At 31.5% G+C, this 127,332-nt stretch overlaps 12 protein-coding genes and 1 pseudogene across 26 annotated transcripts; 8 read left to right on the forward strand and 5 right to left on the reverse strand.

Moving 5' to 3' along the window:
• Positions 1 to 4,051: 4,051 nt before the first annotated feature.
• Positions 4,052 to 9,724, forward strand: LOC113863670 (linoleate 13S-lipoxygenase 3-1, chloroplastic-like). The gene is made up of 8 exons (XM_027497320.1): positions 4,052 to 4,477; positions 4,758 to 5,038; positions 5,799 to 6,039; positions 6,151 to 6,453; positions 7,715 to 7,908; positions 8,022 to 8,314; positions 8,413 to 8,679; positions 8,765 to 9,724. Exons 1-8 carry the CDS (start codon positions 4,120 to 4,122, stop codon positions 9,522 to 9,524), a joined length of 2,697 nt encoding a protein of 898 aa, XP_027353121.1. The 5' UTR covers positions 4,052 to 4,119; the 3' UTR covers positions 9,525 to 9,724.
• Positions 9,725 to 10,390: 666 nt separating this feature from the next.
• Positions 10,391 to 24,008, reverse strand: LOC113861180 (exportin-T). Of its 5 annotated transcripts, none has more exons than XM_027493822.1 (14): positions 22,073 to 23,930; positions 21,777 to 21,866; positions 21,591 to 21,680; positions 21,314 to 21,418; positions 21,083 to 21,142; positions 19,859 to 19,921; positions 19,680 to 19,775; positions 15,348 to 15,512; positions 14,706 to 14,879; positions 14,533 to 14,595; positions 14,364 to 14,462; positions 11,294 to 11,440; positions 10,877 to 11,061; positions 10,391 to 10,799 (listed from the first exon to the last, which is right to left on the reverse strand). In XM_027493822.1, exons 1-13 carry the CDS (start codon positions 23,786 to 23,788, stop codon positions 10,972 to 10,974), a joined length of 2,958 nt encoding a protein of 985 aa, XP_027349623.1. In that variant the 5' UTR covers positions 23,789 to 23,930; the 3' UTR covers positions 10,391 to 10,799; positions 10,877 to 10,971. The 5 variants fall into 5 exon arrangements, with proteins under 5 accessions (XP_027349623.1, XP_027349624.1, XP_027349627.1 ...); XM_027493823.1 differs by having other exon boundaries at positions 10,459 to 10,768; positions 22,073 to 23,904; XM_027493826.1 differs by lacking the exon at positions 14,706 to 14,879 and having other exon boundaries at positions 10,459 to 10,768; positions 22,073 to 24,008.
• A 1,833-nt stretch (positions 24,009 to 25,841) lies between these two features.
• Positions 25,842 to 33,260, reverse strand: LOC113861537 (ion channel CASTOR). 2 transcript variants are annotated; one of them, XM_027494417.1, is made up of 13 exons: positions 32,913 to 33,235; positions 32,742 to 32,816; positions 32,015 to 32,626; positions 31,149 to 31,331; positions 30,014 to 30,073; positions 29,736 to 29,939; positions 29,207 to 29,345; positions 29,097 to 29,134; positions 28,631 to 28,729; positions 27,659 to 27,853; positions 27,355 to 27,447; positions 26,571 to 26,834; positions 25,843 to 26,266 (listed from the first exon to the last, which is right to left on the reverse strand). In XM_027494417.1, the coding sequence occupies exons 1-13, from the start codon at positions 33,198 to 33,200 to the stop codon at positions 26,048 to 26,050; spliced, it is 2,469 nt and encodes an 822-aa protein (XP_027350218.1). In that variant the 5' UTR covers positions 33,201 to 33,235; the 3' UTR covers positions 25,843 to 26,047. The 2 variants fall into 2 exon arrangements, with proteins under 2 accessions (XP_027350217.1, XP_027350218.1); XM_027494416.1 differs by having other exon boundaries at positions 25,842 to 26,266; positions 29,097 to 29,345; positions 32,913 to 33,260.
• A 1,536-nt stretch (positions 33,261 to 34,796) lies between these two features.
• Positions 34,797 to 44,473, forward strand: LOC113861538 (la-related protein 6B). Its single transcript, XM_027494418.1, has 10 exons — positions 34,797 to 35,524; positions 40,277 to 40,358; positions 40,621 to 40,715; positions 40,865 to 40,936; positions 41,184 to 41,263; positions 41,381 to 41,480; positions 41,990 to 42,037; positions 42,143 to 42,211; positions 42,574 to 42,720; positions 44,014 to 44,473. The coding sequence occupies exons 1-10, from the start codon at positions 35,039 to 35,041 to the stop codon at positions 44,260 to 44,262; spliced, it is 1,428 nt and encodes a 475-aa protein (XP_027350219.1). The 5' UTR covers positions 34,797 to 35,038; the 3' UTR covers positions 44,263 to 44,473.
• A 1,948-nt stretch (positions 44,474 to 46,421) lies between these two features.
• Positions 46,422 to 52,003, forward strand: LOC113861257 (ankyrin repeat-containing protein At5g02620-like). Of its 3 annotated transcripts, none has more exons than XM_027493958.1 (4): positions 46,422 to 46,865; positions 47,042 to 47,512; positions 48,080 to 48,489; positions 50,811 to 51,927. In XM_027493958.1, the coding sequence occupies exons 1-4, from the start codon at positions 46,850 to 46,852 to the stop codon at positions 51,651 to 51,653; spliced, it is 1,740 nt and encodes a 579-aa protein (XP_027349759.1). In that variant the 5' UTR covers positions 46,422 to 46,849; the 3' UTR covers positions 51,654 to 51,927. The 3 variants fall into 3 exon arrangements, with proteins under 3 accessions (XP_027349759.1, XP_027349761.1, XP_027349760.1); XM_027493959.1 differs by having other exon boundaries at positions 46,457 to 46,752; positions 50,811 to 52,003; XM_027493960.1 differs by having other exon boundaries at positions 46,422 to 47,512; positions 50,811 to 51,910.
• A 10,279-nt stretch (positions 52,004 to 62,282) lies between these two features.
• On the forward strand, positions 62,283 to 65,391 carry LOC113862105 (annotated as a pseudogene).
• A 2,951-nt stretch (positions 65,392 to 68,342) lies between these two features.
• Positions 68,343 to 68,992, forward strand: LOC113863601 (ethylene-responsive transcription factor 3-like). The gene has a single exon (XM_027497238.1). It carries the CDS (start codon positions 68,344 to 68,346, stop codon positions 68,830 to 68,832), a length of 489 nt encoding a protein of 162 aa, XP_027353039.1. The 5' UTR covers position 68,343; the 3' UTR covers positions 68,833 to 68,992.
• A 5,407-nt stretch (positions 68,993 to 74,399) lies between these two features.
• Positions 74,400 to 77,077, reverse strand: LOC113862005 (probable WRKY transcription factor 21). The gene is made up of 4 exons (XM_027495154.1): positions 76,854 to 77,077; positions 75,703 to 76,481; positions 75,441 to 75,566; positions 74,400 to 74,818 (listed from the first exon to the last, which is right to left on the reverse strand). Exons 2-4 carry the CDS (start codon positions 76,461 to 76,463, stop codon positions 74,674 to 74,676), a joined length of 1,032 nt encoding a protein of 343 aa, XP_027350955.1. The 5' UTR covers positions 76,464 to 76,481; positions 76,854 to 77,077; the 3' UTR covers positions 74,400 to 74,673.
• A 14,355-nt stretch (positions 77,078 to 91,432) lies between these two features.
• Positions 91,433 to 92,283, forward strand: LOC113862106 (PRA1 family protein F2-like). The gene has a single exon (XM_027495245.1). It carries the CDS (start codon positions 91,669 to 91,671, stop codon positions 92,281 to 92,283), a length of 615 nt encoding a protein of 204 aa, XP_027351046.1. The 5' UTR covers positions 91,433 to 91,668.
• Positions 92,284 to 95,255: 2,972 nt separating this feature from the next.
• Positions 95,256 to 101,469, reverse strand: LOC113862766 (E3 ubiquitin protein ligase DRIP2). Of its 4 annotated transcripts, none has more exons than XM_027495950.1 (8): positions 100,907 to 101,469; positions 100,106 to 100,205; positions 98,722 to 99,052; positions 98,124 to 98,566; positions 97,950 to 98,000; positions 96,593 to 96,665; positions 95,916 to 96,074; positions 95,256 to 95,446 (listed from the first exon to the last, which is right to left on the reverse strand). In XM_027495950.1, the coding sequence occupies exons 1-8, from the start codon at positions 101,019 to 101,021 to the stop codon at positions 95,426 to 95,428; spliced, it is 1,293 nt and encodes a 430-aa protein (XP_027351751.1). In that variant the 5' UTR covers positions 101,022 to 101,469; the 3' UTR covers positions 95,256 to 95,425. The 4 variants fall into 4 exon arrangements, 3 of the variants coding, with proteins under 3 accessions (XP_027351751.1, XP_027351752.1, XP_027351753.1); XR_003504483.1 differs by having other exon boundaries at positions 95,347 to 95,446; positions 95,916 to 96,665; positions 100,907 to 101,134; positions 101,232 to 101,467; XM_027495951.1 differs by lacking the exon at positions 95,256 to 95,446 and having other exon boundaries at positions 95,491 to 96,074; positions 100,907 to 101,134; positions 101,232 to 101,459.
• Positions 101,470 to 105,528: 4,059 nt separating this feature from the next.
• LOC113861120 (magnesium transporter MRS2-I-like) lies at positions 105,529 to 110,807 on the reverse strand. 3 transcript variants are annotated; one of them, XM_027493738.1, is made up of 11 exons: positions 110,281 to 110,807; positions 110,024 to 110,053; positions 109,675 to 109,813; positions 109,445 to 109,566; positions 108,455 to 108,529; positions 107,991 to 108,215; positions 107,848 to 107,892; positions 107,709 to 107,753; positions 107,493 to 107,522; positions 107,224 to 107,343; positions 105,529 to 105,737 (listed from the first exon to the last, which is right to left on the reverse strand). In XM_027493738.1, the coding sequence occupies exons 1-11, from the start codon at positions 110,518 to 110,520 to the stop codon at positions 105,651 to 105,653; spliced, it is 1,158 nt and encodes a 385-aa protein (XP_027349539.1). In that variant the 5' UTR covers positions 110,521 to 110,807; the 3' UTR covers positions 105,529 to 105,650. The 3 variants fall into 3 exon arrangements, with proteins under 3 accessions (XP_027349539.1, XP_027349541.1, XP_027349540.1); XM_027493740.1 differs by lacking the exon at positions 108,455 to 108,529; XM_027493739.1 differs by lacking the exon at positions 107,848 to 107,892.
• Positions 110,808 to 117,971: 7,164 nt separating this feature from the next.
• Positions 117,972 to 125,133, forward strand: LOC113861344 (probable galacturonosyltransferase 6). Of its 2 annotated transcripts, none has more exons than XM_027494106.1 (9): positions 117,972 to 118,396; positions 118,522 to 118,556; positions 118,954 to 118,995; positions 119,099 to 119,246; positions 119,327 to 119,403; positions 121,339 to 121,658; positions 122,021 to 122,378; positions 123,462 to 123,977; positions 124,457 to 125,133. In XM_027494106.1, exons 1-9 carry the CDS (start codon positions 118,285 to 118,287, stop codon positions 124,730 to 124,732), a joined length of 1,884 nt encoding a protein of 627 aa, XP_027349907.1. In that variant the 5' UTR covers positions 117,972 to 118,284; the 3' UTR covers positions 124,733 to 125,133. The 2 variants fall into 2 exon arrangements, with proteins under 2 accessions (XP_027349907.1, XP_027349908.1); XM_027494107.1 differs by having other exon boundaries at positions 119,333 to 119,403.
• Positions 125,134 to 125,538: 405 nt separating this feature from the next.
• Positions 125,539 to 126,529, forward strand: LOC113862667 (photosystem II reaction center W protein, chloroplastic-like). Of its 2 annotated transcripts, none has more exons than XM_027495780.1 (2): positions 125,539 to 125,766; positions 126,122 to 126,529. In XM_027495780.1, the coding sequence occupies exons 1-2, from the start codon at positions 125,670 to 125,672 to the stop codon at positions 126,421 to 126,423; spliced, it is 399 nt and encodes a 132-aa protein (XP_027351581.1). In that variant the 5' UTR covers positions 125,539 to 125,669; the 3' UTR covers positions 126,424 to 126,529. The 2 variants fall into 2 exon arrangements, with proteins under 2 accessions (XP_027351581.1, XP_027351580.1); XM_027495779.1 differs by having other exon boundaries at positions 125,545 to 125,766; positions 126,113 to 126,529.
• Positions 126,530 to 127,332: the final 803 nt, after the last annotated feature.

The raw sequence follows: 127,332 nt of genomic DNA on the forward strand, positions 1-127,332 counted from the left end.
ATCACTTAATATCTTTATCAATGTTATTTTGTAATATGATCAAGTTTTAATAATGAGCTTCTTTTGTGTTTACTCATAAAAAAAGCTAATTGAAGTCCATATATTTGCTAACATGAGTCAAACTTATCACTAAGAAAACACTAAGCTATATATGAAAGGGCATGTTCAGTTGGCAGCAGAAGTTCTGGCCTTCAAATATGGGAATTGGGTTGAGAATGAGGTAAGATTTTGCTTTACTTCAGTGGGAAAACACAGAGATAGGTAACATGGGCATCATGTATTTTTCCTCCTTCCCCTTGGTTCCGTTAATTGAACTATCTGACGTGTAGATGCAGTACAATACTTTAAAAATCGTGATTCATGAATGTCTAGCTATGCGTGTGCAAGATGGGGATCACAATTACACATAAACTTAACCAATATTCATGAAAATTAATGGTAATGGGTAGGGTATTTACTTATAATAAAATGATTTGTGTTCAAGAGGATTGAATTGAAATGAATAAAAGTTAGATTAAATTAAAAGAATAGAGATTTAAGAGTTTGATTTTTCCTTTCGTTTTTTTTTAAGTATATGTTATATTAATTTTTATGTATATAATGAAGTACTAAATCATTTTAGATTAATTTAAAATTATGCACATATGATTTAGACGATAAAAAAATTAAATTCAATGGTTGATTTTTAAAAGAAATTAAATAGTATAAAATTGTACGTAACTCACAGCAATATAAATTAATCCTTTCTTAATCCTTACATATACAATTTAATAAAATTTAATTTTTATTTCAGATTTAAAGAAATAAATATTATAATATAAAAAATTGAACCTAAATCATTAGATATATGAAAATTTAAAAACATTAAAATGTGAAAATGAAAATATATTAAACCATTGAATAGAGTAACAAATTAAAATATTTCTAAATCTAAAAATATACATAAAATGTCGTTAACAATTTTAATGGGAGAAAGTTAGTACTATACATAGGTTAACTAATCCATTAACAATTGTATATGTAAAAAGGAATTATAAAACTTTATTTTTAATAAATAATACTTACAATAGTTGCTTTTATCAAAGAAAATATTAAATCATTTTTTATAATTTTTAAATGAGTAATAAAATTTATTAAATATTAATATTTATATACATATTTTTAAATTATATCAAAAGATATAATAAAATTTTATATCAATAAATTTTTATTAAAAATTATAGTATATGATCTATTACATTAAATACTGTATTTTTTTATAATTTTTATTATTTATTAATCCTTTATTGTTTATTTTGAAAACACGTTAAAATAAATTAAATAACATAATCTTATTAACAAAGTTTGGCTATTTTTTTGAGGTGGACAGTACAACAAAGTTTCTTTAAAATATTTAATAAAACTATGATTAAGTTAAAATAATTCAGTGTTAGTTAATTTACATGCTCAGTAATAATTTAGTATTTAATAAATTTTTTATATTAAAGAGTAAAATAAAATTTTATTTATATAAAGATGACTTAAAGTCAAAAATAAAAAAATTATTATAAAAATAACATTTTTAAAAAAAAATTATTATTATTTATTTAAATTATAACACTTAAAAAATTAAATAATAATACACATTAATAATAATAATAATAATGATATAAAAAGTAAGTAAATTTAATAAATAAAACTATGTATATATTATACACACAAATTATTCTCGAACAACTAATGTCAAGTTTGTAAAATTTAAACTTGACTAGTTCAAATAATTGAATATAACTTTAACTTTTAAATTTATTTATTTAATTTAAAAAACTAGTTTGATCCGATTTAAATTATTCACAAGTAAATAAACTCAATATATACTTTTAATATTATTCATTACAGTAATTTTTTTTCTCTTTTCTTCCACTCATTTAATATAAAAAAAAAGGGTGTGAAGGTATTTTTTTTTTTTCTTAAATGATTACGACAATGGCGGTCTGTTTCAAAGGAGCTGAGATATATTCTGAGGGGTTAGATAAAAAAAGAAGAGTCAAAAGTTTTTATAAAAAGAAGTGTATAAATGATAGAACAAGGTTTCCGGCCATCTTCTGTTTACATTCCACAACAATTCTATGGTCCCAACAAGTGCGGCTGCCATTTTAATATTACCTCTTTCTTTCTTCTTCCCAAAGGTTTTGCTCTTATTGCAAATTCTTGCGTTTTGATTTTCTTCGTGTGATGTCAAATTCGGATGAAATGAGATGAGAAAATCATATTCACTTTGACATTCAAAGATGCACTCTAATTTGGTCCTCCTCTGTCTTAAAGTGAGACTATTGGAATTAATTAATTAAACAAGTTAGCACCATAATGCTATCAATACTACCTTGTGGGCTTGGTGGAGAAGCCCCCAAGTGGCGCTCTTATCAGGGCTTCTAATTTGGTCTGGTAGGATTGAAGATGGGAACACTCAAAAAACTAAAGAAATTCCAATATAAAAATATTTGTGTGGATCAATATTCTCTTTGAACGGATCATTTAAGGGTATATTCAAATCTGTATGGTTTTCCCAAAATACTGTTGAAACTAAAATTCAAAAAATTTTAGTCGTAAGCGCTGCCGTTGACTGCTTAAAAGAAATCTAAAACTGTAGCCGTAAACCAGAATTTGGAATTTTGTGTGTTTAAACTTAACCGAAAAAACGATATAGGCACCATCATAAGGTCATCATCATCTGAAGCTAAATAGAAGGCACGAGCTTCCACTGTGTGAGAATTACAATGGCTTACATATATCCTCCCTCTGATTTTCATGCACCTTCTATCAGTTCATCCTTGTTACATTGTGACAGTGAACAATCAACTCTTTATATTCCAGCAAATCTCAATTTTCATGAAGATATAAAACATATTAAAATTGACTTTCATGTTGTTCGTAAAAAAATATAAGCCAAACTTTTTTCATCTGCTACCAATATCCTCAGATGATCAACTAGTTGACATCTTAATCAAACCTCTTGATCCTTTGCTCTCCAAGAAGTGATTTTTTTAGCTCTATTTACAATAAAAAAAATCTTAAATAATACTTGTGAAGTCAATAGAGCATAACACTTGTGCATTCTCACTAAGTAGAAATTGTCTTTTTTAGAAATTTACTGCTATATAATGTGAGTTGTTTTTATTAAATGAATTTTTAAGAGTTATATTAAATAAGAGTATTAATATAAAAATTTATTTTCCTTTTCATTACATAATTTGATTTCATTTATATCAAATATTTAATTTTTTAATTTAATTTATTCCTAATTTTAAAAAAATTATCTCTTTAATTAAATTAAATATAATATAATAGAATATTTATTTTCAATAATACAAAATTGTTTTTAGTTTATTAAATTTAAAAATAACCATATCATATATTTTAATTTTTATTTAAAAATTATTTTAATTTAATAATACTGATAAATACAAAAAAAATCAATTTTAATAATAAAGATAGATATAGAGTTATAAAATATTAAATTTAATTAAAATAAATTAACACTAAAAAATTATATTATCATTCAATTATAAAATATTATATTAGACTATTGATATAATTAATACTATAGTTGATGATTGAGGAACTTAATCAAACATTTTTCCTGTTTATCACTTTTATAAGATAGAAACTTATTATTACTTAAATATTTTAAATAACTAAAACTTAATTTTAAATAAAAATATTAAGGTAAAAATTAACAATAATGTATAATTTAAAACATTTTAATGATAAAAATAAAAAAGTAATTTAAATTAAGTAAATTTGATTATAGAAAATAAATACACAAAAAAAATCTTGTAATTATTTGATAAAAAAAAAATCCGTATACACAGAAGTATTCTAACTAGTTAAATGTAAGAAAATAATTATTTTCTCGTCCACACCGCGTTTTTCCGCCTAAAAGAGGCTTTGACTGAGTAGCCAATTCAGGTAAGTAGATTGACAAATAAATATGGGACTTGTATTTTTATTTATTTATTTGGTGATGTTGGAGATTATGGTATAAAAGCAAATGCTCCCTCATCCCATAGCTTCTGCCACCTCTATCTTCATTGCGCAAAAGAAGCAGAGCTATACAGTTAACAAAAGAGTAAATAGAAGATGGTCCTTGCAAAGGAAATTATGGGCTCTTCCTCAAAATTCTTTCTGCACAGTAACAGTTTTCAACATAAGCTAGGGGTCAATCCTAACTTGGTTCCCATGGAAAACAGAATAAGAGTACTAATGAGGTTGAGGAAAGGTGCAAAGTTTCCAGTGGCAGCTATCAGTGAGGATTTGGTTAAGGCCTCTGTTCATGCTGAGAAACCAGTGCAATTCAAGGTTAGAGCTGTGGTGACAGTAAGGAACAAAATCATAGAGGATTTCAAAGACACCATGTGGAAGCATTTGGATGCCATCAATGATAGGATAGGAACAAGAAATGTGGCGTTGGAGCTTATCAGCACTGAGATTGATCCCAGTAAGCCTTTCACGTCTTACCTTTGTTACCAAACACAACCATTCGACACCCAATTGCTTTCCCTTTTTCGAGTCGCAATTTCTTCAACTTAACCACTTTTTTTTAACATTCCAAGAAAGAAAAGTCCTTTTTTTTTTTGTCTCCAGGGTGCGTATTAAATATATTTCAAATATTCTTTTTCTCCATAAGTCCATTTTAATTGGTACAGCTCGAGTAAAATACGAATGAGTGGTAATCAATGAATTTTCGCTCATAGTTTGGTTCTTATTCTGCTACATAGAAACGAAATCTCCAAAGAAGAGCAAAGAAGCAGTGCTGAAGGACTGGTCGAAGAAATTCAACGTGAAAGCAAAGAGAGTTAATTATATAACTGAATTCATTGTTGACTCCAATTTTGGGGTCCCTGGAGCTATCTCTGTGACTAACAAACACCAAAGAGAGTTCTTCTTGGAAAGTATAACCATCGAAGGGTTTGCCAGTGGACCAGTTCATTTCCCCTGTAATTCATGGGTCCAAGCTACAAAGGATCATCGCGGAAAGAGGATATTCTTTTCAAACAAGGTAACTTAACTGCCCACGTATTAGTATTTATTTATTTTTTTTGTTCAACATGGAAAGGTCAAACCAATTTTAATATATTAGTAGTTCTATTTCTTGAACGCCAACTACTTGAATAGGCAGCTCATTTTTTATTTCTTTGTTGAAAAACTTCAACTTCCATTTGTAAACTTGCTTGTTTTATTATTTATTTTAAGAAAATATTAATTAGTGTTTTAAAGCATAGTTAAAAAATTAAAAATGTAAAAATATATTCATTTTATAATTTTTAATAAAAACTTTATTTATTAGTTTATTAACCGATATTTTTAAAAGGGTTGATAGCATTCATTAAAAAATTAAAAATAATGAAGGAAAGTGTTCTAATAATATTTTTAAATATTTTAATTCTTTATCTAATACTTTTAGGATATTGGTTAGCATTTATTTATTTTTAAATAATGATGAACAGCACCTTTTATTTTGTATCAAAGAAAAAGTCTTCCGCAAGAATCACAAGTTGCAAATTTTAATTAAGTCGTAAACAAGCTTCCATTTGAAAATTATTATTGATTAAAGCTGGGGTTATGGACCTTTAAGCTTACGAATCAACCACCGACAACAAAGACCACCCAATTTAATACACTTGGAAGAAAAACAAAATGATAAAACTAATATTTTATTACATGTCACAATATTTTTACATTTAACTCTGGTTTTTAGCAGAAAAACAAAAAGATTGTTAAATTGGGTTATATAGTAGATTATGTGATTTATTTGGCAGACATATTTACCTGGAGATACACCTAGTGGGCTAAGAGTATTGAGGGAGAGGGAGCTGATAAATCTTAGAGGTGATGGGAAAGGAGTTAGAACACTATCTGATAGAATATATGATTTCGATACATACAATGATCTGGGAAATCCAGATAAAGGAGTTGACCTAACGAGACCTACTCTTGGTGGATCCCAAAACCATCCATTCCCAAGACGCTGTCGTACTGGACGCGCCCCCACTGATACAGGTACAATGAGGGTAGTTAGTTTTGCGTAAAAAGCAAAGAGTATGCAAAAGTGTATGAAATCAGAATCATTACGTAATAGGTAATATGCCATAATGCGGTTGCGTGATACAGATATGCATGCTGAGAGTCGAGTGGAGATGCCACTGCCTATGTACGTACCAAGAGACGAGCAATTCGATGAGTCTAAGCGGAACACATTCGTCATCAAGAGGCTCAAGGCAGTGCTCCATAACTTGATCCCTGGCCTTAAGGCTACTCTTTCTGCTAGTAACCACGATTTCAACCGATTTTCAGACATAGACGACCTTTACAGTGATTTGCAAGATGAGATCTTCTCATTGCCACAAGTGGTCACCAAGATGCAAGAATGCAGCCGGGGACTTCTTAAGTATGACATCCCCAAGATTATTTCTAGTGAGTTTCCTTCTAATTATTATATTTTTTGCGTAAACTAATATTTATCTTGATCACTAACCTCACTTAACTACCTCTTTGGAGTAAGATTCCAATCTTAGATATATCTCAATGTTATACATGCTTATGTAAGATCGAGTTTTACGCATCACATTTCATTTATACACATCCTAAGTCCCGCGTCAAGCATACTTAAATAATCAACTTCTGGTTATCGGCATTAATAACAATGTCCCTAAATTAAATTATTTAGTTAGATATATATTGCGTTTTGGTAAAGAAATAAGAGATCTGTCCAAATCAGATATATATTGCGTTCGGGTAAATTTAGATTTTAAAATAATTTAGTTATTTAAGTTTAAAATAATGAAAGATATTTTTTTTAAATCTTTCCAATTTGGAGGTAAAGTAAGAATGAGACAAATGATATTTTAAATCTCTTATATCCTCCTCTAAATTGTTTAACAAGACAAATTCAAACTTCTACTAAAAGAAAATATCTCTCCCTTTTATTTTCTTCTAACCGAAGAAATTGTTAGTGATTTATTTTAAAGAAAAGAATCCATGAAACTCTCATCACGCAATCAAATTGTAATGTAAATTTAAGGTCCCCACGAGAGTATTTTTTAGATTGAAAAAAATAAGTTTGAGACGTTAGGACGTGGGAGAGAATCTCTTTGTCGTTCTTGCGCGGGTGGCATCCCTCTGTATCCTTATTGATATTGTTTTGACTTTGAAAACATGAAGCATATCATAACATATAATAAGTTTGATAAAAAGGAATATTTCTATCTCTACTTAATAGCAAAAAATTAAATTAGATATTATCTTTCATTAAGGGATATTTAGGAATGAATTTTTGGAAAGAAAGAGAACGAACGGTAATTCTTTTTATTATTTTTAAAGTTAAAGAACTATGAAACATTTATAAAAAAATAAAAAGATTAAGAATTAAGTATATGTTAATTTATTATTTTATTTATAAGATGTCAAATTGAAAAATATTTGTTAAAAGTATAAATCTTACCCATCCTTTATTTTATTTTTAATTTTTTCTTAAAACTGAAGGCTGAAACATACCATTAGACTTGCCAAGAGTTCAGGTAGTTTGTTATATGTGCTTATCATGTAGAACCAACCTCTTATCCAATGGTTGATTACAAGCGTTTAACAGGTAGGACTAACAATAGTAATATAACCAAAATGTTGTTTTTGCTTTTCTGGCTGATTAAACTAATGATCGCATGTTTTTATCGTACAGAGGACAAGTTTGCCTGGCTGCGAGATGACGAATTCGCCCGGCAAGCAGTAGCAGGAATCAATCCTGTTAACATTGAGGGGCTTAAAGTTTTCCCACCGGTAAGCAAGCTTGACCCGGAAATATATGGCCCCCAAGAGTCTGCACTTAAAGAAGAGCACATTCTAGGACAGCTTAATGGCATGACTGTGCAACAGGTACCCCACAAAATCCTTAATAAAAAGACAAAATATGCTTTGTTTCCAAATCCCATGACTTATCTTCAACACTTTATCCCCTAGTACTATGTTTATTTCTTTGAATTTGTCAGGCAATAGTGGAAAATAAGCTGTTTATGATAAATTACCATGATGCCTATCTTCCATTTCTTGACGGAATCAATGCCCTTGATGATAGAAAATCTTACGCTACACGCACCATCTTTTTCTTGACACCCCTTGGCACTCTCAAGCCTATTGCCATTGAACTTAGCCTCGGTCCCGGTTCCAGTTCAAAACGCGTAGTTATCCCTCCTGTGGATGCAACTACCAATTGGATGTGGCAGCTTGCCAAGGCTCATGTTTGCGCCAATGATGCTGGCGTGCACCAACTTGTTAACCACTGGTGAGCAAAGCCGTAAAGGCCCATATATATTATTTAATAAATCATTCTTTGAACTAATATAAATTGTATCTCGGCGGTTTTTACTGAATTGTATACAGGTTACGTACGCATGCCTGCATCGAACCATTTATATTGTCTGCTCATAGGCAATTAAGTGCAATGCATCCTATTTTCAAGCTGTTGGATCCACACATGAGGTACACATTGGATATCAATGCTTTAGCTCGTCAGAAACTTATCAATGCTGATGGAATTATTGAGTCTTGCTTTACTCCTGGCCGCTATTGCATGGAGATCAGTTCTGCTGCATACAAAAATATGTGGCGCTTTGACATGGAGGGTCTCCCTGCAGATCTCATACGCAGGTTAGTAAATATATAGCTGAGTGAGAGTGTTGAAGAGAAGTTGAGAATTCAATGAATCTTATATTAAAGATTTCCCTCCCTGCAGGGGAATGGCGGTGCCTGACCCATCACAACCAAATGGTCTAAAGCTCCTAATAAAAGACTACCCTTATGCAGCGGATGGGCTTCTGATCTGGTCTGCAATTGAGAACTGGGTCCGCACCTATGTGAACCACTACTACAGGCATTCAAACCTGATTTGCAATGACAAAGAGCTACAAGCTTGGTACACTGAGTCAATCAATGTGGGCCATGCTGATCTAAGGCATGAAAGCTGGTGGCCCACATTGAATAATAGGGAGGATCTTGTGTATATCCTTACCACCTTGATTTGGACGGTGTCCGCACAACATGCAGCTCTTAATTTTGGGCAGTACCCTTATGGAGGTTATGTACCAAATCGTCCTCCGTTGATGCGAAGATTAATCCCAGAAGAGAGTGATGAGGCAGAATATGCGAATTTCTTAGCAGATCCGCAAAAGTATTTCCTAAATGCGTTGCCCAGTTTGTTACAAGCGACAAAATATATGGCTGTGGTTGACACACTCTCTACTCACTCACCTGACGAGGAGTATCTGGGAGAACGGCAACAGGCATCCATTTGGTCAGGTGATGCAGAGATTATTGAGGCATTCTACAGGTTCTCCGCAGAGATCAGAGGGATAGAGAAGGAGATTGAGATAAGGAACTGTGATCCAACTCTCAGGAACCGTTGTGGCGCTGGAGTGTTGCCTTATGAGTTACTTGCACCTACCTCTCCACCTGGCGTTACATGTAGAGGGGTTCCTAATAGCGTGTCCACGTAAACACCACCTATACGCCTTCGCCTTGCTGTGCGCCACAATCCCAACAATTTTCATCTTCATAAGAATTTAGGATAGATCCCTTGACCATTATTCAAGGCATTAATGATCACACGAGAAAAAATGTAGCATGTGTTATATTTGTTAGAAATTTGGAATATATATACATATACACACACATTTCAATAAAACAAAATTACTTTGATTATATATGTATTTATTAATTTATATAAGTTAATGATAAATTAGACCAACCTTATTAACTTTTTTTTTTTTTGGCTCTATTTTTCGTCAATTTCTGCCGCCTCATTATTTCACTTGGTCAATTGTTGCAGTTTCTTATGACCCAACTTGTTGGCCACAAATATTCTGTCAGTGTTTCGTCTTCATCTGAAAAATCTACCAGGGTTAGACGAAATCCCTTGTGCTTTCTTTCCCACGTTGAATCTTGTTAGACATTAGTGCTTGATAATTTGACCGCAGAGTATATAGTTTTTACACTAATTCATCACATCTAAACAAGTTTGAATCTTCCAAGGGGCATAATGCGCAACCTCGTTCTGATGGACACGAGTAATGATATTTATAAAATAAAACATATAATTTGTTAAAAATAAAAAGATAACCAAAGAAGCAGAAAAAAATGTGATATATAAAATAAATTATATGACGACAAAAAAATAAAGAAACATAATAAACATGTGGAAATTATTATACAATTACCCTTAATATTAAATTACACCACTTTCCCTGTACCTTTGATTTCCACACAAATTTGCTTCCCTACGAGTCTAAGACAAGCGGGCAACAATTATTTATGTCTATGTCATTTATTTCATTCGATGGAGTCCAGATTTTTGCATGTAGTCAATATCCATTTTAACGAAAGTTTAAGTACGAGAAAGCATAAAAAAGTAGATTGTAGACCATAATTTCAACTGCGAAGACAAATCAATAACCTGAACTAGTATCGACAAAAAATCTTATTGGAAACGGAAAAGATATTTACACGGATAAAGAAAGACTTGTGAAATTAAACACCAAAATTTTGATCACATATTGACAAGCTTCGAACCGATGGTGGAACTTCAATGTTGTAAGGAATGCCAAAAATTTACAACTGTGGGACAAAAGAATAAGGAAAGACCTGAGATAATTTACTGATTGGTCAGGTTGCATAAGGAACTCATCAAAATTAGGGCCAGGAGAATATCCATTCCTCATCCGCAAAAGCTATATACACAACCCTGCAGATTTCACCACCATTGCATGACCTCACTATTGAAGGGAAAATGTTAATTTGATTAAAAAAAATAGAGCTCAAACTTGATATCATCACAAAAAGTCACAATTACCTTTTGTAGATAGAAATCAAACCCCAAACTAGGAGAAGGTCAAAAATTAAAGCCACATAGGAAGAGGACTAGGTAAGTTTTCCAATATATGTATGCTATCTAAAAACAAGGCTTCCATTCTGCTGTAGTCTCAAATTTTCTACGAGTAGTTGATAGAAAGATTTTAATGCTTTGAAATCACCACCCTGCAAAAAAATATTATCAAGAATGTTAGGCACACCACATCTGATATTCAAAGGGTGATTCACCTGGAAAACAACACGCATTAAGATGCACCTTACTTAGCAAGATACTTCCACATCATAAATATATTAATAATTTTCGCAGGAAAGAATGAGACAAAAGGACATCAATAAAATTTTACTTTCAGCACACCCAGAAAGTATACTATAAATATTTCAACAAGAGTTTGATTACCTGCAACTTTTGACGATACTGCTCTGCCAGATCTGGCGGGCAATGTGCTGAAGAAAGTCCTTTTGATACAAAATGAACAAGAAAATCATCCCCAAATTTGTCATACATGATCTTCTGTGCTAGCACAATTTCTCCAAACAAAACAAACTGCAAAGCAAAATAATAATAAAGAGAAAGAAGAGAATGGTACTAAAATTTGGCATAAACCAACAAGGCAAAGCACTAAAATGGAATTTGACTTTCTCAATCAAGTTTGATGAATTAAGCTATCATTTAAGTTCCTTCCAAAGTAACAAACACCAAAAGCCATAACCAACCATTGGTGTTAATCTCGGATAGCGGTAAATAGTGGCTATTGCAGAATAGCGTAAACAGGATGACCGCTATTTTATAATATGCATATATAATCATGTAAAACATTACAACATGACTGTTATATTAAACAAAAATGATTTCATATAATAAATCACTGAACAGACTCCAGAAAATCTGATTTTTCCAGTGAACAGAAAAACAGAGATGCCGGAAAAACTAATTTCTCCGGTGAAAAACAAAACAGAGGATATGCCTCAGAGGAGACACAAGAAAAGCTTGTTCCTCCGGCGAAATGGAGGAGGTGAGCCTCTTGACAAGCTGATTTCTCCTGCGAAATGGACTGGGTGCGCCACTGAGAATGAGAGAAACTGCTACGCAGAGGCTCAGTCTTTTTGCAGATAGAGGAGAGTGTGGGGAAGATCGGTTTCTTTTTTTCCCCCAAATGACCTTTCTACCCTTAACAAATAATCTAAACGGTGTGTTTTATAAAAAAATAGAGTAGGATTTCTTTCTTTTCCCTAAATCACGCGAACGTCTCCTTGTTTTGGCTGCGAAGGCCTGCACCTGCTGCGACATGCCAAATGCCCCGCGATGTGGCAGCCAATGGCCACACCGCACTGCTCCAGCACAATAGCACCACTATAGCGCGCTATTAACAAGTATGTAACCAACAATTCATTAACTGATATTTTCCTTCAATGCACAACTAGCATGCTCCAAGTACCCCATGATATAGTTATTCATACTATCAGAAATTTTTTTCCTTAGCATTTCAGTCTGAAATTTCCATGAAACAATAAAATGCAGAGAGCCAATACGAAGCCAAAACCAATCTGATTCTATAGCAAATCTAAGATAATAGACACCCTTGAATATACAAGCATGTTATCTAACCAACAAGTCATAACTGCATAAACCACACATTGTCAAAAGGTCTAAGCCTCCTTATTCCAGCTAAAACCTTTAAAACACGTTATAACAAACTGCTACTAGGAGCTCAATAGTCATCACGAACCCCCCCACCCCCCCCAAAAAAAAAACCAGATTAATCCACCAGAAAGGTAGCTCTGCCTCCTTCCATCCCATAAAACAAGTGACCTACTATGTTCAAACTAGACTTACACATAACAACACCAGGGGAAAGATCATTGCAAGCTCTACATATTTGCAAACTGATCAGTCAGGACGACCCTAAAGCAGGGTTTGGGCACTGGAAACACTCACTGAAAATGTTGCTGCCAGTAGTGAACAGTGGCAGAAATGCTGGAAAATTGGAGAAAAGCTGACTTGAAAGAGAAATACATCTCAAAATGGAGAGACCAGAAACGAGAGAGAAACATGGTTTCGAGAAAATATTTTCACCAATGGACAACCAGGCCCACTGGGTATTCACGAATTAGAGTTGCCTCGCATCAAGCTCTAGATAATATGGTAACTTAACTTCTAGGTAGAAAGTAATAAGCTGACTAACACTTCTCTAGAATAAGCCTCAAGTACACGAGTATAGTTCTTGCAGAACATTTTTCAGATAATAACAAACTAATGCAAAATTTCAGAATCAATAGCATACAAGTTGAATGACAAAAATCCAGGTGGTCAACTATCACGCCATGAACTTTTCAGCCAAAGAGATTTCTCCACACAAAACATGAATAATACAAGGAAGAAGAAAATATGTACTTGTAAGTTGCCATGAAACTAATGAAAGTAAGGCTGATTTACCCAGAAACTAACTAGAATGAATTACACGACCATTTAGACTTTTATTTAAAGAAATTTACACAAATAAAAACATCAGACAAATATTCATTAACAGATGTTTCCTTCTCGCCAAGCTTAATCATTATGCTCCATGTACCTGATGAGAATGGTTGATACTATCCTACAATCATATGATGAGGATGAACTACAATATGTGGGACCAAATCACCAAATACTTCATCTACATGGAACCCCATGACTTCATTGCATTCAACTAAGGGAGAACAATTATTTTCTCAAAGGATTAGCAAGATAACTCCAGACCTCTATCATAAAACCTAGTTACAACTTACAATTCAGAATACAGTTCTAGTAAAGAATTCCTTAGATTATCACATGTTAGACAATTCCAAATTCTGAAACCAAAAAGTGTAGCATGTTACACTCCTGTAAATGAAATTATTTATAGGAGAATGCTGACAAATGTCTAAGGACATTGGTTTAGGAATAAAAAATAGAAAGCTTTTATAGAAAAACATTACCAATGCACCCCACCATGATTTTTTATAGAAACTTTTTATTTATTTATTTATTTCTTAACTAGTGTCCTAATCCTAAAGGACACTCGTTAGCAGGATACACATTTATATTGTACAATTATGTTATCTGACACCCTACTATACTCATGATCTTCTTGATATTCCTTCAAATAAACCATATTTATGATGTTCACGTTTAATAGCATCATTATTCCTGATGTACAAGTATGTAAAATCAAAATTTGAAACTCTGCTTTGGAACATTTTCTTGAGCTGTCCTCAAATGCCATCCATTTTTATCAAAAACAAATTACAAGCAAAATACTTTTCTTCACAGGCTAAAGAATGAGAAGACAAGCTCTACCTTCTATTATAAGATATAACCTGTCTTATAACAAGGGGCAGAAATGAGAAAGAAATCTTATCACATACACCATGATTTTAGACAGCAGTATCATATCACTTTGAAAGAGTGACTAAAAGAATGCATTAAAAAAATAATACATGAGTCTTACAGTATTAGCATCGTGGAACTCAAAAGATCTGTCCAGTACACTGTACAGACAGCAGTTTATAGCAAATGCTTCCATCACAAAACTTCGAAAACCAGGAACCTGTAAAGTATCAACCAATAAGGGGAAAAAATCTAAAAAATCAGGATAAGTAGAAGCGAGTAGAATCTACCTTTTCTTCATAAGGCTGGGCACACCAATCTTTAATTAATCTAGTAAAAATCTGTACACATGCCTAAATTGTGAAAATAAAAAAGTTATGGTTCAGATCATTGGTTCTGTCAGAAGCACTAATCTAGGGAAAATAATGAGCCATAGTTGATAAATAGCAAACACTAGACATACCTTTCTTACAAGAATATCCTTATGATTACAAGAAGAGTACAAAAGCAACTGCATCACTGGATCCAGGTACACTTTACATTTTGGGGAAACAAATACAGGAGACAGATCATGTGCAGTAATCACATGAAGAAATGTATACAATGTTCGCTGAAGTTCTTGCAATTCACGAATTTCCTTGAAGAAAGGAATAATAATCTTATTACCATGCATATATATTTGAGAGAGCAAAGAAACAAAGAATGAATGAAATGGTAATGCAAAAGATGCATTTCAGGATTTCACATTTAATACAATACAGCTATGAACAAAGAAAGACATTCAGTTTATATGCAAGAATACAGCTATCAACTAAGTACCAGAATAAATAAGCAGTGTCATTGTTTCATTAATCTAAGATGCATCAGATTTTTGCATGGCTCCATAATTTGAAGTGAAAAACGCATATGGAAAAGTGGCCACATGACAAAAAAACTAACAAGCACATATTATCAAATAGCACAAGCACAAACTGCCTCACCAACTCATTAATATGTGATAAACAACAATCAAACAATATAGAGCAGTCACACACAAAAGTAACTTAAAAGAAAAGGGAAAATATATCCAAGATATCTATGAAGAAACTGCATCAACATTTTATACCTCAGTGACAGCATCAGGACCCAAGGGTAATCCATCTCTTGGAATAACACTGAATATCCGATCAGCAACAGCTGGAAATATTTCCTCCAAAATGTCATGCACCAAAGTATTGAATTTGCAGATAAGTTGATTGAGTAACAAAAGAAAGCCAGTCATCTGCTTTGGCTGCAATAAAACATAATCAAGACATTAATTACACAGTTTTATCTTATTTTTGAGCAGGGAGCAGGAGGGAAGAAAAATCAACTTCAAAGTGAACATTCTGGTGCAAAAGATGTTATGTCACTCATGTTGAAATTATGAGGTTTAGGGATAAAGGGAGTAATAAAGAATAAGGGAATGAACAATCTATACTTGATATTGATTTGATACCTAAGGCACTAACCTTTGTTTATACTAATCATAATCCTGACTAAATGAGGAAACAAATTACAAGAGAAGAAAATATGGTAACTAACCAATTCAGAAAGATAATGAGAAAAAGGAAACTAATAATGTAAAATAAAACAATATGACGATATTTTTGGATAGTTCAATCAATATATTCTAACACTCCCATTCCAGCTAAAGTTCACTAAGCCTTAAGCTTGTTACAAATAAAACCCCTTAGAAAAAGAAATCAAATAGAATAAAATTTCACTTTAATCCCTCAAATGTGCAATGTTTAAATTAATCTCTAAATTTAAAATTTAAAATTTAAACAGCAATCCCTGAAATTAAGAATCATTAATCAATTTAGTCTTTGTCTTCAAGAAATGTTAAAATTAAATAACAAAGTATTTATCACGATAAATGACATATTAACATCCACTTTTGATACAAAACAATGTCGTTTTAAAATTTTCCAGATATAGTTCCATTTCATTCTCAACTTTTGATATTTTTGGACTTAACATCTCTTTCCCTTCTTCCCAATAGTTATCACTACTTCATCTTCTTCTTTATCGTCTCAGTGAGACTTGCTACTCACTCACTCCTCACTCTGTCTCAAATGGTGAAATTGATATTAAATTTCACTTCTCCCACACTTGCTTTCTTCTTCATTTTGCCTTCCACTTTTTTCAGCCAATGAAGCTTCCAAAACTTCCAAGCTTTCACTCACGACCACTAGTATACTTCTGAGTTTGCCAAGAAAACCTGCACCCTTCACATTTACATCAGTAGTTTCCATGGCTTCTCAACAGTATTAATGCCATAGTTGTTAATCTCAAATAGCGGGGTGTAGTAAATAACCCTCAAAACGCTATTGCAGGATAGCACATAGCAGGATTGCCGCTATTTTAAAGTTTTTTATATGGATATAAAGTATATACATATGCAAATAATTATGTATATAATAATGCTAAACAAATGCATAAATAGCATAACATAATAGAGGTAGGACTGTAGAATCATAGAATAGAGAGAAGAAACGAAGTGGCTTTTGCCAAAGAGTCATCATAAATGAGTGACTCTGCTGGATTGGAGATTGTTGCAAAGCAGAAATGAGACAGAGATGGGAGGAGGGAGTTTCGAACAAAGAAGGGGGAGAAGAAAAACAGTGTAGAAAAAGTGGGGTTTCATCATGTGTCTCTAGTTGCAAAGCAAAAGAGCAATAGAGAGGAAGGGGAGTCGAAGAGAGAAAGGAAGAAAAAAACCCAGAGAAAAGTGGGGTTAGGTCTGAAAACTAAGAAGACTATTTTACACTTAAAAAAACCTAAAGATTGTGTCATCATACGGGCAAAAAGAAAAAATCAGCTTATTAATTAAATATTAAAAATCTTTTTTACCCTTAAAAAAACCCTAAAATTCCTTCACTTTGAGAGTAGAAAAGGAAAGTTAATATCTTTCCCTGTGATGGCACTATTGCGCTGCGGATGGCCGCGTTTTGGGCTGCAAATACAGCCGCCATTGGAAGCAATGGCCACAACAGCCAAAAAGCATTGTTATGCCAGATCTATAGTGGTCAAAGGCTGCTCTACCACACACCACCACTATCGCACCGCAATCACACACGGTTAACAACTATGATTAATGCACTAACAAGTTGCACCCATAAGCCAACGCCCTTTCGTCCTCGTTGTCTTTGAGGACTAACGCTATCAACTTCATGCCACTCACTCCCTAAAGTTCCTTGGTCTCCACAACTAGTGCCTCTAGTCTGAATCCAACCACAACTTCAATGTCATCATGGGAGTCTTTGACATCGTCACCTATCTTGAGCACTAAAGCTTCTTCAATTTGAAGCTTGGCCTTATTCCTTGCTATAGGAGTGGAGTTTGCAAAATCAAAGCATGCTCATTGGTGTTAGATTCTTCTAGTCCCCTCAATCCCAACAATGAAACCGCCTAATTCACGTCAAAAGGAAAAATTGAAAGAGAAGAAAGATAAAGAATAGGAAGGGATAACCATTAGGAAGAAGAGGAAAGATGTAAAACCCCCAAAATCTCAATAGTCAAGAACAAAAATAAACTATTTTTAAGAAATCATAAATTGACGTCATTCAGTGTCCCACTTAGATGTTGACATATCCCTTAACGTAAAAAATTATCACTTTGTTACTCAATTCTAATGATGATTTGACAAAATAACTAAATTGATTTATAGTTCCTAATTTCAGAGACTAAAATTTTAAATTTAAGGAACTAATTTCAATGTTGCTGCACACTTCAAAGACTAAAGTAAAAATTTATTCAAATCAAATAATACAATGGAGTGACCAAGGTAACTCTTAGGGACTACCTCAGGGCAAGGGCCAAGGATGATTTCTTTTGTAAAGCCATTGGATAAGGCTCATATCTTTGGGAAGACCATGAGGCCGAGCAGATTTCTCTTATCTCACAAATTCAGTGCACAATTTGAAGGAGGCTAGATCTGACTTAAGGAGGTCATAGGTCAACAAGAGGAAAGAGAAAACAAACCAAATAGTGATGACAAACTAATAGAAGTGATGAACCAAGGGCAGATCCAGAGGATCGCAGTCAAGTCAGGCACTATTTAAAAAAATCAAAAACAGACCAGGACATGCTGCCATGTGTGGTAGGGGCACACACACAATCTCTAGTAAAAGAGGCTCTAACAAGAAATGGCCAATACGCAGGAGGCAAGCTTGATTACGTTTTGTGTGCTTGTTAGCTGGAGAAAGCAATGGATAGCGGCGGTCACACAACTGAAAAAACAGAGGTCTAAACCTGTCCAAAAGATGTACGGGTGGGATCGGAACCCAGAGCAAAACTCAAAGCCCAAAATTGTCTAAACATGCTGCTAAAATGCACAGCAGAAAAGATCACAACGCAAAGTTGAAATCTATTTGAAACACAACAGTAAATGCATGTCGAAGATGTCACAGTGGCAATGAAACTAGTTAAGGAGACGGCAGAACAAAAGGGAGGAATACCAGAATGAGTACACAACAGGGGTGACTGGACACCAGAGAGGAGGCAGAAAAATGACTGTGGCAAGAGAGACCACTAATTTGAAAAAGAATCATGAAAATAAAGCATAGTTCCAATCCCAAAGTCAAAAAAATAAAAAAAACCCAATGCTGGAATAGTTAGGGTAAGGGACCGAAGGATGGTTTTGCTCCAATACCATGTTGAAATTATGGAGTTCTACATATAGGAGGAAGAGAGGGTACACAAATGAGCAATCATCAATTTGACATTATATGATGTATTATAACATGAAGATATGTTTATAAAGCATAAAACATTAGCCATTATTTATACTAATCATAATCCTAAGACGGGAAACCAATGTGAGATAAGGAAATAGGGTAACTAATCAACCCTAAGAGATTATGGGAAATACAAAATCTAATCCTAAATGATAATTTAAGATACATATAATATGATGTTTTTTTTGGATATTTTCATATATTCTAACACTTCAAATTAGGATCACTGTGACACTGTCAACCAACCACTCAACCTACCACAGCAACAAGAAGCTCCACAAACACATTATATGATACAGAAAACACGTCAAGAAAATCATAACAGAGTTATTTGCTCAGTTCTGACAAAACCACAAAAAAAGAGAGAAAAGTAGGCTGCTCTCACAGGTTTAATTATCCATGCTATATATTAAAAACCCAGGCTTCAATTATCATACAGCATTTTCATGTGCAGTCTAATGGGATCATATATCAAAATGGTCCAACAATAAATTAAATAGATCACAAGTGAGAGACGAGTATCATTCTCAGTATCATCACAATCCAATTCCTCTTGCAACTACAATAAGCATTTGCAAAATCAATCTTCAACACACCAATAGTAATGCAAAGAAATGCATTTAGATCTAGAAATTGTTAAAAAAAATTATGCTAAAGAAATTAGAGATAATATGTACCTCAATTTCTTCAAGCAACCGCTCCAATGCCTTGGGAAGGTAAGGAAAGACAGATGTTCCTAGTGTATCCACCATGCGATGTATAAAAGATGTGACCTGAATACCATAATGCATATTATGTAAAAATTAATGATCTTTTTTCGAGAAACAAAATTCCAATCACAAAATCTAATTCATACCTTGTTTCGCAGCGGTTCTACTTTTGGAAATACAACAAGAACTTGAAGAAGTACATCTAATGTCTACATATAAGACAGAATGACAAGATTTAGGAAATAAAAGATTGAGAAATAATAACACAATTTTTAATACAAATAGGCACAGGCTAAACACAATACTTTTAGTCACCATAGTAGTCAATAATGGCCAAAGTGGCCGCTATAGCAGCAGTGCAGAGTGGAGCAACACCCTGCAGCTATTTTCCAATCGTCACGTTTTGATGTAGCGACTGTTATGCCGCAAATTGTGGCAAAGAACAGTGAAAATTGCGGCCACTATTCCATGCGAAGCTAAAAACCAATTTTACCCTCCCTTTTTGAACATGGATACCTTTACAAAGGGGCAATCTTAGGATTTCAACCCCCCTTTTATATAGCTGTAGCTGATTTTCTCCTTCGACATCGAGCCCTAACATTTCCCTCCCATTTTGTTCCGCTTGCTTTTCTGGTGCTACCTGGCTTTTTGTTCCTCTTGCTTCTCTGGAGCGACATTGAGAGTCATCATTTTCGACCAACTTCTTATCATCTTCTTCATCTTTGGCGACATGTTTATACATGAGCCAAACGTTTCTAGTCTTTTTCTTCATCTCTGGCAAAGCTTCAGACATGACTAGATGTTTTTCGGTCGTCATATTCATCTCCAACGAAGTTTCCGAGGAGACCCAAACATTTTCCAGTCACTGAACACTATTTTCTATTTTGTATTTTCCTTTGCTGTTTATTATTTATTTCCTTCTCTGTTTTATTCCAAATTTGAAGGCCTAATACAGAAGCAATGGCTGCTCCCCCAATCAGTCACAGGGAACTACCTCTATTTGGTTCTTTTATTTTGTTATTATTAATATTTGACATGTGTTATGTTCTCAAACTTGCACTTTTAATCATTAATTATGCATATGTCTTTAATCTGGGCATTAATTCTGTATTTTTCAGCATATATGTGTGTAACTTAATTTATATTAGGTACATTTAAAACTTTAGAATAGCAGTCATCCCGCTATCCACTACCATTTTATAACATTTTTGAAATCGGCCACTCTGCACCGCTATCCAGGATTGACTACTATGTTAGTCACACAAACAATGTTAAAAAAATAGACTCTACGCATTGTAAAACAAAACTCCAGAACATTATCTATATACACATCCATGAATCATGACCCGAACAATTTCAAAAATACAAACCTGCTTAAACATGAGACCAATTGCAGGGCGACTAGCAGTTACAAGACGCTCACTGAAGCCCTACATGTAAAAAATAGTAAGAATGGATGAAAAAACAAAACTGTTGATGTATTTTCCCAGAATACTACCCTTTAAACTTCAGATTAAATGTACAATAAAACATAAAATATATCTTTTATAAAAGAATATATCAGAGATGGGAAAAATCAGAAGTCTTAATTAGAAAAGCACCTTACTGAGAGAATTAATTGCCATGATAATTTGCTGGATTACAGTAATCTTGGCATTAGTCTCCTCATAAGTCAATAACTTGGCATTTATGAGCAATGCCTCAACCTGTATTAAACATCCAAGGCAAATGATGGCATCAGATACCAGCTGCAATAATCTCAAAGAAGGAGGGTTTTGGAAGGCAAGGTAAAGGGACAATTTAACAAAATCAAGTATCTTGTGGACTTCTATTTATTTTGGATATGAAAGTATCTTGCAAATTTAACCCAAAAATAACCTGCTGACAAAGAGGACTGAGCAAAGAAGATAGATAATCAGATTGCTTTTCAGGAGGGACATCTTCTGTTCCAATCAATAATCCAATTGCCTGTCAAGTGTGTCAATTAACATCTGAGAACTAAAACCACAACCCAAAATTTCAAAGCAATAAACTTAATCCTGAAACTTTAGAAAATGTGAATACCTCAAAAATGTGGCTACCATCTTCTGACCCTGATAGCTCTTCTGTTGTATAATTCATAATAGTGAATTGAGCAACTGTATCTTGCAGGCTCTAAATTTAACAGAACATTAAAAAAGTATTAAGGATACAGAGAAGGTGGAAGAAACCAATCACATGATTCATCCATGTGCATCAAGGGAAAACAAAAAATGCAAGAAGTCAGAAATAGTTTCTTTATAATTTCATTTATAAATTATATTATTTTGAGTACATTTAAAATACAGAAAAACTAGAGGGATGGATTATATAATTGCTACCTGCAAAATTGTCTCTATAAAAGGCACCAACTTCACCTTCAGCAATTTTACAACCCTCATAAACAAATAGCTGGCCCTACGGCTTACATTGATGTTTGAATGATGTATGCCTCTTTCATCAAGAAAGGCAGTCAGAACCATAGGAATATATTGAGTATTATCTTGAATAAACTTGACATATCTTGTCACTGTCTCTAAATAAACAAGGGCAACAAGCCTATTGCAGTGACATGAAAACTTCGTTGATAGAAGTGTGAGCACCAGCTCACTCAACAACCCGCTCCCAGTTCTTATGGCTTCCTCACTTACAGATTCTCCAAGTGCGTGTAGGAGGGAAAGTGCACCTTCCACCTCCTCCACATTGCTATCTGAAGATCTTGAAACAGCACTTGCTAATGCATTCCTGATAAACAACTGAGTTACATCAGGTGCTACACGACCCACTGCACGAAGCAGAACAAATAAATCCTTTCTGAATTCTACCATCCTATCTTCCTCCTCTTTCCCAACTTTGTCCATTACATCAAGATTAGTGCGGTATGCTGGGTCATAACGGATTAGCACAAGGATAACTTCCAATATTTGTCCCAGGTGAAGTAGATGTTTCTCCCTCAAAGGAGCAAAGCTCTTCAAAGTGGCAACATAACCTGAAAGAAACTGAACGATATTAAATGTAGCATCTACCTCAAAGTTCTTCATTACATAGAAAATTGAGGGTAAAACTTCATTCAACAGCTCCATAGAGATTGCTTTAGCATCCTCTGAATTTATGCGTTTAAAGCAATCCAAAGCCTCCACAGCATACCCAGTAAGCAATGCAGCTATGTCAGAGACCAGCTCAGGATCACCATCCTCAGTCACCAACCTAAATACTTGACTAATTTGCAGGCTTTGCAACAATGTCAATTTGGATTGGGGCTCCATTCTCTTAGAAACAACTGCCAACAAGCATCTGACTGCAGCACCACGAAGCTGATCAGACAGAGTACCAACCAAGATCAAATCAAACAACAAAGGGATAAAAGCGTCATTGACGATCAACCCGATGTCGATCCAAGAAATATACCTCCTCATGGAATCTAACACACTAATACATAGCTCTTGATCAGAATTCCGGTACATAGAAACAATGTCATACCAAGCTCTCACTATTTGGGAAACACACTGCTGTCTCATTGCATCTTTAACCCGGCCAGCAACTGTCAAGTCCTCAGGGGTTCTAGGGTAGTCCAAACTAATTAATTCATCATCCAGGGCATTCAAAACCCTACAGAACATGTCTATGACCACATTCCCTTTGCTCAAATGCGGGAAAAAATCAACAAAGACGGACGACCAAATCAAAGGGTACTCGAAGTAAATCAAAGTTATCAAAACCTGTGCAAGCTTGTTCTTTATAAATGCGGGACCTTCCAATATCCTTATCAGGTTTTTATCTTCGAGGCACACAATAGAAAACACGGAGCCCCTGATCATGTGCCTCTCATCCGGGGTCATTGTCAAGTATCGTGTTCGAATGACTTCGTGTAAAGTCTGTAGGCACCAAAACTGGACTTGAACAATATTTGAAAAGCATAATTTTTCAATGCACAATCTACAAATTGATGGCTTCTCCTTAATGTTATTACAATAAACTTTAGCCTGTTTCTTCAAGTCATCATCCATACCTCCCGATTCATCAAACATAATAAGAATCGCTTTCTCCAGATCATCCATATAGAGTTGTGCGAATGAGGATGGATTTGAATGGAAAGGGTTTTAGGATAAGCGAGGGCTTACCTTGTCGGATCAATGGAGGAAGAACCTAATAAACTGAATATGGCTAGGGTTTATGTTCGCTTCGGGTCTACTATTTCCTGCTGCAGGTTTTTTTTTTTTTTCCTACTTAAAAAGAGGGGTTTAGAATTTGTACTGCCGCTTATGGTTTGATCTTTTTCAGCTAGATTGTAGGTTTGATTCCCTTTTAATTAAAAAATGGTTAAAAAAAAATTTGGAAAAATTATTTATTATAGCAAAATAAACTTTTAAATAAAATTTTATATCTTTAAATACTTAAACTCAATATTTAGAAAATGATTAGTATTAAAAAAAATTAAAATTATGTTCACTTAAAATATTTTTTAATAATATAAAAATATGTTTAGTATGTTTAAATTTTTTGAAAATGTTATATAATATTTGTTGATAGAGACAAAACTTAAAAGTATTTGTTACATCGTTGATATTATTTAGGGTTTAGAGTTTTATTTCGACAGTTTGTAATAAAAATATAATTTGTTAACATGTTTTTTGTAATAACTTTTTTTAAAAAGTTTTCTTTGATTTTTTTTTTTACTGGAATTTATGTCATTTGTTTTTTTCGTTGGTATTTTTAGAAAAAAATTATGTTTGAATTACAATAGATGTTATTTCATTATTTTCATGCATAATATTATTTTTTATCTTGTCATTTATTGTAATTACTTACTTACCTTAATATTTTTATTTTTATCATTTCCATTTTTTTAAGTTGTTCTTTTAAATTTACTTTTTACTACTGTTATATATAAGATAGTTAATTGTATTACAATATAATTATTTTTTCTTTTATATTCATAAGTACTTTATGGTCACATGACTTTTTATATTTTTTTTTTTCACTTTAACCGCCTAATTTATATTTTATGAGTAACATGTTAATTAATTTTTTCATTATTTTATAAAAATTAATCTCAAGTATCTAAATTTAAAATTTTGTAATATAATATCTTTTTCCATCTTAACTTTTAATGTATGATTTTTCATCTTAATTTTTTTTTACTAAACTTACAATAAATATACTTTGTTTTAATTTTACTTTAACGAAAATATTTAAATTATAAAGCCTCATATTAAAAGTAACGACATAGGCAATCAAGAGATGAATAACCATAATATGCGCATAGTCTCGTAATAAAAATAATTATTACATAATTTATGTACGTAAATCATGAAGATCTACTCTGTGTTTCTAACAATGGAATCATAAATCTTACTATTCAAGGGTGGATTTAAATTGAAAGATTTTCATTGCACGTTTGGTTATTAAATTGATTCCTTATGTGAAATGTAGGGCAACAATTGAAGTACTTTTTAGAAGGGAAATTTTGAAATAAAATGAGTTGTATGCCATTGACGTGATGGATTTTGTCAAAGTTTATTAGAAAAGTCAATAGATAATATTGCACACTTTTAAAATATTGAGCACTCGTGCATTTTTTTTCTTAGAAATAATTTTATTAACAGATCGGTCACCCGATAATCACAAAATTTTAAGGAAAAAAAATTAACAGAGTGATTAATTTGCAAACATGAAAACTTTAAAAATTGAATACAGTTTTCTAAAATTTAAGGACTAAGCTGCGCATGACACACGTCCTTTTAAGGCTAAGAATGTTTTATAAAAAAATATTCATCTATCAGGTTTAAAGTTCCAACAAATAACCCTGTCTTCCAACTTTTAATTATTGTGCGTCAATCTTTAATTTAATTCAATATTAAATAAATCTCACCTATTTAATGTTGATCACAAAATAGATGGATACAAAAATTTCAACACAACATTGACATCTTAAACTTGAACATTACCTAAACAATTTTGTAAATGACATATATCATTTTTTTTCACATGATCAAGGTAGCTTTAATAATTCCTCTCATTTTCAAGAATAGAAATGAGGAGACATAATGAGTAAATCCTCCTCTTATTTCTTGAGATAGTAAACATTAGCCCATTAGGTCAGTCCTTTGTCAAAATGCTCATTTTAGTCTTTTACTTCATTTGCATAGTTGTTTTACAAAATAAGTGAACATTTTTTTAAGCTGGGAATTAAAAGTAAATTAAGGATTAAAGTTACCACTAGATACAATTTTAAAAATTAGTGTTTACTTGAGTATCAGACTTTAGAACTCCAAAGTCACCAGCATGGATATCCGTTTACCTTGTCCACAGATACCTCATTCCTTTTCAGTAATCACCACAAAAACATCCTTCAATGACCACTTCCGTCTATCACTTTTCGCTGGGGGGTTAATGACTGCCCTCTCGGCATTTGCTAAACGGTAGCCTATGACAATCTCTCTTCTTTGCCGAGCTCGTAACATTATTTCATAAAAACTCAATTGCTCACCTTCACAAAGGTATAGATCTGCTTGCCTTATATGCATCTCATTTCCCTGATAAAATTAAGAGGAAAAAAAAAAAAAAGAAATTCATTACATTATGAAGCATGAAAATAAAAATGAATATTTTACTTAAAAGTTTATTCTTTGTTGCTCCCACGGAAACGACTTTTTTTTTTTAAGAAACTGGAAAACTCAAGTTACTAGCAAGGGATCTGAATTTATCAGTTTGCTATAAGATAGGGAGCTACATAACATAGCGAAAAGCAAACTTGGCAAGCTTTTCAGGATGTTAGATGTAATGCATGAAAAACATGTAATGTAATCTGCCCTTAATTTTATAGAAAAAAAAGTGTACCTCCTCTGCAAAGAGCTCCTCCAATACATCATTTATCTGCCGATCTTCCCCAACCATGGCCAAAGCCATGCTGACAAGTTCATTTGATAAAACATAATCACTGATCTTTGACATAGATAAAAGATTTTTAGTCCTAGGATCCAAAATTTCACTAATTATAACTGTTTTATCAGAAGCCTGCTTCATTTCCCCAATCCATGAACCTTTGGAGAAGCTTCCTCCATGAGCACGACTAGCCATAGCTACATAAGGAAGACGCCTGGCCTGAATCAAAGCGCCAAATATAACAAATATACAACTCAGAAAGCTTTGAAGGAACTAGGAATGTAGGATCAATTAATAAGGCTTGGAATAAAAATAATGATTGAAGTCCATCCAATAATTGCTCGTGATATTCAAGGGTGGTGAAAGTAATATAAGATCATGCAATTGTGAGAGTACAAAAAAGTAAATAAATAGGACAACATGATCTAGCTACAGCACCATGAGAATTCACTATCTAATTTTGCAGACAGTAATAGCATACAAACAGAATTGACGAAAGCCAAAAGATAAAACCATAGAGAATCAACAATAAACTTCTGCCAAAATATCCTCGCCATGTAATTTTCTATTGATATCAGATGTTTACATGTTATTGCTTAACCACAGTAGTTGTGCATTACATGATCTACTATAAAGGATGATAATGTTTGCGGTAGCAGAAGAATGGGCTAGTATATAGACATATTTTTGTCAAGGTGTATCAAATCAGAGCTTTTATTCTGTTAGACTAGAAACTCACTTGTATGTCACGAATTAAAAGTAGTGTGGCAAGAGATCTAGAGTCAGCTTGAATTGCTGAATCCTCTACTGATTCATCAGCCAAAATCAATATCTGCAAAGACCAGAAAGCTATAATTATGCTGTTGCGGTCTAACTTTAACCCCAACTAATCTATAATTATGCTGTTGTGGAAAGAGAAGTCCACTGAAGTCCAAACAAGCATCAATAACCCATAGGTGATTCAATCCCTTATATTATGCATGAAGAATAGAGATAATGCAGTAAGACAACACAGCGAGGACAAACTAATAAATGTCACTTACTGAATCAAATGATTCCAATGGAAGGCTTTCCAAGTGACGGCGTATAACAGCATTCCCCTCACGATTGACCAGCGATATATTTTCCAATCGAGTAATGTCAAGGCCACCATCGGTTAGCTTCTTTTCCCTCTCTTTTTCTGGAACATCATTGAACATCCAGAGTTCTGACCCATGTGCTAAAGATGCATCCAAAACCTAAAGGAACAGAGAGAATTTGGACAGGCCCAAAAAAGCATTATTTCCCCCTGCATATAAACTATTGTTGGGAGAGAGGGAATCGGCCACGACTCCCCCGAACTAAGAATCTTGCCTAATATGTCATATATATGCGCAACTTTTATCTAGCTCCTAAAAATTAAATATGTCCCAACCAAGGTTCTCCACAAGTCATGAGAACTTAAGATCCAAGCTAGGCATGATTGACATCTATTATTCAGGTGTTGGATGTTGAATCTGATTCTAGAATTAGTCAAATCCTTGATTAATTACGGCATAATTATGCCACATTTATGCTAAGCTAACTGTAAATATTTTCTTCCTACTATCAAGGGATTATTTGTACATAAATCTCTCTGATTTTAACCGTACAGTTTAGTAGGATAGATTTGATTCAATTTCCTTCTTTAGAATTCTGATTGTTGTACTATTTATAGAATTATTGATATCTTGTGACCTATTTTGAATCAAGAAATAAATCATCATTTCCTCAAATAATTCAGAGAAGACAACAGAAAGTGTAAATTTCAAATGTTACAAGCTAAGTGTAGATGTAACATGAGCTAATGACTTTCAGATCCAAAGAATAAAGAATGATGCAGAAAGTTGGAGGGTTAATACAAGACAGGCAGTCAAATTTAATGTTTCAGAAATAAAAGGAATTTTTCTCGGAGATGCCTTTGCCATTTCATGCACAATGGTAACTGAATCTAAAGAAAAACAGGGACCATAGCAGCACATTTTTAATAGCATTACCATGATCATATCCTCCATATCACGCCTCCAACCACAAAAAAGTATTCTCTCTGGAGATTTTGGATAAACAAAATCCTTGGGTAAGCTTCCCCTCCAAACCTGAAATCATCAATTAAAGGGGGCAAGGAACCATATCATTCAATCCCTCTCAACTCATCCACAAAATAAAATGTTCTTGACTTCCTTGGCTTTCCTACTTTTTCAGGGCACAACAATTATCACTGTTAGACCTTAAATAAATTGATTCTAATACAATTGTCAGTTGTATCTTGCTTAAAGCCTACCATAGACAATGTTATACAACAAAAAGAATTTACAGATATTCACCAGCACTTATTGCATACCAAATTTGCTCAAATAAACTTCATCTTTCATTAGCATTTGGCATTGTATTTTCCATGAACAAACCATGGAACAAACAATAATAGCAAAAACAAAAAACAGCAAGTTATGTGAGACAAAGCACCATAGGCAAGGGCGCTGGGGCATAGGTATCATCATCCTCTGCAATAACTAGAATCTCATCACCTTCTTGTAAAACATAGGAGTCATCTGGGTTCAAAATAATTTTACCACCATGTGATGCTACTTTGATTCCACAAGGAATTGCAGCAGGAAAGCTGATTAACACATCCTCAAATTGCATACCATCCAACTGTGGCCATCTTTTGATGTAGAATTCACAATTTTCAAATCCAAGTATATCTTCCCAAATCTGCCAAAGAAGGCCCATCAGTTGTATAGAAAAGCTTAATAGTAGGATAAACTTTATTAGAGAGAAGATGCAGAGATCAATATTTCATCCTAAGCTGTAGCACAGAAGGAAAATAAAGTGAAACAAGGCCACCCAATACAGCTCTCCAGTCACTCCAAAATTCTGAAAGAAACTCAGAGACCATGGACAGAACACCAAAGGGAGGCCATAAAGACAATCCTATCTTACAAAAAGATCCGAAGATAAGGAAGAAGGCCCCAAAAATAATATAAGTAATATACTATAGTCAATCATTAACTTGAAAACAGTAGTTGACGATTTTACACTCGAATAACATTATGAATTACCAATTACGCAAATTAATATCATGAAACAGTAGTAGATGTTGACCTGAGCAAGTCCAGGCTGCCGAGCACACTGAATCATCAAGCGACCAATGACATCATGAGCTACAACAGTTTCAACAAGATCACCACCGACAAGTTTAACAAGGACCTCATTGTCTAGATCACTCAATTCAACCACTATGTGCCCTCGTAATCCTTCTTTAACGCCAGTCAGACTTAAGACTGTTCTCAAAGCACGGGCATCACTCTGTACCAAACACAAAGCAAGTTAAGGGTTATCCAGCCTTACAAAACTTGAAGCAGATCATCACTCAATCAGACCTGATCAGCATTCCCATCTTCAGCAAGGACAATTATTGCACGAGCCTTTGAAACAGAAACCTGTATATCACACAGTTCTAGTAAACAAGACTTAAGACTGTTCTCAAAGCAAGGACATTTATGCCATAATGATACTGTAACAAATGAAGAAAAAAGAACCCAACATTAAAAAGTGCTTCTAGCAGTAATTGGATAAAGCATTAGGCATGACCAAAGCAATATCCACAGTTTTCAAAATGCTACTTTGGTGTGAGAAGAACTTGTGATCAGGTTGTGCAGTATAGAATTAAACTCTCCAATCAGTATTCTTCTGATAGATGCTGGTTCAGAATGTGGAGATTAATAGAAAGAAAGCGAGGGAATTTTATCGAATATGATCCTAAGAAGAGAAAAAATGGCATCCATTATAAGTCTACAGGAATTTGAGAGGTTGATCTCTCCTGCTATAAGCCTATAACTAACTGAACAACATAATTTGCTTACATTCTCTTCCTCTAGTCATATCCTACCTCTGCTACTGCAGTTAGGGGAGCTTACTAACAATAACAGTTTTACTAAAGAAGACCAAACAAACAAAGTCTGGACTACTAAGCCCTTTGGTTTCTAAAATATACTTTCCTAATTGGGTCATGAAGCTAACATCTTCTACAATCGCAATCTGTGAGTTCTAACAAATTTGGCTAACTGCCTAATAGCAAGTTTAATTTTGTTCAGTTCTGGCAACTCTAAACAAACCAATTACTTGAAAATATAGGGACCAACTTAATTGGTTCAGTTGTCTGGGCCCCAAAAGCCAGCCAACCAAAGTGATGAGCATGTCAGTGCTGTTATAGTTTTTACACTCCCTCGTTTTCTATACATTAATGGCTCAAGGCTCTACTGAACTTTTACCAAAACAATAAAACAAGTCTAATTATTTAACTCATTAGAATAAACCAAACAGCCTCTCTTAAACAAAGGTGGAACACTCTTCCTCCTTGTAATTCCTTCCAGACATCAACAGAAAAAGGGGAAATAAATATCAATAGGCACAGTTATTACACTTGAAAATATAGGTTAACATTAGAATTCATACATTATACCAGACATACAGAAAATCACAATTCCAAGATAAAGGTTAAAGTAGATCCTACACCTTTTTCAGATCAGCCAGAATCAAGGGGCTGCCACTTCTGCATATGACAGATGTTCCTTTGAAATCAAACTCCATTTTTGCAATGTCAAGCTCCATTTCTTCTTTGTCTCTCTCAGCCATCACTGCAACAGTTCCTCCACCCATACTCTCATTGGCTATGGCAAGCTGATTTAATAATGAACCCTGCACATCCAATCATGCTATTTGTGGTTGAAATTCATGAGCATTTCAAAAAGTCAATTGATTATGTAGATAACCAAGGGATAGAAACACCAATCAATATATATATATATATATATATGAAAATTTGGTCCAACTCACTCTTAAAAGCTTCATAAGAAGAGAATTGTCTAAGCCTTGTAACAAATATTCTGGACATATTATTTATTAATGTAGGACATCTTAACACACTCCTTCACACCCAGGATTGGATATCTAGTGCGTGAAGTTTGCAAAACTGAACATTTGTAAGTGACCTAACATTCAAATTAAATATACTCTGCAACCATCTTAGGAAACCTCATCTAATTACTCCCAAAAGCTAACTCATTGGAAAAGGATTGTTCAAGCCTTATAAGAAGTATTATGGTCTTATTACTAATGGACGCTAGACATCTCTCTATATATGTTTGTGTTTCCATAACAAAGAATATTAATTTTTTATTGAAAATCAAAAGATATCACAAAATTTAATGCACTAATAACATTAAATGCTATCATTTTCAATATATATTTATTATTTATTAATTTCTTATTACACGCACAAAAAACTGTGTGTTATTAGTCATGAATTATTCATTAGTTCATCAAAACTTTCATAAGGATGGTTACAAGACATCCAACAGATGGTGACATGAGAATCTCACCAATTTATCACTCCAACCAAGAATCAAAGTATGATTTTGCTCAACCACCTCGCTTTTTCCTTTCCTTAGTGAGTCAAACTTCTCAGATATTGCATCAGACACAAGTCCAAGCATCATCGCAAATATAAGCATCCCACCAAAGCTAATGGAAACTGCAACTACCCTTGAACCGATGCCTTGGGAGCTGGCATGGTTGCCAGAATCAGCAACGTAGGTCCAAGATAGCCAGAGGCAATGTGCTAAATCCTCGGTTGTTACACCAAAAAGGGCCAACCCTCCAAGAAATATTAGTAACAGCGTTGCAACTAACAACACAAGGGGTTTAGCATAGGGGTATACTGATAAAAAGACATCGACCCGATATGCTATTTGCTTGTTTAGAGAAACTTGGTCTGATAGATTGTCAGAAAATCTTGATTTTGATACATAGCCTATGTACTTGAAAATAATGAGGGGGACAAAAAGAAGTGTGAACGAGGAAAAAAGAGCTAGATTTCTTTTGAAGTTTTCACGTGACCAAGGATCAGCGTCCTGAACAGTGGAATTAGTCACATTCAGGGTGTCCAAGTTATGGCACGCATGTAACCTGAGATTAAGGCCTAGAATCTCACCCTACAAAGAAAAATTAGCTGGGTTCAGTTGTTAAGGAAGGAGGTTGAATTAAAGGGAGTCGGATTTAAGATGAAAGAGAGCATATATCTAATATATATTATAGGAATCGCCCTGCCTGCAACTTATTGACTTGGCTTTCTAGATGTCTATTTCGGAGCAGCAGCAGCAACAAAAAAGCAAGAGTCAACGTCTGCACACACGCCGACATAAAACAAGAAACAGTGAGCGAGTGAGCGAGCTAGAGAGAGAGAGAGAGACAGACAGAGAAGAGCAACCTAGTACCTACCACAAGGGCAAAATAGCAATGAAACTGCGAAAGACAAATAAAGCTATTCTTCGCAGATGACTTGACATTTTTCGTGTCGGAAATCTGAGGTTTGTCATTCGTGAGAGTGGGAGTCCGAGGGAATTTAACTCTGCGGCGATGGCGAATGCGAGTGGAGCTCGGAGGAGAGTAAGGCTTTGAGTTTGAATAAAATCGACGGCCATATTGCGAAGAAGAGGAACGCAGGAACGACGGAGACGGGAAGAACCAATCTCGGCCGGAAGCGGATGTCTCTGAACCCAGGGACATATTCGGAATTATACTTTTTCCATACGATAGTAAACAACAATTAAACTACGATGTATTCCTAATTGCTACTATTCAAATTCAACAGTTTAAGAAGCATAAACTATGTTTATTAGACTCCAGCCGCCGGCTTAAGGCATATTTGGTTAGTCATATTCCTAGTTTTTACACTCAACTTCTTTCAATATTTTTTTCCATTCAACCCAAGCCAACCATGCGTATTTTGAAGTTCTAAAATCTTGGTTTTTCCTACAGTAGTAGCATCAAAAACTTCATTAAAGCCTAAGGTAAAAACTTTTAACTTTTGCATAGTTTTTCAAGAGCCTATTTTGAAGAAAATTTTTAGACTTTAGTGTGTTAGATTTCACTCACCAATAAAAATTTTGTTACATAATTAAGAGAGGTTTTGATTTTAAAAATTATAAAAAAATACAAAAATATAATAATTATAAAAATTTAAAATAAAAAACGTTAAAATCATCATTACTGATAACCAAAAAAATGTAATTGATGAAAGACAATAATAATGATTTCTGAAAATAGTAATATTAAAAAGATAATAAAAAATAAAAATAAAAAGATAAAATGTTTGAAGGTACTTAAACTAAAATATTCAAAATATATATATCAAATTGTATAAAACGTTATTATTCTTGCTTAATCAATTATATATTATTTAACGTGACATGTGCATGATTTGAGAGATTAAAATAATAGATAAATATAAAAATTAAAAATTAATGTAATATTTTTAAAATTTTAAAAACTAAAATACTTAATACTAACAATTTTAGAAGTTAAAATAAGAGTTTAGTTTTAATATTAATATATATTTTATCATATTCTCTTTTATTTAATGTCAATATATGTTTTAAAAACTATTTTATTGATTATTGTGATAAAATAAATTAATTTAATGAAAATTTTCTTATTAAAATAATAAAGTTATTATAATAGTTATTTCATAAGAACTATTCTTAAAATAATATTAAAATTATTAAAGTAATTAACTAACAATAATTATACTTAATAAATAATAGTAATTAATAATTAAAAATAAAATATATTTCAACAATATCTTAACATACCATAAAAGCATACTAATATGATATAAAATTGACAAAATTATTTTTGGGAGTTTCAATTCCTCTTTTCTAAATTATAATTTGTTTTTTAAATTTCTTCTAATGCCTTGTTTATACGTAAAACATAAAATATACTAGTTATTTAAATAAAATACATGACTCATGAAACCTTTGAATATGTAATTCATACTGATGCTAAATAAACAAACACACACAAATAAAAGTAAAATCTTGGCTCATAAAGGAAGGTCATGCAATATTTAATACTTTCACAACTCTATCTAGCCAAAATTTGATGACCACTTAAAATCAAGCTTATTATAAACCCATAAAAAGATCTCATAGCTTATGATTGTGCATAATTCCATAGTTCCTTCGTATGCTAGAACAGATCTGCCGTGATGATTAGGGCCTTGGGGGCAGTGGTAAGGGCTGATGGGCCGTCCACCTTTGTCAGTCAAAAGTCATATATGAATCTATCAATATAGACAATAAATTGTTCACAATGGGGAACCCCGTGAAATTTTGAGAATTGTTCTCCGTCGTCGTCGACACCGATTGGGTTAAAGAAAAAAAGAAAAAAATAAAATCGATTAACGACTCTTCCCCTATATTTATTCTCTTACCTGCAGTCAGACCCACTACTTCTACTTCCTATCCCCTTAAAAAGAGTAACTTAAACAGCATCAGCAGCTAGATCGTCGAACAAAACCAAAACAAGAAAAGAAAAGAAAAGAAAAGAAAAGAAAGAACAAAATGGATCAAGAGTCACTCTCAGAATCCCCAGATATGTTGCCATCTTCGTCTACGGCACAATCGCAGCCAGATCCATCTCTTTCAAGGAACGTCTCTTTTAGCCGGCTCAACGCTCAGGCGCCAGAATTTGTACCCACTCGACCCACCCCGCGGACCGATTTGCAACAACCTAGGCTCGTAGTACCGCCGCCGCCGCCACCTCCTCCTCCGGCTTCAGGTATGGTGCACGTTTACTCACCGCCCCCAACTTCGCCGTTCCATATACCGATTCAGGGTCATGTCGTCCCGGTTCAGAATCATCACCATCATCATCATCATCTTGCCCACCAGCATCACGTTCCGGTTCACTACAGGTCTCATCATCATTCGCATCAGTATTATGTTAGCTCTGATTCCGGTGTGCAGCAGTCTCAAGTTGACCCAGATCATACCCCTTCTTCCAAAAGCAAGCTGTCCGATGAAGCTAGTCAGAAAATTTTAAATCAGGTATACTCTAGTTGCCTAGTAAATATGCCAATCTCCATACTTATCTTGTGATTCCAAACTGAATGGGTGATTGATAGTTTCAGTTTTTTTTCTTTGTTAAAGTTCTATGAACTGTCTTGGTAGACAAAAGTATTATTACCTCTAATTTCCTATCGACAATCTGTAATCAGCGTGTATATCAATATAAATAAAATATTTTAATTAGCCAACACATTCATACAAGTTTCGGATTATAGACTTTGTTCTATTCCTGTTCCTATGTGGATCATCGGCGATTATGGACTGGCCTGGGGATCAAGTTAGGTAATGTTTGGATGCAAGAGTGTGGAGGAGGAGGGTTAGTAGTTTTGAATTGTATCATTTTCATAACAATAATGAGGCCTTCAGAGTGAAATTAAAGAGAGGGTAACGTTTTTAGTTTTGAATTAAGACATATAATTATTATAAACAAGCTTAGGAAGCTTGAAGGTTTCACGATAATTTATCCCCTCTCTTCTCTTTCATCCCAACCTTCCGTCCCAAACACACCCTCAGTGATGTCACTGAAAGAGAAGTAACTCAGAATGGAGTAAATAGATCATCAGTTGCGCTAGTACCCTAATTTTTGACAGAGGAGAGGTCCCCCATGTTTATTGGTCCTCATTTATCTGTGTAGTGTAAACATCAAGTAGTGGATTGCACTTTTTTCTTTCCTATTTTTCCTGGGTCATTGCTGACATGAATCACATGATTGTAGCCTAGTGGATGTTGGGATATTTTATTGCTTTTGAAGGTGTGTTAGGATGTATAATGAGAGTGAATAAGGACAGTTGTTAGTCATCAGTTAGTTATTTTCTTAAAAGAGATTGGCTATAAGTAGGAGAAATTAGATTGGGGAGGACATTTTGTGAAATTGATGGATTGTGTAAGTGAAAGGGGAAATCCTTGGGAGAAATTTTATTCTCCATTTTCTGTTCTGTTCTTCAATAAAGTAATGTTGCTTTGATTATTGCTTTCTAGTCTTCATTTATTCTCTCTGGGCTCCTATCAATTGGTCAAACCTGCTGGATTTGCAAATCTTGAACACAATGGGATCTTGGATGGATGCATTGGAACAGTCAGTGGAAATATTTAAGAAAGTGACTTGGGAAGAAGGAACCTGACTTAAGGAGCTTGATGAGATAAAATGTATCATGGACCTTCTAGGACTTTTTTGCAGCAACAAGGAATATCACTGGAGGACAATGCTGATAACGAACAGCTAGATAATGGGGTCCTTGGACTGAAGCCCAAGCAACCTGATGGGAAAGCAGAGATCAGTGACTCTAATGGTGGAAGTGAGGATGATCAATCATAGGCAAAGAAAGATTGAATTCCCATGTTTTGTAGGCCAAGACCCTCTTGGGTGGATTGCAAGGGCCAAACCAGAGAAAGTGCAACTCCCTTTCATTAGCATGGAGGGAATTGCCATGCATTCATTCCAATTTTTGGAAAAAAAAATTCCAGACTTGACATGGGAAGACTCAACAGCAGCATTGATTCAAAGATTTGGAGGATGAAGCTTGGGTAATGTGTATCAGCAACTTAGCACTTTGTGGCAATCGTCATCAGTGGAAAAATACATTCAGGAGTTTGAAGTTTTAATTGCTCTAATGATGGAGATGACGGAGGAACAATCATTGGGATATTTCTTGGGAGGATTGCAGTAGGAGGTAAAGTGCAGAGTAAGACCCCACAACTGTAAAGATGTGATTCAGGCAATTGACTTGGCACTGGCTGTTGCAGAAGAGCTGAGGACTATCTATGCATGGGATGGGGGATTTGCAACCTCAAACCCAAATGACTAGGTCTTGATATACTACACTCTAGAGAGTATTGCTTTATTGGGGGTCCCCAAACCAGTAGATTCTTCAAGCCCAACTCAAGAGGAAGTGTTGTCAGGGTCATATAGGAACAAGACAACTTTGGGCCCATCCCTCCATTTAGATAAGGGTGTACAAGGAGGAAGAGAGACAACATCTCAATCAATGTCAAGGACCAGCATTACTCACGCTGTTCCCTCAAGAAACAAAGGGGCAAGCCAACTTTCTTATGAGGAGTAGGTCAGAGGATGGGAAGAAGGGAGATTTTTTAAGTGTGGCCAATCATTTAGTTCCATGCACAAATGCCCAGAATATAGTGTGTGGGTCCTTATCTGTACTGAAGATGAACAAGCAGCTGAGAATGGGGAGTGTATCAAGATTCAAGGAAAAGATGCATGGTCAAAAGTTGACCAGCAAGAACTTTTATACAATGAAACTTTCCATGTTCCACCTTGAGGGCAAGGTGGGATTTCAAGGGGGTAGGTATTGTTATGATGTAGAATGAGAGTGAATAAGAACTGTTATTAATCATCCATTAGTTCATTAATTAGTTGGACTAGTTACTTAGAAGAGATTGGCTATAAATAAGGGAAATCAGATTGGAGGATGGTATTATGTGAAATTGATTGATTGCATAAGTGAAAGGAGAGATCCTTTGTGAAGGGGAAATCATTGGGACAGAGAACAGAGATCCTTTTGAAGGGGAACCTTTGGGGGAAATTTCATTTTCCATTTTCTATTCTGTCTGTCAATAAAGCTCTTTTTCTCTGATTATTGCTTTTTAGTTCCCATTTTATTTTCTGTTGATTTATTTTATTGCAAGAGTAGTGCTATGTTGTTGTCCCCTTTTATGGATATTGATTGAATCTACTTACTGGGGTAGTTTAATTTCACAATTAAATTATGCAAGAAGCTAGAGTTTTGATATATTCATGTCATGACCCATATCAAGTATGTGACTAGCACATAGGCTTTAACACTCACTTAATAACATCATACTGAGAATGCAATGACAATGTAATAATAGGGTTAGAGTCTTCCTTGAAACTTGAGAAAAATCATACTTTATACATAACCTGCTCAAAATCATTTGAAATCTTATACAAATCCCATATGCAGAAGTCACATTTCGTAAGCATGTATCCTTTATAAATACTAGAAGGAAGTTTTGTGGAACTTATCAATCATCTGGATTTATATACTATTCTCCAAATTAGAAATAACTCCTATCTCTACAGCTGCAATATATTAGAGTTGATTTAATACCAACTCTCATTGACCATGGAAGCCTACTGAAAAGAATAAGTAACACCTTGGAGGATCAACAAAACTTGGGAACCTGCTACTCAACAACTTGTGAATTTGGAGAAAAAATAATATTAGGGTAAGTTATGCAAATTTGGTGAGGACATAATAAACAAAGTGAACAGGAAGGAGAAATAAGTAAGCAGTCACATGAGCTTTTAAAAGTTTAACATGACTTGAAAGGTGTTTAAAAGAGCTTATGAGGAGGGGTTTTTGAAATTAGTTTATGACCCATCTTAGGCTCATTTTAGTTTTTAACTTATTTCAATAAGTTTTTTAATATCACTTATCAAAGTATGCTCTTTATTTTATTCTAATAAGTTTCATGATAAAATTTGTCCTAAGTCCTCATGTTATAAGAGCTTATTTAATTAATACTTAATTAAGATGTATATTTAAACCTCAACAATAAGTTAATTGAAGAAATCGAACTCATAGCTAATCAAATCATAATATGAAAAGTTCTTCCATTCCAAGATCTGTAATGGGTCACAATTCACGTGTGAAGAACTATGTATAAATTTGTAAATTCCAGCTGGAGGGGTACAAGCTCCACCTACCATGTCATAGGGGCTGTGCCTCATACCCAACATAATCTCATAGTTAGGGTCCTTTCACCCTTTGATCTCATAAGGAGCGAAAAGGTTCTTTACACCCAATAGTGTATCTGAATATATTATGAGCACGTAACCTTCTATTCTCGTTGCTACCTCTAGCGAATTAGATTGTTTATTCTCTTTGCTGTAGCAAAGCAACACTCTTAACACAGAACCCGGTGAACACTTTACAACTTAACGTCCAAGTGAAAACAACAATCAAATTTTCAACTTCTAGAATATTTCCATTCTCAATTTCTTTCAAAGTATTACTCAAATTGTCATTCTCTTGAATATAAACTCACATAAATTAAACAGTCCTTAAAATCACATTTTTGGAGCGTAAGCCATCATGGCAATTACATTTTAGCAAGTATAAGACAAGTAATAATCATGAAATATGAAGTCATTAGGAAATATAAGTAAATGTTAGTTATATGATTCCCCAATAATCTCAAATAATTATAATCTTTTTGTCATGGAGATGAAAGTTTATTAAAGAAAATTTCATATTTTTTGAAAATTATATTCCTGCCATAAAAGAAACAATTATATAACAGTTTCCACAAGTAATTAGTAAATCATCTACTCATAGGAGAACCAATGTAATCACTTCTGGGAATTCCAAGAACAGTGATCACCAAGGAGCAATGAGGAAGTTAGATTAAATTCCCAAATTACAAGGGTTAGTATTTTCAAGGAACTCGTGAAAAATCTAATACTTAGCTTTCTACTATTATTTAACAATACCCATAAAATTTAAATCCCCAATTTTGCATCTTTAAGATGGATTTCAGGAGGTATTTGAGAAGTTGACTCTTTTGCATATTTAATGTTGGGAAATGGAATTTGAGGATGGAAATGGATAGAAAAGTTTATTTTTGTGACATATATCTATTTATGTTTATCATAATATATTTCTCTAAGTTGCATCTTTTTACCTTTTTTACCATTCATGCATCACACCTTGACTAGGGTTTTGGTTTGGATTTTCGTATAATAATTTGTAGGTGGAGTATTATTTCAGTGATTTAAACTTGGCTACTACCGATCATTTGATGAGGTTCATCAACAAAGATCCAGAAGGCTTTGGTAAGATAATATTTTTGGTTTCCTTCTTTTTTATTGTGTAACTAAATTATTATGGGCTCAAACATTTCATTTTGCTTCCTATTTGATGTCATCCCTCTCCTCCTTTTTAAGGGAGGAACAAGATGATGGATGTTAAAAGAATCTCACATTGAACAATGTGACACATTGATTCTTGTTTCTGTAAGATAGATGATAGATGATTTTAGATTTGATATGATCTACTATTATATATTATGTCTAATGCTTTTCTAAAATTATTTAGTGCCTATATCTGTTGTTGCATCTTTCAAGAAGATAAAGGCCCTCATAACCAGTCACTCCCAACTTGCAACTATTTTGAGGAACTCATCAAAGCTTGTAAGTCTGTCTACTTTCTTGCTTCACAAACTAATGCTATTGTTGAGCTTTTAATTTTCTCTGTCTGGATTTCTTTCATAATTTTTTTTCTTATTGCTTTTAAATATATATATATATATATATATATATATCATTGCTGAATTCTCCAGGTGGTTAGTGAAGATGGAAAGAAAATCAAACGCCAGTGTCCCCTGACTGAGTCTGATGTAGAAGAGCTACATGTAATTTTTTCACGACAATTTGTGACTGACTTTAAGTTGTGCAAAACAGTTTATTTAATGCTGCATTTGGTTTTGATTTTCTTTGAAACAAGCAACACCCTTTGATCAGTTATATTTTGATACTTGCATGCCATGTATTCTTTTCAAAATATTTTATTCACAATGTATTATTGTTGTTAATGATGATCTATCTTATTTGTGCTTTTTCCTTCTCCCTCACACCTGGCAGTTTTTGTGTTTCTTGTAGTCTCGCATTGTTGTAGCTGAAAACCTACCTGAGGATCATTGCCATCAAAATCTCATGAAGGTTTTCTCTGCTGTTGGGAGGTACTACTGTAGTTGTCATTGAATGATGCTTGTCATGGATTTTTTTTCTTTATTTTTTTAAGTTTGTTATTTTCAGTAAAGCTTTGAATTCTAGCCATCTTATGTCTCATGTGGCAGTGTGAAGACTATCCGTACCTGTCCACCTCAAACCTCCAATAATGGGGCTGCTTCTGCTTCAAGATTAGGAAAAGTTGATGGCATGCCTTTATCTAACAAGGTACACATTCATGCATTCATGAATTCATGTACTAGAGGTTCCATCCTAGAGTTATTATGCTTTTATCCAACATATGCTTGAATTACAGTTCTCATGATGAAATTGACCATTTAATTCTACTCCATAGGATGGTTTCCAAGTCTTTATCAATATTGTTTGAGGCCATCCACAGAACAAAGCTGTTGGGCTTGGCTGCAAATCAATAATTAGATTTCAGGCCTGTTCTTCAGTTTTGACTTTCTCAATGTAGATATTTATTCCTAGTCTAATTTTTTTTTAAAAAATTTCAATGATTTATAACTCTTATTTCAACTGGTAGTTGAATGCTATGAAGTATAGACATGACCACCTGTGTTGCATGCTACCTTTTTGGGTTGACAAATTTAAAGTTGGAGGACATGAACTTATGCTGGAGAAGCATGCCAATGATATGATTCTTTTGTCTCTTTTCTTTTATGAGTATTAATGTGGAGGTGATTTAATGAATCTTATTTGAATTCTTGTTCCAGTTGCATGCATTTGTTGAATATGAATCTGTTGAGCTGGCTGAGAGAGCAGTAAGTACCATTACTTTGCTGAGTTCGGAGGAATTATTTCAGGTAACTTTTCAGCTAGATGACATTTTTCAGCCATGTAGTGATAAGATTGAGAAACATTGGCAGGTTGCTGAGCTGAATGATGAGGGAAACTGGCGGAGTGGCCTCCGGGTTCGCCTAATGCATAGACGCATGGTATACATTAAATTTTTTCTTCCCTCCATTACAGTATGCAAGTGTTCCCACAATAATGCATTGTTTATACAACCTAACGCTAATTTGAAATTTATTTGTTGGGCATTAAATATTCTAGCTCATATGGCCTTGTCAACAAATATGTATTTTGATTTTTTTAAAACTTGAACGGGACAAGGAAAAAAAAAAAAACCCTCTGATCTGGCCAGATGGTCTCATAATCATAAATGTTGAGGGGCATTTCCAATTCCAAAGCTGTTAGACCTACTTGCTTTTCTTCTTTTTTGGTTTGTTTGAAGAACAAAAATATTAGATTTATTGATTTTTGTGATTTAGATGTATTATTGATATTTTATTTCCAGTCAAAAACTGCTCAAGGACGAGGAAAGAAAGGACTTGATGTTGAAGTTGGGTGTGAGGAGGATTATACTCCTGTCCTAGAGCCGCAGGCAGGTGAGAAACAATTAGAAGATGCTTCCTTTCCTGATACTCAGCTGCATGAACATGGGGTAAGTGCTAGCTTATTTTATTGTCTGATTGTTCATGATATATAACACAATTTTATTGCATGACAACTGGTAATTATGAGAATCATGTATCCATCTCAAGTTAATTGGAATGCTTGAGTTGCAATAACGTCAGGCTTAAACTAAAGGATTATTCTTTTATGACATGGTCTTTCTAGTAAAAGGAGTATATTAAAATGTAGATGTAGTACCAAAGGTGTTTCTTTTCTTATATTGTTTTCTAATTAATATTAGAGTTTATTATTATGTTTCTTATATTGGCTCTAGCACTTGTCTTTGTGATTGTGTCTAGGAAACTGTTCCCGCCTTATGTTTTAGAAGGATCTAGATTCTCTCCATTGTGGCGAGAATTGGACATTCAGTTCCATTTTTCCATTTTTGCATAAGCAAAAATGAACTCGCTTAAGCAAAAATATAGAAAATGCAAAAAATTTTATGCAAAATTAGTTTAAACCAATTTTTTTTACTTAAAAAAATTTTGTGCATTTAAGGATATGGAGGTTGGATACGAGGAAAAAAGAGGAGTGAGGATAAATAGAGACAAAGAGAGCAGGTGGTATAGGAATGATGGTGAAGGAAGAGGAGGGTAGAGAGTTGAATATGGAGGAAAGAGGGAGAAATAAGTATGAGGTTAAGTAAGAGTAAGAAAGAGAAAAAAGGAGTTGAACATAGGGTAGAGGGAAGAGGGAGTTGTGAGAGGAAGAATGGAATTGAATATGAGAGGAAAAAAAAGGTTGAATATGCAGGTTAATGAGAGAGTGTTAGGCATGAAAAGAAGAAGACAAAATTGAGAGAAAAGATGCAAAATTCACTTAAATTAGAATATTTCGCTTAAGCGAATCTACAAAAATTTGCTTAAGATAAAAAAATTCATTTAAACTAATTTTGTATAAAAAAAAATTGTTTGTTTTCTGTATTTTTGTTTAAACTAGTTCATTTTTGCTTAAACGAAAATAGAACTGGATGTCCAGTTCTCACTACAACTGGGAAGAATCCGAATCCGTTTAAAAACCCTTTCAAACATGTTTGAGATCTTAAAAAGGAAAATATGCTTTGGGTTATTTTGGTAACATGCCTTGGTTGAAATACAGATATGTTGTGAATAATGGTGTTTTATTGCATCATTAACAGCATATACATGTCCATGTCGTCTTCAATTGTAATATGAAAATTTCTGACTGCTAGTTTGAGGACAACGTAGCAATAGTATTTGTTGCTGTTATATGCCTTAACTTTTTATTTAGGCCATAATTCTTTGAAGTTCTAACTTGGCAGGGAGAAGAGCATGGTTTTGACAAAGAGAGCGGGCAGAGGAAAGGTCGGAGCCGGGGCCGGGGTAAGGGACGGGGTCGAGTTCATTGTCATCAAAATAATCGTGTGAATCACTTGGGAACACCCCCTTCCACTAATACAATTTTAACTGATCAAGTTGTTGCCAAGCAGCCACCCGGGCCTCGTATGCCGGATGGCACAAGAGGATTTTCAATGGGTCGGGGGAAGCCGGTAGCTGTTAATATAGCATAATTTGTTTGATCAATGCCGAAACAAGTGTGTAATTGTGCTTGTAGCTGAGTATATTTTGCTGCTGGAACAGAATGATTATGGAGTACTATTTTGGCTGGGGCGATTCTCAAACACTATTTGTTAACGTGTTGTTTTTCTTTTGGAGATGTTGTGGCTATTTCAGGAGAAAGTAGACAAAATATATATGGAAAGGCAGACCGAAGTGGCGAGGCAGCACGTTGGGTAAAAATGTGCGAATAACCGGACCTAACGATTTAAAGCTCGTTTGTGCCTTTTTAAGAAAAGAAAATAAAATAAAATTTAAATGTTTTGAAAAATGATATGATAATGATTAGTTTTAAAAAAAATGTAGTTTTATGTTCTTTTCTCTAAGTGAAAAAAAGTTAATTTTGTAAAATAGCAAAAATAACAAAGTATCATAGTTTTCTCCCCCAAAAGCTTATTTAATTGGAATAATATATCCAATTAGTTTTGTAAAATTATAAGAATCGGTCCATATAGTTATAAAAATATTTAGTTTATGAAATTATTATAGGCCATTTTAGTATGTTCTTGTAATTTTAGGAATTGAAATGATTGTATGTGTCAAATGAATACAATAAGATCTGCATATAATATGTGCAACAAGATTGTCAATTAACAATACCACATAATGTATATAATTTTTTATATTAATTATTATAAATGTTAATGATTCTTGGTAACATGTCTATTTATAATTGGATATCAGTGTAAAAGGAGTATTTAAATTAAATTTTATAATCTTATTAAACAAATTATAAAATCATAATATTTAATGTATTAATAGCAATAAATGATATTATTTAATATAAAAAAAGGCTAAATTTATTAGATTAGTCTCTTAATTCTTATTTTATTTTAATTTTATCTTTTTTTTCCTTTCTTATTTCAATCTTTAACCTAAAAATTAAAATAAACTTTAATTCTTATTTCATTCCTTTTTGTAAATTTTGACGAAAATAAAGTATATTTTAGCAAATTTTTTGGCTTTCTTTTTTATTCTATTTTTGTATTTACAGTTTTATTACATATTTCTTTCCTTAATTTTGACAAAAATTTTCTTACTTCTTTGTTTCTTCCTTTTTACCTATCTTCAAAACTTTTGTAAATTTTTTTTAACAACATTAATTATTTTAATTGATAAATTTTACATTACAAATTAGTGTTTATGAAAAGAGATAGAGAATGATTAAGTCGTTTATATATATAATTATTTTTTTAAGATGTGTGATAAATAGTTAATCTAATGAATCTAAATTTGTTATTATTGAAATATTAGGATTTTTAAAAAAATAGTCTGCAAGTTGGTACAAATTACAAGTGACTCGATATTGTTTAAGTAAGATTTTAAATTCAAGTTCCTGTGTATGCAAAAAATCTTTAGAAATACACTCACACTATATTTAAGTGCATGATCTCGATCGAATTTAAATTAAACCAAATGAAAAAATTAAAAAAAAAAAGTAAATTATCTTTAATAAAAGAAGAATTTTAAACAAAAGATTTAAAAAGACTCAAAATTTTAAATTAAAAAATATTTTATTATACTTTTGTTGGAGGAAGAAAAAAATATTTTTATTAAAGTTTGAATAAAAAAAGATATAAATATAAACGACAAATTTTTGTCAAGAGTTCAAAAGAAGAAAAAAATGGATTGAGACACATGGATAAAAATGAAAAGGAATACAAAAGAAAGAAAGTTTACAATAAGAGAAAAAATAAACAACAATTTTTTTAAAGTAAAATTAATGTTTTTATAAAAAAATATTTAAAATATTTTTATAAAATAAAGATTAAAATTAGAATAAAAATAAAAAAATAAAATCAAAATAAAATCATTAGTTAATTGATAAATCTATTAATTTAACCTAAAAATATTATTTATTAAATTTTATTGGGTGTTATTACTAAGAAATTAAAATAAATAATATTTTTTATTGAAAATTATATTAAAATGTTAAGATAAATTTATTTTTATATTTTTCGTAAAATATTTTTTTCTTTTATTATATGTTCTTCTTGCATAGCCGAGTTTTTTAAAAGATAATATAATTCTTAGGAATTAAGCTTAAAAAAGACAACTCTTAACAATTAAATTAAAAAAAGTTTTTATATAAAACATACACCGTACGATTTGCCATATTTGATAGCAAAACCTTCGTATATTTAAATCATCTTGGCCGGTAATGAACCGATGATTATCCATTTCGTGTTTAGCGTAGGATAAAGCAAATTACTCGGTGCTTGTTGATGGCAGTATTGGTGGCACTGTCAGCTGTGGTTTTGTTCACAAAATTTTAATTGTTTCATGTTTGCAAGAAATTTTAGATTGATATGGGTCTTAAGTGATCCTTTGCCTTTTAGGTTCGAAACAGTTTCTTGAGGTTGTGAAATTCGGTCTCCGGCTGCCAGATTTGCTGTGGGTTTCGATCTGTTTATCTATCCAATTTCATTGAGCTTATCATTAAGGTATTATGAATTAATTTCAGATGTTGTATATGTTAAATGTGCTCGCCTTTCTAGTTTTGAGGTATCCCTGATTACCAAGTTGCGGCTGGAGAAGGAGATGATTGATTGGATAAGTAATTATTTCCTCTTGGATTTATTTCCTGGTGTCTTGGAATTCTTGATGACTTAATTAATTTATTCAATCAATTATTTAAGTGTGTATGATATGTACGAACATATTATACTTTTGTGTAAGTTTGATTTGTGGTAAATTGGATGGTCTATACATTTTTCTTTCTGTCGTTTATAGGGAGAGAGAGAATTCATTGGTACCACAGGAAGACTTTTCAAGTGATTATGGAGAAACAGAGCAGTTTTCGGGCATCTACGATGGAGAAACAGAAGAGTTTTCGAGGATTTATGGAAAAACAGAAAAGTTTTCGCATTGTGATGGAGAAGCAGCTCAGCTTCATCGGAAGCGAGAGGAAGAAGAGCAAGGAATCACCTGGGAAACGTGGTGACTTACCAATTCATTTAGCAGCTCGAGCAGGGAACTTGAGTAGAGTGAAAGAGATAATTCAAAACTGTTCTAGTTACGAATCAAAGGATTTGTTGGCAAAGCAGAATCTAGAGGGGGAAACTTCCCTTTATGTCGCTTCAGAGAATGGACATGCTTTGGTTGTTAGCGAGATACTAAGGTACTTGGACCTGCAAACTGCTTCTATAGCGGCCAGAAATGGCTATGATCCATTCCACATTGCTGCAAAGCAGGGCCATCTTGGTAAGATACAACGTGTCATTATGTTTGGGCCTAAGGTCCCTGTAATTTTCTTATCTTTTCTTTGTTTTGAATTTTGTGAACATTTTTGCTAGGTCAACAGATGGAGCTTAATACTTCCTAAAAAGATTGTGTGGGTGTAGTATCTTATTTATTGCATTTTTGTTAATTAAGATGTCCAAAATCGATACTGTTCTTTCAGTCTCTTTCCATAAAGCTTGAGTATGCAGGAAATTCAGATGTGTCAACTTCTGATTTATTTGTGTCAAATTCAGAAAGTTGTGGGAAATTTTTGTTTCCTAGTTAAAGAAACAATGTCCAAAGATGGATCTTGTCAGTAAACTGAAATGTAGATCTTGTTAACATTATAGTTTATTATTTTACAATCATATATTTGGCTGCGATGGTTTTACTGCTTTGCCTTTCAGATAGTCTTGTTTAAGTTTAAGATACAGTACCATGGGTGAGAAGGCCAGGCGCGGAGTACCAAAGATATTTTTCACAAATAGTATGTCTGTTATTTTGTGTCTCTCGCTATATCTTTGACTGAGAAAAAAAATAATCTTGCAGAGGTGCTGAGAGAACTACTGCACTCCTTTCCCAACTTGGCCATGACCACAGATTTGTCCAATTCAACTGCTTTACACACAGCTGCAACTCAAGGTCATATTGATGTGGTTAATCTCCTTCTGGAATCAGATTCCAACCTTGCAAAAATAGCTAGGAATAATGGTAAGACTGTTCTTCACTCTGCCGCCAGAATGGGACATTTGGAAGTTGTGAAAGCGTTACTAAACAAGGATCCAAGTACTGGATTTAGGACTGATAAGAAAGGTCAAACTGCACTACACATGGCTGTGAAAGGGCAAAATGGAGAAATTTTGCTGGAATTGGTAAAACCTGACCCGGCAGTTTTAAGTCAAGAGGATAATAAAGGAAATACTGCATTACATATTGCCACAAAGAAGGGCCGTACTCAGGTGCTTCTTTATTCTTTTATCATTCATTCTGTATAATGATTATTAGCCTTGGTAAACTAATGTAGGCAGTCTTAAACGCTTAATTTCTGTTTAGCCATGAATGTGAATCCCTGTCTGATACTTGTACCTGTGGATTAGAAATAAACAGAAAATAGATAAGCACAAAAATCTGCGTGCACAAAATGAAAATACAGCTGTAAGCCACATTTTGGCTACTGCCACAGTTTTTGGTGGCATATTGGCCATTAAGCAAAATGACCATTGGCTTACTTGTTAATTTTGTTTTCTTGTTTGCACATAGTGTACTAGGACTCATGTATGGACCTCAATTACAAGGTTGGAGCCATGAATTTCAACGTGGGGGTACCCAAGTCTAATTTTAATTTTTGAGGGGCCTTACATTAAATAAAGACAATAATTGCACTTTTGTTTCCTCTAGTTTGGGTTATGTGCAATTTTGGCCCTCCAAGGTTTTTTTTTTTTTGGAGCTAATTGAGTCCCTATATTTCTAAAATTTTGCAAATTTAGTTCCCAATCAATTTTCTACTACTTAAAACCCTGAATTCTTTATTTTTATTCAACTTTTTAGAGGATTTGTAATGGAATTAGAAGATAAAATGATTCTAAAAGTTTAAAAGTAAAAAAATTAATAAAAAATTGATAAAATTTTAAAAAATGATAACATGTAAGATTAGAACTTGAAAAGAGATTTTTTTTTTTAAAAATTTGGATGAAATTTGATACTTTGGTTGGTTAATTTTGAATAAATGACAAATTAATCAATTTAATTTGTAAAGATTTTGAGTAAAAAAAATAGAGTTTAGGAGTTTTAGGTAGAAGAAAAGTCATAGGGGACTAAATGTGCTTAATTTTAAAAATAGAGGGATTTAATTTGCTCGAAAATATGTTCTTTGAAAATAGAATTTAATAGTGAGTGCAATTAGCTTGATTTAAGCATCGTGACACCAACACATAAACACAGGAATGTCCAAAGTATAGGAGACTGAGAGACAATATGAAAACAATGATCTAAATTGAGAACAGAAACTTACATATTCACCTTTTCTAAACAACTCGCCAAGCTTTACATTTTTCCTATGATATTAAGCACTTTGCCTCTTTGCAAAAAGATGAACTATTTCTTTCACTTTCAATCTATTCATGTATAACTAAAGAAAGGATCTAGTCTATCTAAGATCATTCACTCCTTGATCATTTTTTTTTTAAATTCTCCAACTCAAATTCATAAAGACATCAAGTGACATTTTTATTTCTTGTTTTCCATTTAAAGCATTTTTCTTTGTGTTGGCTGTGTCAAAGTTATGTGGTGTTTGTCCTAGCTGATAGTATTTATTTTTTCAATTGGACGTTGGTTGAGCAATGTTCTTCATGTGTAGTATGGGTTTTGAAGAAGTGCTAGTGTTGGAAGTGTGTTTGATACATTGACACTGCAAGAAGCACCAGTCAGTAGTGTAAGTGCTTCTGGAGTTCAATTCATGATTCTAGTTTCAGGGTACAGTTTGCTTGTGGTTGCTTGAATCAAACATAAAAGGCTTGTTAGGCAATATCTTATGTAACATGAACTGTATAATGAAATAGAAAAACAACATCATCAACAACAACCAAGCCTTATTCCATTAGGTGAATCCGGCTACATGGATCGCACAATGCCATTGAACTTGGTTAAAACTAAATTTTTAGAAATCTGATTAATTAAAAAGTCTCTTTTAATAACTTCATCTAAGCTTCTATTCTGTTTTTTTTACTTTTTTTTATCAAACTAAAAATCATGCAATCTATTGTTATAGACCTTATGTAGAGACACTTTTTTATCATCATTTGTAAAAGATATATAGCTATTTTTATAGACCTTCTTGACATAAAACTAAATTGATTTTCTGCAATTTCAATTTCTTTCTATAATCTATGTTCAATCATCTTTTCTCACAACTTCATAATATGACTCATAAGTTTAATCCCTTGATAGTATGCAGAATTTTAGATATCAACCTTATTCTTGTATATAAGAACTAAAGTATTCTTTCTTTATTTACGTGACATAATCGTAAATTTCAAAATCTCACTAAATTCTACTCTTCAAACTTTTCCAAACATCTATAGGCATATTGTTAAGGCTAACCGCTTTATCATTGTCCATTATGTCAAGAGCTGCTTTTACTTCTTCAATGTGAATCTTACATAATATGCCAAAGTTTGATTATTCGCTTGCACTTATAATTTTTTTTGATAAAGCTGATTCCTAGTTAACCGCTACAATTTGACTTCAATATCTATTCTAAATTCATTGTTATTAATTACAGAATGTCCGCTGCTTGTTATCAATGGAGGGTATCAATATCAATGCCATGAACAAGGCTGGAGAGACCCCTCTTGATGTTGCAGAAAAATTCGGAAGTCCAGAACTTGTCTCCATTTTGAGAGATGCTGGGGCTGCCAATTCCACTGACCAAGCGAAACCTCCAAATGCTTCAAAGCAACTCAAGCAGACTGTCAGTGACATAAAGCATGATGTACAATCCCAGCTCCAACAGACGCGTCAGACTGGCATGAGGGTCCAGAAAATTGCAAAGAAGTTGAAAAAACTCCACATTAGTGGCCTGAACAATGCAATAACCTCTGCTACTGTTGTTGCCGTTCTCATTGCCACTGTTGCTTTTGCAGCTATCTTCACAGTCCCTGGTCAATACGTTGAAGAAAAAGCACAGGGGTTTTCACTTGGACAAGCAAATATATCAAACAATGCTGCTTTCCTAATATTTTTTGTGTTTGATAGCCTGGCATTATTCATCTCTCTGGCAGTTGTGGTGGTTCAAACTTCTGTAGTTGTGATTGAACAAAAGGCAAAGAAACAGCTTGTTTTTGTCATTAACAAGCTCATGTGGATGGCTTGCCTTTTTATTTCCATTGCCTTCATTTCTCTCACATACGTGGTGGTGGGATCACACTCCAGATGGCTTGCTATTTATGCTACTGTGATTGGAAGCTTAATAATGCTCTCTACAATTGGCTCCATGTGCTATTGTGTCATTTTGCATAGAATGGAGGAGACAAAATTGAGGGCTGAGAGTCGTTCTTTCTCTCTGTCTCATGCATCAGACCAAGAGATTTTAAACAGTGAATACAAGAGGATGTACGCACTGTAGGATTGTTGCGTGCGTCCGTGTGTGTGTGTGTTGTGTTTGTGAATGAATGGTTTGTATCTTGCAGCATATTCTTGAGGTGATAATAGATAGTTCCTACAGATTGTACGAAGACAACCTATGATCTGTTAGACTGCAGATATCCCGAGAAAAGAGGATAGGAAGAAAAAAGGCGGGAAATCTTCGTCACATCCACACGTAAGCAGAAATGCTGTTTTATTATCAAATTTAGTATGATGTTATTTAAATGATTATCCCGTTAAATACTTGAGATTATACTTATTAGGTGTACGAGCGGTTAAAGGCAATAAATTAGATATATTTAATGTATTTCATTAAATATTTTAATTATTTTAAAAAATAAGTATAAGATTATTCATCATTTTTAATATATATATATATTAACATAATTTTTAAAACATTCAATTTATAGATTCAAGTGTAAACTATCCATATTTTTTAAATTATAAATTTGTAGGAATTTAGATAAAATTACTCTATTGCAATTCTAAATTTTTAGTTGTGTTAGTGTAAAGTGCAAGGTAATAATTCTTCTATGTAGTCCTGGGTAGGTATTAGGTTAGTGTCTGGTCACCTTAGTTTTTCTTACAATGGAAACATATGTACCGAACCCCGACAACTATTATTCAGTCAAGTAGTGTTTTTATCTTCTATAAGATAGAATTTCGTTTAAGTGGGATAAAATAATAACAGGTAGTAAAACTTTTTATTTAAATATTTAATGCAACTGTATTAATTGTGACTTGAATTTGTAATCAAATGTTAAGCTAAAAGAGTTGATACATGAACTCGGTGATCGAGGGATTCTAATAGACTTTTTGGATTCCTCCTCTTTAGCGAGTGTAGGATTTATGTGAAAGGTTTGAGTTCCCGTTATCACTAGTCTTGGTGTCCCTAGATTCTATAAATCTTTTTTTCTTGTGGGACTCTGAGGCTATGTTATATAGTATATGTCAACACCGATCCTCTTCCAGAAAAGAAAAAGGCTATTCATAGTCTTTCTGCCAGCGACCCCCTTACTTAGCTCGAAAGATGATACATAAAAATATTTAATAATAATAATAATAATTTTATTAGCATATAATTATAATGGAAATATAGATGAAGGTCCATGAATTTGAATTTGATGTTCTATTAAAATCATATAAGTTTTACATTCATCTAATGTTTTTGTTGTGAATTTTAAATTTGTTAAGAAAATTTTCAATCAATAAACAAGTATACTCGTTAATTATAATAAAATAAAGTATTTTAGATTCTCTCCGTATTATTCTTGTGTAAATTATAATCATAAATATATATTATTAATATTTCTTAAATGTTAAGCAATAGAATTGATGAAGATATTTAAATAAAAAATTAATTACAAAAGTTAAAATAAAAATAAAAAATAGAAAATTTACAAAATTAATTTTTATATATATAAATTTAAAATTTTTGCTTTTTTCTTGTGATTACCTATATATTCTTTAATTTAATTTAATTGTGTTAAAACAATAATCATCTAATCAATTATTATTACTATTTAATGATCATATAATAATGACAGTTTATTTATTCATTTATTACTTTAATATTCATAGAAAACAACAAAATAAATAAAGGTATATTAAGAGACATTAATTTTTTACTTCTAATTAAATATTGTTATCTTATTGTCATGGTTTTTGCGTATAGCCGTTGCTATTCGTCAACCTCATAGATTTGCATCATGACTGATTTATTTACGAAATTACCTATTTTAAAAATTAATTTTTTAAGCAATACCTTTAAAAATTAATTTTACAAGAAATAAAGAAATATAAAAAAATTCTAGTTTTAGTATTATTTTTAACCCTTGTGGCTGGCTGCTAATTTATATAGACCAATGGTTGCCATTTCTGGGGTGTAGGTTGCTCATAGTCGTCGTTCACACAGTATCTCATTGCTCGTCGCTGCTTGCCACTCAGTGCCGTTGTTGGTCGGTCTACTCTGGCCTCTACTCATCATTCATTGCCGTTGGTTTTTGCGTATACCCGTGGCCATTCGTCGACTCCATAGATTTGGATCATGACTGAAGTATAAGTAACCCTTTCTACTCTACCCATTTGCTTCAAAATCTTCCATTCTATCCATGCTTGCCCCCTTTGTTTCTTCCCAAGCTGATGCATTTATGTACTAAAAGATTACAATTTTATACTCAAGTTTTGTCATTTGCAATTATCAACTTCATTCCACGTCAGGGCCCACACAACTCCAAAGTCCCAAGACTATACTTACCTATTTGATGGTTTTCTATAAAGTAATAACACAATTATTATAAAAAATAGGTAGAAATACGTAACGAAGCTAAAATAAGAGTAAAAGAAGTAGTAAACTTGCGCTTAGCCGCTGAAGGTTCACATCTTGCAGCTCTCTGGCGCTTTCCACGTGCTGCCTCTCTCTTTTCCTTCAATGCTTAGTTTCGTCACACACTCCACTTCCTATGCCGCCTTCGATTATTTCTAATGATAACGTGTCAAGCAGTGACAACCTAGTGGCATGTTTGGTCCGGTTTTGAAAGTGATTGATGTGAATTTTTTATAGAAGAGTAGTTGATGAATCCGAAACTTGCATATATATATATATATATATTATTTTAACTTTCCATTCAGACGCACTTAGTAGTAAGTGGGGTTTCCTGCATATTTTCTCTTTTAGGGTATTAATTAAAAATTAAAAATTAAAAAAATGAAAGAGATATATATTTATTATTTTTTATAAAAAATATTTTAATTTTTTAAACAGTATACTCATTAACATTTGTCTTTATTCATTTATGAGGTGAAATATATCCTTGTTGGTATCATTTGTCTTGACTATTGACTCTTAAGCGGGGTATTAATGACTATCACGAGAATGCAACTAAATTTGTTGCAAGGGGAATGGACTCTAGTTTATTTTACCCCTCTAGGTGGAATGGAATTTTGGCCCTTATGAATATTTGGCCAAAGCATGTGTTTCATGTTTTATAATCTTGCTTGCATGATTATGGTTGGTTTATATATGCGTCATTGGCTGATTGGGACCATGTTTCCATTCCCTTGCTCAAAGGCAAACCAAAGCTTTCAATTTTTCTATCCTTCTTCCACCCTTTGCTTCATTCAATTGCCGACAACTAAAAATATGGTTGGATAAAAGAGAATTAAAAAATTAAAGGAAAATTTTGTAAATATTTTATTTAGTTTAAAATTACTTTGTTAACGTTATTTTCACAAATACTTTTTAATTCAAAATAAAATTCCTTTTCATTTTCTTTCAGATAATAGTATATGTGAATTATTTCAACGCATCAACATAATTGGAAATAGTATGCATGCTATATGTATACGAACCAAACATTTAATTCTAACAAGACAAAGAAGAAGAAAAGTGAAACTTCTGCATTGCCTTCTCATATGGGGAACACTTGTGCCTGGGCCTAGTATTTTGACACAGACAAAGAACCATGTTTGTGGGCAATTATTCAGTTTAGAATTCGCATAGCTTCAAAATGAAAATTCTTCATGACCAAAAAAGAATTGAAAATTCTCATTCGATATCATTGAATTTGTAATACTTTGACAGTATGATTATCACTATATGTTTAAATTTAACAGTTTCTGAATGCTATGAATGAGGCAATACATATTAAATGACAATTTTTAACTTGGGAGGGCGTTATACTCACTTTTATGGATTACTATATAAGTGTTTATCTAGCTACGCATACCCCTAAGAGAGAGTTCCGAACTATGTCGCTTGCTGGGTGGGATTCATGCAGATAGCATCTCAGATAATTCACTGGTCCTGCAAAACACGTGGCATTTATACGGAAAATTATTTCAACTGTGGTTTAATTGAATAAGAAATCTAATTTGGTTGGTTTCCACTGTACAACTTAAACACTTGTCAACTATTATTTAAAAAAATGGTTGGAAATGAAGAAATTTTATCAATCATATTCTTACTGCGGAAATTCTAACTGTCGCCTTGACTAAGGGACTTAACAATGTTTATGAAGAAAACATTAATATTGTTTGGTCTTTAATTTGATACAACTGATTAATGAGTGTGGTTACTATTTGTGTCTGTCCTTATATATATCATTAGATTTGTGTAATTTTTAATTGATTAATTAACTTGTGTACGTTGGAATAATTATATGAGTACTAATGAAATAATTATTGAGCATTTTTTTTTCTTGGTATACATATCATTAATGATTTTTTTTTCAATTTGCATCATATTTTATGTTATGAGACATATGTAATGCTTTCACTATTTTGTTGTGATTATATCAATAAAATTATTAGCGTATGATCGATGATAAATTAGATTCTAAATATATTTTTATTTATGTTTATGACTTTCATCTAATATTTATGGTTATATTTAAATTAATTTCAATAGTTTTTAATATATTAACTCCATAATTGATTGTCATTAAAAAAGACTATAATATTTATGTTCATATTCGTATTTAGAGAAAAAAGATTTGTACTTAAATCTATATTTTGAAAAAATATTTTCTTATATTACATGAGAGTTATGTTCCGTGTTTTTGTATTTTTGTTTAAGTGAATTATTTTTCGTTTAAACAAAAATGCAAAAACACAGTAACATGACCTTCATGTTTGTGCGCAAACATAAGGAGATCTCGATCCCTATATTTTTTAGAGTATTATTTTAGGATTGTTATCACTATTTCTGATAAAAATTTATATATTAATAATTATAATATTCATACTTATTTATTGGTATTATTTATTATGTAAAAAAAGTAATATTTTAAAAAAGTCAAAATAAGCTTTAAATAATTATTTTTATCAAGTAAATGGACCAAAATTAATTAAACCTTAAATTCTAGATTCAGACCATGTATGCTCAAATCTTGTAAAACTAAATCTATACACGACAAATTTGACAGTACAAGAAGAATTTAACAAATTTGGTTATACCATTATCTCGTGATTTTTGTCGATTTTTTTTCAATCAATCAATAAAATTGAAACCCATGAATTTCTTATTCGTACTTAACTACTTTGTACCATGTAGTAATGCTTAATATACATACTATCAAACAAAGCACAATAGAAAATATGGACAAGGGAGCATTTTAGGGTGAAGATGTTAATCTGAAGCTTAATACCTATATGCATTAAGCTTCAAATTATACGTTTGATGAAAGAGTTCAATACTTCACATAGAATTAACAACTGTAGACGTAACTAACATGAAATATAACATTATACGTTTAAATGCATTAGATTTTTTATATTCCACTGAAATCAATTTCAAACTTTACTCAAGTAAGCCCTTATATTAATTCAAATTTCAAACCTCAATTGAAGGGTGCGATCCTTAACAGTATTATTAAAAGCAGTAAGGAATGGGCCACTGGACAGACAATGGACCATCCATCATATAAAAATTGAAAGGTAAACCATTTTTTTGGTGGTTCAAACAGTAAGAATTTTTGGACAAAAAAAACAAAGGTAAGAATTGACTCTAAAAAAATAATTTTTTTAAATGAAAGTATAATTTTAAGAATTTTTTTTCATCTAATTTAATTTGATCTAACCTGAGTCGCGTACTTAGATATGGAGAGTAAATTTAACATTGAAAATTTTTTACATACACAAAAACTTAAACCTAAATATTTTTTTTTTACTTAAACCAACTTTCGTTTGTAACATATCTATTATTAATCATTGTTTAATGAAATAAAAATATTCACGAAAGAAATGCTAACTTCACATCGTTCAATTGGTATTAGGCACGGTTTTCAAATTAAATCAATAGTTCTAATAACTTTATGATTAATTTAAAGTATTTTTAATACTACTTATTATATTTAGTATTTTTTATTAAATAAAAATTTTAAATTCTTTATTTTCTTTTTCATCCCTTCACATTAACTAAAATTTTTTGTAAGAGATATTTATTTACTCCTTTCAGCTTTTTTTAATAAGAAATTATTATTATTATTATAAGAAATTTAAAAGACTCGTTGTTATATATATATATTATAAATTTTGTATTAACATAACATTTATATTAAAATTTTGAACTTCACTATATTTTTTTGCGTATTTTTCTAACTAGCCTTAAATAAAAATTATATATTTATTATCTTATAAATGTGAATAAATTTTATTAATTTAGTAATTAGAGGATTTGTAAACATATTTAATGCAACATTTGTTTCAATTTATTTGTTTTAAAATGATTTTTTTTCTATTTACCTGCTTGTGTAAAAATTGAAGCTAACATTAATTACTATATTTTAATGTTCCTTTTTTATCATAAAAATAACAACTTTTTAAAACTTTAATCAACATAAATATTAGAGTTAAAACATTCAAAAGTAATTAATGTTTATTACTGAAAGAAACATTAATAATAAAAATATTGTTTTTAATGAAAAATATTATACTCTAAAATCGTTACACTAAGTTATTTTACATTTTTTGAAATAGTTGTACGACATAAAATAATATAGTATCCTTTTGAAAGTGATTATGAAGAATAATTATATATGAATTATTTTTTAAAGTCAATTTTGATGAAGATTGTGATGACCACTTTTATTTTAAAAAGTTTTAACAGTTTATAACTTATAAACTTATTAAAGGATCACACAATAATTTCATAAATCTCTTTTTCTTCATCTTTTATATACGAATAAAGTTGACATAATTTATGTACTTTTTTCATTATGTTTTATTTATTTATTCTTTTTATATAAATATTTCATTCATTTATATATGTGAACTATTTTATTAACACAACCTACATAAGTTTCAATGAAATAACAAAAATAGTTTTAATTTGTAATAACAAAATTAACAAATGAAAAAAATTTAAATTTTAGATTTATAAACTCATGTTTAAATATAATAATAAATTAAATTTATTTTATAATAAAAACAAAAACTCAAAAAGAAACAAATTTATATTTATATTTATAATTTATACTTTAAAAAATAGTTATAAAAATCGTTTTAGTGATACTCGTAAACTTATGTTCAAGTCCATCCACTTTAAATAGTAATAATTGTTAGAATATTTTGAATTGTTCTTTAAAATAATGTAAAATTGTTTTTAATGTCCTTTTTTATTGTAATGTTAAGCTTACTTTCAATAATTTAGATTAATAAAATTAATAAAATATTTATATTATTAAAAGTATAAAAAATAAGATTATTCAAATATGCTATAAATTTTTTAAAATTATAATTGTGTTAAATATTAAAATGTATAATTTTTATTGTTTATGGTAGTTTTACTAACTCATATAAATTATCTATGATGTATGTAATTTATAAAAATATTAATTAATAACATATAATCTATCGTGTCCAAAGTTAATTTTGATAAAATATTTTTTTTAACATGTGAAAATTTATTGTCTATCTCGGAAAATAATTAAGAAAAAAATATAAAATACTAATTTAATTATTTATTATTATAAATATTTATAAGATATAATATAAATTTAGAACATACACTATTCTAAATAATCTCCTTTTAAAGAGTTTAACATGATTTCTTTTATAAGAATTTTCGTAAATTATTTTTTGCATTAATTTTTTTCTAACACTCAGTATAAATGGACCAGGATCCTCTCATGTTGTGGCGGGAATATGAGGCTCATGTCCAGATTCACTTAAGCGAATCATGAATGGCTTAAGCGGAGGATTTTAGCTTAAGCGACACAATTCTGGGATCCAGGCTTCAAAGCGAATCCAAGCGAGGTTGACAAATTCCCGCTTAAGCGAAAAAAAAACGGCTTAAGCGATTCTTGAATCGCTTTACCTCGCCCAAGCGAATGTTGTTAATCTTAAGCGAATTTGGGATAGAGAACCATTAATTTCAAGCTAGTGACTCGCTTAAGCTATTTTAAATAGCTTAAGCGAAAGTGTAATTCGCTTAAAGCGGATGCAAGCAAATTTTAGTAAAATGAAGCGAATCTGGGACAGAGAGCACTGATTCATAGGGCTGTAATTCGCTTAAGCTAATTAGAATCCGCTTAAGCGAATGGCTGTATCGCTTGAGCCCTTTTTGGAAGTTGCAGCGAATTTAAAATCACTTAAGCGAAAATAAAGGCTTAAGCGAATTATGCATAAAAGGCAAAAATTATGCAGAAACCGACAACATGTGAAAGCAAAATAAAATTTTACAAAATTTGTTATCAAACTCAATTCCACTCATCCAGAAACAGTTAAATGTGGCAGCAAAACATGGATAAATAGTCCATTCCGTTCCATTCCATTAATGGTACACAATTATTCACAATGATGCATAATAAAAAACAATTCATTAATACATACACAAGTCAATAACAAAATAAGCTGAGGCATTCCATTCCATTCCAATCAAATATCATCCAAAAAAATATCACATTGGTATATCATTGGTATGTAGACTTCAAAATATGAAATGATTCTGCCAACATAACATGGATAAATACTTAATTCCATCACATTCACGAAAGGATAGCAGTTCAAAGTGAAAATATACAAAAAATGAATTCCGTGAGAACATATGAAATATTTTAAAATAAATACATCCATAAATGATTTTATAATTGTGGATTGATCATGTCTGCCACATAGTCGTGCTCACTAAAGTCTTCATTATGTTGTCCGTCATTATTTGGAGCGTTATCCTCATCCTCTCCCATCTGTTCCTGTGTTTGGTCCTCAACCACTGGTTCATTTCCTTGAATATCTTCTTCAGCTCCCTCCTCTGGTTGGGCCATATCATCCTCTACAAATTGGTGGTCAGTTGGGAAAGTTGGGCTATCTCCAGGCCAAGATACAATATTTGCAAAAGATTCAGGTATAGGCCAAGGGAAGCAGAAGTCTCTCCATGATGTTGGTGTAGTGTAAACCTGGAAATTGACAAAATGAGGGTTATGTTAAACAAAATGAACATTTTCAATTAGTATGTAATAGAAATTAATTAAATAAAGTTTACCTGTAGAAGGCCTCATTCAACTGCGTGTAAACTCGGTTGTTTGCTGCGATTTGTTGCTCAATGTGAGTCAAATGGCGTATGAGAATAGAATCTGTTTATGGGATGTCAGGCATGGATGGTGCAGTTGGTGGTGCACTTGTTGTAGGTGCTGCAGATGAGCTCGGCTGAGATGAAGGTGGAATAGGGTGCTCGAAAGGATTAGTGCAATAATTTATGATAAAGTGGGAATCTATAGGTTTCTTTAATTTAACTGTTTGGTTTGAGTAGTCAGGAATGCTAACACCTTGTGAAGCACATAGAGCAGTGATAAGAGCAGGAAATCCCAAAGGCTTTGTTGCTGCTGCAGTAGTGGAGGTGTTGGACATAACAAACTGATGGATTTCATCTGAAATGATTGCCGCTATGTCCACAGTTAACTTCTCCATGAAGCTATAAATAAGATATGCTCGAGGCATGCGAACATCTGAGGTATGTGTAGTAGGGGCTATGTTAGCAAAGAGAAACGATGTCCAAATTTGTGCCAAAGTGTTTAAACTTTGCCTCTTGAACCTCATTGGCTTTCCAGCAGCATTTGTCTCATAGGATTTCCCAGGAATACATAAGATCTTAGCCACTTCCTGGTCTACAAAACCTAAAAATCTCTTTCTACGTTGTTGGTATTGACACACCTCTCCTTCGGGTAAGGTCATAGGGTTACCTAAAAGTGCAGAAATAGCCTCCCTGTTATAAGCAATCGATTGCCTCCGAACCCAAGACTTCCTATCTGACTTGTCTGGTATCAACGACCATGCATTTGCATAAAATTATTTTACAATGACTTCATGTATTTGGTTGGGGAGATTTGCCAAGTATTGCCATTTTCTTCTGACAATTTCTTGCATAAATTCATCATATTGTCCTTCTTCTAATACTACTTTTCGCTCAGGTAGTAATTCCCTTTGCTCCAATTGAAGGTACCGTTCAGCCTTTGCCCTAGTTTTGAACCTAAATCTATCCCATGATAGGACTGGTGTATGTGTTTGTACTAGTTCTTGGTCATCTATAGGTTCTTGATATTGTTGTGAACCTTGCCCAACCTCAGGTCGTTGCCTCTTTCTTTGAGGAATTGACTTCTTAGGTGCCATACTGAAATTAAAATATGAAATTAAAAATAAAATGATAATTACATTTAAAATACAATAGTGGTTTGATAATTAAAAAAATAGGGTGGAATGAGAAATGCACTGGTTCCATGCTTATTTTCACTTCAGTGGCACAAATCGCTTAAGCGACATAACACGGCTTAAGCGATTTAACCAACACAAAGATCCATGATGGACCCAAAATGAAAGTCAGAATGAACTAAACAAAAAATGAACTTTTTTATCACAATAAAAATAGAAAATGCTTTAAGTGAAAATTTTATTTGAAGATTTATGAATAAAAATAAAAGTGAACAAAATATTAAACCTATAACAGTAAAAATGCCTCAAAATGGTCTCAGTTTCATAGAAAATGGCACAAAATGCTCTGATTGAACAACAAATTCAATGTATAACAGTTACAATGGCACAAAATAACAGACCAGGATCTTTATGAATCTTCCAAAATGAAAAATTTTATTTGAAGAACAAATTGCATACATTTAGTATGTGCTTAAGAACGTACCTGACTTTAGTTGGTGGATTGAAGGATCTTGAGTTTAGGATTTTGGGTGCGAGAAGAAAGGAGGAATTTGAGATGAATATGGAAGACTGCAATGTGAACGAGAACGAGAACGAGGTACAGAATAAAGTTTTAAAAGTTTAATCGTCGCAAAAATAGCTTAAGCGAATAAATTTCGCTTAAGCGATTTTACGGCTTAAGCGAAAATAACTGCAAAAATAAGGGCGCTTAAGCGAATATGCTTAAGTGGAATCTCGCTTAAGCTAATTTATTTGCTTAAGCGAATAAACCTTTTTAGGTTGGCGCCAAATTGAAATGCAGTGACGTAAAGAGGAAGAAATAAAGTTTATCCAGACTTACCTTCTATGAAAAACTCACTTAATTTCTCTTACATCATGAAATGGTAAAGAGAATGGATTTATTGCACAAATCACGTTCCTTCTAATGAGCACAATGCTGATGAAGATATTATGAATCTTTATTCCAAATCACAACAAATCAAGTTTGATCCAATCAACGTAAAAAATTCTCCAAGGGTGAAACTGACAACATTAACATCCAATAAAGGTACTCGCGTAGTTTACATTTTGTTTTCATTTTCCATCTTATTTCTGAGGAACCTTGTGTTTATGATGTTTGTTCTTAAATTTTTTAGGCTAAAAAGGAAATGGAATGCGAAGATGTTGCATAGAAGCCACGTGTTGGGTTACAGTTTAACACTCTTGAAGAAGCATGGCAATATTGGTGTGAATATGGAAGGATAGCAGGATTTGGTGTGAGGAAACAATATTATAATAGGCGAAAAGTTGATGGTGCGATTTCATCTTGTCGGTACGTTTGTTGTAAAGAGGGACGTCGTAAGGATGATAAAAGAAATGCAACAGTTACAAAGCACAGGGCAGAAACTAGAACTGATTGTCTTGCAAGAATAACATTATTTTTGGGAAGCAACAACAAATATATTGTACATGAGTTTGTTGAAGAGTATAATCATCCATTACAACTTCCAGAAACAACACACATGCTTGTTTCGCATCGTAAGATAATTGAAGTCCAAGCTCATCAAATTGATTTAGCCGAGTCCTCAGGATTGCAACAGAAATCATCATTTCAGCTAATAAGCACACTTGCAGGACATCGAGCTAGTGTTGGCTATACTCCTCTAGACGCAAAAAATTATTTGAAGGCTAAGAGACAAAGGGGAATGTTATACGGAGAAGTCAGTTGCTTAATGGAATACTTTCAACAACGACAGTTAATCGAGAACCCATCATTTTTTCATGCATACCAAATGGATGCTGAGGAACAAATCACAAATGTTTTTTGGGCAGATGCAAAAATGGTGATTGATTACGGGTGTTTTGGTGAAGTCATATCACTAGACACTACATATTGCACCAATCGTGTTAATAGGCCTCTAGCGTTATTTTCAGGTTTTAATCATTATCGAAGTGTTGTTATCTTCGAGGTAGCCTTGTTGTATGATGAAACAGCAAAATCATTTAAGTGGTTGTTTGAGACCTTTTTAGAAGCGCACAATCAAAAACAACCTCAAACAATTTTTACAGACTAAGATCAAACAATGACCAAGGCAATTTTTCAAGTAATGCCTCACACACATCATGCATTATGCACATGGCATTTAATGCAAAATGGCATAAAACACCTTGGCAATTTGATGAAAGGAGAAAGCCATTTTTTAAGAGATTTGAAAAAATGCATGTATGACTTTGATTCTTCAATTGAGTTTGAGGAGGCTTAGAAAAGGTTCATAACAAAATACAATGTTGAACAAAATTCTTGGATTACTTCACTTTATTCCATCAAGGAGAAATGGGCATCATGTTATCTCAAGGATGTGTTTACCCTTGGAATGCGAAGTATTCAATTAAGTGAAAGTTTAAACTCTGATTTCAAGGCATGTATGAAACGTGGTGTTGACATCAAGCAATTTTTTGCTCACTTTGAACGAGTTGTTGAAGAAAAGCATTACAATGAGCTGAAGCATGAGTACGACTCCCGCCATAAGCTACCTATGTTGCAGTATGAGGTGTCACCAATCTTAAGACAAATGGCGAAGGTTTACACAAATACAATATTTAACTTATTCCAACAACAATTTGCTCAATTCTTAGCTTGTACCATATCCCAAAGGATTGAAACTCCTCCTCTGATTGAATATGTGATTACTAAAGTTCATCAACAAAGATCATGGACAGTTACGTTTGAACCTTCCTCAAGCACTATATATTACTCTTGTAAGAAGTTTGAAACATTTGGCATACTTTGCTGTCATGCATTGAAAGTGTTTGAAGTCAATGATGTGAAGGTTGTCCCTGATAAATACATACTTAAGAGATGGACAACACAGGGTCGTAGTGGGATTATTCACAATGTGAAAGGAACAGAGGTAGAAGGAGATTCTAAACTTAGTGCCACACGCCGATTCCGTAACCTAGCATGTAAAATGATTAGGTTAGCCTCTGATGTTTCCAGTTCAGAAGAATATTGTCAGCTAGTTGATGACAGTATTAACAACTTAATCAGCAAAATCACAAAACTTCAGTTGCAAACAAACAGTCTAATGGATAAAGACAAAGATGATGCAGAATTTATGGCCAATAATGATGGTACACAACCAAAGGGATTCAAGCGACGACCAAGCAGTAAGAGGAAAGGGAGTAGACGTTTCAAAAGTTGGGTTGAGCTACAAGCAAAGAGAAAGAAGAGTAGAACTTCAATTTTAGATCAATCAACATCTCAGGTTCTTTTATATAATGATTTTGAATACCAGTAAAAACAATTCAGTTAACTTCCATATTATAACCATATAATATAATATTATGGGTGTTAATATGTTATAGGAATATCAACCAGTGGTTTATGATCCAGTTGAAGTACATTGTTCGGCACCCCCATGTTATGATCCCCATCACACATTACTTAATCAATTAAGTTTTACAGATTTGTTGAGAGTAATAATTTTAACCTTAACTTTACATTGTCTAATCATTGATGGTGGTTCCTAATATCTCTTCTTATTTTGTAGGAACAACTTCATGATACCAATGATTCAATTCTGGATGATATTTGATTGGAATGGAATGGAATCCTCAGCTTCTTTTGTTTTTTACTTGTCTATGTACTAGTGAATTCTTTTTGGATAAACTTTATTGTGAACATTTGTGTACCATTAACTTTATGGAATAGAATCTTTATCCATGTTTTGCTGCCACATTTAACTATTCTAGATGAGTGGAATTGAGTTTGATAACAAATTTTGTAAGATTTTATTTTGCTTTCACATGCTGTCAGTTTCTGCATAATTTTTGCCTTTTCTGCATAATTCGCTTAAACCCTTATTTTCGCTTAAGCGATTTTAAATTTGCTGCAACTTCCCAAAAAGGGCTCAAGCGATACAACCATTCACTTAAGCGGATTCTAATTAGCTTAAGCGAATTACAGCCCTATGAATCAGTGCTCTCTGTCTTAGATTGGCTTCATTTTACTAAAATTTGCTTGCATCCGCTTTAAGCGAATTATACTTTCGCTTAAGCTATTTAAAAATAGCTTAAGCGAGTCACTAGCCTGAAATTAATGGTTCTCTGTCCCAAATTTGCTTAAAATTAACAACATTCGCTTGGGCGAGGTAAAGCGATTCAAGAATCGCTTAAGCTATTTTTTTCGCTTAAGCAGAAATTTGTCAACCTCGCTTGGATTCGCTTTGAAGCTTGGATCCCAAAATTGCGTCGCTTAAACTAAAATCCTCCGCTTAAGCGAAAATTCACTCAAATTCGTTTAAGTCATTCATGATTCGCTTAAGCGAATATGGACATGAGCCTCATGTTCTCGCCACAACATGAGAGGATCCTGGTCCCAGTATAAATAAAGGAATTAATTACATTAAAAGACCATAAGACCATAAATATTTAAAGTTAAAATAACAATTGCTTGTAAGGATTGTTAAAAACATATAACATACTTTCAAATTTATTATTTAAAATTTATTAAAATTGTGAAAATATTAATAAAAATTGTTAATTTATAAGTTATATTATGCGATTTTGTGATTTATTGTAGATGTTTGTCAATATTAAAAAATATATGTAAGACAATACGTTAAAAAAAGTAATAGTATTTAAAAAAATTAAATCATTAATAATTAATTAATATTTTTATAAGAAATAAAAAATAATAATTAAAACAAATTTTAAAGGCTAACCTGGATTCTAATAAGCAGTCATCACATTTTTATTTGAAATATTTTAAAAAATAATTTATATGAAACTTTATTAATTGTATTAAAATATAAATATATAATAAATATTATATTATTATTAATTATATTAAATTATAAAAAAAAATTGACAAAATGATTATTTTTATTCTTAAAAACTCTGTCTGAGTACTTTCGCTCACAATTAATGCGTCCCATTCTTACCAATAAAGGGTGAGAATTTAGAGTTTTGACGCAGTAGAAAGAGGCCACGTAGCATTAGGCGTAAGTGTGTGTGTGAAGCATTTAAGAGTGTTTTGTTTTGGTAAGACCGCAATAAAGAATGGCAGCGGTGACCCTTCCATATCGGGCGTGCCCACCTCATCATTTCATCATACCTCTCCCTCTCTCTTCCATCAAATCAATTCTTTTTTTATTTATAATTTGTAATGTTTGAGAAAAAATGTATAATAAAAGAGGATAAAAACGTAACTACACTTGCAGCACCCTCCTTCTTCTTTTACCCAATGATTCTGACCCTCTCATCTCCTGTTGACACACAAATGGAAACATAACCTGCTTCATCATGTGTTGCCCATATTGCCTTCATTCATTCACCCTCCATCTCTTTTGCTTTCAACTACTTCTGCCAACTCTTCTCTTCCTGCCTTTATTTAAACACATCACCATTGACAATTTATCAGAGTTTTATTCCCTGTCAAACTACTTCTCTTTTCATTTTTTCCCTTTAGATTACAAATTTTAAAATGTTTTTATTAAAATTTGTTTTTGTATTGTCTTGGATACACAAAATTTATTAGTTCCGTATAATGCATACTGTTATTCTTCAGATTTGAATTCAATGAACAAGGCGATTATTAGCTTTTAACTAAAATTAAAGAAATAATGTTTGTCTTATGTACAAAATTCCCGCTGTTTACATATGCAAAAGCAGAAGTTTTACTAGTTACTAATTAAATTTTTGTTTGAAAACGAAACATGCTGTATATTTTGTCTTTTTTTTTCAATGTAGAAAGTCCAAAAAGTTACAAAAAGCCTATAATTTAGGTTGAAGGAAGAAAATATTGAATCAGGCAGAAGATTCGGCGTAATTGCAAGTGAAATGCGCATTAAATATTTAAAAGATTAAAAAAACCGCTTAAGTGAATTTTGATAAAAAATAATTTTAACTTAAATCAAATTTTATTTAAGTAAAAAAATTTTACTTAAGTAAATCTAAAACTGTATCCTGCAGTTTTTATTAGAACTGCCGACGATCAGAATTCATATTTAAAGTGGTAAGAAAGTTTACAGATCTTAAAAATTGTTACTTTGCAAAAAAACTGACGAATTTTTTAATTAAACATATCCGCAACGGTGAAAAATAAGCTATATAATCAACACTACATAATAAAATAAGCTTAAATAAATTACTTTAGAAAATCGTCATTATATTAAAATAAGCTTAATATAATTATATTATTGTAATTTAATTTAAAACAATAAATGAAGTTAAACAATTTTGTTTAATGTAAGTGATGCATAATAAATAATACATATTTAGAGACGAAACAAGAGATCATAGAAATTTATAAAAATTTTAAATGATTTTCCATACAACAATACTGTAAAAAGAAGTAGAGCAAGAAGATCATGAAAACTGAACCACAAAAGAAAAAGGGCAGAAAAAAAAAAGTGAAACTAAAAATAGGAAACAGAAGATAATGCCACAAGAGCACAACCCTGTCGGCGAAACCGCAGACTGTCCCCACCCCTATTTATATCCAAACCCCTCAACACGCCAATGCCATTCACCCACTCACATCACCAATGCCTGTCCACGCTCTTCCAATTCCCGATCACTCTCCGCCGTCCTCAAAGCCCAAGCCCAAAGAGGCCCATTTCAGGGGCGTCCGCAAGCGTCCCTGGGGCCGCTTTGCCGCCGAGATCCGCGATCCCTGGAAAAAAACCCGAAAGTGGCTTGGCACATTCGACACCGCCGAGGAGGCCGCTAGGGCCTACGACACCGCTGCCAGAACGCTCCGTGGGCCCAAGGCCAAGACCAACTTCGCCTACGTCGTTTCTCCACCACTTCATCTCCCTCCTGCCCAAGCTCAAGACCAACTTGCCAGGCCGCTCGAGTTTTGGGCCCCTCCTCTGTACTTCACAACGGATGTAGCTTCCGGCCCGCCGGTGAGGTCTGAGTACAAAGGTTACAAGTTGGAGAATATTGTAGTGAGCAAAGAGGATGACATGGTGAAGAAAGAGAGGAAGAAGCCGTTTTTGTTCGACCTTAACCAGCCGGCTCCGCTCTTCTGAAGGGGCCGCCGGAGAATGTCATCCCCCGTCGACGGGGGCTTACAGTTTTTATTTTTTCTTTTTTTTTTTCGTTTTTTGAATTTTGGATGGTACTTGAGCCTTGTTGCAATGTACAGTGTAGTTTATATGGGTTTGGAGCAGCATTTTGATGACTGCGATGGAAGCCAGCACAGTCATATATTTAACTTCCATTAACCGTTTGTTTGTCGTGTGTTGCTTCCTTGGATTCTCAATAGGAATTTATGTTAATACGTACAGTTGTATATGCAATCTTAGCTTATGCAAATGATGAATTGTGATATCTGAAGTGTTCTTTTTTTGTTTTTGCTCATTATCTTAAGTCTATGGCAACATTTTGAGGTTTAATGGCTTTTGGATTTGGATCTTCTTGGGTAAATGAGAAATCCATCAAGTTTATTTTTAAATGATTAAGAACCATGTTAGGACATTCTCTGATTCAGCTTGAAAGTCACCAAGTTACGCTGTTTCACTGGGCTGTGGGGATTAAATGCGGTTTAAATTTGAAGACTGATTCAGTGATCTGAGTAATGTTTGACTATGGTAGTGGCAGTAAAATCAGTGAAACAGGATCGGTGTTTTTTCATAGATTGTAAGTACCAACCACGTTATAAACAAGGGCAAGGATGGGTTCAAATTTCAGAAAGGCAAATGATAGCAGGTGTCTATTTAAAAAATTAAAAGCACTTTTTTTTTTTGTCAAAACATATAATAAAAAAACATTTTAATTTAATAAAATTCTAGTAAAAAATTATTATTTTCAGTTTTTTTTCTAAAATTATGTTAATATAATTATTTATTTATTTATTTTCTTCTAATATTATTTGATGGGTGTGAGATGATAATTTTCAAAAAAAGTATAAGGAAAGTGATGGTATGTTTAAATGTAGGCGGTGCGGCGCCCACGTGTCGTGGCCGCGTCTCTTTCCTTTTTTACTGCTGCTGGTCTCTACAAACCCTATACTGTTGCACTTGCAGTTGCCCTGTCTCGGTGAGTTGAACTCGTTGATCTTATCTTGTACGTCTTCAGAATGTGATTTTAGGAATATAATATTTTCATGTTTATTCACAATGAATTTTCTAACCTGTAGTTATTTTTATTAATTATTTTATTATAATTTGTTTTAAAAAATTATTTTTTTTCTTATTAATTAAGTGATACATTTTTTTAGTTTTTGCCGTACAAAGTTGCACAAATTAAAAAACTCGTATTTATAATCTTCAAATTTCTTTTCAGATGTTGATTTACTCTTATATAATTTTTATATTATTTCGCTTTAAGATAGGGTTAAGAATATATACAACTTCTATATGGATATATATATTAAAACTTATTACATTTTTTATTTAGTGATTTTATTCCTACTTTTATTTCTTTCTTCTATCATTTATTTTAGTTTTGCAAATATTTTAAAAATATTAATTTTTACTAAATATGTTTTTCAGTTGATCTAAAAATAACATTTTTGGCAGTGATATTTACATTTATAACATGTACTAAGAATTATCACAACCTTCAACAAGAAAGAATAATTCAAACTGATTACACGATTAGTCATGATGTTTTTATATAAATTCATATATGTTCAAGTTGATTTTGTAAAATTATTGTTGAAAAATTAATATTTAAAATAAATTTAAAGGTTTAAATATACGGTGGAAAGACAATATACTATAGAATAAATGATCAATAAATTATTCATAAGTTGTCATATCATTAATGGATGATATATAACACATTAAAGGTAAATAATTAACATATTAACTTTAAACTATCAAATAAATATATCTAGAAATAATAAATATATTAATTTTTATCACTCTCCTTTGAGTTTCGTTCTTATCTCGAGCCTTCCTTTGCCAATTTTGTCTTCTAAGCATATCTGCGAGCTAACACACTGACCCACATTGCAACAAAGTCTAGTGAAGTAGGATCGGTGTGATAGAGAAGATGTCAGAAAATGATCAGAGAAAATGTTTTTTTATTTAATTGTAAGAATTTCACTTTATTTTCATTCTATTTTTATTTTAAAAAAATTATTAAAAAATAATGAAAATAACTTTTTTCAGAGATATACAAAAACATGCGCGAGGAAAGAGGAATAAAAATGAAAACCAATTGATTTGGTAAAATATTTTTAATTTTTATTCAAAAATATTTTTCATAATTTGAAAATAAGTTCGTATATATATTTTTATAATTTTTTCCCTGACCATTATCTCTAATATTCTTCCGACTATGATACTGAGTGCCAAAGTTTCTATGAACCAATGCATTTGTGCATGAGCTTGCAAGGGTCAGGCTGAAAGAAGCTTCACTGTGTGAAAAAAGATTGGTTCTCTTTCGGCATTACTTGCAGATTGAGCACTTGCAAGGTTGAGAATCACTCTTTGCAAACGTCTTTCGCCAGCTTCCCATTGCTTACAAGGAACCGTCACACGAAGTTTCCTCTTGGCATCAGCTTGCAAGGGCCATGTTTAAAAACAAACAAAATATGAATTAGGACATTTTATCCTTGAATTTTTATTTACTCTTCTGTAATAATTACAAAAATACTATAAAAGGGGTGAAAATAGAGATAAAAATAATGTAACGAAGTAATGAAAATTTTAAAAATGCCGCCTTTAAAAAAAAAGGAATGTATTTAATTATTGAATTTATAAATAAAAATATTTAATCAAATATGTTTGTTTTATTCCATTTTTAATAAAAATGAAAATAAAAGATAAAGTGAACATGTCTTCTTTTTTTTATATTCAACACAGTTTAAAAGTTTAAAAAATCACAATCAATCTAGGAAACAAATCTAAGATACCCCACACCTAGAGAATCAGCTTTCGTTAAAGGGGTTAAAAAGGAGAGTACCTGATCAAAAATACAAAAATCACAATATATAGTAAGAGTCATGAGTTCTACAATAACATATATCAAACTAATATATTTTTACATTCTTGAAGCATACATGGTCTAATTCATAATCTCACTTGTGAACTCAATAAGCTTAAAATAATGGTAACATGCCTTTTTATTTTATTTATTTATTTGATATTTTATAACATATTTATCATTTTATCTCTAATATTTTGTATATTTATTTGTTCATGACATAATATTTTATTTTTCTTTGTTTATCTATTATTGAATAAGTTGGCGTTTTAAAATTTGAAAATAAAAAATTACCTCCAATCCCTTTTTTATTTCTTTTCTGGTGGGTCCAATCCTTTCTGAACTCCAATATGGCTGTATCCAAAGTTAGCCTGTGGCTTTGGGCAAGGCTTGTGTCTTGTGGACAGACACAACTACGGTATACAGACTAGAGAAGATAAGACAAGCTAGTTAAAGTGCAAAACCCCAACCCAATGGGCTCAACCCAGTTAATGGAACCAACCACATCTTCATTCACCGGCAGTGCCCATTATTCAAAAACCAAGCACTGGACCGTAGTGGCCCACATTTCAATATTTCAAGCCTTTTAATTTTGTTCAGCCGAAACAAAAAAGCCCATCAAGTTTTGGGACCTTTTGCTCATAGGAATAACAAAAGGTTAATAAAAATACTCAAAGAAAGAAATGGGTTTTGTTTTTAGAAAAAAAATAATCTAATAGTGTACCAAAAGATTAAGAAAACATAGCATCCATTAAATCAATTCATTGAACCATAAGACTACAGTAATTCATCCTAGGTTACAAGACATCCATGACGGATATTAGTTTAATTTTTCTTCTTCCTAAAGCAAATCCAATTTTGAATCAGTGGACACAGATCCATTGCACTTCCGCTGTAGTTAAAAATTATGGATAATTATTACACTCGCCAAGAGTTAGCTTAAGTTGCTACTGTATTCGAATAAGCTTTTGCAGACTTGATTTTACATGAAAGCAAAGTAATTTATGTTCACAAACTTCTGAAAAATAAAATCAACTCAAATAAAATAATTTTTTTATTTGTTTTACTCAAACAACCTTGCTGGAGCAAAACTAATACTACCTTAAAGTGGCCAACTAGGAATATTTAACCGAAGATTCTTTTAACATGTGAAATCAATAAATAATAAAATCTTATAAAAAATTACAATATTTAGTTTATTATGTAGTTTTTAATAAATTAGATCGTGTGATTTTTATGGTATGCCCTTTTTAAAATGATTTTACCTAAATCACATTAGCAGCTTAGCCCATCCAAACACTTGCTTAGGATATCAATATAAACTATAAAATGTTAGGCGACATTCCACTTCTACTTTCAAAAGGACTAAATTGATAACTGGTGAGAGACTTAGAGCATGTTTGCTTGAGGGTTCAATGAAAATAGAGTACTTTACGAGATAAAATTTATGGTTGATATTTAAGAGACTTGGTGCCTATTTGTTTGAGCAGTCATTGAAATCGAAGTACTTTACGAGCTAAGATTTCTTGTTGATATTTGTTTGTGCATGCATTGCTACTACGGTTAGTGACATTGAATTTTTTTTAGCCTTATGAGGAATCGATATATGCATGCATCCAAATAGGCCTTTTAACAAATTAATATCTTCTTCATGTGCCCTATTACAAAATCAAAATAAAATGGATATTTTTCTCATTTTAAATTAATGTGAGATATTTTAACACACTTTCTCATATTGAATATTTGTGGGTGATCTAATATTAAAACTAAATAAATAGAGTTTAATATCATATTAAAAAAATTAGATCTAACTCATTTTCAAAACTTAGCCCATGAGAAAGGAACTGTCTAAACTTTAAAAGATATCTAAACATATACTCAAAATTAAGTATATTTTCCCTTTGGAACATGCTTTCTTTGAGTTTTTGTTTTCCTTCTTACTTCCCATTTTCAATAACAATTACAAAAATATCATATTATAATTGTTATTATTATTTCACGGAAAGGTGGGAAAAGACACGATTGAGAGAGGTTGGTATTGGACCCAGGAAAACTTGGATGGAGTATGATTGCCCATATTGGTCCCTTTGGTAGCTCACATGTTGTGTTGAGTAACCTATACAAAACAAAGAGACACTTCCATAATGAGAAACAACAAATTGAACGAAGCTTTCCATGGCGCATATGCAAATCAAGAAACGTTGTGAATATCGTTCAAAACACTGTTTAATTATTACATCTATCAATTGCCGAGCTCCTCAATCAGGAAAGTCCGTAGCTTCATGCTCCAAATCATATTCAACTTACAAAATAGATCACACAAAACGACATAACGGTTGTTACATATTTATTATCACAACATCCAGCGTGGGCCATGCTATTTCTTTCTTAATTTGGCCTCAACTGTAGTAACCACCACAAAACCATTTTTGTTAGAATGATAGATACAAGTAACACACTTTTTCATTATATTTTTGTTAAATAAATTTCAAGTAGGTTTTACTAAAAGAAAATAGACTAAGGTTTCAAAATGAAATCCATATAAAACTACTTTCTAACAAGCTTTTAAGATCAGAGATATGATTTTTAAGCATGATACACGAGCCTTTAAGACCAAGTGCGTTGTCTAAGCTCCTTCAACCAACAAACAGAAACCATTTTTGAAGGCATTTTCATTCATTTAGAAAAAACCTAAAATGTTTACAACAAACTTAAGAAAGACAATGAGTTCATACGAATGGAAACTACCAATTTTACAGATTTGTTCATTTTATCACCGCTTCTCATCCCCTGCTCTATAACTAAATGGCTCATTAGCCAACTAACCTACCAAATGCCTAAAACCTTCCCCAAGAAAACCCCGAATTGCACCACTTAAGATATGTACAGCATTATCTCAAGCCAATCAGAGGTTTTGGTTAAGCTCTTCATGTAGTTCATGCATTTGAAGATTGTGCTGGTAACTTGGGATGGTTGTGGTCGCCTTCATAAGTAACAATTAGCATGGAAGGCTCTTCCAAGCACCTCTCTACGTGCTTCCTAGCAGGGCACCCTCTCATGCTGCTGCACTTATAGTATCCCCTGAGAAAATAGGAATTAGAGGTAAATTCCTCAAATATAAAACCTATATTTCAAATTCAAAGATTAGACTAAATATGTGCACATCAAATTAAGGAATCCTAGTTGATGACATGTTGAATGATTAGTCTTTTGTGATTGTCCACCTTCCTTCACCATTTATCTTGGTTGGAAGGTGTGTATGACGACGCTTGCAAAACAGCAGATATTAATTTCTCATTCATGTTTTTACTTCTCATAAACAGAACTACAGAAGAGCCAAGAAAAATTCTTGTAATTAATCTACAGCAAACCACCAGCTAGAACTGTGAACACACAATCTGTTTTAAAAGATAAAGAGAAACTAGTGAACATTACAAAAGAAAATCTAGAGAACCTTACAAACTACACAATGGCAACTCCAACAGAAGCACAACCACCACCATCGTGCACCAAAAAAATTATGCAGGTACATCATGGTTACTTTTATTGGTAGAAAGAATTGATTTAAGTCATAAAAGTAAACCAACCTGCACCTTAATCAAAATTAGCCAAAGAATGCAGAAACTTTCCAAATTATTACAGCATGGTTGTACTCAGGCACCACTTAATTCAGCCAAATATCAGAAAGTGGAACTTGGCATACCTAGGGTGAGGTGATCCCTTGATTGGTTTCTGCCCGTACTTCCTCCATGAATAATCATCAGGAGGGATATCTGCGAGTTTGTTGCTGATAGCAGGCACTTTAATTGATCTTTTCACTCTATGTTTCCTGTTGAGGATGAAAAATTAATTAGCACATATAATTTTTAACCCATTCATTGAGATAACTGGAAGTAATGATTATTGATTAATGTAGGAGACTGCAATACAAGAACATAAAAGACAGGTGAATAAGGGAATCTAACCTCTTCTTTGAGCAATGGCATCTAGCACTGCTCCCACACTTGACACTACCCTCCTCACCTCTGGCAGAACACTTTCTCTTGTGCTGCTGCTGTGAATTCTGATCAGAGTGTGCTGCTCCTATTAAATGGAAGGCACTTCCATCCATGTTAGCCACGCTACCATCTATGCTTAAGGAAGAAATGAAAGACCTAGTAGATGACATTGACGGCGTGCAGCTAGAGCTATCGAAATTCAAATTTATGACACTACTGTTCCTTCGGAACATCATTTCCGCTTGATGTTTCATTTGTTGTTGCTGCTGCTGCTGCTGCAACAACAACCTCTGTTGTTGCTGCTGAAGGATGTGGTAGTGTGTTGATGACGGTTGTTGGGTAAGGTGAAGAGGACTTTTCCCATTGGAGCTCAATTCCAAAGAAGGGTTTCCCAGACAGAGTGAATTTCTAACTGTTGGACCCAATTCCTGAACTGAATTGTCAGTAAAATTTGTTTGAGGAAAATGCAAATGGTCGGTTTTGCAATTTGGGTTGTCCAAAAGGATACTTTGAGAGAAAGGAATTTGAAGTTTTTTTTGCTTCCTAACTCTTGCATGACCCAAACCACTACCTAACAAGGAAACAACTTTCCTGAACCTCAATACAGCCTCCCCTGTTTCCACCTTTAAATTCCTATACTGAACTTGATCTTGGGGCTGAGACAACATAGTTAGAACTCTATGACAGCTCTCAACAGCTGCTCTATTAGCTTCTTCAACTTCCTCCATATTAGCCTCTCTAACTATCTGAAAAAAATAAAGACAAGAACAACAAACCAATTCCTCAACTCACAGAGAGACACAAACCTAAGCTAAACACACCAGAACACTAACAAAAGTGTCATTTATCCATAAAATCTATTACACATTTGGTCACATGTGGCAGATTAGGATAAAAAGACCCAGATAGAGAGAAACCCATTTTTCACCAAACAAAAGATGATTTGTGATTCAAGTTTCAAAATTTCAGCTCATGAAAGGGATAATTTTTGAAAACCTAGCTAAGAGAATCAAGTGGGTCTGGGTTTGGGAGTGGCTTCCAATGAACATATCTTTTGAAGAGAAATGGGACCCAAATTCCAGTGAAAGAAATAATAGTAAAAGCTCCAAAGCACGGACCTTGATTGGTGTCAAACCCTAGATTCTTCCTCCATGGTTTTGAGATTGAAAGGTGTGAAAGAGGGGACTAAGCTTAGCTTGACAATTCACACAACCACAAGAATACAGAGCTTCCAGCTTTAAAGTATATTAAATATTAAATTCCTAGTCTCCTCAGCAGCAAGTAAAAAATATATATTTGTTGTTCAAGAGAAAAACAAGAAAGTAAAAAATAAAAAATATTGAGTAGACTAGAGAGCGAAAAGAGTGTGTGTGTGGAAGAAAGAGGAGTTCAAATAAGCAAAGACCCAAGACCAAGACAAGAAGCAGCAGAAATGAAACTGCCGTCTCTGTCACAGATTTGAAGGGGGGTCCCACTCACCCGAAGACATTTGTTACACGATAAATTTTAGTTTTCTTCTCCTAAATTTAAATCGAGTTTAACTTTTTTCTAAACTAAATTAGAGTTTATTTTAGTTTTTAAAATTTTTATTTAATTTTTTAATATGTGTCTAAACATGTATAATAAAAATTTATATATAATTACTCTTTATTAAAAATAACTCATTATTACAAAATTTAATACATCAACAATATCAAATATATATTTTTAAATAAATATTTATTTTTAAAATATTTTTAATACATATCATCGAATATGTATTAAAAATTTATATCACTTAATATGTAAATTATTTAAGTTAATTATTCTATAATTTTAAATTTAAATCTAAATAAATGCATCTCGTTATGTAAATATTTAAAAAAATAATTTTATTATTCATAATAATCTTACTCTCCTTAAATATAAATATTTTAATAAATAACACATATAGTTTAGGCATAAAAAATAAAAAATAGTTTTTAAATAATTATGTTTTACCTTAAATTTTTATTTTATATTTTTTCCTATACTTTTATTAAATCTTCATCTAAAATATCAAAATTGTTACTAAATAAATATGATATAAAATAAAATAATAAAAAACTATTTATATATTTATATCGGTAAAATAAAATGTGGGCGGTAAATATTTTTTGAGTCTACTCTGTTTTGATTTTTTTCTCTTTATTGTTTTATATTTTTACTGTATTATTATTACGTCTTGTGAGTTAAAAATTCATAAATATTATTAACTGAATCAAAAGATTTTAATACTAAATTTATGTTTTTTAGAGAAAATAATACGACGTTTTCGATAAAATAGTAAAGTAAGCTCTTGCGTTGTGTTTAAGTTATTGCTCTAGTGGACAAGTACACGGTAGGTACTTAAGTCAATAATCTGGTTTAAAGAATAATATATTAAGATTTAAATCATCGTACAATCTAAAATGGTGTTTCTATACGTAGTTTTGAGTACAAACTTGTGTCATTATGTTCATAACACATCTTTAATGTACTACAATGAAGTTAACATATCTCTAAAATTTAATGTAGTATGTTACAATAATTTAATAATATTGTTGTGATAAAAGAAAAAATTATTAAAATAATAAGAATAAAAGTGAAACAAATTATAATAAGTTATACTTCAAGTAGTATTTGAAAAAATATTATAAATTAGTGAGATAAGTTTACTTATCAAATAAATTTATTTTGATAAATTAATTTTAAAAGCTAATCAAATTAGCTATAAACTAACTAGTTAAAATACCTTGTCAGCTATACTTGAAAGTTGACAAAATAGCTATAATTAATCTAAAAATACTTGATAAAATTAGTAATTGACATAATTGGTAAATATAAAATAATAAATAAATATATAACTCATTATTAACTGGACCATAATATAAAACTTAATAATTATAATTTTTTAAAATAATTACAAATTCTCATATTTAAATTTATCTCAAGTTAGTTATTATCTTAAATATTAAAGAAATATAATTTTAAATTTATTGTCATTTATAAATTTTTTATTGAATAAAATAAAACAATACAAATAAATAATCTTCTTACCTCTTTAACTTCTCCAATAAAAATGTTCAAACGGTTTAATGCAATTCAAACCAACATCCATATTAATCAATTTAAAATTAAAAATTAACAAAATTCGTTTGTCATTTTTCGATCCAAATTCAAATGAAGTTGATAGCGTTTTTGACTTTCTAATTACTACCACTTGACAGAGACCTGCACTCAGGAGAATTTTTCTTGCATAAAAAATATAATCATAATCACTCTGACGTTATATTTGGACGAAGATAGAAACGCAGAGGAAAGAAGTATAGTGAAAATAAGTTAAGAGTTAAGAAAAAATATTTCTTAGTTGTTTGAATTGAGAGTAAAAAGTAACAAGTAATAAAGAAAAGTTTTTATTTATTTAAGCTCATTTTGGACAAATTTTTAGAAATTAATTTATAAAAAAATAGTATAAAAATAAATAAAAATTATTATATAAGTTAGAAATAATATATGTTTTTTATTTTTAACAGTAAAAAAAAGTTAACGATTTTTTTTTTCGACAACGTTGTTTCAGCACAACCAATTTATTCCTCTGTTGATAATAATGATAATTCTTGTCGCTGAAGTTGAGTTATGTTGAATGTAATGATAAAATTGGCATCTACAAAAAAATAAAATAATTTCTTATCTATTTTGTTTGGGCATGTGGAAAGTTTTTTTTTTTTTTCTGTGTCAGCCTCGCTACTTTTTACTCCTTTCCTGTGTTCTCTGGCTTTCAAATGAAGGAAGTCGTATGTTTTCCTTTTATTTCCATCAAAAAATGTTGTTGAATTCCTGTGTAACGTTCATGGAGCAAATATAAAAATAAAAATTCAATGATTGCATCCTTTTAAAAAAGAAGAAATCTATCCTTAAACATGCAATAACTTCTTTTGAGTCTTGACTGATTACTAGCTTAAAATATAAATTCAATTGTGTCATTTTTCTTTTACAAAATGTTATATCTAAACTGTTTGTGGAAAAATCATATGACTAATCTACAATGAATGAAGAGTGAGCAAAGTAAGAGTAGGGTATACCTACTAAAATACTTGACATTTTAGTAAGTATTTGATGAAGTCGATTGAACGTGCGTTTGAAAATTTGTTAGAAGTATGTTAAATTTTCTTCTGATGTTAAAATTATAACTTGTTGTTCGGGGAAGAAAAACTTCCTAAATTACAAAGTTTCTTATTAGATTTTTGCATTAGGAAATGAATTATATCTTTTTAAAGAGAAACATGCTCGAAGACTAGTGATATTAGCGTATCTTTTATAAGTGCTTACATCCTAACGAGACGAGAACTCGTAAAAAATTTAAGTTTAAAATCTTTTGTAAAAAAAAAAGTCATATTTTGAGTAGTTCTAAAAGGTTGTAATATGTTAAAAATAAGATAACTTTTCAAGAATTTTTTAAGTTCACAAGACTGAATGAGCCATAGATCTTCCTTAGAATTGGTCGAAAAATTGAAACTGACAGAAAAATTATTTTAAGTCAATGATACTGAATGAGATCACGAATTTTTCTAAAACTTGTCAAAAAATGAATTGACAAGAAAAATTATTTTAAGTTCATGAAACTAGACGAGCTTACAGATTTCTCTAAAACTTGTCAAAAAAGGAATTGATAACGAAAATTATTCTAAGTCTACGAAACTATATGAGTTCATGGATTTTTCTCAAAACTTGTCAAAATAGGAATCAACAAGAAAGTTATTCTAAATCCATGGGATAAGATGAAACTCACTGATCTTCCCTAAAAACTTACAAAAAAGAAATTGACAAGGGAATTATTTTAAGACAATATGGAGTCCAAAAGTTGAAGAAACACGTCAGAAAAACTATGAGATTTGAAGCGACTATCAAAGTAGCAGTTACTATAAGTTGAAAGTTAAAGACATGAAAAATTGATTGTGAGTGAGTGACAACAGTTATGAAAAATGTACGATTATGAGCAATTATGGATAATGGCAACAATGATTAAGAAGAAACACGCACAAAAGGCAAATATCAAGAAGTGCTCATGAAAGGAGGAGAGTTATTATGGTTCACTTGTCTATAAATAATACAAAGCTTCACATTTCCAGAAAATGACTTTTTGCACCCAGACACTACACGCAAACTCTTTGTATGCTGAAATTCTGCACTGAGCCAAACACTAGCTATCAAAAGACTTACCGTCATTGTTGCTTGTTGTTACTAAGAATCGTACATTATTTTTTTGCATATTTACATTTCTGTTATTTATTTTTAGTTTGTTCTACATTTAGTTTTTACAATTTTAGTCTTATTCGATAAGTTGACATAAATTTTTTACATTCAGTTCAATACTTTATCATCATCTGGTTATTATTTCTACTTTATTATTTACTCTGTGACATCTCATTCGTTATTACGTTAACAATACATTTAAAATAATCCAAAATTACCTAAAATTCAATCTCTAAATTACTCTTATATTTATTTATTTACAACTTGTAATTTTCACTATAAACATTTGTAAACTGTAGTATTAGAATGAATTTATTTTTAAATAGATTTAATATTAATTTAAGCATACATTTAATAAAATTAAATTTGGATCTTTCACCTAATAACATGGTTGGTTTATATATCCATGACAAGTTCATGTGCAAGTGGAAGTTAACGAGTCCTTAACACTCAAGAAGGTGTAGAATGGTAAAGTCTCAAAGAATGCAATGTGGGTAGTTTCTGTTTTTCTTTTTTCTATTTTTTGGGTCAAGGCAGTGTGTTAGGTTGAGTTGAAATGCAATTCACAAGTTTGGATAAACTCTGATCGGATTCTAATATAGGCTTAGACCTCGTTGTGGTCCAAAGCAATATCAAAATTGTTAAACTAAATGCGAACATTTACTAGATCTTTTACAAGATACAGTTGATAAAAAAAAATTAAGAATTAAAAAAAAACTTAAAGGCATGTTTTATTTTTATTTTAAAAACAGTTTTCTATTTTTAAAAATAAAATATCATATAAATTTAAAGTTATGAACAGAAAACGTGGAATGGTGATCGAAAGAGTGAAAATTATTTAGAGTAGGTATTCGAAAAAATGATGTCATTAGATCTGCACGTTATTTTCTATAACTGTATTTTCTATAAATTTAAGATTTTTATAAATATTAATCTATTTTTTAAAAATTTAATAAATAGCACTTTATGTATCTTTACTTTAGTTATTATTTTTTTACTTGTTCACTTTTAAAAGAAACATTTTATTCTTATTTATTGTTTCAAAATTTTGAATAAAAAATTCATATTATAAAATTTTATTAACTTCAATTTTATGAGTTAACTTAAAGTATTTAAATATAATTTTTTATTAAAAATAAAACTATTTTATTAAATATAATAAATATTTTATCATTAATAAAAAATTACTTCTATTAATTACTTAATTTCAAGTTTTTTCATAAATGTTTTTTTATGTTTAAATTTTATAGTTTTAACTGCGTTAAAAAAATGTTATTCATTAAGTTAATTATTAAATTACATTAACATATTTTTGTTAAAATGAAAAAATTTAAATTATGATAAAATAACATTAAAAAATAAAATATATTTATAAATAAATTTTAATATATTTAATAATAAATAAAAAATTATAGATAAATTTTTTTAATTAAAAATCACATGAAACAACAAAATTTAATATATTAATAACATTAGATATTACACTTTTAAAATTTTTTTATTTTAAAACAAATATTAACTATAAAATTTAATTTAAGTAAGTAATAATAATTAAATTTTATTAAAAAAAATATTATTACCTTTTTACATCTCTAATATAATAGTTTTGTTGTTTTAATAAAAAATATTATTAAATATTTAAACTCAATTTTAAAAATAAATACTAAAAACTTATATATTTTTTATTATGTGCCCATGCAATTCTTTAAAATTATATTAAATGAATTTCATAAATTATTTTATACTTTTAGACATTATTAATATTTATTTAATTTTGAAATTTTGCTGCTTAGTTCTATATTTTTTTTACTAAACAATTATACCCAATCTTATCCACGCCAGCTAGTCTTCAATACAGAAATCTTGATAAGTAACAATTACTAATTTAAAAAAGTAACTAAATACACCCATTAAAAATACTCTTAGAAGTAAAGATTGCTTAAATAGAAAAAATTAAAAAAATGTGTTACAGCGTGATTCATATAAATTTGAACAATTGGAAAGAACTTCACCGTTGCAAATGACTTAACACATATTACAGAAACCTAATAAGAAAACATTTCATAAATAATTAAATGCGTATTTTAAATATTTTTCTCGTTTTTTTTTTATAAAAAAATTGAAGGTAGTGGCATTTTTTTTTTTAAGGTAGTGGGCAATAATTATGTCCTAGTTACAAACAGGGGTAGAGGGGTTGGGCCCATGCAATAACTGACAGAGAGCTTTCCCCGCAATGTAGCCGTTGCAAAGTAAGATTATCCAATGGATTATTGCCAAGTGTCAAATAGTACTCAAAGTCTTCCCCTCGCATCCCAAGGTCTTGCTTTTCTTTGACTACCTCCCCTCCCCTCCTCGCTATCTTAAGCCTCTGGTGCACACTGTACCTCACTCCAAACATAGCCCAGGCCCATCTCGTTGACTTTTTCGTTTCCCCAGCACACCCTCTCCACTTTTTCTTTAATAATCGCTCTACTCTTATTATCCAATACATAAATCATTTATAAATACACATTTGTTAATTTTGATGATGGGAATTGAGTCAAAGTACTTGAAAATAATAAATTTTTTGTTAAAATAAAATAAAAAAATAAAATTTTACTTTTCGTTTTTAATTAAAGTCAGTTGATATTGAATATTAAACTTGTATATTTATATTATTTAATAACTTTTTTTATAAAATGTAAAATTTATCAATCTAATGGTTGAATAATTTAGTTAAAATTTAATATTTATTTGCATTTTAAAATTTTATCATTTGTTAAAATAAAGTAATACAATAAAGTATTTATTAAATATATTTTTATATAAAATTAATCTATTGAATAAAAAATTTGAAACTAACAATTTTTCCATTTGGATATAAGCTGAATATTGCTCCCATTTGGAGGGCAACATCAGCATCTTTCCTCGCGTACAGTATTTGTCATGTTGCGACATACAATTGAGAATAAGATTCCATAGCAGCTTGCCACCTCGTGCCCCGTCAATTCAAGCGTATTTCACTATTCATATTTCAAATGCAACCTTGCGCATTGAATGTTGCTTCTCAATTTCAACTTCTTGTTATATGATATTAGAGTTATTCTCTTAATTAAAAATTTCGCAGATAATATACACACTGTTCATCGTATTTACCATTTTGCAAGTACTAAAAAATGGATATATCTCCCCACTTCTGTTTTTTCAAAATTTCCCTTTACTTTTCAGCTTCCCTGCCATGTACAGTTAATAGTGGATTCATAGAATAAAATCCCAAATTGACAAACTGCAGTGATCTTTTGAATCGTCTAAGATAGATTAGATATATAAAATCCGAAAGGAATCTGTAGCCTAAAAGCAACAGTGATGACTGATTGAAATCTTTTTAAGGTGATCACGTGTTCAGCCACAACATTTTTCTTCATCTTCAGAATTCATTCGTTGTTCTTCAACTTCTTCCAAAGGTAGCACAGCACAACATATTCAAAGTTCGGTCCTTTTATATTATTATATTATACGAAGTCAAAAGCGGCATATAATTAATCAGCATCCTCTTAATTACAAATAGGCATATCTGAATTCCTTCAACTAAACAGTAGTTGGAATTAGCATTAATTTTCCCTGAATTACTCATCCTTCTAATTTGTTGTGATCTTTGTTTCCTTGATTCTAAATCAAGGAACCAAACTCACACATGTAGGGTCTCAACTAGTCCTCAAATGTTGTCATAGAAGTGCTTGAATGTGTTTTACTAACACTGTTGTAGAGTTCCGTTAGTGAGATAGGAACAAATCAAATTAAATTAAAGCAAAACGATGCACTTCGTGATGGCACATTACCCATCAAAAGGCTCTGTCCATCAGTCCATCTGTTTTCCTTTGGATGATTGAAGAATATTTTCTAAATTGTCTTTGTTTTTTCTTTACCATCTTTCTTGTAAAGAGGAAAAAAGGGTGCTAGCGTACAAGCTTTTGTTCATGGCACATGGATTTAAACTTTTAACTTAATAGCGGGGCAATAAAGCAAATAAAAGCAAGGAGGCCACCTAGGGATCTGTGGAAACATGTTGAAGAATTAGGACTATTGAGTGCTGCCATGATTGGAAACTGAAATTGTGGCAGGGATTTTTTTTATATATATAATTATAGGATTCACCAACTAGTGAACAAAACCTTATCCTGAAAATCCGCAGTCAAATTGGGCTTCTTTGAGTTAATACATCGAATTCTATTTGAAGTCCCAACAGGAAAACCAAGTGATGGTACCATTGCTCACTGCATTTTCATTTTGCACAAAATTAAGTGATGCTCAAAAAATTGAAAATGACATTTTGCTTAGCCATCCTCCTACTATAACTGAGTGTTGCTTTCACAATGAAGTAAATTTCATCACATTCACAACACAGATGCGTCAATTAATAATTAATGAATCAAGTAGTGGCACCTAGAAGTGGTTGAAATTTTGAAATAGACCAAAAAGAGTGGAAGCTTGGATATATCAAGTTGGGTCTATTTATTGCCCGGGATGAGTTCTCCATTAAAGTTTATAAAGAACCAACAAACTGCTAGCCCAAAAAGATGTGTCGTTCAAACCCTGATTAGGTATTAAATCAAACCAATGGTAAAGCTAATATATCATACAATGACAATCGTAAAGGTAATGCCTATGATAAATGAATAATTTTGTTGCAAGCAAAGCCCTATCCTAGATTAAAATTTGTGAACGAAATTTAATATTCAAATTCTTAAAAAAACAAATTATTTAAATACAACAAGGAAGTGCAGCAAGAGCACGGAAAAGGGGAAAAAATCTAATCAAATCATTCACAGAGGCCTAAGATTCATTAACGGTCCATTTGTTCTGTTCCAGAAACTTCCCATAGATCCACTGCATAATTAGGGGTAATTTTTTGCTTTGTAATAGAAAGTGTGAGAAATCATTTTTGTCTGCATGACAAAAGATGAGTTACCATAACACTGTCATAATATTTTATTACAAGAAGCACTGGTTTCTGTGCATGTTAACATGCTATAAATTCCATGTCCAGTGGTGCCTATAGGGGAACATGTATCATTTATCCCAAGCTTAATAACATGTTTAAAATCAGTTGGGTTATTCATAACCTTTTATACAGAACTCAATACAGAGTAATGTGTTTTCTTGTGATTAGGTTAGAACTTAAATGTGTCAACCTTTGGAAAGTATGCATTTTCAAATACATGAATGATTAGTTAGTGAAAATGTGTAATTAGGTCCTTCATAACACATCATTCTGTATATAATTCTGCACAAAAACATCTGTTAGTTTAGAAATTTTCATTTTAAATGCACTCAAAGTAAATAGATTACTAAGTTTTTCCATATTCTTAGCCTCTTGTGCTTTTCTGTCTTGTAATTCAGAGTTTCAGACATTAGTTAAAAAGATAACAATCAACTTTAGGAAGATTTATGACTGAGACTGCAACTTCTAATAATCTGCAAGAAGAAGCAATAGAGGTTATGTTTTTGTTCAAGATCGTCACACATTTTGCTTAATAATATTTCCTTCTCTAGCAAAAAGCAGGTTTTGGGATGTGTACCTTCTAATGACCATATTTTAGGAATCTCAATTTGGTAAAGATGATTTCCTCTGGCATCTTAACAAAAAGTAACATGCCAGCACCATACAAATAATGGAGAAATTGTCATCCATCAATCCCTTCCCTAAACCAAAAGGAATAAAAATACTATAGTATGTAGTACATTAGTGCCACTGAATAAGTTCTTTCTCTAGTGGAGATTCCTAAGATAATATATATCATCCTTATTATTAGGCATAACATGGGATATAAATTAACCTATCTTCGACAATTTCACTTAAGGACTTCCCAGTAATAATTTTTCTGTTGTAAAACATGCATGACAAATACACATGTCTATGACTCCTCCGCTGTAATGCCAATATATTCAACTAGAACTGCCAAAAAAAACAAGTTTATTCTCTTAAGCCGAAGGGGTCATTCACTGACAACGAAAAAAGAAAAGGAATATACGCAGAGAACTATTAACAATGAAGACGCGTACAAAACTACAAATTTATATAATATCAAAGCCAAACTTTGAAACAACTCATCCTAGCTCAATACAAAAATTTTAGTACTAAGAGCAACACTGAAGCAACAAGGGGAAGGAAAAACTATTGGCCAACACACACATTGATGAGTATCCTAAACTCACTTGGATTTGTAAAATAAGTGCCAAGTCCATTACAGGTCTCTACTCCATAACATCACAGAGATCATTTAAAATTTGGAATATTCACACTGATAGAGCAATCATGTGCATTCTCTATCACACAACAGTTCTATGTTTCACCTATGTTGGCTCTTAAAATCTATCACTTGCCACAGGGAAGCAACATTATATGATTCGTTTGGTTCGATTTCCTTAGTTCAATAATTGAACACATACTTTCACCTCACTAACTATTGCGGGTATACAAGACAATGGGACTCACCTCTCAGAAGAAAAAAAGAAGTTTCAAGATGTTTAGTTGGAAGGAAATGGAACTAGGGTGCGGGGAAGCAGGTCATATAATTTTGAACTCTAAATGTTTTTTATTTGAATTTAATTTTTAATTTTTATAATAAAATATTTTCATTGATTCTTTTAGAATTGTTAATTTCTCATTTTCTTTTCAAAATCAACGTGGCTAGTTCATTTTAGCCAGTTTATTTTTTTATGTAATGCAGCAAAGTTTTAGAGTGAAAACCGCACACTAATGGCAATAAAAAGGTGAACGGATTTTTAATCAATCATACCAAAATAAGGATATCTCATGTTTGAAGTAAAATGAAGAAAAAAGCGTCGTAAAAAATGACACAGTTTGTTTTTCCATTTTATCTAATAAAATTATACAAAATTTTAAAATGGTTGTGATAATAAATCATTGGAGGAACCTTCACAGTCCATTTTAATGAACACTAAAAAAATGGATATTTAAAATTAGAACTTGATACCCAGACTTTGATATCTTATTTTAGCCAGCAAACTCAGAAAAATTTAGCAAGTTAGTTAGAGTCTATTATCTCCAAGAATCCTTCAATCAATCATTCCTTCAATTTTTTTTTCTAAATTTTGATCTCTTATTTTAGCTAATAAAATCAAACAAAATTTTAATATATTAATGACAATTCAGTATTTAAAAGTACAAGTTATATATAATTAGAATCTAAAAGAAAATTAGAACCTCTCGACTATCGACGACCTTGACTACTAATTTATCATCACTATATCTTACTTTATGATATACACATTAGTTTGAACAATTTTTAATACATTATTATTTTTTTAAAGTTAAAATAATTCTAAAATAATCCATTTATGAGATGGACATTCCAACTTTTAAAAATAAAAAATAATTATTAAAAATTGTATTTGTAACATTTCTGTTTGTATATATTTCAGATTCAATCCAACAGACAATTTAGAATAGATAGAACATAGAATGCAAAAATGCAATCTAATGTATTAATTTTGCTTTTGAATTATTCTCTCGGCAACCAAAAAGAAATAAAAGGACACAGACTATGAAAGTGAACGGAGAAATTATATGATATAAAGTAAAAAATATTTAATAAAGTAAAATATTTTTTAAAATAAATATTAAAATTATGTGATATAATTATTTTTAAAATAAAAATATATAATATTTTTTTAAAAAAATTATAAATTAATTTTTTTATTTAGTTACAATTTTAAAAATAACTCTTCATTTTAAAAAGTAGTTATGATTATAATTTTTTTTTGTAAGTTACTCAAAATAATAAAATTTTAACCATTTTAGATTTTAAAAATAAATAAACATAAACAAACAGTAAACTAGAGACTTCAAAAAGTGCACGTTTTTTTATAATAATAATAATTAAAAAAAACTGAAACAGATAGGCCAAAAGGTATAAGAGGTGTATAGTGTTTTTAGAGGTGGAGGAGCATATGGATTTGAAACTTCAAAAGTTAGGGGCACATATATAATCCATAGATTGAAAATTTGACGGTAAGCATTTAATACTTTCATAATTAGTTGTATATTTGCATATATTTTATTACAATATATTAATAATTAATTGAAAATTTGATTGTTATAACTCGTCATTTAAGAGAGAAAAAGGGAAAAATTATAGAAAAAGAATGATGCGCACATATTAAGAACTTGTTTGTGTGATTAATGCATCTGGTCCTTACATTTTCCTGCCTAAAAATCAGTAAAAGGTTATTTTTTTGTCGTAAATTTAACAAATAATGTTGAGTAATGTATCTGGTCTTTGCATCGTTTTGCCTGAAAATAATTAAAAGATTATACTTTTTCACAAATTTAATGCATGATATTGTCCCTTTTAAAATTATTATGAACAGGGCAGATTCTATATTACTAAATATAAAAGAATGTAACTAAATAATAAGTGGTTCGGTATCTTTTAAGCAAGAGTTTAGATTTGACTCCTTGTGCATGTAAAAAATTTACATTAATAAATTCACTCATCACATCTAAGTGTGTAATCCAAATTAAATTATGATTAAATTGAATAAAAATTAAAAAATTTAAATGTATGAATTATAATCATGTAAAAAATTTACAAACAGAAATAAACATAAAATGAGGTCGATACGATAGCTTGACAAGCTGAGAAAACAAAATAATTATAATAACTTGCAAATTAAAAATAACATTTGTGAAACTTTTAATATGTTAAAAATTGTGGTGTTTAAAGTGAGAATATATAGGAACAATTAACATTACAAACTATTTTTCTAAAAAATAACAAGTTTATTGCTTACACGAATTCATACTATGTAGTTTAATACCATAAGTTGTAGGAATAGTATAAATTGTTGGCACAATTCATACTATGTAATTGCCATAATACATTTAATCATAGCAATTTTATCAACAATTTATAACTATAAGAGTTGTGTAATATTGTTACACGAATCTCTTGAAAACTAGAGACTGGGACAAAAAGGGGTCTAACCATAGATCAGTTGACTAAAAAAACGGATGAAGATGCTTGTCCTATTTAGCTTCAACTGTGTTTAACTAAGAGGATGTAATTATGATTCTAAATGGCAAACAAATCATCATCGACAATCAAGCGCAAATTGATAACTCGTTAATGTATGTAGTCGTTACATTCTTTTACTTAAAAATTATTGAGATATTTGTTTATGAGAGATTTAAAATCTGAGAATATGCCTCCTAGAATTGTTATGGCTGAAGCTAACTATCAACTAAGATCATGAAATATGCAAGCTATAATTAGATGGTGAACAGATTATACAAAAAAATCAACATAAAAAACAATGTTGCTAAACTAATCAAGATAGTTGACTAAATAAAATATTTATAACAACGTACAGATAAGAAAAAAACAATTGTGAAACTTTTAAACAGTGAAAAAAATGGAATGTTTAACTGAGAAAAACAATAATAACAATTAGCATTACAAACTATATTTCTAAAAAAAAAAAGTTTTACTAAAAATAATAAGTATATTACCAACATTCAAAAGTAGAAAAATTTCATTAAAAGAAAAGTATTCACTACATTTGACAATAAATATTTTATTTTCAATAAATTTTTTTTATATTTAAATTTAACTTTAAAAGTTAAAAAATATCAAAAAATATATTATTTATTTAAAAATATTTAAACAATTAATAATAATTAAATTGTATTAAAAAATTTATATATTTTAATATAATGAATATAATTTTTTTTAATTTTTTTTATATTTATATACTTAAACTCTATTTTAAAATATTATCAAATAAGAGATCAACTGACGAAAAATGATTTTAATAAAAAGAAACAATAACCAAGTTATAAAACTAATCTATATAAATTTAAATGTATTAAATACTGAAATACTCGAGTTACAAGTACAAAAAAATTCTATTTATTTAATATGGTAGTATAATGGCATATTACAAAATGGTAGCAAAATTGAACAGTAAAATTATGCATTTTACCCCTAATTAAACGAATGCACGTGGCCAAAGTTTTTTCAGGTTACTAATAAGAGTTTCCTCACTTATGAGTAAGTGGCATAGATGCAGTGTTTTATGGCCTACTGCTACTATTCATCATTTCCAAGTCACATGTCACTTGTGAGACTAAACTGTGATACGTGAAATGAAATAATTTCTGACTACTCCAAACAACATATGATCTTCAAAAACTGCGTTGTATTTTTTTTGTTGGGAATTCATTGTCACGATGTGAACTCACATGTAGTCAAAGCCCGAAAATGAAATACCAAAGAAATGTTCATTTTCTTATTTTGAGTTTTGACCAATTCATAATTTTGAATTAATTAAAAAATTAAATCACAATTATGCATAGACACCTATGATTAGTTGTCATGGTGGCACGCAGTGGGACCCAACAACACTACGGGATTTCATGGACTCGCTGGCATTGCTGATCATAAAGTAAACGACAGCGGAACCTCTTCCTTTTCCTTCTCACACAACACATAAAGGACATCGTCGATCCCACAACGCAGTCACACACCCCTTTCCCTTCTTCATCATAACAGCAACTTCTAAACAGGGAAGTAGGATCCGATTACATGATCCATGGCTTCATCAATTTCGATCTCTTTCAGCTAAAAGTTTCAACCTTAAAGGGAAACTTCGCTTGGGGTTTCAATCTCTGAAACGATGTCGTCACCTTCTTCTTCGGTACCCCATTACAGCTCTCTCCCCTCACCCTCCTCCTCCCACTCCACCGCCACATACTTCGTATCACGCGCTAACGCAACCTCCACGCGCTCCGCGTTCGCCACGCGCCGCCCATGGGAAGAGGTCTTCGCGCTCTACTCGTTCACGCGCCCCTACTCAACCGGCGAAGCCACGATGCGCGTGAGGCGCAACCTCGACCACTTCCGCGTGAACTACGCCATGATCGTCCTCTTCATCTTGTTCCTTAGCCTTCTATGGCACCCCGTATCCATCATCGTGTTTTTGGTGACCCTCGTGGCATGGTTCTTCCTTTACTTCTTCAGAGACGAACCGGTGGTGGTGTTAGGGCGCGCGGTGGACGACAGGGCGGTGGCGGCGGCACTTGCGGCGGTGACGGTAGTGGCCTTGGGGATCACCGGCGTATGGGTGCACGTGTTGGTGTCAGTGGTGGTTGGGGTTGCGCTTGTTGTGTTGCACGCTGCGTTTAGAAGCACTGAGGATTTGTATATGGATGAGCATGAGGGTTATGATGGAGGGTTGCTTTCGGTTGTTGGGGGCAGCCCTACAAAACGCTCAGGGTATACCTTAGTTTAGGTCACATTTTGTTTTATGCAAATATTTATACTGGTTTTTGAGCAATTGGGTACAGGGGAAATGTTCATGCATTCTTATTGGGGTTTTGGTTTGTAAATTTTTTTATTAATTGAAGGGTTCAATTTGGATTGGATTACAATTGCAGTTTGTATGTTGTTTGGTTTTTGATATGTTCTTGGTTTGTAAAATAATAGGTCATTCATCCACGGTAAGTTTTTATTTTATTTTTATGAAGTGGGAATGTAGGTAGCTTTTTAGTTCTAATTGTTAAAGGCCGTGTGCGTTTCACTTTGCAATCCCCAGTTCTTTTTTGTGACCCTTTTTGAGTTTATTTTGTCAATTGAGCCTCTCAAAGTTAAGTTTTGAATAAGGTCAGGGTACTAATTTTCATGGGTACTATAATAAGATGGTAGGAAGGTTTGAATATTTATAGTTGATCATATTTTGTGGAATTAAACTAATAAAGTTAATTTCTAAGAAACTGAATTAGTAATAGATGCATTTTTCAACTACTGAAAAGGTTTTACTCTTAAACTTGTTTTCAATACTTTTGTTTGGGTTCCTCCAAACAAGGTCCAATTAAGAACCCCACAATATTTGGAGTATGCATTGGGGGAAAGCGAGTTATTTTTAGGACGGTCCAGCTTCTTCTTGTTCTGAGATGCGACTTGTTGATTAAGACTAGCATGTATTATTCTCCGGAGATGCTTAGTCTTTTCAGTTCCCTTGTGAATCAAGTCTTGAATTGAAAGGTCCTAACAATTAAACAAATAGATTTCTTTATTTTGTTATCAATCTATTTGTTTATCTATTTATTCATATCATGCAAGTAATTTAGATCCTAAGATTTTGACCATTTTAGTGCTACCACTTACAGGGGTGTCTTGTTAGCCAAAATGCCCAATGAAAGGCCTGGAGATTGATTGTGTATACACCTAATTCAGTCTCTAAAAAGAAAAGACTCAGTTCAATTTATTTTCTAAAGGAATAAATAAATTCATTTTAATTTTTTTTTTCCTACATTTCTAGCATGTGATTAGTCTTTCAAAAAGTGAATCATGCACTAACTTAGTTCTTTACAAAATTATTAGTGACCAAATTAGTCCTTGAAAATGTTAACTCAAATGGATATAATGACTAAAGTGTCCATACTTCTAAGATTGGGTGACTAACTTTTTTTTAACGATCGGAATTGTGTATTTTAGGATCAAGGTGATATTTACTCATATTTATTTGAACAAATAAGTTTTGTGTGCATTATATAGTAATTTTTAAATTTCGTAAGAGATAAAAATTATAAAATATAATAAAAAAATATTTATTATTTGTATACGAAGAACATATATAATGAAAATGAGTCTTATTTTAAACGTATAGAAGTCATTATTTTAAGCTCTATTTATTGTTAGAACTCTTATTTCACAACGACGAGAGATTGCTCAATTGTATTTATAATATACATAACAACCGCACCCAATATTTGTAAATATTACCTTAACTTCAATATTTCGTTCCTTGTATTTTTATAATATGTTGATTTTAATATTTAAAAATATTTTTAGTCTTTACTTTTGTTTAAATTTAACACTTTTGAATCAATGATGTGATCAATTAAAAAGTTCTCACATTAATTTTTTGCTATATCATATTTTTTAGAAAGTCTAAGAGTTTTAAATTAAAAAAAAAAACGAAAAACCTTTGAAGTTAAAATACAAGTCTCGTGAAAATATAAGAATGAAGACTTGTTTGAAAAAAGTTATTAACAATTTATAAAATATAATTTAAATTTTATGAGTTATTTTTAACTTATCTAAAAGAAATTCATTATTACATTTGATGTATCACTTTTTATAAAATTTAGATTCTTTTATATTGCTGAGTAATATGATACAATCATGTTAATAAGAAAATGACACATTCTATTAGATATAACTTCAACCAGTTATGGTGAGTCCTTGTTTACAAAAAGCATGTATTTCTCTTCCCCCCCCCCCCCCCCCTAATATGACCATATATTATGTTAGTTAACTATATGAGATAATTAAAATCCTTTTTGTTTCCACTATTTCAAGCTAACTTCTCTAAAAAGCTTTATCGCTCTCTTTCTCATTTTCTTCATCATTTTGCCTCTATTTGTAATGAGAAAACATTAAAAAAAAAAAAAAACCTCTTTTTAGCAGTACTTTTCCATTCCCTTCACTTTTTCTCCACTGTTTTCTTGTCGGAGCTTCATCTTTTAGCTCACCAAATATTTTTTTCTTCTGCAACTTGTGATGTATATTAATTAACACTCTTAATAATTTGTGATATTTTCGAAGTTATAAATTTTATATGTATATTTTGTCCCATAGCTTTAAATTTCTGGAACCATTATGGCTTCATAACTACAATAACTTTCGGTCTATATATTGTTTATTTTTGGGTCATGACTTTTGTTCTAGATCTAATTATCAGGTCTAGACCATATGCTCTATTCAAAATTTTAAATGGGCCTAATAGATGAAAAGTATGGATACACTTCTTGGGTACAATACCACTCTACTTAAAAAGGACTGGTACGGTGTGTGATCACAAATTCCTCACCAAGAATTCCAAAATATTCTTTTATTACGATCAAACATACCACCTTATTTTATCCTTTTTTTAATGAAAAAGAATCATATAAGAAAGTGTAAAAACAACTATTTTCACTGTAAAAACAAAAACTATTATTTTCTGTAATAAAATTTTAAAAACAGGAAACGTTAAAAGTAATTGTAAAGGCTTCCCTCTACTGACAGTGACTCACAGCAAAAATCTTTAGATATGCCAATAAAATCCCGTTGGGTGTGATAACTATTTTTCGACTACTTATTCGGCTGAGACAGATACAAAATCGTTTAAATGATTCGTACCCGTGGAAGAGCAGGAATCTTAATTGTTCAATAATTTGTTTAGAAAAATTTTCCATTTTTTAAAAACTTACTTATGTTGACCAATTATAAAAACTTATTTATTATGAATTCTAAAAAATACTTATAGAAAAAATAAAGACCCTCAATGAGACTGATTGTATGATTTTCTGCTCCAACGAGAACATTAAAGATCTATCTTATTAATGAGCAAAGCTTCTTTAGAATGAAAGGAGATGCGGAACTTCGGCTCAGTGTTTGCATTTGTTGGCCTGCACAAGTAATATTCATATTGGAAGATGAACAAATAGAATAGAAAAAAAAAATCCTCTTCATTAAAATGTCAAATTCTCAACAAATTATCTCTTCTAAACAGGCAAGGTGGCCTTAAGCTTCTTATAACTAAGTCACATGTGCACTCCAAATTATTGGAATAAGCAAATTTTAAAAAAAGAAAGAGAAAAATGGTCTTGAAAAATCAGGGTGTAATGAACATTACAATGACTACCAGATCAGGATTCTCTACACTAATGACAGAAGGGTATGATTTATGGAGATGAAATTTCTTTATAATTTATTTGGCCTATCTTATGCTCCAAGATTATGTTGCTTTGGGCAGCTTGGTGACACAAGAACGCATGTTAAGCACAACATGGAGATGGGTGAGTGACTATGCTATGATGAAGATTTTCAAGGTGCATTAAAAGCATGAATGGGGAACCATGATCAAGGGTGTGGAACCTTGCGAGCATAAGCCAGGACCATCACAAAATCCTTTGCTGAGGACCCAATAGTTGCTGGGATTCGCTGTGATGTGGATGCCGTTTCCAGCCACAACTCAACCAAATTATGTAACCGCAGTGTAGGGAGCACTGGTTGTCCCATACATTTAATCTCAACCTGAAAAATCAATTAAGAGTGAGGAAATGTGTAAACTGGCAGTAGAACCCAGAGAGAGAGAAAAAAATGATACCATCCCTCGTCTACACAGAAAAAAAAAAATCATGAAAAGGGTGAGGTTATTCAACTTCAAGATCTGTGCTTGTTTGGATTCACATTTCAATAGTTATGAATCCATGTTTACTTTGACATTTCTATTTGAAACTTTTCTGTTAGATCCATGTTTACAAAGTTTTAACGTGAATCCAAACACACATGTACTATGTAGAAGTGTGGTGCAGTTGAAGTTGCCATAAAAGGGGCTTGCTTTTTATCTTTGAATAATGCAAGCATGACAAGCAGAATGCTTTCAGGACAATCCAATTGTGAATGTTTTGATACAGCAGACAACATTAACTTGGGCCTGTACGGAAATAAATTAGGTTTAACAAAAATTATGCTTTTAAAAAATAACAAGGTAATGAAATTTTCTAGGCCCAGTTAATGATTTGTTAGATATATTACAAAGGGAGTGTTACCTCTGTTTCACTGGTCAAATCTAGTTTCTTCATTAGGTATTTTTGGATAAATGAGACAGGCACGCTACCATCCCTGTGGAAAACAGCAGACAGATTAGACAGGGTACCATTTTCTAGTTCAGTTAGATCTCTACATTTTAAGAAGCTTTGGCGGTAGCAAAGTTGGAGTGAAACCATTTAAAGTAGACATGGTAAAAATGCATTATACAATCAATATATCTCATTCACATATATCCTTATTAAAAGACAGAACTTTACTTTACACTTCAAATGCTCTCTCAATCACAACCATCAGAGTTGATATATAATTCAAAAATTGCAAATTTCTTGTTCTGGGTAAATGAAATATGACAAGTTGAATACAAGAATACTTTATTCTAAAAAGTGGAAAAGAGGACTGTTATCTTTTCCTTTCAAAAAAATATAATACAAGGTTTGTACTTGCTGCTAAGCAAAAAAAGGGTTCGTACTTGGCAGAGTTTATTGGAAATCTGAAGTGTAGATAAATAAAATACAAAAACAAATACACAGTTCTTCCAATTCCCTGGGTAAGAAAAGCAGAAAAGAAGTTTCTCAAAATCAATACATTAGAAAAAAGGAAATTAATCTTGAGAGAAATCATATGCTCTGCTATATTTATTGATGGGGGAAGAAAAGCATATAAATATGACTGGATTTCATGAAAGCATAACACTGTCCAAATTCCACCCAGCCAATGATTTATCTCTCATGGTCCTTTTCCTTTGCTGAGATAGGTGCCTATTGAACTTCATTTTTTCATTTTCATTCTTCCCAAATTATGCTAAAATAGTACGTATTTCACTGATCTGCACAACTTCTGACAAATACAAAATTGGTAACAAACATTAATCATGTTATTATGTTACCCACCACAGTGATAAGGAACAGTCTAGAATCTAGATTGCACTGGAGGGAAGAAAAAGAGTATTTTTTGCATTGTGTTTGTAGCTCATGTTTTAAAAGAAAGAGTACGTTTTGCATTTTTAGCATTTGCTGATTGTTATATAATTTAATAAGACATTAAAAAGATATTCTCCCTGATAAAATTCATTGACATTGTCACTATGCTGAAGCACAATTAATGAAAGGTCAAAGGGATTGACTCCTTTTTCTGTCATTTAATATGTTGCTTGAAATTTACTACATGATGGGATAAGTGAGATAAATATTCATGAATATTTGTACAGAATTTGTACAGAGATGCACCTATATACTAGTCAGTAACATGAGTTATACACTGTTCAAATCATGATGTTCCTCTTTTAAAAGCTTGCAATAAATCAAAACTAAAAGTACTAAACAGTGTCAATACACATACATAGTTCAAAGGACTTACTTTATTCTCACATAACTTGCTGGAATTTGGGGCAAGGGTGCATCTCCTTCCCTGAAAAATTAGTCTGAAATTAGTACTCAAAGAAATATCCCAAAAAAGGATGTATTGAACATATATAATCTGCACAAAATTATAAGATGTGATTAATTTAGTTTGAAAGATTTGATATCTCACTGGTTTTCAGAAGCTACCAAGGAGAACCAAATCGGACTAGTCCTTAAGATTCTATTGCTGGTAGAATCGAGCACAGCTTGGGGTGATATGCCAGATTCTCCAAAAGCAGGCTCCTTTTTTTTGCGTATTCTGCGCAATTTATTGGGTTTTGCTGTATCTGAAGAGACAGGATAAGGGCCAATCTTTTCATCCTCAATTTTTGCCTTGCGTTTATTTTCCTTAATTTTGGGTTTCTGCACTTGAGAGTCACTCTCATTGACTTGAATGGTTTCCAGTTTGGCATCAGAACCTTGCACATTAGACTTAAAAGATTTACTCCTACTTGCAACCTCTACTAAACAATTCAATGGTTTCCAAAGATCCAGTTTTGCATCCCCTGGTTCAGCACCATTCTCTGATCCTTTATTGGGTGCAGATTGACTACCCTCATGAGGGGACAAACTCTGCACCAAGCAAAAATTGAAGTGTAAGAATATCAGTGAAATAATGCTAATATACTGTGGGAAATCAAATGAACAAGATAACAATAAATGAAACAAGGAGACTGAACAATGTATAACATGCTTAAAGTGAAGAGCCAGATTGTCTCTCCTACTACCTGTCCAGAATTCTGAGCAAACTTATTTGAAGTATCAGGTGAGCTCGAACTCTCAGGATGATCTTCCAGCAATTCTTCCTCTTTTTTAATGGGCTTTTCAATGGAAAAAGTAGTGGTCCGCAGACCACTAGCCTTTCTTGTAGGTTTTGTTCTTCTTCCTGTCATGGTTGCCTGTGAAGATACCCTTGGAGTGCTGACTACCAAAGATGAAAGAGATCTCTCCTTTCTTCTAGCTGGCAATGGTACTGAGGTGACAACTTCAGGTGCCTTCACCTTTCTTCCCTTTAGAGGGAAAACTTTGGCCCTTACATCTTGCAAACTGTGGTCTGGCCTGGGAATCAGAAACCAAGGTCAGTAACTTAGCAAGTAACTTAGCAGGCAACAATTCAACAGAGATATCAATATCATCAGCAGCATGGTTTTGTTTGATTGTATTTTTATAAAATTTTTGTGTGTTTCATTGCCAAAGGCAGATGCATGGAGTGGTGGTGTAGGTAGTTCATTAAAGGAAAACTTTCTTCTCTTTTATCAGTCTTTCTGATCTACTTCTTTTCAGATAGTTCAGAATACTCTCTTTTTCCCCAATCTATAAAACTCATCAATGCCATGAACTTAACCCCTATTCTTTGATCCAAGTTCAGCACTATCTATTTTTAAAGAACTACACTTTTTTGGTGTGTTTTTATGATCAAAATCCCTTGTTAATATAATAATACATCAATTTTGGGCAATCTGCAAAAAATAATATCATCACTTGAATAGAATCATATGATTTCCTTTTGAAGTTAAAGGAAATTAATAAATTAAATTTAAACATTCTCAACTAAAATAGATCCTAACCCTTATCCCATTGGTGTCAATTATCTCAGTAATTTCATCAATTAATTGTACTGGGACCATTTTTACTCAATTCCTCCTTACTCTGTTTCCTACTAAAAGTTCAAATGAAATTTAGTAAATGCAATAGATGACAGAAAAACATAATTGTTAGAATTTCAGTTACTTGAATCTTTTATTCGACATGTCTTGAACATTTCATATTTATGACACTATATATTATCAGGCATATGAAATGTTTGTCAAGAAAACTACACAAAATAAACTACCAGCATTACGCTATATAAATCATCAACTAAACTATCAAACTGAAGGCATATTATCGAAGCATGAACCATCTTCACTCTTGCACGCTGTTGCACTGGCATACAAGCTTAGAAGAAGATCTGGTAACAACATAATCTATGACAACTATTTGTTTCTTTTATTTTTCAGCCATGGGGTGATTCAACAAGTGTTCAAAGATCGACAGTATTTAACAGCTCCCATGCATATTCAAATGAAGAAGTATAAGCCTACAAGGGTAACTTCGGAATATGGGGCTGACCTCAATTTCTCGAGCGGAACACAACCCAAATCAATGTTGCATATTGGACAGGATTCTAATTCCTCATCTGTAATTTTATCATAAATGCACTTCCTGCAAACTGCAGATAAACATACATAAAGAAAAAAACTATTAGTAAGGGGGGCACACAACAGGCTTTTCTTAGAGCTTCTACTAGTGAAGGTAAGTAGATGCTAAAAAAGAGTGCATGCAAAGATAGATAATTAGAACAGCAAATAACTATATAAAGATGAAGTATTATTTGAGGGGCCAGAATGTAAGAAAGAGCACAGTGCGCACAATGCCCACGACAGTTTGTGCTGCATGCGGTAACACCAGGATTGAATCATGGTGTATGGTTGGAAGCCATTTTACTAAATGAACAGTTGTAGTTGTAGTCAAAAGTTCAAACACCTTTTCACCTTTGACATTAATGGAACAGCACACCACAACTGCTGAATACTTGGCCAATCCAAACCACAACTCTTCTAACCACCATTAGTGTCCTCAATGTGTTCATAGAGAGAGAAAGAGAGAGAGAACAAAAAAAAAAAAAAAAAAGAAAATACTTTTAGACACATGAAATTACAAAATACCCATGTCTCTCTCTGGTTACGCAAACACCAGATGCTCCCCCATCTGAGTGAACAGTGAAAGAAAAGATGAAAACCCGAAACCCCACATGAAAACTGGGACGAGAAGGAATGCAAAATGCGAGAAAAGATTTCAAATTTAAGAAATTTCACATTAGATTGAGCGAATACAAAAACGGGGTTTTGAAGGAGGGATTCAAGGGCTCACACGTGTGAAGACATTCGGATATGGTGGTAGCTTCTCTGAACAACTTGTTGCAGAGTGGGCAAGTCATGCATGCTGCAATCGTGTCCCTTCTCACTCTCACCACCTGATTCGACATCGCTAACCCTCACTTCTAGTTCTTTCACCACGTATCTACCTTCACCCCCTGCATGCTACGCGTGCACCACCAAAATTTACGTCCATTTCCTCACAATCATCACCTGCATTAACCTGCCCAACACAGATATGTTGTGGTTCTGGCACAAGGGAACGAGAATAACAAACGAAGAGGATAAGAAGAAGAAACACGCGTAAGATAAGAATGGACCTGTGGGTAGCTAGAGCGATCGGTGAAGATGGATAAAAAATGGTGCTTTACGATTTGGGATGTGAATAGGAAATGGGTCGGTGTGATTCGTGAAGATTTGACGTGGGTTACTATGGATTTGGTAGAGAGAGTTTGTGTTGTTTTTCGTTGCCTTGTGTTGTGGATGATCTGAATCGAGAGGACCTCTTCGTCGAAAAGAGCATGAACCAAAACCGAGTGTTTTCTCTTTTTCTCTCGTGTGTTATTTTTTTTTTCACCTTGATAAATTTATTCTCTCTCGCATATGATTTTCTTTTTGTTTTTTGGTGAATTTTTTTTAATTTTTATTTTTTGTTTTTTAAAAAAACATGTACAGTTTCAAACGAAATATTTTAAGGACATATGTTACACACTTCAACTAACGACAGCTAGACCGAAAAAAAAAAAAAAAAAGACAGCTAGAGAAGTTAGCAGCTGTGGATAACATGCGCCGTTGTTAAGATATGCACCGTGGGGGCGGCGTGTCATGCGGGAGGGTCCATGATAGTAGATAGGGTCTGAAAGTTTAGGTTAATACCGGAAGTGCCAAGGAAGGAATGTGAAGACCTTAACTCACATGCAAGCTTTGAAATATTATTTACCAATTTCTTAATTTATTTATATATCAATTTAAAATTTTAAATAAAAACTATGATGGAGTAGGGGTAATTTGAAGCTGTTTTGATTTCAAACCATTTAATTTGTTTTTTAAAGGTTTTCTTTAATAAGTTTAAAATGTTTTGCTGGTTTTATTCTTAGAATGAGCATAAATTTCACTAAATAATAAAAAATGTTAGAATTCATTAAAGTTATATATTAAACAGAAAAAAAAAGTATTGAAAAGTTATGTTTAACTTGGGCAAAGAAAAATTTTAAAAAAATATTATGTGTTTAGAAGTTTTGTTTTATACTGACAAAAAAAATGTGAAGTCCACATTTTATTCTCCACACAGGATGAGATTTTTGCAATGGAAAACTGTAGTTTTTTTAACTGATAATAATTTAGCAACTAATATAAAAAAACAGAAGTAAATAAAATATTATATTTAAATTGTAATTATTTTTATTGGGTTGTTATTTTACTGTTATTATAAAAAGTGTAAATTTTTGTTCTTTTTTAATTCATTCAAATAAGTAAAAGAAGATCTTTTCACTTTTTTTCTTTTTATTTCATTGACAAATTTCTTAAAGATTTTAAAAATGAAGTTTCTTTATTTACATGTTTCAATCAATTGCAAAAGTTATGCCTGTTGAATTAGTTGAAACTTATGTGGTTGTTGCTTTATCAATGGATAAATTCATAACAAGTTGTATAACACTCAAATATACTCACGTCAACATAGTCAAACAGTTAAGAAATGAAGACTTAAGTTTAAATTCTGATTATGGTTTTTGAATTTATGAAGTACAATTCTTGTGCGACTCTACAAATGTACTTGCTACGTTAGTTAATAGTTTAACACATGCATAATAATAAGCAAGAACCATTCAATGTATATTTAAATTTAAAGGGAGCTCTAATGTGTTAAATTTAATACACTAATGTTTATGATAATTCATGATTTGGTAACATTGGTCTCTTCTAACATTTAAAAATTAAACAATGAAAGATTTGTATTTCAAATTTAATGAATAAGAGTTTAAAAATTAACTGCTGAAATTATAAAAGTAATTATTAATTGAAAAAGTAGTTATAGTAAAATAAGCGACCCATTTTTAGAAGAAAAAAAAAACTCTTAATATCAGCTATACTCTATAAATAAAATCAACCATGTTATGGCATTAACATAGTATTGAATAATATATTTATTAATTATAATATATAACGAACTTAAATAATATAACTAAACACTATATTCATTTAATGTAATATATTTATTAAATTTTTATTAATATATATATATATATAGATAGTTTTTTAGTTATTTATTGAATGTATAGTTTTCATATTTAACAAACTTATTAATAAATTTATTATCAAATAAAGAAGGTTATTATAAATTTAATACTTAAAAAACACATGTTAAAATTTTAATAATTTTCTATTATTATTTATAAAATAAATTATTTCAAAAATATATTTTTAAAAATATAAAATGTTAATGTATAGTAAAATTGATCAATATAATAGTATATTATAATTTTACAATTTAATTTTTAATTTATGTAAATTATTGGGAATTTTTTAAAATTCAAATATCTACATTTAAAATATTATTATTTGGAAATTATTTTTATTCATAAAAATATTTTGAACTAATAAATTTCAATACTTACGTCATGATTTTAAAGTTACTAAATTTTTTATATGTTAAAACTTTAATATTAACATTTTTATTCACCATAATTTCATTTTATAATTTTTATTATATTAATTTTATTTTTCCATGAATAATTAAACCTAATTTAACTTACAGGTAATTTTGATAGTTTAAAATTTTAAAAATTAGACCAAATATACTTTTTAGAATGGTTTAACTTATACTTCAAATCATTTTAGTTTATCTTGGTGTCTTGTATTTTTTTTTATAATTATATATTAATAGTAAGATTTTTTATTTAATAAATAATTTTTAAATAACATGTTATATTATTATTGTTTAAAAAATATATATGTCATAAAATATATTTTAGTTTTAGTTTTAAATTTTAAATTTTTTATAACTTAATTATATATTATATTAAGATTATTAATATATTATAACAACAAATTGAGCTGGTCCAGTATTATTGATCCTTGATTGAGCCAGATTCAGACGAAATTTTGATTGATTAAAGTTTGAATTGGATAACGACAAAAATAATCCTACTTCAAGAGTAGCCTTAATCTATAGATTAATTAGTAATTTTTAATCAGTAAAAAATATTAATAATTAACCCTTTTTTCTTTTTGCAAAAACAAAAGGCTTTAGTGATCTTACCCTTGAGCCACCCATGGATACAAGTAAATCATATGGTGATTATAAATTAACGCTGGTGGCACATTTGTTTATTTAATTATGTAAATTATAATAATAAATATATTAACTATTTGTATAAAAAGAATGTCTCTCTATATGAAAAGTTCATTGCTGATTATAAATTAACTATTTTTATAAACAATTAATTATTTTTGTATTAAATATTAATGTATTGCATTTTTGGAAGGAAAAAAACACTGATAACCTTGTGCTTTATCTTCAAGGCCCAAACTTCTAATTTACAGCACTGAATTTAATTTTGTGAGTGGTAACATTTTGACACAGAAATGCTAAATTTGTATCCTGATGTCATTTGCTACGCGTTGAAGTTTGGTTAGGGGTACATATATCCTCCTCTTCCTAATCCAGCAAATAATAATAATAATAATTTATAAAAAAAAGTTTAGGTGTGTCAGTTATCAAAGTCAAAAAGCTTCTTCAATTGGCTTTGTTGAAAAATGGAAGCATCAAAGGAACATGTGATCTTCATGTTTTGCTTATTGTAACTGCAAAAGGGTCCCTCACCATTCCTCTTTTTTTCCTTATTTACTGTATGTCTGAGTGTGTGTCGAGTTCAGACTTGAGAAGCCCTTGCCCATGAATTCAGAAGATACCATGCGCAATTGAGTAATTCACACTCATGCCTTTTCAAAAAAAACCATGCACTTCGAGGGTTAAAGAGAAAGATCTGGGAATTTGAAACAATGGATTTGTATATTAGTAGCAGTTAGCACCGACAAACCACTTTTAAGTTAACATTAGTAAATTTCTAAAGTTCAGAGTTCACATCCCCACTCTACCACCTTCATGTTTCATTGATTGCTAATATAGCATGAAGACTTCGGAGAATGCAATGAATAATTACATCTGTCTCTGTTCTCTCATCTCTCTTTTTAACAATGATTATATAATTAAAAATATTAACATCAATGTTAAGATTATTAATTTACTATATTTTTAATATAATTTTAGACAAAACTAACCCATACATAATCATCGGATTAAAACTGGTCGAAACAGCCTGAAATTCAGAAATTGTCGTGAAACAATAATCATATGATTATGGAATTTGATAGTCGCATGCGCATAATTGATTAGCGCACTGAAGAATAATGGTAGACTAAAATGGAGGTAAAAATGGTTAAATTTGACTTCAGAGTCAAGCAATTCTTGCAGAAAATCGATGCCACTTGAATTCAATATATCTAAAAATGGATTTAACAACAAATTAAATTTTTGAAAAAAATATTCAATGCATTCAACTTGCCAGCTAACAATCATTCTATCCGAAATGCGCAGCTAATTATGTTACAAGATAGAAGAAGCTATTGGGCGCATAACATGATTCAACAAATATAGTATTCTTTTGGTGCAATGTCTCGAAATTGCCCTCCTGTACTAGACTTAACCTGATGTCTCCCAACACGCAACTTTATGCTTTTCAAGACCCAACAAGGCCTTTGCGTCTTGCGTAAGATACTATGGATAAAAACAAGGATGCACAAACCATTCCCGTAAAGATCACCACCTAAAATTATAAGATTGATGAACCGGAAAAGAAAAAATCAGAAAAAGTTATATTCTCTCTCACACACACTAATTAAAATCTCAAATTGATTCGAAAAATAACGATACTTTTAATTTAGTCTCTTAAAATACAAAAATTAGCCTCTAAAGAAATAATTTATCATTCATTTTAGTTTTCTATTAAAATTTAGATGGTAATATGACTATTATTGTCTATCATTGTAAGTTTACATTGAACAAAATATAAAGTGTATTTTTTTAAATATAATCAACTAATTTGAATAAAATATTTTTTTAGTCATATTATATTATAACATTTTTAATTAGTATAATTAACATGTTAATATGTTACATTTCACTTGACTTAATACATCACTAAATAATGTTTTAACTTTTATATTTGACTTGAATTTGTAAGTTAATTTTTATATAAAAAAATTTATAAATTAGTCTTCACATATGCATTTATTTTTAATTTAATCTCTACCGTTAAGTTTAAAGTAAACAACGTTAAATAAGTAACTAAGAAAGAGACTAATTTGAAAATAAATGTAGTATAAAGAATGATTTACAAATTTTTATATATAGCAATTAACTTACAAAATTTTAAATATAAAAACTAATTTACAAATCTGAGTCAAAAGTATTTTTATAAATTTGCAATACACTTTTGGTTTGTATCTTAATTTTACGATTCATCTACACCCTCTCTTTTGCTTTCACCTCTAATTATATCTTCATTCTTCTTCTTCCTCTGCGTAAACTTCAATAAAGATCAGAGTCTCTTTCTCTCTTATCTTCTCATTCTAAAACTTAATCAACCATTAACGATTTTTACTTAATTATCTTCTCTTCTCAACTACTTCACCATTTTCACCCTCACCCTCGCTCACACCCACATTCACATTCACATCCACACCCACCTACCCTAAACCCCAATCCCTCATCAAAAACTTCTCTGTCCTCAAATGCACCTTCATCAATATTGCTAGCAACGCATTTATCTACATTTTTATCCACTCTTTCAAGATCATCAAAATCAAGATACAAACTAAAAGTGTATAGCAAATTTACAAAAATATTTTTGACTCAGATTTGTAAGTTAGTCCCTATATATAAAAAATTTGTAAGTCAGTTCTCATACTACATTTATTTCTAATTTAATCATTTACTTATTTAACATCGTTTACTTTAAACTTAACAAAAAGGAGTAAATAAAAAATAAATGTAGTATGAGAAGTGATTTACAAATTTTTTACATATAAGGACTAACTTACAAATTCAAGTTAAATATAGAGACCAAAATATTATTTAAATCTAAAATAAATTAGAATAAGTTTAATATTCATTTTCTTTTAGAGACTAAATTAAAATACTATCTATTTTTAGGACCAATTTAAACTTTTGGTCTAATATATATGGCAAAATAATTGTTGGTTGGGATTTGAAAGTCCTTTTTCATATTTTTGGAGGTGATGCGTACATACCCATTTAAACATATATCCATGATCTTCTTTCCATGTATATGGAATGTTCATACCAAATATTGCAGCCACCAATGAATATATGGACATACAGACAGTCCCAGCACTAATGAAGAGCTCTAGCTGTCATGTATATAGAATGATAGACAATAACAGTAGTATTTTGAAGACATTAATTATGGCTTTGGTAACAAATGTTTCAAAGAGTGTCTGTAGGAGTAGACATACAAAACCTCATAAGGAAAAAAACAACGGCCTTGAAAAGCTTTTACCTGAATCAGTTGATTTCGATGATTGTCAAGCTGCATTCATTCACAACACATTACAAAGAATTGTCAATTATGCTATAAATGGTTTCAGTTTTTTTTCAGAAATTGTAAACTTACAACGGAGAACTTGTGCCCCCTCTATTCTGATTTCTGTGATAGGAAAAACTTAAAATCTACTAGCAGTGTGCTATCTTTCATTCTTTTGTGCATAAAATTTACCTGTATGTTGATATAATCTTCTGTGTCATCAATATATTCTCGCAACTGAAATGGGGCAAAGTATCAAAATAGCAAAGTTTATCACTTAGTGTAAAACAAAAATCAAGTAGCAAAGATTAAAAGAAAATGCAGTTCATACTGTGGCCAATTTATTTAATGTGCCATCAATTTGCATGAAATAGGCCTGCAAAGCACAATATTCAATTTAATACACCATAGATCAATTCATTTAACCCAACAGTATCTAATGTGGCACAATTAAAAGATGAAGACTTTTGTAACCTCAAGTAACATTTCAAGCTCCTCCACATCATTGTCTCTTTGAACTATTGTTCCACTTGCTCTACTAGATCTGTGTATTCTTGAACTTGGATTTGGAGAGCTATAAAGCCAATTGGGAGCATCGGAGCTACTTGTGGGTGAGGATGAAACAGCCAACTTTCTCGATAAGTAAAGATCAACCATGTCATCGTCATCATCAAGTAGATTTTCTAGTTCATCTCTAATCTACAAGAAAGCAAAGCAAATGCAAATAGAAAATATAGGTTTTGATAAGGAAAGGGTAAAATATTCACTAGTAACTACCTCACAAGTATGTATCTATGTAAGTAATGATGAAGATAGCGAGTCCACATTCTTCTTTGGGAGCAAAATTATATAATAAAGAACACGTAAGAAAAAAAAGTAAAAGGGAAACTTACTTATTAGAGGGAAGGGAATAAGATTGGGTTCCAAAATTCACATACCTTTTGAACTCGACTTGTCAGCCTCGTCATTGCACTTTTCAATTTTCGCACCCTATCCAAATTACGACTACTGATCTGGACACATGTCATTCAACCAGAGCGGTGTGGAAGTGGAAAAAGAGGAGAAAGAATCATAATTTTGTGACAACATGGAAATCAAACATTAAATAACAAAGTTTAGGTTTATGTAACAGATTTTTAGATGCACAAGTTCAAATTACCTTACATGTATTTATTTTTAATTTTTTTTATTTAACTTCTTCAAAATTTAAAGCACGTAAATTTGTTTTACCTTAAAAGAAGAATTTAATTTTTTTATTTTTTTAATCTTATAAATATTTATTTAAATGTATACGAAACTAGTCCTTCCGCTTAAAAGAATTTGTTCTGCTTTTTTAATAGATCTATATCTCACTCGAGAACCACTTTGCCGGCTTAAAAGGAGAGTAATTAAAAAAATGATATTATAAATTATGCACAAAAATGTTCCTTAGCTTAGCTTTTAAGCTGACATCTTGATCTGACAACACAATGGTGTCAAGATATTTTTAAGCTTGTAAAGAATTATCCTGCTTAATTAATTAGACAGAGCAGGGAATAGTACAAAAAGCATTTAAATGCACACAGATAATCACATAATTCCATGGCTCAGTAATTCATAGCTTAAAGCCTGTTATATCTCGTCCATGCATCTTGCTTCGTCATAAATAGTAATTAAATACTGCTCATGTTTGAGTTCTGACACTGTAAAGTATAAAAGACAACATCTTTTCTCTGTGGAATGACTATGAAATGCTATCGCAACTTTTTAATAGAATTTAAGCCCTCTTAACCAATTAAATTCTTGAATTTAAGCTAGGCCTAACTTTATCCGAAAAATTATGTAATTATTCTTTATAAATTTTACTTGAGTGTATCTATACTAATTTTCTTGTACTAAGGTGAAACAGAAAAACACACAGATTCACAATGCTGATGCAGAGGCAATACCTTAGAGGTCAATTCGTCCAAAGCTGGATAAGCAGCGGTCTCTAACTCCCTTGTTCGTGCGTCAAGGAAACTACAAATTGCCTCTAATATAACTTCTAAGACCCGGATCTCAAATGGAAATTCTACCAGCCATAAGTCAATTTCCCATTATTGTAATGCAAAACAAACAACACAACAATAAACAAACACTGTTTGATTATAATTAAGTAAAATATTTTCACAAAGCGCACCATTTTCCTGTCCACCTTCACCATCTTGAACACACGCCTCTTCTTCTCCTTGCCCACAAGCATTTGCTTTGGGTAACCGTCGGCGAAGTTCTTCAACAATTGGCACCACGTCATCATCCGTTGGGTCTCTTAGCAATACCTGCACGTTAAATGTAGATTTAAAGCAGAAATTATAACTAACAGTGTTGAAATAAAGATATATTTATGCTCATTTAAAACATGTTAAACACATGAAAAAATAAGAAGTGATTCCATTTCCACTGCATCGTTTTTACTTGTAAGCACTCAAAGAATAAAGACATTGAACAAAAGAGACACGCATACCAAATTATCAAAATATCAAACGTACCTCATCCGCAGTTATAATAGCTTTAATGTGCTGCAAAATAGAAATCAAAAGCAACCAAATACACCAATAAGTTGCTGAAATAAAATTAAGCAAATGTTAACAAATATTCTGAACTTCAAAATATTATTGATGCATTTCATGTCAGAGCTTTTAACAAATTTTACTATTCCTTAACGGATTCTCTTATCAATAACCATATAATTAAAGGGCAAAATAAAACAAAACTTGTTATGGTTGAAAAGAAACAGAGTATTTGCCTCTAAATTGAGAACAATAGCTTTCTCTCTGCCGAGAATGGTGGAAGGATACGATAGGAGAGGGTCCAGAATTCGAAGATCTCTTGCGTGAATATTAACCAATCGCATAATAGCATACTTATCCACATCAAGTACAGTGCCTTTGCCATCATGGTCCAGCAGAATCCAGCTTCTTGAAACAGCAGTTTTCTTCTTTATTGAAGAAGCTTGAAGCTCCACGACAGACCCAGAAAGAGCCATTTGATGGAGTTGGGGAAGCAAAGGAAGCAAGGGTCTCAAAAAGGAAACTTGTGAATTGGGAAATCCTCAAATTCAGTGATTGGCAAGTGAATTTGGAGTGAGCTTTTGAAAGGGGGGGGGGGTGGTGAGAAAAAGATGAGAAGACAGTGATGGCATTTGGAGGAATCACAGAGCAATGACTTGCATGAATTGATTTGGTGACAGGTAGTGGGGTTGTGAGTGGCAGTGGAATGAAAGTTAAAAAATTAAGAGACACAATAATATGCTTAATATGGTTGGTTTCAACTTTAGAAGGATGAAGGAACAAAACACCATGCTGGAGGTAATTCTTGGTTAGTTCCACACTTTCACGCTTTCTTTTTTCTCTTAAATTTGTACAGGGCTAGTCCAATTATTGGTTGGGTAATTTATATATCTTATTCACTGTGTTAACAGTTACCTATGATAAAAACGACGGTTCAGAATTCTGATAAATTAGAATACATATATAATATACCCACCATTATTAATTTGTTTTATTTTTTATGGTGCATTTCTCTTCTAGAGAAAGTAAATCTTGTACTAGATTCCTGTACCTCCATTCACGTGTATAATATCTGTAGTTTTTTCAAAAAAATTAGTGGATTAAATTCCACGTAATAAATATGTAAGATCACGAAGCTGCTTTTAGTTTCCTTTCTGTTCCTTTGGATTAGGCTACTAGTCTTGAGTCTTCCACTAATTAATTAGTACTTAACAAAAACATATATATATATATATATATATATATATTAGTACTTGTAATTTAATAATAAATTTTTATTGAAAGTATAACATTTAGTCCATTAATGCATTCAATTATATTAAATTTTATAATTTTAAATAAAAATATAAATTTAGTTCTTCTAAAATAAAGGGATGAATAAAGTAAGAAATAAAATACAATTTTGTCCATCATTAATTTAAAGTCAGTTTATTCATAAAATATTTTAATTTAAATCATTGGTACATAAAATTGTACTTTCTCATTTTACACTTACTTTTTCACTTACAACATTCTTTACTTTAAGTACATTTAGAGAATATTCTTGACTTGTACTTTTTCATTTTATGTGTAAATTGCATTTTTATCTATTTCGTGAAAGTAAATCCTTTCATCTAATATGATTAACTGCAATAGATATATAGTAAAATAATTTTTTTTTAGGAGAAAAAAAGGACTTTGAAGATCATCATTCAAATCGGAAATCAAGGTGAAAACTATGGAATTCAAGAGATTTTCGAAAAGCCACAATTATTAGAAGCATAAAACCGTGAAATTGCTATAGCAATGCCGTGGACAATTATCAACGCTTCTGAGATCCGTTCTGGAAATCAACCACTCATTTAGGTTACGTAGGCCCAAAATAGATACGCCTTGCTTTTGTTTAACTTTATAGCCGTTCCCTCATAGTCATAGTTTAATAATTAGAGGCACATGGAATATAAATATTAGGATTCAAATTTTGTCACAAATAAAAATTATATTCTTGTTTCTCTCTTAAAATTTTTACTCTCTTCACTTACAAAAGAAAAATGATAAAACTTCGTAATCATTATTTTTTTCTTTTCCGAAATTCATAATTACAACCATACATTTTCCAAAGAAAACTAGAAAGTATCAATGTGGAAAAAAAAATAAATTTCGCTGCCATGATAGCTGCCGATTTAATACTAGTTACTCCCCATATAAAAATATGATATTTAGAGTTTATAATATTACTATATTTAATGAAAATGTAATCACATATTATTCAATTTTTTTTCAGAACCCCTAAAATTAAATAAATAAGTGAAATAATTGTATTGGTTTATTTGATCACCTTGTGTTTGGATAAAACATTTTAGAATTTTAAAGAATTTAAAATGAAGGGAAGTTAATTATATTAATTTATTTCATTTTAATGGTAAAATAATTTGTTTGAATATCCATTTCAGAAATTAAGATATATTGCATCTTTTTTGTAATATTATCATTTGGAATGAAACGTTTTTTTACGGTAGAGGAGAGATGAATTTTGTAATATTTTCTTATATATTTTTCTAATAATACGTTCATATATAAACTAGTTAGACCGATCAGAGCCATTTAACTCTATTCACTAATCCAAATCTAAAAACACTATTATCAAGGGAGAGATTTTAATTTTTTTTATTGTTAATTATTATATTATCACGTTATTTTTTAATTTTGTTATAGAAATCGGTTAAAATATAAAGTTATTTTAAATACTTATGTACAAACTTAAAAAAAAATGACATTTTTATAGTTAAAAATGAAAAAAAATCCTTTAAAACTCCATCTAATGACATAGAAGTTATTTATTTAAAAGAATAAGATACTTTGTTAAAATATTTAAAATTTTTATTTGAAAGTTAATTTTAATACAGAAAAGAAAGAAATAAGAAAGTTTGTTTGATAATAACTTTTGTTTAGAAGTTTTTAAATGTCAAAAAATTAAATACATAAAATAAAATACTAAAATGAATTAAAATGTTTATAAGAATTACAAACTATTTCCTTAAACATATATTTTTTTGCTTGTTTTTTCAAGCTCTTTCTTTTTCGTCTAAATCCTTAGACTCTTCCAAGGGGGGTGAAGCCTTTAAGCACTACAATGCGTTAAGTACAGAATGTCTTGTGTTGTACAAAACCTTTCTGCATCCTCCACTTTCCCTTCTTGTAAATCTGATTCATCTTTCCACTTTCTTCTTCATTTGGGACTGCCACCACTTATATATTTTATCTACAATTCTACCTACTATGTTTGAACAAATTTATTAATGTCCTGTTTTCAATTACTGTTTGTCAAATATAAAGAATTCTTTTAAACTTACTTTTGCTACAGGGTGAGAGCATCTGTTAACAGGGATTTGTCTATTAAAAGCCATATACAAAATTTCTGAAGGATGCATACTATTTTACATTAATAAACACAAAACAATAAGGACATTTCAAAATTCTATGCAATATATAAATAAAAGTGATTATATATAAACCTGGAGGTAATTTAACAAGTGTTACTTAAATCTTTTAGGATAAAGACATGTTAAAATTCCTGCCAATGAGTGTATTAAAATTATTGCCTCTATGTGTGTTTTTCATCATAAATGCAATGATTATATTTAATATCATATTTTAATAAATGACTAATTAAAAAAATATGTACTTCATATTCATTACAGCCTTTACAGGAATTAAGTATCACAAAAATTATGTAATATTAACCATATTTAAAATAAAAATATTTTTATATTTTTTTATAGATTTTGTTAACTTCAACTTTTAGAGCTAAAGATAACCAGCTAATAATATTAAAATTTTATTTATTTTTTTATATTTTTATAATTTCAATACAATAACTATGTATTTTTTTTATAAATTTTTTTTATTTGTTAATGTTTAAACCTCAGCCGTTAACAAAACCATTTTTTATAACTAACAAAAATGTATAGACGATAAGCATATTTTTTATGCTACCTCGTTAGAAAAAAAATATTTTAATGATTAATTTAAAAAATATAGTTATTATCTAAATATTGTAGACATCTTGATATGATATGTAAATTAAAATATGACTACTTTTTATTGTTGTGCTGTTAAAATTTAATTTACTTTTAGTCTTAATAGTTGTACAGTTTTTTTTTATGTTACTAATTAGTATATTTAGAGTATTGGTTAAAAAGTAATAAATAATAATCTTATTAAAAATATATTAAAAAGTACTATAATACATACAAAATAGTAGTTTTTATGTTTTTTTTTAATAAAAATACCTTTGTTTTAAATTCTTTTAAGTAATATCTAAGCAAAGAAAGTTTCTTAAAATGCTTTTTTTTTTACAACAGTTTTTCTAAGTTCAAATTATTAATTAATAGTGCCTATTATGATACATATAAATTTTTGAAAAGACATTATATATACTTTTTAAATTGACATTGTGATTCATTTGATAGTTCAGAAATTAAAAAAAATTTACTTTTTTTAAAAATAAATCATTAAGCAAACTATCAATAAATATTAGATTAGTAGTAATTTATAAAATACTGTTAAAATTACTACTATCAAGGTGCCTATTTTAAGCGCTTCACAAGTTTTTTTTAAGACAAAGTGTTTAGTTGAGATATTTCAAGTGAGTAATTTATTCTTTTTTGATAGAATTTATAATTTTATAGGTCAAATTTTATTATTTGGATATTTAACTTTTAAAAATTTAAGAGTTTCAGTGAAAATTTTTAATAAACTTAAATAAAAAAATAATTTTAATTCTTTAATTTATAATTATTATTTTTATTTATTGTGTCTTTAATTCATACTTTTATTTAGTTGTAGATTATCAAATAATTTAAATTTAATATTTTAATTAATTTTGTTAAATATAGTGATATTTTTATTTTATTTTAATATAAGTAATTTAATTACTCTATCTAAATAAAAATATTTAAAATGAAAAAAAAATTCAGTTATTCTATCCAAACAAAATATTTTAAAATGTTTGACATGCCTTGTGTATATTGTAGACCATTGATTGAGAGAGCTTTTTATTAGATAGTTAATAGTGCAACAGAAAAAACCTAGCAATACAGGTTAAATTTACTAAAAAACATGTTGGTAATTTAATATATGTTTTCCTCTTACTCTACATCTTCCATTCTCTCTCACATGACACTATTCTGCTCACTCTTTACTTGCCATTGACGTCGAGTATCACCACTTTCCATTTTGCTCCTGCATAAATCATTTTTTGTAATTACCCCCTCTCTATACTTATAAATTTTAATTCAAACCGTGAGAATTTGTAAATGACAGAACAACATTCGAAGCTCTACAAATGGCACTTCAGATGATCATGCAACACTTGATGCTAGAGTTGAAGCAGAGCAAGTCAAGAGACTGTCGTTTCATGGTCATTGAAGGAGTCACCTAAAACCCAATGGTTGTAACAAGAGCTCATGGCCATGACCGTAAGAAATAAAGGTGGCAAGATGACAAAGAGGTTAAAAGGAAATAGATGAAATAGGAAGAACATTGTGATGGTAAGAGTTACATGAGCAAAAAACTTTTTTTGCAAGAAATGAATGAATTTTTTGTGATGATGTTTGGCAACAAGGTCTCTAAGGTGATTCTAGTACAGTGAAGCAATCAAAACTAAATCTATTTACTCTTTCACTCTTTATTACAAATTAACCACTTAGTCAGATCATTTCATCATTTAAATTATTTAGCTTATTTAGCTTTCAACCGTGAAATCTTAGCCTTTTAATTTTTTATTCTATATCAAATCAATAGTAAGAGTTTTTGGAGAAACAATCTTTTAACATATTACCAAAAAAGTAATGAATGATTATTTAAAGTATACAAAGTATATAAAAGTATGCTAGACTCCACCATTCTATTCAAGATAAAAATATATCCACGTTCCTGTATTCTTCTTATACTTTTGTGAAATATAAAGCAGGCGGAGTTATTAGTAGCTGGATTGTTGAATGACCAAGAAGAAAAGCCACACACGATATTATTAACTTATGATTTTATATACTATTAATATTAAAAAATTATATGTGAAATTAATAAATAATAACTTGAATTGAAATTCAGGAATTAAAAAATTCAAAAATATGTTCAAACTTATATTATACTCCTTTTAATATATATACTTTTCTTTTGGTAAATTCCTTTAACATACATTTTGAACATAACTTCTAATAAATTTTGCTATTTACTGATTACTTAATAAGTGTAAATAAAGTATTCTTCGGTAGGACCGTTATTAATATGCGAATGACAGCATATACTACTTGACATGAGAATGATTTATGATAATAATCGCAGCGCATCGCATGACCAATCAGACTAAATGCGTTTTGTCCAAGGCCAATCCTGAAGCCAGGTTGCAGTATCCCATTGGTTATGAAACCAAATAAATCTATAACCGACCAACTGTGTACTGAAAATGATAAAATATCACAGTAATGAATTGGTTCATAAAAGTTGATGGATCATGGTTGTACTAAACTTCCCTCTTCGTTCAGGCAGAGGAATGGATTTTTGCAACAGAAATTAATGCAATGGGAAATCTATTATCACCATACTTCCCCACTGCTTTCGGCACGAAGCCTGCCCAAGGCCACAAAAAAAGCATGCTCCCCTACAAAAGTCTCTTACACACACTGCTTGCTTCGTTCTAGTCTTTTTTTCCCTTTTACACTTTCTTTGAATTTGAGAACAAGTATAAGAAAACAGATTTAAAATAGAAAACGAATAAAAAAAGTTACTAGCATTAAATGAAATTTAAGTTAAAACATAATTTTATTAATAGTTTTGATTTTTATTCATCAAATTATGTTTACAATTATATTCTAAGAGCTTTATACATTAGATAAATAAAATAAATATATAATTAGATTTATAACTAAACGCTTAAGCTGACAGGATAATGTATTTTATTTAATTCCATCCTTATTTTGACCACAATTAATTAGTAGAAAATTACTAGCATAAAATATTATGATTGTTTAGAATCCCAACATTCGCTCAGAAAACCAAAAATTCGACTTAGGTTTGCCTTTTGTTTCACACCCGAGAGAAGCAAGGCAAGGATATCTCATGATGTCGCAGAGCCTTTTTCTTGGTTAGGTTTGACACATTTTGCCTTGATTGGCGCATCACATGTACAAATTTATGGTTTATGAACTTGACCCACATTTGAGAATACTCAGGGTACCCGGGCGTAACCAATCATTTTTTTTTATAAATACAATTTTACTTTTTCAATGAAAAGTTATATACATATAGTTTTCAAAGGATTTAAGTTCGTATTTACAATTTCTTATGGTTGATTTCTATAAAATTTATCAAGATTTGACACAAAATATTACGAAGATTATAAAGTATTTTATAATGTTACATTCTATACAATTATTTTAGTAAATTATTAATTTATTCTTAACATGATTCAAGTTATGATTTCATTAATTTTAACTTTTAAGACTATATTTTATTTTCCAATTTAATAATTTTTTATTACAATAAAATTATTATTATGAATTGTTTAAACTTAATCTTAAAAATAAATTTTAAAAAAAATTAAATTATTATTCTATTACATGTAACGTCTTCAAATTATTGAACATTTTAATGATTTTAAATAAATATTACATACTTTTATAATTATAATAAAAACACATTTTTTAATAAACCCCATCTAATAAACGTCAATTTCTCCTAGTTGTGCTCCCACTGTCATACATTGACCATGATTACTTCTAAATAATAAAAAGAAGCAGCGATCGAAATTGGAAGTGGTTGATATCAAAGGCATAAGCATGAGTTATGGCATCACATCAACGCGTATCTGTCACGCTCATCATCTACTATGCATGTTCCAGTACCGCTTCCATTTATTCCCGATTCCTCCCGTGTCAACCTGGCGGCACAAATATCGAGGCAACCCCCAAACTATATAACGCCAAGGGAAAAATAAATTAAATATTACCCTTTTTTTAATAAAAAAGAGATAGAGAAAATGAGAAAATAAAATGTTACACGGAAGGGGCGAACATGGATTAAGCTGCTTCAACCTTCAACTCTTTCTCTCTCTAAAAAGCGCAAAAGCGAATAACTGAAACCCTAGGCTGTGTTCGTTCGTTACTTCCGTTCCACGCATTGAATTCTCTGTGATCTGAATCCCTGAAATGTGCTTCTTTAGGAATCGGGGTTCCGTCGTTCACCGGTGACCGACATCCATGAAGCAATCTCATCGGTGGCAGAGGACTCTGATCCTCTCTCTGCTCTCTCTCTCCGTCCTTGCTCCTCTCGTTTTCGTCTCTCACAGGCTTCAATTTCTCACTCCCGATGGTAATAGCTCAATTCCATCACCTGAAACCATTTGCATAAGCCGGTTTCCGTTTTCAGCTGCTATCTTTCCGTTTATTATCTCTGTTTTAATTGACGTTTTGCGTTTCTGTTGAATTCGGTTTCAGGACGAAGAGAGTTTCTTGATGATTTATCGAGTGTTGTAAGAATCTTGCTTCTCAAGCCTGATCAGTTTTTATTTATTTATTTATTTGTTTGTTTGAATTCATCTATAGCTCAACCTGTTTGGTTGCTTGGAAAGAATATCAGTTAACAGGGAATATAGTAAAGATTTTTGTATTTTGCCAAAGTAAAATTTGGTTTATCCTGTTGCGGTATCGGTGAGTTGAAAGTTGAAAAGCTGGCCACGATAGCTTGCTGGAATATCTTGTGCTATGTAGAACTTTAATCATGGATAAATTGATATCATATTTAATTACTTTAAGTGTAGGATTTATTATTATTATTATTATTTATGCCTCTTAAGCTGCCAATTGGAATTCTAGTGCTTCTGATTCTCTGCTATGGAATTGGTGTTGATTGTTATTTTTTTCTTGCAGACATACATGACAGATCCTTTACGGCTAAATGCTATTGAACAGGTGGCGGAATATTTAATATTTGCCGTCATGTTTTAAGTTTTTCTCTGGTGAGTTGGAGAATTAACTTTTCCCTGCTATTTTGGGCCCTTTTTGTGCAATTCAGGAAGGCGCTGAAGAATTAGAAGAGCCAAAGCAAGTTGTTTATAAAGAAAAAGATTTTGGTTCGACAAATAGTTACATTTCGGAAAAGATTAATGATTCTGACGAATCTAAAATTGAGCAGTTGAGAAATAACCTTTTGGAAAGAAAAGGTTGGTATTTGTAGTTACATTTCTGAATTTTTGTGGTTTACATAATGCCACTCATATCTGAAAATTTCACTGTTATCAAGTTTCAGAAGTCGACCATGACAAAAGACAAGAACAGGAAGCTCAGCAGAAAGGACTAGTATCCATAAATGGGGATGAGGTTTGTGCAAATACTTTTGAATCGCTGACAACATTGAATGCTACATGATTGTTGTTTTTTGTTCCAAAAGGAAAATATTTTTTTTTTCAAAAAAAAAAAGAAGGTTGCCATCTGAAGATTCATCTGTTCTGTCTCGCTGAAGGAAGTTGTAATGTTCTCAAACTTCAGAAGATACTAAGATTTATAGTATTCTTCTTTTCTATCAAGATCATTTCATTTTTAAAGGTTTCATCTTCCAAATTCCAAGATATGACTATAAATTTGGGACGAAAGAATTTTTTTTATTTTAAAAAATTGATGTGAGTGCATTCATGACAGTTGAATGAACCAGGTTGAGGTATAAAAAAAAACTTATCTGATATATTGCATGCGTGCATTTGGTTTTATCTTCAGATAGCAACTAATAAATTTGATATATGCTTGACCTTACAGAATGCACTTATTATCTATCTTTTTTGCTAATCTACTTATAAGAATACAGGTTTAATTAAGTATTCTTTTATGTATTTCACTATATAATATTATAATGTATAGATTGCCTTATCAGTTGCTTACCTATAATCTGGCTTTACGGTTATCAAAAAGCATAGCTGCAGTATTGGTTTCAATCTGAGTTTGTAGTTGGACAATCAACTAAAACTTAATACCTTCGAATAGTTTCGTTTTTTTTTTACACTACCAAATATCAAGTCATCCCTGCAGGTCAACGTCATCCATTCTTAATGCTTAGCTAGGTGGGAAAGTTTGAATGACTTTGAAAAATTAGTTACTCTTAAGGTTTACTATACACCTACTTTGATGTTTATGATTTATGCAAAGGATTGGAGTTTTTCTGGCCAGTTTACTGTATGCTTGGATGAGCTTTTATTCATGATAATAATTGGTTATTTCTCATAAATCCTTTAAAGACAAGTTGGACCAAACATGTAATTGATTTTGATATGATTGTTACTGTGGTTTTTTTGGTTGCTTTTGGCTCCAACATCCATGTCTAGATGTGAGTTGATCTGCTATTGGAGTAATTTAGAATGTATCAAGAAATTAGTTATACAAGTAAGATGTGTTTGTGACAGATATCTATTTTGTTTTGAGCACAAGAATACAAAACAACAGCTTTAGTACACTAGGTAAGGTCAGTTAGATGAATCACATAACATGATTAAATTTGGTCAAAAATTAAATTTTCAAAAATGTTATTCATTGTAAAATTTCTTTTAATAATTTTTTCAAGGTCCTTCTTATCTTCTTGTTTCTCCTTTTCATAGGCTAAAATCCATGTGATCTTTTCTCTTCATTGGTGTTTCCAGTAGCCTTTTTTCACACGTCCAAATCACTTCAAATGATTTTATCATCTTCTCTTTAATAGTTGTCATACCAATATCTCTTCAAATACAACCATTCTGTCTTGTCCTTTTTTATATCATCATGTTCCCATCTTAATATATGATAATTAGCATTTTGATAGAATCTTCTTTTGTGATTAGTAGGAACTTTTCAGTTATAAATAACTCCTAATGTTTTGTTCCATTTCAACCATTTAACTTGTATTTTTTGTGAATATATTCATTAATTTCTCATCATTTAGTAAAATTAATCCTAAATATTTACACTTAAAAACCTGTGGTATTGTTAATCTACCGTATTTTTATGCCAAAATCATTTTTATTATGTTTCTTATTAAAATTATAATATATATACTCTATCTTTCTTTTGTTCAAGTGAAAATTCTAATATCAATATCCAAAGCTCAAGTTTTGAGTTAACCTTAATTTCTCAATAAAAATCATATCGTCCACAAATAACATGCATTTAGTGAGAGCCTGTTGTATATCTATGATAAGCACGTTTAAGACTAAGATTAAACGTCATAGAATTTGATTTTCTTTTATTATCTTTACAGTCATATTAATATTTGGATTTGGTTTTTATTTGCAGAAAATATATAATACAACAGTTACCCACAATCAGAATATGCATATTCAATCGCAGAGAATGACAGATGAGAATATAGAAGGGACAAATAAGCAATCTGGTCTAACAGCAACCCAACATCATCAGATTTCACGCCGTCAGTCTCAGAGAGTTACAAATCGTAAGGTTGAGGAGATTAAGGATCAAATTATTAGAGCCAGAGCATACTTGGGCTTTGCTCCACCAAGCAGCAACTCACACTTGGTGAAAGAGTTGAAGCTGAGAATTAGAGAGATGGAACGTGCAGTTGGAGAAGCTACCAAGGATTCAGATCTGTCAAGGAGGTAAAATTTTCTCTGTAATTCTACAACTTGAATTTAGTTCAGCTATCATTACCAGTATTTACTAAATACAATGTCCAACTTTGAAGAGAAAACTAATGCTGTGGTCCTGGAAAGATATCCGTTTTTTCATTTCATCCCTCTACTTTTCTATTTGCTTATATTTGGTTCCGACAATCCACTGATCTGATTGTGCAAATTAAATGTGCAAGGTTTCAGCAGAGAGTATTGCATTAAGAAACACAATTTTCATCGAGCAAAACATAAATTATTGTCATAAGAACATTCATGCATAATTTTGATTTTATATGAACTCTTAAAAGAAAATGAATATTTTCCAATCTGAAAACAAGTGAAGTTCACAGTGCTTTGCAGAAAATGAGACACATGGAAGGTACACTGTCTAAAGCCAACCGTGCTTTCCCAGACTGCAATGCCATGGCTACTAAGCTCCGTGCTATGAATCATAATGCTGAAGAGCAAGTTCGTTCTCAACAACACCAAGCAACATATCTCGTTCATCTTGCTGCAAGGACCACTCCAAAAGGTCTCCACTGTCTTTCTATGCAGCTAACTGCTGATTACTTTGCCTTGAGAACTGAGGACCGGAGGCTTCCAGATGAAAATAAGATTCATGATCCAAAACTCTATCATTATGCTGTCTTCTCTGACAATGTTCTGGCATGTGCAGTGGTTGTGAATTCCACTGTCTCTAATGCTAAGGTAAATATTTTTTTAAAAATAAATTAACTTTTAATTTTGGTGTTCTTGTGCTTTTGCTTTTGGCATATGTCAAACCCTGATGCAACTGCTGAAAAAGAACACTGATACTAGCACATTCAATATTAACAGTTTTAGCTATAACTTTCCAAGTTAGATGCATAGTGGTTACTTTGGACAGTTGATCCTCCACAAATCTCCTTATCAGTCAAAACGGCTTGTCTACTATAAATTCCAGTACATGTGTACTACATGAAGATTGTTTTATGCTTGAAGATTTACTTCATTATGCTTTTAGCCATTGGAGAGTGTGGTTATAGGACGAATTAGTAAGAATGCATGATTTTGACACCAACTTGATCTCATTCTATTCCTTCCTTGCATCCTGCTTATACCTGGAATTCCATTTTTGATGTATGCCTGACTACCGAGACAGAGTTATCTTAGTTGTAGTTCTTGGCACTGAAGAATTTATGGGAGAATTAATAAGTCAAACCAGTAAAAACACGCAGATATATGATATTTCAGATGGAGTATCACCATTGAATCAAAATTCCTTTAAAATACCTCCCTTCATTTCCAGCATTCAACACTCTGTTGCTCTTAAAATACTAAATTTATATATTTTGCTTTCAAAAAATATTTCTAATAACATCACATCCATCATTTACTAATGAAGAAAGTTTGATTTTCAAGCAAGGAGGAGCTCTTTCTAATTTCTACCTTACCAGCTTTCTACACTTCATAGAAGTGTCTAACTTGTAACTAATACCTGAGGGGAAAGATATACGAGATCCCTCAAAAAGTAATTCTTTCCTATGAGAATGCAGTCTCATATGCCCACATCAAACCCTGTCCCTTTATATTGAGTTGATAAGCGCAGGATTCTTTTTAACTTCTGTACAACATAGTGGCATCAATCAATCAGTGTAGCAAACTTTACCTAATGATTTTTTATTTTATTTTATTTTAATCTTTTTGATATTTTGTGAGAGACAGTTCTTATTATTGAATATGATGCTAATGATTAAATTAAGCCCATATATCTTGCCGCAAGAAAGCATAACAATGAATTTTAAATTACAGGAACAGACGAAAATTGTTTTCCATGTTGTGACCAATTCACTCAACTTTCCTGCAATCTGGATGTGGTTCTTATTAAACCCTCCTGGCAAAGCTACAGTTCATATACAAAGCATAGAGAACTTTGAATGGTTGTCCAAGTACAATATATTCAAGAAACATAATTCCAGTGATCCAAGATATACTTCTGAGTTGAACTATCTGCGTTTCTACCTGCCAGATGTCTTCCCTACCCTAAATAAGGTTTTGCTTTTTGATCATGATGTGGTGGTGCAACAAGATCTCAGTAGACTATGGAATGCCAATATGAACAGAAAAGTAATTGCAGCAGTTGGGACTTGTCAAGAAGGTGAAACTTCATTTCACAGGATGGATATGTTCATAAACTTCTCAGATCCATTCATTGCAAAGAGGTTTGATGTCAATGCTTGTACATGGGCATTCGGGATGAACTTGTTTGATTTACAGCAGTGGAGGAGACATAATTTAACTGCAATCTATCACAAATATTTGCAAATGGTATGGTTACAGAAATGTCTTTATTTTGTTGTATGCTTATTTTTTCTTTGTTCAGAGTGACTATTTTACTCCTCACCCTACCCCAAAGAAATTTTTCCTACACCATTTTTGCTTGTGCCATTAATACACCGTAGTTAAAACACCATTTGTTAGCACATCTTCTTTGAAATCAGATTGTATCAATCATTGTGCGCAGTTTTATTGTGCATTATTAAGAATGCTTAAACTAGTAGTTTATGATCTATTATGGTATTTTTACCTGCATTTGGGCGAGTATTAGGAGGCCAAAGATTTGACATCTCCATGACATATGGATTTGTTATTTAAAGCAAAGTTTTCATATTTCTAATTTTGGTGTCTAAGTTCTTGTTTAAATTGCAGTTAGATGGAACACATATATTTTCTGTTAAACTCTGATGCAATAATAATCTGATGTGTGCAATGATAATCTAATGTGTTTCTCTGGGTGATTATTTCAGGGTTCCAAACGGCCATTGTGGAACATTGGAAGTCTGCCTTTAGGCTGGATCACCTTCTATAACAGGACTATGGTTTTGGACAGACGGTGGCACATTCTTGGTCTTGGTTACAACTCAGATGTCGATAGAAATAAGATTGAGCGGGCTGCCGTTATACACTATGACGGAATTAGGAAGCCGTGGTTGGATATTGCAATGGGAAGATATAAAAGTTATTGGACCAAATTTATTAAGTTTGACCACCCTATTTTGCAACGTTGCAATCTCCAGGCGTAGCCCAAAATCTAAATATTACTTTACCTAGCAGGTTTTGTTTCACTAGTTTGCTGGCACATTAATTGCCTGCTTCAGTCGATTCTTTCTTGTTCTTGGCGATTCTTCTTGTAAAGCCCTTCATAGCTCCATAGAATTTTTTCGTCATATATTTTTTTAGAAGCTTAGCTAATTTGTATTGAAACTCAGATGAAATAAGACTCGCTTAGGCATTTTAGCTGCTTGGAGATGATATTGGTTGTTGTGTACATAATTCATTCCCGCGCGAACTGGAAGTTTAATTTTACTTTTGAGGAACAAATTTACGTAATTATTGAAATGACGGCGGTCATTTGTGTTGTAACGTCAATTATGCCTTTGTGATCGTTTTTCCTGTTACATGAATCTTGAAGCCTGTGAGATTCAAATATTATTGGTGGAATGTTTGCTGCTTCTGACTTCTATGACTTTAAACGGGATATAATATCCTAATTATCCGCTAAGAATGCGATATGGGAGCCTCAATGATAGTGTCACCAGTTTGTTAGTATTTACTACCTCGTTCTTACTGGCTGGAGAGTGAGTGCATGTGTTCACATTTACTGGCCATAGATCCACGTTTCCTTGAGCGTTGTCAATTGTAACTTCTCACATTCACTGATTTTTTAAAGTAAATACATACACACACCAAGAAGGTCAATGAAACATCGATTGAGTGAAATATCTGAGACCGAATAGATTATGTGACACGTGGAGAAAAATTATTGGGTTTTTGCAGATATGGATAATCAACGACGGGTTTTCCACCTATCCGTGGTATGTGGTGTACCGGCTTGACAATGTACCACTGATAATAATAATAATTTTGACAGATTTGTTTGCCCATTGGCATTGCGTATGAAATAAACTAGAACCGTGACTGAAGTTAGCCAGCCATACTCTGAATCTTTACTGAAGAAAAATGGCAACCATCATCGCTGGCACCCCAACATCATCGATCACCCGCGCAAGTCTTGTGCACAAACGACCTGTTGGGGTTCCATCCTCTACCGTTATTGGTAAGTTTTTCCTGAATTCTCTTCTGGAACATTACTCTATTCTCTCTTTTCCTGATTTCCTTTTTCTAACAATATTCTGAACTCTCAACCTTTCTAAATAGTAAAAGACAATTATTAAATAAAGGGCGGAAAAGAATATGCAATTTCAGAGTTCTCATAAACTAAACGACGCTTCAATCTTCACTATCAAAAAAGACTTTTTTTTTTGTTTAAATAAAAGAGAGGTTTTACTTACTACAACAAGAGATACATGTTTAAACTAATAGTTGTTTTATATATTGACGAATCATCATTTGCCTTAAATTAACTGACATCATTCATATATTGCAAACATAACTCTGTATAGGACTGCCAACAATGGCTAAGATTGGAAGAGTGAGGTGCTCGATGGAAGGAAAACCTTCTGTCCAACAAAACAGCTCAAACATTGGGATGGGGGCATCCATGATAGCAGCAATCTGCGCCGCAACCATGTCAAGCCCAGCCATGGCTTTGGTGGATGAGAGAATGAGCACTGAAGGAACTGGGCTTCCCTTTGGGCTTAGCAACAACCTTCTTGGTTGGATCCTGTTGGGTGTCTTTGGTCTTATATGGGCTCTCTACACTGTCTACACTTCTACACTTGAAGACGATGAAGAGTCTGGATTGTCCCTCTAAAGCCCAACTTATGCACTGTAGAAATTGCCACTTCACTCCTTCTCTGTTGTATTAAAAAACTACTTTTGTATTCAACTTCAAACTTGCCAATTTTTTTATTTCTTCGCATCGCTTATTCTTTATTTGCTCCTTTCGGTTGTTTAATTTTTCACTTATCCTAACATGTACTGAATTCTAACCCTGGCAGTTGAAAGTAGACGATAACAGGATCATGTTCGGATGCTTGTAGCATCTGAAAGAATAAGATAACTGAAAGCATAATCAACTTGGGATATATATATCGGATGTTAGGTATTACAAGAGCTAAAAGCTTTCAACTATACTAATGTTAATACTGAGTTCATTGACTATCAAATTGCTTTTATAAATACGAGTTTTGTTAACTTCAGCTTTTAGAGCTGAGTTTAAACATTTACAGATAGAATTTTTTTATAGAAAAATATATAATTATTGCATTAGAACTATAAAAATACAATAAATAATTTTTTTTAATAAAATTTTATTTTTATTAACTGTTTAGCTTTAGTTGTAAGAACTAAAATTAACAAAACACTAAAATATTTATCTAAGCATTCCAACCTAACCACAAGTTACAAGTGTATAATGATTATAAATAATTTTGTCTAATGTTGTTGACAATCATAAGGCAGATTCAATAAACAGTTACACGGTAGTCCTAAATTTTAGATTAAAAATATCAAAGAATACAAATCCAATATAATCTAATGAAATCAAAGAGAAGAAGCACAGAGAGAAAAGGAATGGCCAGTTTGGCTATCTCGCTGACGACCCCAAAGAAGCTCTCCTCGCCAATGCTACAAACGCATTTTTCCAAAATCCCCGTTTGATCTAAGTCGTTGCTGTACCTTCAATGTCCATGCCGTGCCCCCTCTCACAACTATGATTTCA

This window comes from Abrus precatorius, unplaced genomic scaffold (genome assembly GCF_003935025.1).
Source record: "Abrus precatorius isolate BTA unplaced genomic scaffold, Abrus_2018 Scaffold3, whole genome shotgun sequence".
NCBI classification, from domain to species: Eukaryota; Viridiplantae; Streptophyta; class Magnoliopsida; order Fabales; family Fabaceae; genus Abrus; species Abrus precatorius.

Excerpts from the sequence above, each read along its gene's own strand:
- LOC113863670 (XM_027497320.1), top strand. The coding sequence starts at position 4,120 with ATGGTCCTTGCAAAGGAAATTATGGGCTCTTCCTCAAAATTCTTTCTG. Across the intron at positions 4,478-4,757 it reads CAGCACTGAGATTGATCCCA|AAACGAAATCTCCAAAGAAG; the intron begins GTAAGCCTTTCA and ends TCTGCTACATAG. Across the intron at positions 7,909-8,021 it reads ATGGCATGACTGTGCAACAG|GCAATAGTGGAAAATAAGCT; the intron begins GTACCCCACAAA and ends TGAATTTGTCAG.
- LOC113861180 (XM_027493822.1), bottom strand. The coding sequence starts at position 23,788 with ATGGATGATCTGGAGAAAGCGATTCTTATTATGTTTGATGAATCGGGA. Across the intron at positions 14,880-15,347 it reads GTCCTGATGCTGTCACTGAG|GAAATTCGTGAATTGCAAGA; the intron begins GTATAAAATGTT and ends CCTTTCTTCAAG. Across the intron at positions 14,463-14,532 it reads CCCAGCCTTATGAAGAAAAG|GTTCCTGGTTTTCGAAGTTT; the intron begins GTAGATTCTACT and ends GATACTTTACAG.
- LOC113861537 (XM_027494416.1), bottom strand. The coding sequence starts at position 33,200 with ATGTCCCTGGGTTCAGAGACATCCGCTTCCGGCCGAGATTGGTTCTTC. Across the intron at positions 32,817-32,912 it reads ATTGCTATTTTGCCCTTGTG|ACGTTGACTCTTGCTTTTTT; the intron begins GTAGGTACTAGG and ends GCGTGTGTGCAG. Across the intron at positions 29,940-30,013 it reads AAGATGGGAATGCTGATCAG|AGTGATGCCCGTGCTTTGAG; the intron begins GTCTGATTGAGT and ends TGTTTGGTACAG.
- LOC113861538 (XM_027494418.1), top strand. The coding sequence starts at position 35,039 with ATGGATCAAGAGTCACTCTCAGAATCCCCAGATATGTTGCCATCTTCG. Across the intron at positions 40,716-40,864 it reads TGAGGAACTCATCAAAGCTT|GTGGTTAGTGAAGATGGAAA; the intron begins GTAAGTCTGTCT and ends TGAATTCTCCAG. Across the intron at positions 42,212-42,573 it reads GCCTAATGCATAGACGCATG|TCAAAAACTGCTCAAGGACG; the intron begins GTATACATTAAA and ends TTTTATTTCCAG.
- LOC113861257 (XM_027493960.1), top strand. The coding sequence starts at position 47,008 with ATGGTCTATACATTTTTCTTTCTGTCGTTTATAGGGAGAGAGAGAATT. Across the intron at positions 47,513-48,079 it reads TGCAAAGCAGGGCCATCTTG|AGGTGCTGAGAGAACTACTG; the intron begins GTAAGATACAAC and ends ATAATCTTGCAG. Across the intron at positions 48,490-50,810 it reads CAAAGAAGGGCCGTACTCAG|AATGTCCGCTGCTTGTTATC; the intron begins GTGCTTCTTTAT and ends TATTAATTACAG.
- LOC113863601 (XM_027497238.1), top strand. The coding sequence starts at position 68,344 with ATGCCTGTCCACGCTCTTCCAATTCCCGATCACTCTCCGCCGTCCTCA.
- LOC113862005 (XM_027495154.1), bottom strand. The coding sequence starts at position 76,463 with ATGGAGGAAGTTGAAGAAGCTAATAGAGCAGCTGTTGAGAGCTGTCAT. Across the intron at positions 75,567-75,702 it reads TGCCATTGCTCAAAGAAGAG|GAAACATAGAGTGAAAAGAT; the intron begins GTTAGATTCCCT and ends CATCCTCAACAG. Across the intron at positions 74,819-75,440 it reads AAGGGATCACCTCACCCTAG|GGGATACTATAAGTGCAGCA; the intron begins GTATGCCAAGTT and ends CTATTTTCTCAG.
- LOC113862106 (XM_027495245.1), top strand. The coding sequence starts at position 91,669 with ATGTCGTCACCTTCTTCTTCGGTACCCCATTACAGCTCTCTCCCCTCA.
- LOC113862766 (XM_027495950.1), bottom strand. The coding sequence starts at position 101,021 with ATGTCGAATCAGGTGGTGAGAGTGAGAAGGGACACGATTGCAGCATGC. Across the intron at positions 100,206-100,906 it reads ATCCGAATGTCTTCACACGT|TTTGCAGGAAGTGCATTTAT; the intron begins GTGAGCCCTTGA and ends GTTTATCTGCAG. Across the intron at positions 95,447-95,915 it reads TCCTGGCTTATGCTCGCAAG|GCCAACAAATGCAAACACTG; the intron begins GTTCCACACCCT and ends TTACTTGTGCAG.
- LOC113861120 (XM_027493738.1), bottom strand. The coding sequence starts at position 110,520 with ATGGCTCTTTCTGGGTCTGTCGTGGAGCTTCAAGCTTCTTCAATAAAG. Across the intron at positions 108,530-109,444 it reads TGGACGAATTGACCTCTAAG|ATCAGTAGTCGTAATTTGGA; the intron begins GTATTGCCTCTG and ends ACATGTGTCCAG. Across the intron at positions 107,754-107,847 it reads CATTAAATAAATTGGCCACA|TTGCGAGAATATATTGATGA; the intron begins GTATGAACTGCA and ends GCCCCATTTCAG.
- LOC113861344 (XM_027494106.1), top strand. The coding sequence starts at position 118,285 with ATGAAGCAATCTCATCGGTGGCAGAGGACTCTGATCCTCTCTCTGCTC. Across the intron at positions 118,996-119,098 it reads GGCTAAATGCTATTGAACAG|GAAGGCGCTGAAGAATTAGA; the intron begins GTGGCGGAATAT and ends TGTGCAATTCAG. Across the intron at positions 121,659-122,020 it reads GATTCAGATCTGTCAAGGAG|TGCTTTGCAGAAAATGAGAC; the intron begins GTAAAATTTTCT and ends TGAAGTTCACAG.
- LOC113862667 (XM_027495779.1), top strand. The coding sequence starts at position 125,670 with ATGGCAACCATCATCGCTGGCACCCCAACATCATCGATCACCCGCGCA. Across the intron at positions 125,767-126,112 it reads TCCATCCTCTACCGTTATTG|GACTGCCAACAATGGCTAAG; the intron begins GTAAGTTTTTCC and ends AACTCTGTATAG.